Below are 144,179 nucleotides of genomic sequence, written 5' to 3'. Positions count from 1 at the left end.
ACACAAAAATTCCAGATGGTCGAGGATTTCTCCCAGACCAAAGCTGCCCCTTTCTCCAAACCTGGCTGCCATTTGAGTGCCAAATGTGCCCTCCAAAAAGACATCTGGCAAGTGGACGCTGGACTTTTCCTTCCTGTGCAAATTGCCACCTTACCGAGACAACTTGCCTGTGGCCTGACCGGGGATTTTACACACAAAAATTCCAGATGGTCGAGGATTTCTCCCAGACCAAAGCTGCCCCTTTCTCCAAACCTGGCTGCCATTTGAGTGCCAAACGTGCCCTCTAAAATGACATCTGCCAAGTGGGCGCTGGACTTTTCCTTCCGGTGAAAATTGCCACCTTACAGAACCAACTTGCCTGTGACCTGACCGGGGATTTTACACACAAAAATTCCAGATGGTCGAGGATTTCTCCCAGACCAAAGACGCCTCTTTCTCCAAACCTGGCTGCCATTCGAGTGCCAAACGTGCCCTCCAAAATGACATCTGCCAAGTGGGCGCTGGAATTTTCCTTCCGGTGAAAATTGCCACCTTACAGAGCCAACTTGCCTGAGGCCTGACCGGGGATTTTACACACAAAAATTCCAGATGGTCGAGGATTTCTCCCAGACCAAAGCTGCCCCTTTCTCCAAACCTGGCTGCCATTGGAGTGCCAAACGTGCCCTCCAAAATGACATCTGCCAAGTGGGCGCTGGAATTTTCCTTCCTGTGAAAATTGCCACCTTACAGAGCCAACTTGCCTGTGGCCTGACCAGGGATTTTACACACAAAAATTCCAGATGGTCGAGGATTTCTCCCAGACCAAAGCTGCCCCTTTCTCCAAACCTGGCTGCCATTTGAGTGCCAAACGTGCCCTCCAAAATGACATCTGCCAAATGGGCGCTGGACTTTTCCTTCCTGTGAAAATTGCCACCTTACAGAGCCAACTTGCCTGTGACCTGACCAGGGATTTTACACACAAAAATTCCAGATGGTCGAGGATTTCTCCCAGACCAAAGCTGCCCCTTTCTCCAAACCTGGCTGCCATTGGAGTGCCAAACGTGCCCTCCAAAATGACATCTGGCAAGTTGGGTCTTGACTTTCTCTTCCTGTGCAAAAGTGCCACCTTACAGAGCCAATTTGCCTGTGGCCTGACCAGGGATTTTACACACAAAAATTCCAGATGGTCAAGGATTTCTCCCAGACCAAAGCTGCCCCTTTCTCCAAACCTGGCTGCCATTCGAGTGCCAAACGTGCCCTCCAAAATGACATCTGCCAAGTGGGCGCTGGAATTTTCCTTCCGGTGAAAATTGCCACCTTACAGAGCCAACTTGCCTGTTGCCTGACCGGGGATTTCACACACAAAAATTCCAGATGGTCGAGGATTTCTCCCAGACCAAAGCTGCCCCTTTCTCCAAACCTGGCTGCCATTGGAGTGCCAAAAGTGCCCTCCAAAATGACATCTGCCAAGTGGGCGCTGGACTTTTCCTTCCTGTGAAAATTGCCACCTTATAGAGCCAACTTGCCTGTGACCTGACCGGGGATTTTACACACAAAAATTCCAGATGGTCGAGGATTTCTCCCAGACCAAAGCTACCCCTTTCTCCAAACCTGGCTGCCATTGGAGTGCCAAACGTGCCCTCCAAAATGACATCTGCCAAGTTGGGTCCTGACTTTGTGTTCCTGTGCAAAAGTGCCACCATACACAGCCAATTTGCCTGTGGCCTGACCAGGGATTTTACACACAAAAATTCCAGATGGTCGAGGATTTCTCCCAGACCAAAGCTGCCCCTTTCTCCAAACCTGGCTGCCATTGGAGTGCCAAACGTGCCCTCCAAAATGACATCTGGCAAGTGGGCGATGGACTTTTTCTCCCTGTGCAAATTCCCACCTTACAGAGCCAACTTGCCTGTGACCTGACCGGGGATTTTACACACAAAAATTACAGATGGTCGAGGATTTCTCCCAGACCAAAGACGCCTCTTTCTCCAAACCTGGCTGCCATTTGAGTGCCAAACGTGCCCTCCAAAATGACATCTGCCAAGTGGGCACAGGACTTTTCCTTCCTGTGAAAATTGCCACCTTATAGAGCCAACTTGCCTGTGACCTGACCGGGGATTTTACACACAAAAATTCCAGATGGTCGAGGATTTCTCCCAGACCAAAGCTGCCCCTTTCTCCAAACCTGGCTGCCATTGGAGTGCCAAACGTGCCCTCCAAAATGACATCTGGCAAGTTGGGTCTTGACTTTTTCTTCCTGTGCAAAAGTGCCACCTTACAGAGCCAACTTGCCTGTGGCCTGACCGGGGATTTTACACACAAAAATTCCAGATGGTCGAGGATTTCTCCCAGACCAAAGCTGCCTCTTTCTCCAAACCTGGCTGCCATTTGAGTGCCAAACGTGCCCTCCAAAATAACATCTGCCAAGTGGACTCAGGACTTTTTATTCCTGGGCAAAAGTGCCACCTTACAGAGCCAACTTGTCTGTGGCGTGACCAGGGATTTTACACCAAAAATTTAAGATGGTCGAGGATTTCTCCCAGACCAAAGCTGCCCCTTTCTCCAAACCTGGCTGGCATTTGAGTGCCAAACGTGCCCTCCAAAATGACATCTGGCAAGTGGGCGCTGGACTTTTCCTTCCTGTGCAAATTCCCACCTTACAGAGCCAACTTGCCTGTGGCCTGACCGGGGATTTTACACACAAAAATTCCAGATGGTCGAGGATTTCTCCCAGACCAAAGATGCCTATTTCTCCACACCTGGCTGCCATTGGAGTGCCAAACGTGCCCTCCAAAATGACATCTGCCAAGTGGGCGCTGGAGTTTTCCTTGCTGTGAAAATTGCCACCTTACAGAGCCAACTTGCCTGTGACCTGACCGGGGATTTTACACACAAAAATTCCAGATGGTCGAGGATTTCTCCCAGACCAAAGCTGCCCCTTTCTCCAAACCTGGCTGCCATTTGAGTGCCAAACGTGCCCTCCAAAATAACATCTGCCAAGTGGACTCAGGACTTTTTATTCCTGGGCAAAAGTGCCACCTTACAGAGCCAACTTGTCTGTGGCGTGACCAGGGATTTTACACCAAAAATTTAAGATGGTCGAGGATTTCTCCCAGACCAAAGCTGCCCCTTTCTCCAAACCTGGCTGCCATTTGAGTGCCAAACCTGCCCTCCAAAATGACATCTGCCAAGTGGGCGCTGGACTTTTCCTTGCTGTGAAAATTGCCACCTTACAGAGCCAACTTGCCTGTGGCCTGACCAGGGATTTCACACACAAAAATTCCAGATGGTCGAGGATTTCTCCCAGACCAAAGATGCCTATTTCTCCACACCTGGCTGTCATTTGAGTGCAAAACGTGCCCTCCAAAATGACATCTGGCAAGTTGGGTCTTGACTTTGTCTTCCTGTGCAAAAGTGCCACCTTACAGAGCCAACTTGCCTGTGGCCTGACCGGGGATTTTATACACAAAAATTTCAGATGGTCGAGGATTTCTCCCAGACCAAAGCTGCCCCTTTCTCCAAACCTGGCTGCCATTTGAGTGCCAAACGTGCCCTCCAAAATGACATCTGGCAAGTTGGGTCTTGACTTTTTCTTCCTGAGCAAAAGTGCCGCCTTACAGAGCCAACTTGCCTGTGGCCTGACCGGGGATTTTACACACAAAAATTCCAGATGGTCGAGGATTTCTCCCAGACCAAAGCTGCCCCTTTCTCCAAACCTGGCTGCCATTTGAGTGCCAAACGTGCCCTCCAAAATGACATCTGGCAAGTGGGCGCTGGACTTTTCCTTCCTGTGAAAACTGCCACCTTACAGAGCCAACTTGCCTGTGACCTGACCGGGGATTTTACACACAAAAATTCCAGATGGTCGAGGATTTCTCCCAGACCAAAGCTGCCCCTTTCTCCAAACCTGGCTGCCATTTGAGTGCCAAACGTGCCCTCCAAAATGACATCTGCCAAGTGGGCGCTGGACTTTTCCTTCCTGTGAAAATTGTCACCTTATAGAGCCAACTTGCCTGTGACCTGACCGGGGATTTTACACACAAAAATTCCAGATGGTCGAGGATTTCTCCCAGACCAAAGCTGCCCCTTTCTCCAAACCTGGCTGCCATTGGAGTGCCAAACGTGCCCTCCAAAATGACATCTGCCAAGTTGGGTCTTGACTTTGTGTTCCTGTGCAAAAGTGCCACCTTACAGAGCCAACTTGCCTGTGGCCTGACCAGGGATTTTACACACAAAAATTCCAGATGGTCGAGGATTTCTCCCAGACCAAAGATGCCTATTTCTCCACACCTGGCTGTCATTTGAGTGCAAAACGTGCCCTCCAAAATGACATATGGCAAGTTGGGTCTTAACTTTGTCTTCCTGTGCAAAAGTGCCACCTTACAGAGCCAACTTGCCTGTTGCCTGACCGGGGATTTCACACACAAAAATTCCAGATGGTCGAGGATTTCTCCCAGACCAAAGCTGCCCCTTTCTCCAAACCTGGCTGCCATTGGAGTGCCAAACGTGCCCTCCAAAATGACATCTGCCAAATGGGCGCTGGAATTTTCCTTCCTGTGAAAATTGCCACCTTACAGAGCCAACTTGCCTGTTGCCTGACCGGGGATTTCACACACAAAAATTCCAGATGGTCGAGGATTTCTCCCAGACCAAAGCTGCCCCTTTCTCCAAACCTGGCTGCCATTGGAGTGCCAAACGTGCCCTCCAAAATGACATCTGGCAAGTTGGGTCTTGACTTTGTCTTCCTGTGCAAAAGTGCCACCTTACAGAGCCAACTTGCCTGTGGCCTTACCAGGGATTTTACACACAAAAATTCCAGATGGTCGAGGATTTCTCCCAGACCAAAGCTGCCCCTTTCTCCAAACCTGGCTGCCATTGGAGTGCCAAACGTGCCCTCCAAAATGACATCTGGCAAGTTGGGTCTTGACTTTGTCTTCCTGTGCAAAAGTGCCACCTTACAGAGCCAACTTGCCTGTGGCCTGACCGGGGATTTTACAAACAAAAATTCCAGATGGTCGAGGATTTCTCCCAGACCAAAGCTGCCCCTTTCTCCAAACCTGGCTGCCATTGGAGTGCCAAACGTGCCCTCCAAAATGACATCTGCCAAGTTGCGTCTTGACTTTGTCTTCCTGTGCAAAAATGCCACCTTACAGAGCCAACTTGCCTGAGGCCTGACTGGGGATTTTACACACAAAAATTCCAGATGGTCGAGGATTTCTCCCAGACCAAAGCTGCCCCTTTCTCCAAACCTGGCTGCCATTTGAGTGCCAAACGTGCCCTCCAAAATGACATCTGCCAAGTGGGCGCTGGACTTTTCCTTCCTGTGAAAACTGCCACCTTACAGAGCCAACTTGCCTGTGACCTGACCGGGGATTTTACACACAAAAATTCCAGATGGTCGAGGATTTCTCCCAGACCAAAGCTGCCCCTTTCTCCAAACCTGGCTGCCATTTGAGTGCCAAACGTGCCCTCCAAAATGACATCTGCCAAGTGGGCGCTGGACTTTTCCTTCCTGTGAAAATTGCCACCTTATAGAGCCAACTTGCCTGTGACCTGACCGGGGATTTTACACACAAAAATTCCAGATGGTCGAGGATTTCTCCCAGACCAAAGCTGCCCCTTTCTCCAAACCTGGCTGCCATTGGAGTGCCAAACGTGCCCTCCAAAATGACATCTGCCAAGTTGGGTCTTGACTTTGTGTTCCTGTGCAAAAGTGCCACCTTACAGAGCCAACTTGCCTGTGGCCTGACCAGGGATTTTACACACAAAAATTCCAGATGGTCGAGGATTTCTCCCAGACCAAAGATGCCTATTTCTCCACACCTGGCTGTCATTTGAGTGCAAAACGTGCCCTCCAAAATGACATATGGCAAGTTGGGTCTTAACTTTGTCTTCCTGTGCAAAAGTGCCACCTTACAGAGCCAACTTGCCTGTTGCCTGACCGGGGATTTCACACACAAAAATTCCAGATGGTCGAGGATTTCTCCCAGACCAAAGCTGCCCCTTTCTCCAAACCTGGCTGCCATTGGAGTGCCAAACGTGCCCTCCAAAATGACATCTGCCAAGTGGGCGCTGGAATTTTCCTTCCTGTGAAAATTGCCACCTTACAGAGCCAACTTGCCTGTTGCCTGACCGGGGATTTCACACACAAAAATTCCAGATGGTCGAGGATTTCTCCCAGACCAAAGCTGCCCCTTTCTCCAAACCTGGCTGCCATTGGAGTGCCAAACGTGCCCTCCAAAATGACATATGGCAAGTTGGGTCTTGACTTTGTCTTCCTGTGCAAAAGTGCCACCTTACAGAGCCAACTTGCCTGTGGCCTGACCAGGGATTTTACACACAAAAATTCCAGATGGTCGAGGATTTCTCCCAGACCAAAGCTGCCCCTTTCTCCAAACCTGGCTGCCATTGGAGTGCCAAACGTGCCCTCCAAAATGACATCTGCCAAGTGGGCGCTGGAATTTTCCTTCCTGTGCACAAATTGCCACCTTACAGAGCCAACTTGCCTGTGGCCTGACCGGGGATTTCACACACAAAAATTCCAGATGGTCGAGGATTTCTCCCAGACCAAAGATGCCCCTTTCTCCAAACCTGGCTGCCATTGGAGTGCCAAACGTGCCCTCCAAAATGACATCTGCCAAGTGGGCGCTGGACTTTTCCTTCCTGTGAAAATTGCCACCTTACAGAGCCAACTTGCCTGTGACCTGACCGGGGATTTTACACACAAAAATTCCAGATGGTCGAGGATTTCTCCCAGACCAAAGCTGCCCCTTTCTCCAAACCTGGCTGCCATTGGAGTGCCAAACGTGCCCTCCAAAATGACATCTGCCAAGTTGGGTCTTGACTTTGTGTTCCTGTGCAAAAGTGCCACCTTACAGAGCCAACTTGCCTGTGGCCTGACCGGGGATTTTACACACAAAAATTCCAGATGGTCAAGGATTTCTCCCAGACCAAAGCTGCCCCTTTCTCCAAACCTGGCTGCCATTTGAGTGCCAAATGTGCCCTCCAAAATGACATCTGGCAAGTGGGCGCTGGACTTTTCCTTGCTGTGAAAATTGCCACCTTACAGAGCCAACTTGCCTGTGGCCTGACCAGGGATTTCACACACAAAAATTCCAGATGGTCGAGGATTTCTCCCAGACCAAAGATGCCTATTTCTCCACACCTGGCTGTCATTTGAGTGCAAAACGTGCCCTCCAAAATGACATCTGGCAAGTTGGGTCTTGACTTTGTCTTCCTGTGCAAAAGTGCCACCTTACAGAGCCAACTTGCCTGTTGCCTGACCGGGGATTTCACACACAAAAATTCCAGATGGTCGAGGATTTCTCCCAGACCAAAGCTGCCCCTTTCTCCAAACCTGGCTGCCATTGGAGTGCCAAACGTGCCCTCCAAAATGACATCTGCCAAGTGGGCGCTGGAATTTTCCTTCCTGTGAAAATTGCCACCTTACAGAGCCAACTTGCCTGTTGCCTGACCGGGGATTTCACACACAAAAATTCCAGATGGTCGAGGATTTCTCCCAGACCAAAGCTGCCCCTTTCTCCAAACCTGGCTGCCATTGGAGTGCCAAACGTGCCCTCCAAAATGACATCTGCCAAGTTGCGTCTTGACTTTGTCTTCCTGTGCAAAAGTGCCACCTTACAGAGCCAACTTGCCTGTTGCCTGACCGGGGATTTTACACACAAAAATTCCAGATGGTCGAGGATTTCTCCCAGACCAAAGCTGCCCCTTTCTCCAAACCTGGCTGCCATTTGAGTGCCAAACGTGCCCTCCAAAATGACATCTGGCAAGTGGGCGCTGGACTTTTCCTTCCTGTGCAAATTCCCACCTTACAGAGCCAACTTGCCTGTGACCTGACCGGGGATTTTACACACAAAAATTCCAGATGGTCGAGGATTTCTCCCAGACCAAAGACGCCTCTTTCTCCAAACCTGGCTGCCATTCGAGTGCCAAACGTGCCCTCCAAAATGACATCTGCCAAGTGGGCGCTGGAATTTTCCTTCCTGTGAAAATTGCCACCTTACAGAGCCAACTTGCCTGTGGCCTCACCAGGGATTTTACACACAAAAATTCCAGATGGTCGAGGATTTCTCCCAGACCAAAGCTGCCCCTTTCTCAAAACCTGGCTGCCATTTGAGTGCCAAACGTGCCCTCCAAAATGACATCTGCCAAGTGGGCGCTGGACTTTTCCTTGCTGTGAAAATTGCCACCTTACAGAGCCAACTTGCCTGTGGCCTGACCAGGGATATTACACACAAAAATTCCAGATGGTCGAGGATTTCTCCCAGACCAAAGCTGCCCCTTTCTCCAAACCTGGCTGCCATTTGAGTGCCAAACGTGCCCTCCAAAATGACATCTGCCAAATGGGCGCTGGACTTTTCCTTCCTGTGAAAATTGCCACCTTACAGAGCCAACTTGCCTGTGACCTGACCGGGGATTTTACACACAAAAATTCCAGATGGTCGAGGATTTCTCCCAGACCAAAGCTGCCCCTTTCTCCAAACCTGGCTGCCATTTGAGTGCCAAACGTGCCCTCCAAAATGACATCTGGCAAGTTGGGTCTTGACTTTCTCTTCCTGTGCAAAAGTGCCACCTTACAGAGCCAATTTGCCTGTGGCCTGACCAGGGATTTTACACACAAAAATTCCAGATGGTCAAGGATTTCTCCCAGACCAAAGCTGCCCCTTTCTCCAAACCTGGCTGCCATTGGAGTGCCAAACGTGCCCTCCAAAATGACATCTGCCAAGTTGGGTCTTGACTTTGTGTTCCTGTGCAAAAGTGCCACCTTACAGAGCCAACTTGCCTGTGGCCTGACCGGGGATTTTACACACAAAAATTCCAGATGGTCAAGGATTTCTCCCAGACCAAAGCTGCCCCTTTCTCCAAACCTGGCTGCCATTTGAGTGCCAAATGTGCCCTCCAAAAAGACATCTGGCAAGTGGACGCTGGACTTTTCCTTCCTGTGCAAATTGCCACCTTACCGAGACAACTTGCCTGTGGCCTGACCGGGGATTTTACACACAAAAATTCCAGATGGTCGAGGATTTCTCCCAGACCAAAGCTGCCCCTTTCTCCAAACCTGGCTGCCATTGGAGTGCCAAACGTGCCCTCCAAAATGACATCTGGCAAGTTGGGTCTTGACTTTGTCTTCCTGTGCAAAAGTGCCACCTTACAGAGCCAACTTGCCTGTGGCCTGACCAGGGATTTTACACACAAAAATTCCAGATGGTCGAGGATTTCTCCCAGACCAAAGCTGCCCCTTTCTCCAAATCTGGCAGGCATTTGAGTGCCAAACGTGCCCTCCAAAATGACATCTGGCAAGTTGGGTCTTGACTTTTTCTTCCTGTGCAAAAGTGCCACCTTACAGAGCCAACTTGCCTGTGGCCTGACCGGGGATTTTACACACAAAAATTCCAGATGGTCAAGGATTTCTCCCAGACCAAAGCTGCCCCTTTCTCCAAACCTGGCTGCCATTGGAGTGCCAAATGTTCCCTCCAAAATGACATCTGGCAAGTGGGCGATGGACTTTTTCTCCCTGTGCAAATTGCCACCTTACAGAGACAACTTGCCTGTGGCCTGACCGGGGATTTTACACACAAAAATTCCAGATGGTCGAGGATTTCTCCCAGACCAAAGCTGCCCCTTTCTCCAAACCTGGCTGCCATTTGAGTGCCAAACGTGCCCTCTAAAATGACATCTGCCAAGTGGGCGCTGGACTTTTCCTTCCTGTGAAAATTGACACCTTATAGAGCCAACTTGCCTGTGACCTGACCGGGGATTTTACACACAAAAATTCCAGATAGTCGAGGATTTCTCCCAGACCAAAGCTGCCCCTTTCTCCAAATCTGGCAGGCATTTGAGTGCCAAACGTGCCCTCCAAAATGACATCTGGCAAGTTGGGTCTTGACTTTTTCTTCCTGTGCAAAAGTGCCACCTTACAGAGCCAACTTGCCTGTGGCCTGACCGGGGATTTTACACACAAAAATTCCAGATGGTCAAGGATTTCTCCCAGACCAAAGCTGCCCCTTTCTCCAAACCTGGCTGCCATTGGAGTGCCAAACGTGCCCTCCAAAATGACATCTGCCAAGTTGGGTCCTGACTTTGTGTTCCTGTGCAAAAGTGCCACCATGCACAGCCAATTTGCCTGTGGCCTGACCGGGGATTTTACACACAAAAATTCCAGATGGTCGAGGATTTCTCCCAGACCAAAGCTGCCCCTTTCTCCAAACCTGGCTGCCATTTGAGTGCCAAACCTGCCCTCCAAAATGACATCTGCCAAGTGGGCGCTGGACTTTTCCTTGCTGTGAAAATTGCCACCTTACAGAGCCAACTTGCCTGTTGCCTGACCGGGGATTTCACACACAAAAATTCCAGATGGTCGAGGATTTCTCCCAGACCAAAGATGCCTATTTCTCCACACCTGGCTGTCCTTTGAGTGCAAAACGTGCCCTCCAAAATGACATCTGGCAAGTTGGGTCTTGACTTTGTCTTCCTGTGCAAAAGTGCCACCTTACAGAGCCAACTTGCCTGTGGCCTGACCAGGGATATTACACACAAAAATTCCAGATGGTCGAGGATTTCTCCCAGACCAAAGCTGCCCCTTTCTCCAAACCTGGCTGCCATTTGAGTGCCAAACGTGCCCTCCAAAATGACATCTGCCAAATGGGCGCTGGACTTTTCCTTCCTGTGAAAATTGCCACCTTACAGAGCCAACTTGCCTGTGACCTGACCGGGGATTTTACACACAAAAATTCCAGATGGTCGAGGATTTCTCCCAGACCAAAGCTGCCCCTTTCTCCAAACCTGGCTGCCATTGGAGTGCCAAACGTGCCCTCCAAAATGACATCTGCCAAGTGGGCGCTGGAATTTTCCTTCCTGTGCACAAATTGCCACCTTACAGAGCCAACTTGCCTGTGGCCTGACCGGGGATTTCACACACAAAAATTCCAGATGGTCGAGGATTTCTCCCAGACCAAAGCTGCCCCTTTCTCCAAACCTGGCTGCCATTTGAGTGCCAAACGTGCCCTCCAAAATGACATCTGCCAAGTGGGCGCTGGACTTTTCCTTCCTGTGAAAATTGCCACCTTATAGAGCCAACTTGCCTGTGACCTGACCGGGGATTTTACACACAAAAATTCCAGATGGTCGAGGATTTCTCCCAGACCAAAGCTGCCCCTTTCTCCAAACCTGGCTGCCATTGGAGTGCCAAACGTGCCCTCCAAAATGACATCTGGCAAGTTGGGTCTTGACTTTTTCTTCCTGTGCAAAAGTGCCACCTTACAGAGCCAACTTGCCTGTGGCCTGACCGGGGATTTTACACACAAAAATTCCAGATGGTCAAGGATTTCTCCCAGACCAAAGCTGCCCGTTCCTCCAAACCTAGCTGCTATTGGAGTGCCAAACGTGCCCTCCAAAATGACATCTGCCAAGTGGACTCAGGACTTTGTCTTCCTGTGCAAAAGTGCCGCCTTACAGAGCCAACTTGCCTGTGGCCTGACCAGGGATTTTACACACAAAAATTCCAGATGGTCGAGGATTTCTCCCAGACCAAAGCTGCCCCTTTCTCCAAACCTGGCTGCCATTTGAGTGCCAAACCTGCCCTCCAAAATGACATCTGCCAAGTGGGCGCTGGACTTTTCCTTGCTGTGAAAATTGCCACCTTACAGAGCCAACTTGCCTGTGGCCTGACCAGGGATTTCACACACAAAAATTCCAGATGGTCGAGGATTTCTCCCAGACCAAAGATGCCTATTTCTCCACACCTGGCTGTCATTTGAGTGCAAAACGTGCCCTCCAAAATGACATCTGGCAAGTTGGGTCTTGACTTTGTCTTCCTGTGCAAAAGTGCCACCTTACAGAGCCAACTTGCCTGTGGCCTGACTGGGGATTTTATACACAAAAATTCCAGATGGTCGAGGATTTCTCCCAGACCAAAGCTGCCCCTTTCTCCAAACCTGGCTGCCATTTGAGTGCCAAACGTGCCCTCCAAAATGACATCTGGCAAGTTGGGTCTTGACTTTGTCTTCCTGTGCAAAAGTGCCACCTTACAGAGCCAACTTGCCTGAGGCCTGACTGGGGATTTTACACACAAAAATTCCAGATGGTCGAGGATTTCTCCCAGACCAAAGCTGCCCCTTTCTCCAAACCTGGCTGCCATTTGAGTGCCAAACGTGCCCTCCAAAATGACATCTGGCAAGTGGGCGCTGGACTTTTCCTTCCTGTGCAAATTCCCACCTTACAGAGCCAACTTGCCTGTGACCTGACCGGGGATTTTACACACAAAAATTCCAGATGGTCGAGGATTTCTCCCAGACCAAAGCTGCCCCTTTGTCCAAACCTGGCTGCCATTTGAGTGCCAAACGTGCCCTCTAAAATGACATCTGCCAAGTGGGCGCTGGACTTTTCCTTCCGGTGAAAATTGCCACCTTACAGAACCAACTTGCCTGTGACCTGACCGGGGATTTTACACACAAAAATTCCAGATGGTCGAGGATTTCTCCCAGACCAAAGACGCCTCTTTCTCCAAACCTGGCTGCCATTCGAGTGCCAAACGTGCCCTCCAAAATGACATCTGGCAAGTGGACGCTGGAATTTTTCTTCCTGTGCAAATGTGCCACCTTACAGAGCCAACTTGCCTGAGGCCTGACCGGGATATTATACACAAAAATTCCAGATGGTCGAGGATTTCTCCCAGACCAAAGCTGCCCCTTTCTCCAAACCTGGCTGCCATTTGAGTGCAAAACGTGCCCTCCAAAATGACATCTGCCAAGTTGGGTCTTGACTTTCTCTTCCTGTGCAAAAGTGCCACCTTACAGAGCCAACTTGCCTGTGGCCTGACCAGGGATTTTACACACAAAAATTCCAGATGGTCGAGGATTTCTCCCAGACCAAAGCTGCCCCTTTCTCCAAACCTGGCTGCCATTGGAGTGCCAAACGTGCCCTCCAAAATGACATCTGCCAAGTGGGCGCTGGAATTTTCCTTCCGGTGAAAATTGCCACCTTACAGAGCCAACTTGCCTGTTGCCTGACCGGGGATTTTACACAAAAAAATTCCAGATGGTCGAGGATTTCTCCCAGACCAAAGCTGCCCCTTTCTCCAAACCTGGCTGCCATTGGAGTGCCAAATGTGCCCTCCAAAATGACATCTGCCAAGTGGGCGCTGGAATTTTCCTTCCTGTGAAAATTGCCACCTTACAGAGCCAACTTGCCTGTGGCCTGACCAGGGATTTTACACACAAAAATTCCAGATGGTCGAGGATTTCTCCCAGACCAAAGCTGCCCCTTTCTCCAAACCTGGCTGCCATTTGAGTGCCAAACGTGCCCTCCAAAATGACATCTGCCAAATGGGCGCTGGACTTTTCCTTCCTGTGAAAATTGCCACCTTACAGAGCCAACTTGCCTGTGACCTGACCAGGGATTTTACACACAAAAATTCCAGATGGTCGAGGATTTCTCCCAGACCAAAGCTGCCCCTTTCTCCAAACCTGGCTGCCATTGGAGTGCCAAACGTGCCCTCCAAAATGACATCTGGCAAGTTGGGTCTTGACTTTCTCTTCCTGTGCAAAAGTGCCACCTTACAGACCCAATTTGCCTGTGGCCTGACCAGGGATTTTACACACAAAAATTCCAGATGGTCAAGGATTTCTCCCAGACCAAAGCTGCCCCTTTCTCCAAACCTGGCTGCCATTCGAGTGCCAAACGTGCCCTCCAAAATGACATCTGCCAAGTGGGCGCTGGAATTTTCCTTCCGGTGAAAATTGCCACCTTACAGAGCCAACTTGCCTGTTGCCTGACCGGGGATTTCACACACAAAAATTCCAGATGGTCGAGGATTTCTCCCAGACCAAAGCTGCCCCTTTCTCCAAACCTGGCTGCCATTGGAGTGCCAAAAGTGCCCTCCAAAATGACATCTGCCAAGTGGGCGCTGGACTTTTCCTTCCTGTGAAAATTGCCACCTTATAGAGCCAACTTGCCTGTGACCTGACCGGGGATTTTACACACAAAAATTCCAGATGGTCGAGGATTTCTCCCAGACCAAAGCTACCCCTTTCTCCAAACCTGGCTGCCATTGGAGTGCCAAACGTGCCCTCCAAAATGACATCTGCCAAGTTGGGTCCTGACTTTGTGTTCCTGTGCAAAAGTGCCACCATACACAGCCAATTTGCCTGTGGCCTGACCAGGGATTTTACACACAAAAATTCCAGATGGTCGAGGATTTCTCCCAGACCAAAGCTGCCCCTTTCTCCAAACCTGGCTGCCATTGGAGTGCCAAACGTGCCCTCCAAAATGACATCTGGCAAGTGGGCGATGGACTTTTTCTCCCTGTGCAAATTCCCACCTTACAGAGCCAACTTGCCTGTGACCTGACCGGGGATTTTACACACAAAAATTCCAGATGGTCGAGGATTTCTCCCAGACCAAAGACGCCTCTTTCTCCAAACCTGGCTGCCATTTGAGTGCCAAACGTGCCCTCCAAAATGACATCTGCCAAGTGGGCACAGGACTTTTCCTTCCTGTGAAAATTGCCACCTTATAGAGCCAACTTGCCTGTGACCTGACCGGGGATTTTACACACAAAAATTCCAGATGGTCGAGGATTTCTCCCAGACCAAAGCTGCCCCTTTCTCCAAACCTGGCTGCCATTGGAGTGCCAAACGTGCCCTCCAAAATGACATCTGGCAAGTGGGCGCTGGACTTCTGCTTCCTGTGAAAATTGCCACCTTACAGAGCCAACTTGCCTGTGGCCTGACCGGGGATTTTACACACAAAAATTCCAGATGGTCGAGGATTTCTCCCAGACCAAAGATGCCTCTTTCTCCACACCTGGCTGCCATTGGAGTGCCAAACGTGCCCTCCAAAATGACATCTGGCAAGTTGGGTCTTGACTTTTTCTTCCTGTGCAAAAGTGCCGCCTTACAGAGCCAACTTGCCTGTGGCCTGACCAGGGATTTTACACACAAAAATTCCAGATGGTCGAGGATTTCTCCCAGACCAAAGCTGCCCCTTTCTCCAAACCTGGCTGCCATTTGAGTGCCAAACCTGCCCTCCAAAATGACATCTGCCAAGTGGGCGCTGGACTTTTCCTTCCTGTGAAAATTGCCACCTTACAGAGCCAACTTGCCTGTGGCCTGACCAGGGATTTCACACACAAAAATTCCAGATGGTCGAGGATTTCTCCCAGAACAAAGATGCCTATTTCTCCACACCTGGCTGTCATTTGAGTGCAAAACGTGCCCTCCAAAATGACATCTGGCAAGTTGGGTCTTGACTTTGTCTTCCTGTGCAAAAGTGCCACCTTACAGAGCCAACTTGCCTGTGGCCTGACCGGGGATTTTATACACAAAAATTTCAGATGGTCGAGGATTTCTCCCAGACCAAAGCTGCCCCTTTCTCCAAACCTGGCTGCCATTTGAGTGCCAAACGTGCCCTCCAAAATGACATCTGGCAAGTGGGCGCTGGACTTTTCCTTCCTGTGCAAATTCCCACCTTACAGAGCCAACTTGCCTGTGGCCTGACCGGGGATTGTACACACAAAAATTCCAGATGGTCGAGGATTTCTCCCAGACCAAAGCTGCCCCTTTCTCCAAACCTGGCTGCCATTGGAGTGCCAAACGTGCCCTCCAAAATGACATCTGCCAAGTGGGCGCTGGACTTTTCCTTCCTGTGAAAATTGCCACCTTACAGAGCCAACTTGCCTGTGACCTGACCGGGGATTTTACACACAAAAATTCCAGATGGTCGAGGATTTCTCCCAGACCAAAGCTACCCCTTTCTCCAAACCTGGCTGCCATTTGAGTGCCAAACGTGCCCTCCAAAATGACATCTGGCAAGTTGGGTCTTGACTTTTTCTTCCTGAGCAAAAGTGCCGCCTTACAGAGCCAACTTGCCTGTGGCCTGACCGGGGATTTTACACACAAAAATTCCAGATGGTCGAGGATTTCTCCCAGACCAAAGCTGCCCCTTTCTCCAAACCTGGCTGCCATTTGAGTGCCAAAAGTGCCCTCCAAAATGACATCTGCCAAGTGGGCGCTGGACTTTTCCTTCCTGTGAAAACTGCCACCTTACAGAGCCAACTTGCCTGTGACCTGACCGGGGATTTTACACACAAAAATTCCAGATGGTCGAGGATTTCTCCCAGACCAAAGCTGCCCCTTTCTCCAAACCTGGCTGCCATTTGAGTGCCAAACGTGCCCTCCAAAATGACATCTGCCAAGTGGGCGCTGGACTTTTCCTTCCTGTGAAAATTGCCACCTTATAGAGCCAACTTGCCTGTGACCTGACCGGGGATTTTACACACAAAAATTCCAGATGGTCGAGGATTTCTCCCAGACCAAAGCTGCCCCTTTCTCCAAACCTGGCTGCCATTGGAGTGCCAAACGTGCCCTCCAAAATGACATCTGCCAAGTTGGGTCTTGACTTTGTGTTCCTGTGCAAAAGTGCCACCTTACAGAGCCAACTTGCCTGTGGCCTGACCAGGGATTTTACACACAAAAATTCCAGATGGTCGAGGATTTCTCCCAGACCAAAGATGCCTATTTCTCCACACCTGGCTGTCATTTGAGTGCAAAACGTGCCCTCCAAAATGACATATGGCAAGTTGGGTCTTAACTTTGTCTTCCTGTGCAAAAGTGCCACCTTACAGAGCCAACTTGCCTGTTGCCTGACCGGGGATTTCACACACAAAAATTCCAGATGGTCGAGGATTTCTCCCAGACCAAAGCTGCCCCTTTCTCCAAACCTGGCTGCCATTGGAGTGCCAAACGTGCCCTCCAAAATGACATCTGCCAAGTGGGCGCTGGAATTTTCCTTCCTGTGAAAATTGCCACCTTACAGAGCCAACTTGCCTGTTGCCTGACCGGGGATTTCACACACAAAAATTCCAGATGGTCGAGGATTTCTCCCAGACCAAAGCTGCCCCTTTCTCCAAACCTGGCTGCCATTGGAGTGCCAAACGTGCCCTCCAAAATGACATCTGGCAAGTTGGGTCTTGACTTTGTCTTCCTGTGCAAAAGTGCCACCTTACAGAGCCAACTTGCCTGTGGCCTGACCAGGGATTTTACACACAAAAATTCCAGATGGTCGAGGATTTCTCCCAGACCAAAGCTGCCCCTTTCTCCAAACCTGGCTGCCATTGGAGTGCCAAACGTGCCCTCCAAAATGACATCTGGCAAGTTGGGTCTTGACTTTGTCTTCCTGTGCAAAAGTGCCACCTTACAGAGCCAACTTGCCTGTGGCCTGACCGGGGATTTTACACACAAAAATTCCAGATGGTCGAGGATTTCTCCCAGACCAAAGCTGCCCCTTTCTCCAAACCTGGCTGCCATTTGAGTGCCAAACGTGCCCTCCAAAATGACATATGCCAAGTGGGCGCTGGACTTTTCCTTCCTGTGAAAACTGCCACCTTACAGAGCCAACTTGCCTGTGACCTGACCGGGGATTTTACACACAAAAATTCCAGATGGTCGAGGATTTCTCCCAGACCAAAGTTGCCCCTTTCTCCAAACCTGGCTGCCATTTGAGTGCCAAACGTGCCCTCCAAAATGACATCTGCCAAGTGGGCGCTGGACTTTTCCTTCCTGTGAAAATTGCCACCTTATAGAGCCAACTTGCCTGTGGCCTGACCGGGGATTTTACACACAAAAATTCCAGATGGTCGAGGATTTCTCCCAGACCAAAGCTGCCCCTTTCTCCAAACCTGGCTGCCATTGGAGTGCCAAACGTGCCCTCCAAAATGACATCTGCCAAGTTGGGTCTTGACTTTGTGTTCCTGTGCAAAAGTGCCACCTTACAGAGCCAACTTGCCTGTGGCCTGACCAGGGATTTTACACACAAAAATTCCAGATGGTCGAGGATTTCTCCCAGACCAAAGATGCCTATTTCTCCACACCTGGCTGCCATTTGAGTGCAAAACGTGCCCTCCAAAATGACATCTGGCAAGTTGGGTCTTGACTTTGTCTTCCTGTGCAAAAGTGCCACCTTACAGAGCCAACTTGCCTGTGGCCTGACCAGGGATATTACACACAAAAATTCCAGATGGTCGAGGATTTCTCCCAGACCAAAGCTGCCTCTTTCTCCAAACCTGGCTGCCATTCGAGTGCCAAACGTGCCCTCCAAAATGACATCTGCCAAATGGGCGCTGGACTTTTCCTTCCTGTGAAAATTGCCACCTTACAGAGCCAACTTGCCTGTGACCTGACCGGGGATTTTACACACAAAAATTCCAGATGGTCGAGGATTTCTCCCAGACCAAAGCTGCCCCTTTCTCCAAACCTGGCTGCCATTGGAGTGCCAAACGTGCCCTCCAAAATGACATCTGCCAAGTGGGCGCTGGAATTTTCCTTCCTGTGCACAAATTGCCACCTTACAGAGCCAACTTGCCTGTGGCCTGACCGGGGATTTCACACACAAAAATTCCAGATGGTCGAGGATTTCTCCCAGACCAAAGCTGCCCCTTTCTCCAAACCTGGCTGCCATTGGAGTGCCAAACGTGCCCTCCAAAATGACATCTGCCAAGTTGGGTCTTGACTTTGTGTTCCTGTGCAAAAGTGCCACCTTACAGAGCCAACTTGCCTGTGGCCTGACCGGGGATTTTACACACAAAAATTCCAGATGGTCGAGGATTTCTCCCAGACCAAAGCTGCCCCTTTCTCCAAACCTGGCTGCCATTTGAGTGCCAAATGTGCCCTCCAAAATGACATCTGGCAAGTGGGCGCTGGACTTTTCCTTGCTGTGAAAATTGCCACCTTACAGAGCCAACTTGCCTGTGGCCTGACCAGGGATTTCACACACAAAAATTCCAGATGGTCGAGGATTTCTCCCAGACCAAAGATGCCTATTTCTCCACACCTGGCTGTCATTTGAGTGCAAAACGTGCCCTCCAAAATGACATCTGGCAAGTTGGGTCTTGACTTTGTCTTCCTGTGCAAAAGTGCCACCTTACAGAGCCAACTTGCCTGTTGCCTGACCGGGGATTTCACACACAAAAATTCCAGATGGTCGAGGATTTCTCCCAGACCAAAGCTGCCCCTTTCTCCAAACCTGGCTGCCATTGGAGTGCCAAACGTGCCCTCCAAAATGACATCTGCCAAGTGGGCGCTGGAATTTTCCTTCCTGTGAAAATTGCCACCTTACAGAGCCAACTTGCCTGTTGCCTGACCGGGGATTTCACACACAAAAATTCCAGATGGTCGAGGATTTCTCCCAGACCAAAGCTGCCCCTTTCTCCAAACCTGGCTGCCATTGGAGTGCCAAACGTGCCCTCCAAAATGACATCTGCCAAGTTGCGTCTTGACTTTGTCTTCCTGTGCAAAAGTGCCACCTTACAGAGCCAACTTGCCTGTGGCCTGACCGGGGATTTTACACACAAAAATTCCAGATGGTCGAGGATTTCTCCCAGACCAAAGCTGCCCCTTTCTCCAAACCTGGCTGCCATTTGAGTGCCAAACGTGCCCTCCAAAATGACATCTGGCAAGTGGGCGCTGGACTTTTCCTTCCTGTGCAAATTCCCACCTTACAGAGCCAACTTGCCTGTGACCTGACCGGGGATTTTACACACAAAAATTCCAGATGGTCGAGGATTTCTCCCAGACCAAAGACGCCTCTTTCTCCAAACCTGGCTGCCATTCGAGTGCCAAACGTGCCCTCCAAAATGACATCTGCCAAGTGGGCGCTGGAATTTTCCTTCCTGTGAAAATTGCCACCTTACAGAGCCAACTTGCCTGTGGCCTCACCAGGGATTTTACACACAAAAATTCCAGATGGTCGAGGATTTCTCCCAGACCAAAGCTGCCCCTTTCTCCAAACCTGGCTGCCATTTGAGTGCCAAACCTGCCCTCCAAAATGACATCTGCCAAGTGGGCGCTGGACTTTTCCTTGCTGTGAAAATTGCCACCTTACAGAGCCAACTTGCCTGTGGCCTGACCAGGGATTTCACACACAAAAATTCCAGATGGTCGAGGATTTCTCCCAGACCAAAGATGCCTATTTCTCCACACCTGGCTGTCATTTGAGTGCAAAACGTGCCCTCCAAAATGACATCTGGCAAGTTGGGTCTTGACTTTGTCTTCCTGTGCAAAAGTGCCACCTTACAGAGCCAACTTGCCTGTTGCCTGACCGGGGATTTCACACACAAAAATTCCAGATGGTCGAGGATTTCTCCCAGACCAAAGCTGCCCCTTTCTCCAAACCTGGCTGCCATTGGAGTGCCAAACGTGCCCTCCAAAATGACATCTGCCAAGTGGGCGCTGGAATTTTCCTTCCTGTGAAAATTGCCACCTTACAGAGCCAACTTGCCTGTTGCCTGACCGGGGATTTCACACACAAAAATTCCAGATGGTCGAGGATTTCTCCCAGACCAAAGCTGCCCCTTTCTCCAAACCTGGCTGCCATTGGAGTGCCAAACGTGCCCTCCAAAATGACATCTGCCAAGTTGCGTCTTGACTTTGTCTTCCTGTGCAAAAGTGCCACCTTACAGAGCCAACTTGCCTGTGGCCTGACCGGGGATTTTACACACAAAAATTCCAGATGGTCGAGGATTTCTCCCAGACCAAAGCTGCCCCTTTCTCCAAACCTGGCTGCCATTTGAGTGCCAAACGTGCCCTCCAAAATGACATCTGGCAAGTGGGCGCTGGACTTTTCCTTCCTGTGCAAATTCCCACCTTACAGAGCCAACTTGCCTGTGACCTGACCGGGGATTTTACACACAAAAATTCCAGATGGTCGAGGATTTCTCCCAGACCAAAGACGCCTCTTTCTCCAAACCTGGCTGCCATTCGAGTGCCAAACGTGCCCTCCAAAATGACATCTGCCAAGTGGGCGCTGGAATTTTCCTTCCTGTGAAAATTGCCACCTTACAGAGCCAACTTGCCTGTGGCCTCACCAGGGATTTTACACACAAAAATTCCAGATGGTCGAGGATTTCTCCCAGACCAAAGCTGCCCCTTTCTCCAAACCTGGCTGCCATTTGAGTGCCAAACGTGCCCTCCAAAATGACATCTGCCAAGTGGGCGCTGGACTTTTCCTTGCTGTGAAAATTGCCACCTTACAGAGCCAACTTGCCTGTGGCCTGACCAGGGATATTACACACAAAAATTCCAGATGGTCGAGGATTTCTCCCAGACCAAAGCTGCCCCTTTCTCCAAACCTGGCTGCCATTTGAGTGCCAAACGTGCCCTCCAAAATGACATCTGCCAAATGGGCGCTGGACTTTTCCTTCCTGTGAAAATTGCCACCTTACAGAGCCAACTTGCCTGTGACCTGACCGGGGATTTTACACACAAAAATTCCAGATGGTCGAGGATTTCTCCCAGACCAAAGCTGCCCCTTTCTCCAAACCTGGCTGCCATTGGAGTGCCAAACGTGCCCTCCAAAATGACATCTGGCAAGTTGGGTCTTGACTTTCTCTTCCTGTGCAAAAGTGCCACCTTACAGAGCCAATTTGCCTGTGGCCTGACCAGGGATTTTACACACAAAAATTCCAGATGGTCAAGGATTTCTCCCAGACCAAAGCTGCCCCTTTCTCCAAACCTGGCTGCCATTGGAGTGCCAAACGTGCCCTCCAAAATGACATCTGCCAAGTGGGCGCTGGACTTTTCCTTGCTGTGAAAATTGCCACCTTACAGAGCCAACTTGCCTGTGGCCTGACCGGGGATTTCACACACAAAAATTCCAGATGGTCGAGGATTTCTCCCAGACCAAAGATGCCCCTTTCTCCAAACCTGGCTGCCATTGGAGTGCCAAACGTGCCCTCCAAAATGACATCTGCCAAGTGGGCGCTGGAATTTTCCTTCCTGTGAAAATTGCCACCTTACAGATCCAACTTGCCTGTTGCCTGACCGGGGATTTCACACACAAAAATTCCAGATGGTCGAGGATTTCTCCCAGACCAAAGCTGCCCCTTTCTCCAAACCTGGCTGCCATTGGAGTGCCAAACGTGCCCTCCAAAATGACATCTGCCAAGTGGGCGCTGGACTTTTCCTTCCTGTGAAAATTGCCACCTTATAGAGCCAACTTGCCTGTGACCTGACCGGGGATTTTACACACAAAAATTCCAGATGGTCGAGGATTTCTCCCAGACCAAAGCTGCCCCTTTCTCCAAACCTGGCTGCCATTTGAGTGCCAAACCTGCCCTCCAAAATGACATCTGCCAAGTGGGCGCTGGACTTTTCCTTGCTGTGAAAATTGCCACCTTACAGAGCCAACTTGCCTGTGGCCTCACCAGGGATTTCACACACAAAAATTCCAGATGGTCGAGGATTTCTCCCAGACCAAAGATGCCTATTTCTCCACACCTGGCTGTCATTTGAGTGCAAAACGTGCCCTCCAAAATGACATCTGGCAAGTTGGGTCTTGACTTTGTCTTCCTGTGCAAAAGTGCCACCTTACAGAGCCAACTTGCCTGTTGCCTGACCGGGGATTTCACACACAAAAATTCCAGATGGTCGAGGATTTCTCCCAGACCAAAGCTGCCCCTTTCTCCAAACCTGGCTGCCATTGGAGTGCCAAACGTGCCCTCCAAAATGACATCTGCCAAGTGGGCGCTGGAATTTTCCTTCCTGTGAAAATTGCCACCTTACAGAGCCAACTTGCCTGTTGCCTGACCGGGGATTTCACACACAAAAATTCCAGATGGTCGAGGATTTCTCCCAGACCAAAGCTGCCCCTTTCTCCAAACCTGGCTGCCATTGGAGTGCCAAACGTGCCCTCCAAAATGACATCTGCCAAGTGGGCGCTGGAATTTTCCTTCCTGTGAAAATTGCCACCTTACAGAGCCAACTTGCCTGTGGCCTGACCGGGGATTTCACACACAAAAATTCCAGATGGTCGAGGATTTCTCCCAGACCAAAGCTGCCCCTTTCTCCAAACCTGGCTGCCATTTGAGTGCCAAACGTGCCCTCCAAAATGACATCTGCCAAGTGGGCGCTGGACTTTTCCTTCCTGTGAAAATTGCCACCTTATAGAGCCAACTTGCCTGTGACCTGACCGGGGATTTTACACACAAAAATTCCAGATGGTCGAGGATTTCTCCCAGACCAAAGCTGCCCCTTTCTCCAAACCTTGCTGCCATTGGAGTGCCAAACGTGCCCTCCAAAATGACATCTGCCAAGTTGGGTCTTGACTTTGTGTTCCTGTGCAAAAGTGCCACCTTACAGAGCCAACTTGCCTGTGGCCTGACCAGGGATTTTACACACAAAAATTCCAGATGGTCGAGGATTTCTCCCAGACCAAAGATGCCTATTTCTCCACACCTGGCTGTCATTTGAGTGCAAAACGTGCCCTCCAAAATGACATATGGCAAGTTGGGTCTTAACTTTGTCTTCCTGTGCAAAAGTGCCACCTTACAGAGCCAACTTGCCTGTTGCCTGACCGGGGATTTCACACACAAAAATTCCAGATGGTCAAGGATTTCTCCCAGACCAAAGCTGCCCCTTTCTCCAAACCTGGCTGCCATTGGAGTGCCAAACGTGCCCTCCAAAATGACATCTGCCAAGTGGGCGCTGGAATTTTCCTTCCTGTGCAAATTGCCACCTTACAGAGCCAACTTGCCTGTTGCCTGACCGGGGATTTCACACACAAAAATTCCAGATGGTCGAGGATTTCTCCCAGACCAAAGCTGCCCCTTTCTCCAAACCTGGCTGCCATTGGAGTGCCAAACGTGCCCTCCAAAATGACATCTGGCAAGTTGGGTCTTGACTTTGTCTTCCTGTGCAAAAGTGCCACCTTACAGAGCCAACTTGCCTGTGGCCTGACCAGGGATTTTACACACAAAAATTCCAGATGGTCGAGGATTTCTCCCAGACCAAAGCTGCCCCTTTCTCCAAACCTGGCTGCCATTGGAGTGCCAAACGTGCCCTCCAAAATGACATCTGGCAAGTTGGGTCTTGACTTTGTCTTCCTGTGCAAAAGTGCCACCTTACAGAGCCAACTTGCCTGTGGCCTGACCGGGGATTTTACACACAAAAATTCCAGATGGTCGAGGATTTCTCCCAGACCAAAGCTGCCCCTTTCTCCAAACCTGGCTGCCATTGGAGTGCCAAATGTTCCCTCCAAAATGACATCTGGCAAGTTGGGTTTTGACTTTGTCTTCCTGTGCAAAAATGCCACCTTACAGAGCCAACTTGCCTGAGGCCTGACTGGGGATTTTACACACAAAAATTCCAGATGGTCGAGGATTTCTCCCAGACCAAAGCTGCCCCTTTCTCCAAACCTGGCTGCCATTTGAGTGCCAAACGTGCCCTCCAAAATGACATCTGCCAAGTGGGCGCTGGACTTTTCCTTCCTGTGAAAACTGCCACCTTACAGAGCCAACTTGCCTGTGACCTGACCGGGGATTTTACACACAAAAATTCCAGATGGTCGAGGATTTCTCCCAGACCAAAGCTGCCCCTTTCTCCAAACCTGGCTGCCATTTGAGTGCCAAACGTGCCCTCCAAAATGACATCTGCCAAGTGGGCGCTGGACTTTTCCTTCCTGTGAAAATTGCCACCTTATAGAGCCAACTTGCCTGTGGCCTGACCGGGGATTTTACACACAAAAATTCCAGATGGTCGAGGATTTCTCCCAGACCAAAGCTGCCCCTTTCTCCAAACCTGGCTGCCATTGGAGTGCCAAACGTGCCCTCCAAAATGACATCTGCCAAGTTGGGTCTTGACTTTGTGTTCCTGTGCAAAAGTGCCACCTTACAGAGCCAACTTGCCTGTGGCCTGACCAGGGATTTTACACACAAAAATTCCAGATGGTCGAGGATTTCTCCCAGACCAAAGATGCCTATTTCTCCACACCTGGCTGCCATTTGAGTGCAAAACGTGCCCTCCAAAATGACATCTGGCAAGTTGGGTCTTGACTTTGTCTTCCTGTGCAAAAGTGCCACCTTACAGAGCCAACTTGCCTGTGGCCTGACCAGGGATATTACACACAAAAATTCCAGATGGTCGAGGATTTCTCCCAGACCAAAGCTGCCTCTTTCTCCAAACCTGGCTGCCATTCGAGTGCCAAACGTGCCCTCCAAAATGACATCTGCCAAATGGGCGCTGGACTTTTCCTTCCTGTGAAAATTGCCACCTTACAGAGCCAACTTGCCTGTGACCTGACCGGGGATTTTACACACAAAAATTCCAGATGGTCGAGGATTTCTCCCAGACCAAAGCTGCCCCTTTCTCCAAACCTGGCTGCCATTGGAGTGCCAAACGTGCCCTCCAAAATGACATCTGCCAAGTGGGCGCTGGAATTTTCCTTCCTGTGCACAAATTGCCACCTTACAGAGCCAACTTGCCTGTGGCCTGACCGGGGATTTCACACACAAAAATTCCAGATGGTCGAGGATTTCTCCCAGACCAAAGATGCCCCTTTCTCCAAACCTGGCTGCCATTGGAGTGCCAAACGTGCCCTCCAAAATGACATCTGCCAAGTGGGCGCTGGACTTTTCCTTCCTGTGAAAATTGCCACCTTACAGAGCCAACTTGCCTGTGACCTGACCGGGGATTTTACACACAAAAATTCCAGATGGTCGAGGATTTCTCCCAGACCAAAGCTGCCCCTTTCTCCAAACCTGGCTGCCATTGGAGTGCCAAACGTGCCCTCCAAAATGACATCTGCCAAGTTGGGTCTTGACTTTGTGTTCCTGTGCAAAAGTGCCACCTTACAGAGCCAACTTGCCTGTGGCCTGACCGGGGATTTTACACACAAAAATTCCAGATGGTCAAGGATTTCTCCCAGACCAAAGCTGCCCCTTTCTCCAAACCTGGCTGCCATTTGAGTGCCAAATGTGCCCTCCAAAATGACATCTGGCAAGTGGGCGCTGGACTTTTCCTTGCTGTGAAAATTGCCACCTTACAGAGCCAACTTGCCTGTGGCCTGACCAGGGATTTCACACACAAAAATTCCAGATGGTCGAGGATTTCTCCCAGACCAAAGATGCCTATTTCTCCACACCTGGCTGTCATTTGAGTGCAAAACGTGCCCTCCAAAATGACATCTGGCAAGTTGGGTCTTGACTTTGTCTTCCTGTGCAAAAGTGCCACCTTACAGAGCCAACTTGCCTGTTGCCTGACCGGGGATTTCACACACAAAAATTCCAGATGGTCGAGGATTTCTCCCAGACCAAAGCTGCCCCTTTCTCCAAACCTGGCTGCCATTGGAGTGCCAAACGTGCCCTCCAAAATGACATCTGCCAAGTGGGCGCTGGAATTTTCCTTCCTGTGAAAATTGCCACCTTACAGAGCCAACTTGCCTGTTGCCTGACCGGGGATTTCACACACAAAAATTCCAGATGGTCGAGGATTTCTCCCAGACCAAAGCTGCCCCTTTCTCCAAACCTGGCTGCCATTGGAGTGCCAAACGTGCCCTCCAAAATGACATCTGCCAAGTTGCGTCTTGACTTTGTCTTCCTGTGCAAAAGTGCCACCTTACAGAGCCAACTTGCCTGTGGCCTGACCGGGGATTTTACACACAAAAATTCCAGATGGTCGAGGATTTCTCCCAGACCAAAGCTGCCCCTTTCTCCAAACCTGGCTGCCATTTGAGTGCCAAACGTGCCCTCCAAAATGACATCTGGCAAGTGGGCGCTGGACTTTTCCTTCCTGTGCAAATTCCCACCTTACAGAGCCAACTTGCCTGTGACCTGACCGGGGATTTTACACACAAAAATTCCAGATGGTCGAGGATTTCTCCCAGACCAAAGACGCCTCTTTCTCCAAACCTGGCTGCCATTCGAGTGCCAAACGTGCCCTCCAAAATGACATCTGCCAAGTGGGCGCTGGAATTTTCCTTCCTGTGAAAATTGCCACCTTACAGAGCCAACTTGCCTGTGGCCTCACCAGGGATTTTACACACAAAAATTCCAGATGGTCGAGGATTTCTCCCAGACCAAAGCTGCCCCTTTCTCCAAACCTGGCTGCCATTTGAGTGCCAAACGTGCCCTCCAAAATGACATCTGCCAAGTGGGCGCTGGACTTTTCCTTGCTGTGCAAATTCCCACCTTACAGAGCCAACTTGCCTGTGGCCTGACCAGGGATATTACACACAAAAATTCCAGATGGTCGAGGATTTCTCCCAGACCAAAGCTGCCCCTTTCTCCAAACCTGGCTGCCATTTGAGTGCCAAACGTGCCCTCCAAAATGACATCTGCCAAATGGGCGCTGGACTTTTCCTTCCTGTGAAAATTGCCACCTTACAGAGCCAACTTGCCTGTGACCTGACCGGGGATTTTACACACAAAAATTCCAGATGGTCGAGGATTTCTCCCAGACCAAAGCTGCCCCTTTCTCCAAACCTGGCTGCCATTGGAGTGCCAAACGTGCCCTCCAAAATGACATCTGGCAAGTTGGGTCTTGACTTTCTCTTCCTGTGCAAAAGTGCCACCTTACAGAGCCAATTTGCCTGTGGCCTGACCAGGGATTTTACACACAAAAATTCCAGATGGTCAAGGATTTCTCCCAGACCAAAGCTGCCCCTTTCTCCAAACCTGGCTGCCATTGGAGTGCCAAACGTGCCCTCCAAAATGACATCTGCCAAGTGGGCGCTGGACTTTTCCTTGCTGTGAAAATTGCCACCTTACAGAGCCAACTTGCCTGTGGCCTGACCGGGGATTTCACACACAAAAATTCCAGATGGTCGAGGATTTCTCCCAGACCAAAGATGCCCCTTTCTCCAAACCTGGCTGCCATTGGAGTGCCAAACGTGCCCTCCAAAATGACATCTGCCAAGTGGGCGCTGGAATTTTCCTTCCTGTGAAAATTGCCACCTTACAGATCCAACTTGCCTGTTGCCTGACCGGGGATTTCACACACAAAAATTCCAGATGGTCGAGGATTTCTCCCAGACCAAAGCTGCCCCTTTCTCCAAACCTGGCTGCCATTGGAGTGCCAAACGTGCCCTCCAAAATGACATCTGCCAAGTGGGCGCTGGACTTTTCCTTCCTGTGAAAATTGCCACCTTATAGAGCCAACTTGCCTGTGACCTGACCGGGGATTTTACACACAAAAATTCCAGATGGTCGAGGATTTCTCCCAGACCAAAGCTACCCCTTTCTCCAAACCTGGCTGCCATTGGAGTGCCAAACGTGCCCTCCAAAATGACATCTGCCAAGTTGGGTCCTGACTTTGTGTTCCTGTGCAAAAGTGCCACCATGCACAGCCAATTTGCCTGTGGCCTGACCGGGGATTTTACACACAAAAATTCCAGATGGTCGAGGATTTCTCCCAGACCAAAGCTGCCCCTTTCTCCAAACCTGGCTGCCATTTGAGTGCCAAACCTGCCCTCCAAAATGACATCTGCCAAGTGGGCGCTGGACTTTTCCTTGCTGTGAAAATTGCCACCTTACAGAGCCAACTTGCCTGTGGCCTCACCAGGGATTTCACACACAAAAATTCCAGATGGTCGAGGATTTCTCCCAGACCAAAGATGCCTATTTCTCCACACCTGGCTGTCATTTGAGTGCAAAACGTGCCCTCCAAAATGACATCTGGCAAGTTGGGTCTTGACTTTGTCTTCCTGTGCAAAAGTGCCACCTTACAGAGCCAACTTGCCTGTTGCCTGACCGGGGATTTCACACACAAAAATTCCAGATGGTCGAGGATTTCTCCCAGACCAAAGCTGCCCCTTTCTCCAAACCTGGCTGCCATTGGAGTGCCAAACGTGCCCTCCAAAATGACATCTGCCAAGTGGGCGCTGGAATTTTCCTTCCTGTGAAAATTGCCACCTTACAGAGCCAACTTGCCTGTTGCCTGACCGGGGATTTCACACACAAAAATTCCAGATGGTCGAGGATTTCTCCCAGACCAAAGCTGCCCCTTTCTCCAAACCTGGCTGCCATTGGAGTGCCAAACGTGCCCTCCAAAATGACATCTGCCAAGTGGGCGCTGGAATTTTCCTTCCTGTGAAAATTGCCACCTTACAGAGCCAACTTGCCTGTGGCCTGACCGGGGATTTCACACACAAAAATTCCAGATGGTCGAGGATTTCTCCCAGACCAAAGCTGCCCCTTTCTCCAAACCTGGCTGCCATTGGAGTGCCAAACGTGCCCTCCAAAATGACATCTGCCAAGTGGGCACAGGACTTTTCCTTCCTGTGAAAATTGCCACCTTATAGAGCCAACTTGCCTGTGACCTGACCGGGGATTTTACACACAAAAATTCCAGATGGTCGAGGATTTCTCCCAGACCAAAGCTGCCCCTTTCTCCAAACCTGGCTGCCATTGGAGTGCCAAATGTTCCCTCCAAAATGACATCTGGCAAGTTGGGTTTTGACTTTGTCTTCCTGTGCAAAAATGCCACCTTACAGAGCCAACTTGCCTGAGGCCTGACTGGGGATTTTACACACAAAAATTCCAGATGGTCGAGGATTTCTCCCAGACCAAAGATGCCCCTTTCTCCAAACCTGGCTGCCATTAGAGTGCCAAACGTGCCCTCCAAAATGACATCTGGCAAGTGGGCGCTGGACTTTTCCTTCCTGTGCAAATTCCCACCTTACAGAGCCAACTTGCCTGTGACCTGACCGGGGATTTTACACACAAAAATTCCAGATGGTCGAGGATTTCTCCCAGACCAAAGCTGCCCCTTTCTCCAAACCTGGCTGCCATTTGAGTGCCAAACGTGCCCTCCAAAATGACATCTGGCAAGTGGGCGCTGGACTTTTCCTTCCGGTGAAAATTGCCACCTTACAGAGCCAACTTGCCTGTGACCTGACCGGGGATTTTACACACAAAAATTCCAGATGGTCGAGGATTTCTCCCAGACCAAAGACGCCTCTTTCTCCAAACCTGGCTGCCATTCGAGTGCCAAACGTGCCCTCCAAAATGACATCTGGCAAGTGTGCGCTGGAATTTTTCTTCCTGTGCAAAAGTGCCACCTTACAGAGCCAACTTGCCTGTGGCCTGACCGGGGATTTCACACACAAAAATTCCAGATGGTCGAGGATTTCTCCCAGACCAAAGCTGCCCCTTTCTCCAAACCTGGCTGCCATTGGAGTGCCAAACCTGCCCTCCAAAATGACATCTGGCAAGTGGGCGCTGGAATTTTCCTTCCTGTGCAAAAGTGCCGCCTTACAGAGCCAACTTGCCTGTTGCCTGACCAGGGATTTTACACACAAAAATTCCAGATGGTCGAGGATTTCTCCCAGACCAAAGCTGCCCCTTTCTCCAAACCTGGCTGCCATTTGAGTGCCAAACGTGCCCTCCAAAATGACATCTGCCAAGTGGGCGCTGGACTTTTCCTTGCTGTGAAAATTGCCACCTTACAGAGCCAACTTGCCTGTGGCCTGACCAGGGATTTCACACACAAAAATTCCAGATGGTCGAGGATTTCTCCCAGAACAAAGATGCCTATTTCTCCACACCTGGCTGTCATTTGAGTGCAAAACGTGCCCTCCAAAATGACATCTGGCAAGTTGGGTCTTGACTTTGTCTTCCTGTGCAAAATTGCCCCCTTACAGAGCCAACTTGCCTGTTGCCTGACCGGGGATTTCACACACAAAAATTCCAGATGGTCGAGGATTTCTCCCAGACCAAAGCTGCCCCTTTCTCCAAACCTGGCTGCCATTGGAGTGCCAAACGTGCCCTCCAAAATGACATCTGCCAAGTGGGCGCTGGAATTTTCCTTCCTGTGAAAATTGCCACCTTACAGAGCCAACTTGCCTGTTGCCTGACCGGGGATTTCACACACAAAAATTCCAGATGGTCGAGGATTTCTCCCAGACCAAAGCTGCCCCTTTCTCCAAACCTGGCTGCCATTGGAGTGCCAAATGTTCCCTCCAAAATGACATCTGCCAAGTGGGCGCTGGACTTTTCCTTCCTGTGAAAATTGCCACCTTATAGAGCCAACTTGCCTGTGACCTGACCGGGGATTTTACACACAAAAATTCCAGATGGTCGAGGATTTCTCCCAGACCAAAGCTGCCCCTTTCTCCAAACCTGGCTGCCATTGGAGTGCCAAATGTTCCCTCCAAAATGACATCTGGCAAGTTGGGTTTTGACTTTGTCTTCCTGTGCAAAAAAGCCACCTTACAGAGCCAACTTGCCTGAGGCCTGACTGGGGATTTTACACACAAAAATTCCAGATGGTCGAGGATTTCTCCCAGACCAAAGATGCCCCTTTCTCCAAACCTGGCTGCCATTAGAGTGCCAAACGTGCCCTCCAAAATGACATCTGGCAAGTGGGCGCTGGACTTTTCCTTCCTGTGCAAATTCCCACCTTACAGAGCCAACTTGCCTGTGACCTGACCGGGGATTTTACACACAAAAATTCCAGATGGTCGAGGATTTCTCCCAGACCAAAGCTGCCCCTTTCTCCAAACCTGGCTGCCATTTGAGTGCCAAACGTGCCCTCTAAAATGACATCTGCCAAGTGGGCGCTGGACTTTTCCTTCCGGTGAAAATTGCCACCTTACAGAGCCAACTTGCCTGTGACCTGACCGGGGATTTTACACACAAAAATTCCAGATGGTCGAGGATTTCTCCCAGACCAAAGACGCCTCTTTCTCCAAACCTGGCTGCCATTCGAGTGCCAAACGTGCCCTCCAAAATGACATCTGGCAAGTGTGCGCTGGACTTTTCCTTGCTGTGAAAATTGCCACCTTACAGAGCCAACTTGCCTGTGGCCTGACCGGGATATTATACACAAAAATTCCAGATGGTCGAGGATTTCTCCCAGACCAAAGATGCCTATTTCTCCAAACCTGGCTGCCATTTGAGTGCCAAACGTGCCCTCCAAAATGACATCTGCCAAGTGGGCGCTGGACTTTTCCTTGCTGTGAAAATTGCCACCTTACAGAGCCAACTTGCCTGTGGCCTGACTGGGGATTTCACACACAAAAATTCCAGATGGTATAGGATTTCTCCCAGAACAAAGATGCCTATTTCTCCACACCTGGCTGTCATTTGAGTGCAAAACGTGCCCTCCAAAATGACATCTGCCAAGTTGGGTCTTGACTTTCTCTTCCTGTGCAAAAGTGCCACCTTACAGAGCCAACTTGCCTGTGGCCTGACTGGGGATTTTACACACAAAAATTCCAGATGGTCAAGGATTTCTCCCAGACCAAAGCTGCCCCTTTCTCCAAACCTGGCTGCCATTGGAGTGCCAAACGTGCCCTCCAAAATGACATCTGCCAAGTGGGCGCTGGAATTTTCCTTCCGGTGAAAATTGCCACCTTACAGAGCCAACTTGCCTGTTGCCTGACCGGGGATTTCACACACAAAAATTCCAGATGGTCGAGGATTTCTCCCAGATCAAAGCTGCCCCTTTCTCCAAACCTGGCTGCCATTGGAGTGCCAAACGTGCCCTCCAAAATGACATCTGGCAAGTTGGGTCTTGACTTTGTCTTCCTGTGCAAAAGTGCCACCTTACAGAGCCAAGTTACCTGTGGCCTGACCAGGGATTTTACACACAAAAATTCCAGATGGTCGAGGATTTCTCCCAGACCAAAGCTGCCCCTTTCTCCAAACCTGGCTGCCATTGGAGTGCCAAACGTGCCCTCCAAAATGACATCTGCCAAGTGGGCGCTGGACTTTTCCTTGCTGTGAAAATTGCCACCTTACAGAGCCAACTTGCCTGTGGCCTGACCAGGGATTTCACACACAAAAATTCCAGATGGTCGAGGATTTCTCCCAGACCAAAGATGCCTATTTCTCCACACCTGGCTGTCATTTGAGTGCAAAACGTGCCCTCCAAAATGACATCTGGCAAGTTGGGTCTTGACTTTGTCTTCCTGTGCAAAAGTGCCACCTTACAGAGCCAACTTGCCTGTGGCCTGACCGGGGATATTACACACAAAAATTCCAGATGGTCGAGGATTTCTCCCAGACCAAAGCTGCCCCTTTCTCCAAACCTGGCTGCCATTTGAGTGCCAAACGTGCCCTCCAAAATGACATCTGCCAAATGGGCGCTGGACTTTTCCTTCCTGTGAAAATTGCCACCTTACAGAGCCAACTTGCCTGTGACCTGACCGGGGATTTTACACACAAAAATTCCAGATGGTCGAGGATTTCTCCCAGACCAAAGCTGCCCCTTTCTCCAAACCTGGCTGCCATTTGAGTGCCAAACGTGCCCTCCAAAATGACATCTGCCAAGTGGGCGCTGGAATTTTCCTTCCGGTGAAAATTGCCACCTTACAGAGCCAACTTGCCTGTTGCCTGACCGGGGATTTCACACACAAAAATTCCAGATGGTCGAGGATTTCTCCCAGACCAAAGCTGCCCCTTTCTCCAAACCTGGCTGCCATTGGAGTGCCAAACGTGCCCTCCAAAATGACATCTGCCAAGTGGGCGCTGGAATTTTCCTTCCTGTGAAAATTGCCACCTTACAGATCCAACTTGCCTGTTGCCTGACCGGGGATTTCACACACAAAAATTCCAGATGGTCGAGGATTTCTCCCAGACCAAAGCTGCCCCTTTCTCCAAACCTGGCTGCCATTGGAGTGCCAAACGTGCCCTCCAAAATGACATCTGCCAAGTGGGCGCTGGACTTTTCCTTCCTGTGAAAATTGCCACCTTATAGAGCCAACTTGCCTGTGACCTGACCGGGGATTTTACACACAAAAATTCCAGATGGTCGAGGATTTCTCCCAGAACAAAGCTACCCCTTTCTCCAAACCTGGCTGCCATTGGAGTGCCAAACGTGCCCTCCAAAATGACATCTGCCAAGTTGGGTCCTGACTTTGTGTTCCTGTGCAAAAGTGCCACCATGCACAGCCAATTTGCCTGTGGCCTGACCAGGGATTTTACACACAAAAATTCCAGATGGTCGAGGATTTCTCCCAGACCAAAGCTGCCCCTTTCTCCAAACCTGGCTGCCATTGGAGTGCCAAACGTGCCCTCCAAAATGACATCTGGCAAGTTGGGTCTTGACTTTGTCTTCCTGTGCAAAAGTGCCACCTTACAGAGCCAACTTGCCTGTGGCCTGACCAGGGATTTTACACACAAAAATTCCAGATGGTCAAGGATTTCTCCCAGACCAAAGCTGCCCCTTTCTCCAAACCTGGCTGCCATTTGAGTGCCAAATGTGCCCTCCAAAATGACATCTGGCAAGTGGGCGCTGGACTTTTCCTTCCTGTGCAAATTGCCACCTTACAGAGACAACTTGCCTGTGGCCTGACCGGGGATTTTACACACAAAAATTCCAGATGGTCGAGGATTTCTCCCAGACCAAAGCTGCCCCTTTCTCCGAACCTGGCTGCCATTGGAGTGCCAAACGTGCCCTAAAATGACATCTGCCAAGTGGGCCCTGGACTTTCTCTTCCTGTGCAAAATTGCCACCTTACAGAGCCAACTTGCCTGTGACCTGACCGGGGATTTTACACACAAAAATTCCAGATGGTCGAGGATTTCTCCCAGACCAAAGACGCCTCTTTCTCCAAACCTGGCTGCCATTTGAGTGCCAAACGTGCCCTCCAAAATGACATCTGCCAAGTGGGCACAGGACTTTTCCTTCCTGTGAAAATTGCCACCTTATAGAGCCAACTTGCCTGTGACCTGACCGGGGATTTTACACACAAAAATTCCAGATGGTCGAGGATTTCTCCCAGACCAAAGCTGCCCCTTTCTCCAAACCTGGCTGCCATTGGAGTGCCAAACGTGCCCTCCAAAATGACATCTGCCAAGTTGGGTCCTGACTTTGTGTTCCTGTGCAAAAGTGCCACCATGCACAGCCAATTTGCCTGTGGCCTGACCAGGGATTTTACACACAAAAATTCCAGATGGTCGAGGATTTCTCCCAGACCAAAGCTGCCCCTTTCTCCAAACCTGGCTGCCATTTGAGTGCTAAACGTGCCCTCCAAAATGACATCTGCCAAGTGGGCGCTGGACTTTTCCTTCCTGTGAAAATTCCCACCTTACAGAGCCAACTTGCCTGTGGCCTGACCGGGGATTTTACACACAAAAATTCCAGATGGTCGAGGATTTCTCCCAGACCAAAGCTGCCCCTTTCTCCAAACCTGGCTGCCATTGGAGTGCCAAACGTGCCCTCCAAAATGACATCTGCCAAGTGGGCGCTGGACTTTTCCTTCCTGTGAAAATTGCCACCTTACAGAGCCAACTTGCCTGTGGCCTGACCAGGGATTTTACACACAAAAATTCCAGATGGTCGAGGATTTCTCCCAGAACAAAGATGCCTCTTTCTTCACACCTGGCTGCCATTTGAGTGCCAAACGTGCCCTCCAAAATGACATCTGCCAAGTGGGCGCTGGACGTTTCCTTCCTGTGCACAAATTGCCACCTTACAGAGCCAACTTGCCTGTGGCCTGACCGGGGATTTTACACACAAAAATTCCAGATGGTCGAGGATTTCTCCCAGACCAAAGCTGCCCCTTTCTCCAAACCTGGCTGCCATTTGAGTGCCAAATGTGCCCTCCAAAATGACATCTGGCAAGTGGGCGCTGGACTTTTCCTTCCTGTGCAAATTGCCACCTTACAGAGACAACTTGCCTGTGGCCTGACCGGGGATTTTACACACAAAAATTCCAGATGGTCGAGGATTTCTCCCAGACCAAAGCTGCCTCTTTCTCCAAACGTGGCTGCCATTTGAGTGCCAAACGTGCCCTCCAAAATGACATCTGCCAAGTGGGCACTGGACTTCTGCTTGCTGTGAAAATTGCCACCTTACAGAGCCAACTTGCCTGTGACCTGACCGGGGATTTTACACACAAAAATTCCAGATGGTCGAGGATTTCTCCCAGACGAAAGACGCCTCTTTCTCTAAACCTGGCTGCCATTTGAGTGCCAAACGTGCCCTCCAAAATGACATCTGGCAAGTGGGCGCTGGAATTTTTCTTCCTGTGCAAAAGTGCCACCTTACAGAGCCAACTTGCCTGTGGCCTGACCGGGATATTATACACAAAAATTCCAGATGGTCGAGGATTTCTCCCAGACCAAAGCTGCCCCTGTCTCCAAACCTGGCTGCCATTTGAGTGCCAAACGTGCCCTCCAAAATGACATCTGCCAAGTGGGCGCTGGAATTTTCCTTCCTGTGAAAATTGCCACCTTACAGAGCCAACTTGCCTGTGGCCTGACCGGCGATTTTACACACAAAAATTCCAGATGGTCGAGGATTTCTCCCAGAACAAAGATGCCTCTTTCTTCACACCTGGCTGCCATTTGAGTGCCAAACGTGCCCTCCAAAATGACATCTGCCAAGTGGGCGCTGGACTTTTCCTTCCTGTGAAAATTGCCACCTTATAGAGCCAACTTGCCTGTGACCTGACCGGGGATTTTACACACAAAAATTCCAGATGGTCGAGGATTTCTCCCAGACCAAAGCTGCCCCTTTCTCCAAACCTGGCTGCCATTGGAGTGCCAAATGTTCCCTCCAAAATGACATCTGGCAAGTTGGGTTTTGACTTTGTCTTCCTGTGCAAAAATGCCACCTTACAGAGCCAACTTGCCTGAGGCCTGACTGGGGATTTTACACACAAAAATTCCAGATGGTCGAGGATTTCTCCCAGACCAAAGATGCCCCTTTCTCCAAACCTGGCTGCCATTAGAGTGCCAAACGTGCCCTCCAAAATGACATCTGGCAAGTGGGCGCTGGACTTTTCCTTCCTGTGCAAATTCCCACCTTACAGAGCCAACTTGCCTGTGACCTGACCGGGGATTTTACACACAAAAATTCCAGATGGTCGAGGATTTCTCCCAGACCAAAGCTGCCCCTTTCTCCAAACCTGGCTGCCATTTGAGTGCCAAACGTGCCCTCTAAAATGACATCTGCCAAGTGGGCGCTGGACTTTTCCTTCCGGTGAAAATTGCCACCTTACAGAGCCAACTTGCCGGTGACCTGACCGGGGATTTTACACACAAAAATTCCAGATGGTCGAGGATTTCTCCCAGACCAAAGACGCCTCTTTCTCCAAACCTGGCTGCCATTCGAGTGCCAAACGTGCCCTCCAAAATGACATCTGGCAAGTGTGCGCTGGAATTTTTCTTCCTGTGCAAAAGTGCCACCTTACAGAGCCAACTTGCCTGTGGCCTGACCGGGGATTTTACACACAAAAATTCCAGATGGTCGAGGATTTCTCCCAGAACAAAGATGCCTCTTTCTTCACACCTGGCTGCCATTTGAGTGCCAAACGTGCCCTCCAAAATCACATCTGCCAAGTGGGCGCTGGACTTTTCCTTCCTGTGCACAAATTGCCACCTTACAGAGCCAACTTGCCTGTGGCCTGACCGGGGATTTTACACACAAAAATTCCAGATGGTCGAGGATTTCTCCCAGACCAAAGCTGCCCCTTTCTCCAAACCTGGCTGCCATTTGAGTGCCAAACGTGCCCTAAAATGACATCTGCCAAGTGGGCCCTGGACTTTTCCTTCCGGTGAAAATTGCCACCTTACAGAGCCAACTTGCCTGTGACCTGACCGGGGATTTTACACACAAAAATTCCAGATGGTCGAGGATTTCTCCCAGACCAAAGACGCCTCTTTCTCCAAACCTGGCTGCCATTTGAGTGCCAAACGTGCCCTCCAAAATGACATCTGCCAAGTGGGCACAGGACTTTTCCTTCCTGTGAAAATTGCCACCTTATAGAGCCAACTTGCCTGTGACCTGACCGGGGATTTTACACACAAAAATTCCAGATGGTCGAGGATTTCTCCCAGACCAAAGCTGCCCCTTTCTCCAAACCTGGCTGCCATTGGAGTGCCAAACGTGCCCTCCAAAATGACATCTGCCAAGTTGGGTCCTGACTTTGTGTTCCTGTGCAAAGGTGCCACCATGCACAGCCAATTTGCCTGTGGCCTGACCAGGGATTTTACACACAAAAATTCCAGATGGTCGAGGATTTCTCCCAGACCAAAGCTGCCCCTTTCTCCAAACCTGGCTGCCATTGGAGTGCTAAACGTGCCCTCCAAAATGACATCTGGCAAGTGGGCGCTGGACTTTTCCTTCCTGTGCAAATTCCCACCTTACAGAGCCAACTTGCCTGTGGCCTGACCGGGGATTTTACACACAAAAATTCCAGATGGTCGAGGATTTCTCCCAGACCAAAGACGCCTCTTTCTCCAAACCTGGCTGCCATTTGATTGCCAAACGTGCCCTCCAAAATGACATCTGCCAAGTGGGCGCTGGACTTTTCCTTCCTGTGAAAATTGCCACCTTACAGAGCCAACTTGCCTGTGGCCTGACCGGCGATTTTACACACAAAAATTCCAGATGGTCGAGGATTTCTCCCAGAACAAAGATGCCTCTTTCTTCACACCTGGCTGCCATTTGAGTGCCAAACGTGCCCTCCAAAATGACATCTGCCAAGTGGGCGCTGGACTTTTCCTTCCTGTGCACAAATTGCCACCTTACAGAGCCAACTTGCCTGTTGCCTGACCGGGGATTTTACACACAAAAATTCCAGATGGTCGAGGATTTCTCCCAGACCAAAGCTGCCCCTTTCTCCAAACCTGGCTGCCATTTGAGTGCCAAACGTGCCCTAAAATGACATCTGGCAAGTGGGCGCTGGACTTTTCCTTCCTGTGCAAATTGCCACCTTACAGAGCCAACTTGCCTGTGGCCTGACCGGGGAATTTACACACAAAAATTCCAGATGGTCAAGGATTTCTCCCAGACCAAAGCTGCCCCTTTCTCCAAACCTGGCTGCCATTGGAGTGCCAAACGTGCCCTCCAAAATGACATCTGCCAAGTTGGGTCTTTACTTTTTCTTCCTGTGCAAAAGTGCCACCTTACAGAGCCAACTTGCCTGTGGCCTGACCGGGATATTATACACAAAAATTCCAGATGCTCGAGGATTTCTCCCAGACCAAAGCTGCCCCTTTCTCCAAACCTGGCTGCCATTTGAGTGCCAAACGTGCCCTCCAAAATGACATCTGGCAAGTGGGCGCTGGAATTTTTCTTCCTGTGCAAAAGTGCCACCTTACAGAGCCAACTTGCCTGTGACCTGACCGGGGATTTTACACACAAAAATTCCAGATGGTCGAGGATTTCTCCCAGACCAAAGATGCCCCTATCTCCAAACCTGGCTGCCATTTGAGTGCTAAACGTGCTCTCTAAAATGACATCAGCCAAGTGGGCGCTGGACTTTTCCTTCCGGTGAAAATTGCCACCTTATAGAGCCAACTTGCCTGTGACCTAACCTGGGATTTTACACACAAAAATTACAGATGGTTGAGGATTTCTCCCAGACCAAAGCTGCCCCTTCTCCAAACCTGGCTGCCATTTGAGTGCCAAACGTGCCCTCCAAAATGACATCTGCCAAGTGGGCGCTGGACTTTTCCTTCCTGTGCAAATTGCCACCTTACAGAGCCAACTTGCCTGTGGCCTGACCGGGGATTTTACACACAAAAATTCCAGATGGTCGAGGATTTCTCCCAGACCAAAGCTGCCCCTTTCTCCAAACCTGGCTGCCATTGGAGTGCCAAACGTGCCCTCCAAAATGACATCTGCCAAGTGGGCGCTGGAATTTTCCTTCCTGTGAAAATTGCCACCTTACAGAGCCAACTTGCCTGTGGCCTGACCGGGGATTTTACACACAAAAATTCCAGATGGTCGAGGATTTCTCCCAGAACAAAGATGCCTCTTTCTTCACACCTGGCTGCCATTTGAGTGCCAAACGTGCCCTCCAAAATGACATCTGCCAAGTGGGCGCTGGACTTTTCCTTCCTGTGAAAATTGCCACCTTATAGAGCCAACTTGCCTGTGACCTGACCGGGGATTTTACACACAAAAATTCCAGATGGTCGAGGATTTCTCCCAGACCAAAGCTGCCCCTTTCTCCAAACCTGGCTGCCATTGGAGTGCCAAATGTTCCCTCCAAAATGACATCTGGCAAGTTGGGTTTTGACTTTGTCTTCCTGTGCAAAAATGCCACCTTACAGAGCCAACTTGCCTGAGGCCTGACAGGGGATTTTACACACAAAAATTCCAGATGGTCGAGGATTTCTCCCAGACCAAAGATGCCCCTTTCTCCAAACCTGGCTGCCATTAGAGTGCCAAACGTGCCCTCCAAAATGACATCTGGCAAGTGGGCGCTGGACTTTTCCTTCCTGTGCAAATTGCCACCTTACAGAGCCAACTTGCCTGTGACCTGACCGGGGATTTTACACACAAAAATTCCAGATGGTCGAGGATTTCTCCCAGACCAAAGCTGCCCCTTTCTCCAAACCTGGCTGCCATTTGAGTGCCAAACGTGCCCTCTAAAATGACATCTGCCAAGTGGGCGCTGGACTTTTCCTTCCGGTGAAAATTGCCACCTTACAGAGCCAACTTGCCTGTGACCTGACCGGGGATTTTACACACAAAAATTCCAGATGGTCGAGGATTTCTCCCAGACCAAAGACGCCTCTTTCTCCAAACCTGGCTGCCATTCGAGTGCCAAACGTGCCCTCCAAAATGACATCTGGCAAGTGTGCGCTGGAATTTTTCTTCCTGTGCAAAAGTGCCACCTTACAGAGCCAACTTGCCTGTGGCCTGACCGGGATATTATACACAAAAATTCCAGATGGTCGAGGATTTCTCCCAGACCAAAGCTGCCCCTTTCTCCAAACCTGGCTGCCATTTGAGTGCCAAACCTGCCCTCCAAAATGACATCTGGCAAGTGGGCGCCGGAATTTTCCTTCCTGTGCAAAAGTGCCGCCTTACAGAGCCAACTTGCCTGTGGCCTGACCAGGGATTTTACACACAAAAATTCCAGATGGTCGAGGATTTCTCCCAGACCAAAGATGCCTATTTCTCCAAACCTGGCTGCCATTTGAGTGCCAAACGTGCCCTCCAAAATGACATCTGCCAAGTGGGCGCTGGACTTTTCCTTGCTGTGAAAATTGCCACCTTACAGAGCCAACTTGCCTGTGGCCTGACCAGGGATTTCACACACAAAAATTCCAGATGGTCGAGGATTTCTCCCAGACCAAAGACGCCTCTTTCTCCAAACCTGGCTGCCATTTGAGTGCCAAACGTGCCCTCCAAAATGACATCTGCCAAGTGGGCACAGGACTTTTCCTTCCTGTGAAAATTGCCACCTTATAGAGCCAACTTGCCTGTGACCTGACCGGGGATTTTACACACAAAAATTCCAGATGGTCGAGGATTTCTCCCAGACCAAAGCTGCCCTTTCTCCAAACCTGGCTGCCATTGGAGTGCCAAACGTGCCCTCCAAAATGACATCTGGCAAGTTGGGTCCTGACTTTGTGTTCCTGTGCAAAAGTGCCACCATGCACAGCCAATTTGCCTGTGGCCTGACCAGGGATTTTACACACAAAAATTCCAGATGGTCGAGGATTTCTCCCAGACCAAAGCTGCCCCTTTCTCCAAACCTGGCTGCCATTTGAGTGCTAAACGTGCCCTCCAAAATGACATCTGCCAAGTGGGCGCTGGACTTTTCCTTCCTGTGAAAATTGCCACCTTACAGAGCCAACTTGCCTGTGGCCTGACCGGGGATTTTACACACAAAAATTCCAGATGGTCGAGGATTTCTCCCAGACCAAAGCTGCCCCTTTCTCCAAACCTGGCTGCCATTGGAGTGCCAAACGTGCCCTCCAAAATGACATCTGCCAAGTGGGCGCTGGACTTTTCCTTCCTGTGAAAATTGCCACCTTACAGAGCCAACTTGCCTGTGGCCTGACCGGCGATTTTACACACAAAAATTCCAGATGGTCGAGGATTTCTCCCAGAACAAAGATGCCTCTTTCTTCACACCTGGCTGCCATTTGAGTGCCAAACGTGCCCTCCAAAATGACATCTGCCAAGTGGGCGCTGGACGTTTCCTTCCTGTGCACAAATTGCCACCTTACAGAGCCAACTTGCCTGTGGCCTGACCAGGGATTTTACACACAAAAATTCCAGATGGTCGAGGATTTCTCCCAGACCAAAGCTGCCCCTTTCTCCAAACCTGGCTGCCATTTGAGTGCCAAATGTGCCCTCCAAAATGACATCTGGCAAGTGGGCGCTGGACTTTTCCTTCCTGTGCAAATTGCCACCTTACAGAGACAACTTGCCTGTGGCCTGACCGGGGAATTTACACACAAAAATTCCAGATGGTCAAGGATTTCTCCCAGACCAAAGCTGCCCCTTTCTCCAAACCTGGCTGCCATTGGAGTGCCAAACGTGCCCTCCAAAATGACATCTGGCAAGTTGGGTCTGGACTTTGTCTTCCTGTGCAAAAGTGCCACCTTACAGAGCCAACTTGCCTGTGGCCTGACCGGGGATTTTACACACAAAAATTCCAGATGGTCGAGGATTTCTCCCAGACCAAAGCTGCCTCTTTCTCCAAACGTGGCTGCCATTTGAGTGCCAAACGTGCCCTCCAAAATGACATCTGCCAAGTGGGCACTGGACTTCTGCTTCCTGTGAAAATTGCCACCTTACAGAGCCAACTTGCCTGTGACCTGACCGGGGATTTTACACACAAAAATTCCAGATGGTCGAGGATTTCTCCCAGACCAAAGCTGCCCCTTTCTCCAAACCTGGCTGCCATTTGAGTGCCAAACGTGCCCTCCAAAATGACATCTGCCAAGTGGGCGCTGGAATTTTCCTTCCTGTGAAAATTGCCACCTTACAGAGCCAACTTGCCTGTGGCCTGACCGGCGATTTTACACACAAAAATTCCAGATGGTCGAGGATTTCTCCCAGAACAAAGATGCCTCTTTCTTCACACCTGGCTGCCATTTGAGTGCCAAACGTGCCCTCCAAAATGACATCTGCCAAGTGGGCGCTGGACTTTTCCTTCCGGTGCACAAATTGCCACCTTACAGAGCCAACTTGCCTGTGGCCTGACCGGGGATTTTACACACAAAAATTCCAGATGGTCGAGGATTTCTCCCAGACCAAAGCTGCCCCTTTCTCCAAACCTGGCTGCCATTTGAGTGCCAAACGTGCCCTAAAATGACATCTGCCAAGTGGGCGCTGCACTTTTCCTTCCGGTGAAAATTGCCACCTTACAGAGCCAACTTGCCTGTGACCTGACCGGGGATTTTACACACAAAAATTCCAGATGGTCGAGGATTTCTCCCAGACCAAAGACGCCTCTTTCTCCAAACCTGGCTGCCATTTGAGTGCCAAACGTGCCCTCCAAAATGACATCTGCCAAGTGGGCACAGGACTTTTCCTTCCTGTGAAAATTGCCACCTTATAGAGCCAACTTGCCTGTGACCTGACCGGGGATTTTACACACAAAAATTCCAGATGGTCGAGGATTTCTCCCAGACCAAAGCTGCCCCTTTCTCCAAGCCTGGCTGCCATTGGAGTGCCAAACGTGCCCTCCAAAATGACATCTGCCAAGTTGGGTCCTGACTTTGTGTTCCTGTGCAAAGGTGCCACCATGCACAGCCAATTTGCCTGTGGCCTGACCAGGGATTTTACACACAAAAATTCCAGATGGTCGAGGATTTCTCCCAGACCAAAGCTGCCCCTTTCTCCAAACCTGGCTGCCATTGGAGTGCTAAACGTGCCCTCCAAAATGACATCTGGCAAGTGGGCGCTGGACTTTTCCTTCCTGTGCAAATTCCCACCTTACAGAGCCAACTTGCCTGTGGCCTGACCGGGGATTTTACACACAAAAATTCCAGATGGTCGAGGATTTCTCCCAGACCAAAGACGCCTCTTTCTCCAAACCTGGCTGCCATTTGATTGCCAAACGTGCCCTCCAAAATGACATCTGCCAAGTGGGCGCTGGACTTTTCCTTCCTGTGAAAATTGCCACCTTACAGAGCCAACTTGCCTGTGGCCTGACCGGCGATTTTACACACAAAAATTCCAGATGGTCGAGGATTTCTCCCAGAACAAAGATGCCTCTTTCTTCACACCTGGCTGCCATTTGAGTGCCAAACGTGCCCTCCAAAATGACATCTGCCAAGTGGGCGCTGGACTTTTCCTTCCTGTGCACAAATTGCCACCTTACAGAGCCAACTTGCCTTTGACCTGACCGGGGATTTTACACACAAAAATTCCAGATGGTCGAGGATTTCTCCCAGACCAAAGCTGCCCCTTTCTCCAAACCTGGCTGCCATTTGAGTGCCAAACGTGCCCTAAAATGACATCTGGCAAGTGGGCGCTGGACTTTTCCTTCCTGTGCAAATTGCCACCTTACAGAGACAACTTGCCTGTGGCCTGACCGGGGAATTTACACACAAAAATTCCAGATGGTCAAGGATTTCTCCCAGACCAAAGCTGCCCCTTTCTCCAAACCTGGCTGCCATTGGAGTGCCAAACGTGCCCTCCAAAATGACATCTGCCAAGTTGGGTCTTGACTTTTTCTTCCTGTGCAAAAGTGCCACCTTACAGAGCCAACTTGCCTGTGGCCTGACCGGGATATTATACACAAAAATTCCAGATGGTCGAGGATTTCTCCCAGACCAAAGCTGCCCCTTTCTCCAAACCTGGCTGCCATTGGAGTGCCAAACGTGCCCTCCAAAATGACATCTGGCAAGTGGGCGCTGGAATTTTTCTTCCTGTGCAAAAGTGCCACCTTACAGAGCCAACTTGCCTGTGACCTGACCGGGGATTTTACACACAAAAATTCCAGATGGTCGAGGATTTCTCCCAGACCAAAGATGCCCCTATCTCCAAACCTGGCTGCCATTTGAGTGCTAAACGTGCTCTCTAAAATGACATCAGCCAAGTGGGCGCTGGACTTTTCCTTCCGGTGAAAATTGCCACCTTATAGAGCCAACTTGCCTGTGACCTGACCTGGGATTTTACACACAAAAATTACAGATGGTTGAGGATTTCTCCCAGACCAAAGCTGCCCCTTCTCCAAACCTGGCTGCCATTTGAGTGCCAAACGTGCCCTCCAAAATGACATCTGCCAAGTGGGCGCTGGACTTTTCCTTCCTGTGCAAATTGCCACCTTACAGAGCCAACTTGCCTGTGACCTGACCGGGGATTTTACACACAAAAATTCCAGATGGTCGAGGATTTCTCCCAGACCAAAGCTGACGGTTCCTCCATAACTAGCTGCCATTGGAGTGCCAAACGTGCCCTCCAAAATGATATCTGGCAAGTGGGTGCTGGACTTTGTCTTCCTGTGAAAATTGCCACCTTACAGAGCCAACTTGCCTGTGGCCTGACCGGGGATTTTACACACAAAAATTCCAGATGGTCGAGGATTTCTCCCAGACCAAAGCTGCCTCTTTCTCCAAGCCTGGCTGCCATTTGAGTGCCAAACGTGCCCTCCAAAATGACATCTGCCAAGTTGGGTCTTGACTTTGTCTTCCTGTGCAAAAGTGCCACCTTACAGAGCCAACTTGCCTGTGGCCTGACCGGGGATTTTACACACAAAAATTCCAGATGGTCGAGGATTTCTCCCAGACCAATGACGCCCCTTTCTCCAAACCTGGCTGCCATTGGAGTGCCAAACGTGCCCTCCAAAATGACATCTGCCAAGTGGGCGCTGGACTTCTGCTTCCTGTGAAAATTGCCACCTTACAGAGCCAACTTGCCTGTGGCCTGACCGGGGGTTACACACACAAAAATTCCAGATGGTCGAGGATTTCTCCCAGACCAAAGCTGCCCCTTTCTCCAAACCTGGCTGCCATTTGAGTGCCAAACGTGCCCTCCAAAATGACATCTGCCAAGTTGGGTCTTGACTTTTTCTTCCTGTGCAAAAGTGCCACCTTACAGAGCCAACTTGCCTGTGGCCTGACCGGGATATTATACACAAAAATTCCAGATGGTCGAGGATTTCTCCCAGACCAAAGCTGCCCCTTTCTCCAAACCTGGCTGCCATTTGAGTGCCAAACGTGCCCTCCAAAATGACATCTGGCAAGTGGGCGCTGGAATTTTTCTTCCTGTGCAAAAGTGCCACCTTACAGAGCCAACTTGCCTGTGACCTGACCGGGGATTTTACACACAAAAATTCCAGATGGTCGAGGATTTCTCCCAGACCAAAGATGCCCCTATCTCCAAACCTGGCTGCCATTTGAGTGCTAAACGTGCTCTCTAAAATGACATCTGCCAAGTGGGCGCTGGACTTTTCCTTCCGGTGAAAATTGCCACCTTATAGAGCCAACTTGCCTGTGACCTGACCTGGGATTTTACACACAAAAATTACAGATGGTTGAGGATTTCTCCCAGACCAAAGCTGCCCCTTCTCCAAACCTGGCTGCCATTTGAGTGCCAAACGTGCCCTCCAAAATGACATCTGCCAAGTGGGCGCTGGACTTTTCCTTCCTGTGCAAATTGCCACCTTACAGAGCCAACTTGCCTGTGGCCTGACCGGGGATTTTACACACAAAAATTCCAGATGGTCGAGGATTTCTCCCACACCAAAGCTGCCCCTTTCTCCAAACCTGGCTGCCATTGGAGTGCCAAACGTGCCCTCCAAAATGACATCTGGCAAGTTGGGTCTTGACTTTGTCTTCCTGTGAAAAAATTGCCACCTTAACAGAGCCAACTTGCCTGTGGCCTGACCAGGGATTTTACACACAAAAATTCCAGATGGTCAAGGATTTCTCCCAGACCAAAGCTGCCCCTTTCTCCAAACCTGGCTGCCATTTGAGTGCTAAACGTGCCCTCCAAAATGACATCTGCCAAGTGGGCGCTGGACTTTTCCTTCCTGTGCAAATTCCCACCTTACAGAGCCAACTTGCCTGTGGCCTGACCGGGGATTTTACACACAAAAATTCCAGATGGTCGAGGATTTCTCCCAGACCAAAGACGCCTCTTTCTCCAAACCTGGCTGCCATTTGATTGCCAAACGTGCCCTCCAAAATGACATCTGCCAAGTGGGCGCTGGACTTTTCCTTCCTGTGAAAATTGCCACCTTACAGAGCCAACTTGCCTGTGGCCTGACCGGCGATTTTACACACAAAAATTCCAGATGGTCGAGGATTTCTCCCAGAACAAAGATGCCTCTTTCTTCACACCTGGCTGCCATTTGAGTGCCAAACGTGCCCTCCAAAATGACATCTGCCAAGTGGGCGCTGGACTTCTGCTTCCTGTGCACAAATTGCCAACTTACAGAGCCAACTTGCCTGTGGCCTGACCGGGGATTTTACACACAAAAATTCCAGATGGTCGAGGATTTCTCCCAGACCAAACCTGCCCCTTTCTCCAAACCTGGCTGCCATTTGAGTGCCAAATGTGCCCTCCAAAATGACATCTGCCAAGTGGGCGCTGGACTTTTCCTTCCTGTGCAAATGGCCACCTTACAGAGCCAACTTGCCTGTGGCCTGACCGGGGATTTTACACACAAAAATTCCAGATGGTCGAGGATTTCTCCCAGACCAAAGCTGACGGTTCCTCCATAACTAGCTGCCATTGGAGTGCCAAACGTGCCCTCCAAAATGATATCTGGCAAGTGGGTGCTGGACTTTGTCTTCCTGTGAAAATTGCCACCTTATAGAGCCAACTTGCCTGTGGCCTAATCGGGGATTTTACACACAAAAATTCCAGATGGTCGAGGATTTCTCCCAGACCAAAGATGCCTCTTTCTCCGCACCTGGCTGCCATTTGAGTGCCAAACGTGCTCTCCAAAATGACATCTGGCAAGTTGGGTCTTGATTTTTTCTTCCTGCGCAAAAGTCCCACCTTACAGAGCCAACTTGCCTGTGGCCTGACCGGGGATTTTACACACAAAAATTCCAGATGGTCGAGGATTTCTCCCACACCAAAGCTGCCCCTTTCTCCAAACCTGGCTGCCATTTGAGTGCCAAACGTGCTCTCCAAAATGACATCTGCCAAGTGGGCTCTGGAGTTTTCCTGTCTGTGAAAATTGCCACCTTACAGAGCCAACTTGCCTGTGGCCTGACCGGGGATTTTACACACAAAAATTCCAGATGGTCGAGGTTTTCTCCCAGACCAAAGCTGCCTCTTTCTCCAAACCTGGCTGCCATTTGAGTGCCAAACGTGCCCTCCAAAATGACATCTGGCAAGTTGGGTCTTGATTTTTTCTTCCTGCGCAAAAGTGCCACCTTACAGAGACAACTTGCCGGTGGCCTGACCGGGGGTTACACACACAAAAATTCCAGATGGTCGAGGATTTCTCCCAGACCAAAGCTGCCCCTTTCTCCAAACCTGGCTGCTATGGGAGGGCCAAACGTGCCCTCCAAAATGACATCTGCCAAGTGGGCGCTGGACTCTTCCTTCCTGTGAAAATTGCCACCTTACAGAGCCAACTTGCCTGTGGCCTGACCAGGGATTTTACACACAAAAATTCCAGATGGTCGAGGATTTCTCCCAGACCAAAGATGCCTCTTTCTCCACACCTGGCTGCCATTTCAGTGCCAAACGTGCTCTCCAAAATGACATCTGGCAAGTTGGGTCTTGATTTTTTCTTCCTGCGCAAAAATGCCACCTTACAGAGACAACTTGCCTGTGGCCTGACCAGGGATTTTACACACAAAAATTCCAGATGGTCGAGGATTTCTCCCACACCAAAGCTGCCCCTTTCTCCAAACCTGGCTGCCATTGGAGTACCAAACGTGCCCTCCAAAATGACATCAGCCAAGTAGGCGCTGGAATTTTCTTTCCTGTGCAAAAGTGCCCCCTTACAGAGCCAACTTGCCTGTGGCCTGACCGGGGATTTTACACACAAAAATTCCAGATGGTCGAGGATTTCTCCCAGACCAAAGATGCCCCTTTCTCCAAACCTGGCTGCCATTGGAGCGCCAAACGTGCCCTCCAAAATGACATCTGCCAAGTTGGGTCTTGACTTTGTCTTCCTGTGCAATAGTGCCACATTACAGAGCCAACTTGCCTGTGGCCTGACCGGGGATTTTACACACAAAAATTCCAGATGGTCGAGGATTTCTCCCAGACCAAAGCTGCCCCTTTCTCCAAACCTGGCTGCCATTGGAGTGCCAAACGTGCCCTCCAAAATGACATCTGGCAAGTGGGTGCTGGACTTTTTCTTCCTGTGCAAAAGTGCCACCTTACAGAGCCAACTTGCCTGTGGCCTGACCAGGGATTTTACACACAAAAATTCCAGATGGTCGAGGATTTCTCCCAGACCAAAGCTGCCCCTTTCTCCAAACCTGGCTGCCATTTGAGTGCCAAACGTGCCCTCCAAAATGACATCTGCCAAGTGGGCGCTGCACTTTTCCTGCCTGTGAAAATTGCCACCTTATAGAGCCAACTTGCCTGTGGCCTGACCAGGGATTTTACACACAAAAATTCCAGATGGTCGAGGATTTCTCCCAGACCAAAGCTGCCCCTTTCTCCAAACCTGGCTGCCATTGGAGTGCCAAACATGCTCTCCAAAATGACATCTGGCAAGTTGGGTCTTGATTTTTTCTTCCTGCGCAAAAGTGCCACCTTACAGAGCCAACTTGCCTGTGGCCTGACCAGGGATTTTACACACAAAAATTCCAGATGGTCGAGGATTTCTCCCAGACCAAAGATGCCTCTTTCTCCAATCCTGGCTGCCATTTGAGTGACAAACGTGCCCTCCAAAATGACATCTGCCAAGTTGGGTCTTCACTTCGTCTTCCTGTGCAAAAGTGCCACCTTACAGAGCCAACTTGCCTGTGGCCTGACCGGGGATTTTACACACAAAAATTCCAGATGGTCGAGGATTTCTCCCAGACCAAAGATGCCTCTTTCTCCAAACCTGGCTGCCATTGGAGTGCCAAACGTGCCCTCCAAAATGACATCTGCCAAGTGGGCGCTGGACTCTTCCTTCCTGTGAAAATTGCCACCTTACTGATACAACTTGCCTGTGGCCTGACCAGGGATTTCACACACAAAAATTCCAGATGGTCGAGGATTTCTCCCAGACCAAAGCTGCCCGTTCCTCCATACCTAGCTGCCATTTGAGTGCCAAACGTGCTCTCCAAAATGACATCTGGCAAGTTGGGTCTTGATTTTTTCTTCCTGCGCAAAAGTCCCACCTTACAGAGCCAACTTGCCTGTGGCCTGACCGGGGATTTTACACACAAAAATTCCAGATGGTCGAGGATTTCTCCCACACCAAAGCTGCCCCTTTCTCCAAACCTGGCTGCCATTTGAGTGCCAAACGTGCTCTCCAAAATGACATCTGCCAAGTGGGCTCTGGAGTTTTCCTGTCTGTGAAAATTGCCACCTTACAGAGCCAACTTGCCTGTGGCCTGACCGGGGATTTTACACACAAAAATTCCAGATGGTCGAGGATTTCTCCCAGACCAAAGCTGCCCCTTTCTCCAAACCTGGCTGCCATTTGAGTGCCAAACGTGCCCTCCAAAATGACATCTGGCAAGTGGGCGCTGGACTTTTCCTTCCTGTGCAAATGGCCACCTTACAGAGCCAACTTGCCTGTGGCCTGACCGGGGATTTCACACAAAAAATTCCAGATGGTCGAGGATTTCTCCCAGACCAAAGCTGCCCCTTTCTCCAAGCCTGGCTGCCATTTGAGTGCCAAACGTGCCCTCCAAAATGACATCTGGCAAGTTGGGTCTTGATTTTTTCTTCCTGCGCAAAAGTGCCACCTTACAGAGACAACTTGCCTGTGGCCTGACCGGGGGTTACACACACAAAAATTCCAGATGGTCGAGGATTTCTCCCAGACCAAAGCTGCCCCTTTCTCCAAACCTGGCTGCTATGGGAGGGCCAAACGTGCCCTCCAAAATGACATCTGCCAAGTGGGCGCTGGACTCTTCCTTCCTGTGAAAATTGCCACCTTACAGAGCCAACTTGCCTGTGGCCTGACCAGGGATTTTACACACAAAAATTCCAGATGGTCGAGGATTTCTCCCAGACCAAAGATGCCTCTTTCTCCACACCTGGATGCCATTTCAGTGCCAAACGTGCCCTCCAAAATGACATCTGCCAAGTGGGCGCTGGACTTTTTCTTCCTGTGCAAAAGTGCCACCTTACAGAGACAACTTGCCTGTGGCCTGACCGGGGATTTCACACACAAAAATTCCAGATGGTCGAGGATTTCTCCCAGACCAAAGCTGCCCGATCCTCCATACCTAGCTGCCATTTGAGTGCCAAACGTGCTCTCCAAAATGACATCTGGCAAGTTGGGTCTTGATTTTTTCTTCCTGCGCAAAAATGCCACCTTACAGAGACAACTTGCCTGTGGCCTGACCAGGGATTTTACACACAAAAATTCCAGATGGTCGAGGATTTCTCCCACACCAAAGCTGCCCCTTTCTCCAAACCTGGCTGCCATTTGAGTACCAAACGTGCCCTCCAAAATGACATCAGCCAAGTAGGCGCTGGACTTTTCTTTCCTCTGCAAATGGCCACCTTACAGAGCCAACTTGCCTGTGGCCTGACCGGGGATTTTACACACAAAAATTCCAGATGGTCGAGGATTTCTCCCAGACCAAAGCTGCCCCTTTCTCCAAACCTGGCTGCCATTTGAGTGGCAAACGTGCCCTCCAAAATGACATCTGGCAAGTGGGCTCTGGACTTTGTCTTCCTGTGCAAAAGTGCCACCTTACAGAGCCTACTTGGCTGTGGCCTGACCGGGGATTTCACACACAAAAATTCCAGATGGTCGAGGATTTCTCCCAGACCAAAGCTGCCCCTTTCTCCAAACCTGGCTGCCATTGGAGTGCCAAACGTGCCCTCCAAAATGACATCTGGCAAGTGGGTGCTGGACTTTTTCTTCCTGTGCAAAAGTGCCACCTTACAGAGCCAACTTGCCTGTGGCCTGACCAGGGATTTTACACACAAAAATTCCAGATGGTCGAGGATTTCTCCCAGACCAAAGCTGCCCCTTTCTCCAAACCTGGCTGCCATTTGAGTGCCAAACGTGCCCTCCAAAATGACATCTGCCAAGTGGGCGCTGCACTTTTCCTGCCTGTGAAAATTGCCACCTTACAGAGCCAACTTGCCTGTGGCCTGACCAGGGATTTTACACACAAAAATTCCAGATGGTCGAGGATTTCGCCCAGACCAAAGCTGCCCCTTTCTCCAAACCTGGCTGCCATTGGAGTGCCAAACATGCTCTCCAAAATGACATCTGGCAAGTTGGGTCTTGATTTTTTCTTCCTGCGCAAAAGTGCCACCTTACAGAGCCAACTTGCCTGTGGCCTGACCAGGGATTTTACACACAAAAATTCCAGATGGTCGAGGATTTCTCCCAGACCAAAGATGCCCGTTCCTCCATACCTGGCTGCCATTGGAGTGCCAAACGTGCCCTCCAAAATGACATCTGGCAAGTGGGTGCTGGACTTTTTCTTCCTGTGCAAAAGTGCCACCTTACAGAGCCAACATGCCTGTGGCCTGACCAGGGATTTTACACACAAAAATTCCAGATGGTCGAGGAGTTCTCCCAGACCAAAGCTGCCCCTTTCTCCAAACCTGGCTGCCATTTGAGTGCCAAACGTGCCCTCCAAAATGACATCTGCCAAGTGGGCGCTGGACTTTTCCTTCCTGTGCAAATGGCCACCTTACAGAGCCAACTTGCCTGTGGCCTGACGAGGGATTTTACACACAAAAATTCCAGATGGTCGAGGATTTCTCCCAGACCAAAGATGCCCCTTTCTCCAAACCTGGCTGCCATTGGAGCGCCAAACGTGCCCTCCAAAATGACATCTGCCAAGTTGGGTCTTGACTTTGTCTTCCTGTGCAAAAGTGCTACCATACACAGCCAATTTGCCTGTGGCCTCTCCGGGATATTATACACAAAAATTCCAGATGTTCGAGGATTTCTCCCAGACCAAAGCTGCCTCTTTCTCCACACCTGGCTGCCATTGGAGTGCCAAACGTGCCCTCCAAAATGACATCTGCCAAGTGGGCTCAGGACTTTTTATTCCTGTCCAAAAGTGACACCTTACAGAGCCAACTTGCCTGTGGCCTGACCAGGGATTTTACACACAAAAATTCCAGATGGTCGAGGATTTCTCCCAGACCAAAGCTGCCCCTTTCTCCAAACCTGGCTGCCATTTGAGTACCAAACGTGCCCTCCAAAATGACATCTGCCAAGTGGGCGCTGGAATTTTCCTTCCTGTGAAAATTGCCACCTTACAGAGCCAACTTGCCTGTGGCCTGACCGGGGATTTTACACACAAAAATTCCAGATGGTCGAGGATTTCTCCCAGACCAAAGCTGCCTCTTTCTCCAAACCTGGCTGCCATTTGAGTGCCAAACGTGCCCTCCAAAATGACATCTGCCAAGTGGGCGCTGGACTTTTCCTTCCAGTCAAAATTGCCACCTTACAGAGCCAACTTGCCTGTGGCCTGACCAGAGATTTTACACACAAAAATTCCAGATGGTCGAGGATTTCTCCCAGACCAAAGCTGCCTCTTTCTCCAAACCTGGCTGCCATTGGAGTGCCAAACATGCCCTCCAAAATGACATCTGGCAAGATGTGTCTTGACTTTGTCTTCCTGTGCAAAAGTGCCACCTTACAGAGCCAACATGCCTGTGGCCTCACCGGGATATTATACACAAAAATTCCAGATGGTCGAGGATTTCTCCCAGACCAAAGCTGCCCCTTTCTCCAAACCTGGCTGCCATTTGAGTGCCAAACGTGCCCTCCAAAATGACATCTGCCAAGTGGGCTCTGGACTTTTCTTTCCTGTGCAAATGGCCACCTTACAGAGCCTACTTGGCTGTGGCCTGACCAGGGACTTCACACACAAAAATTCCAGATGGTCGAGGATTTCTCCCAGACCAAAGCTGCCCCTTTCTCCAAACCTGGCTGCCATTGGAGTGCCAAACGTGCTCTCCAAAATGACATCTGGCAAGTTGGTTCTTGATTTTTTCTTCCTGCGCAAAGGTGCCGCCTTACAGAGCCAACTTGCCTGTGGCCTGACCGGGGATTTTACACACAAAAATTCCAGATGGTCGAGGATTTCTCCCAGACCAAATCTGCCCGTTCCTCCAAACCTAGCTGCCATTGGAGTGCCAAACGTGCCCTCCAAAATGACATCTGCCAAGTGGGCGCTGGACTTTTCCTTCCTGTGCAAATGGCCACCTTACAGAGACAATTTGCCTGTGGCCTGACCGGGGATTTTACACACAAAAATTCCAGATGGTTGAGGATTTCTCCCAGACCAAAGCTGCCCCTTTCTCCAAACCTGGCTGCCATTTGAGTGCCAAACGTGCCCTCCAAAATGACATCTGCCAAGTGGGCGCTGGACTTCTGCTTCCTGTGAAAATTGCCACCTTACAGAGCCAACTTGCCTGTGACCTGACCGGGATATTATACACAAAAATTCCAGATGGTCGAGGATTTCTCCCAGACCAAAGATGCCCGTTCCTCCAAACCTGGCTGCCATTTGAGTGCCAAACGTGCCCTCCAAAATGATATCAGGCAATTGGGCGTTGGACTTTTCCTTCCAGTGCAAATGGCCACCTTACAGAGCCAACTGGCCAGTGGCCTGACCGGGGATTTTACACACAAAAATTCCAGATGGTCGAGGATTTCTCCCAGACCAAAGCTGCCCCTTTCTCCAAACCTGGCTGCCATTGGAGTGCCAAACATGCCCTCCAAAATGACATCTGGCAAGATGTGTCTTGACTTTGTCTTCCTGTGCAAAAGTGCCACCTTACAGAGCCAACATGCCTGTGGCCTGACCGGGATATTATACACAAAAATTCCAGATGGTCGAGGATTTCTCCCAGACCAAAGCTGCCCCTTTCTCCAAACCTGGCTGCCATTGGAGTGCCAAACGTGCCCTCCAAAATGACATCTGCCAAGTGGGCTCTGGACTTTTCCTTCCTGTGCAAAAGTGCCACCTTAGAGAGCCAACTTGCCTGTGGCCTGACCAGGGACTTCACACACAAAAATTCCAGATGGTCGAGGATTTCTCCCAGACCAAAGCTGCCCCTTTCTCCAAACCTGGCTGCCATTGGAGTGCCAAACGTGCCCTCCAAAATGACATCTGGCAAGTTGGGCCTCGATTTTTCCTTTCTGTGCAAAAGTGCCACCTTACAGAGCCAACTTGCCTGTGGCCTGACCGGGATATTTTACACACAAAAGTTCCAGATGGTCGAGGATTTCTCCCAGACCAAAGCTGCTCCTTTCTCCAAACCTGGCTGCCATTTGAGTGCCAAACGTGCCCTCCAAAATGACATCTGGCAAGTGGGCTCTGGACTTTGTCTTCCTGTGCAAAAGTGCCACCTTACAGAGCCAACTTGCCTGTGGCCTGACCGGGCATTTTACACACAAAAATTCCAGATGGTCGAGGATTTCTCCCAGACCAAAGATGCCTCTTTCTCCGCACCTGGCTGCCATTGGAGTGCCAAACGTGCCCTCCAAAAGGACATCTGCCAAGTTGGGTCTTGACTTTTTCTTCCTGTGCAAAAGTGCCACCATACAGAGCCAACTTGCCTGTGGCCTGACCGGGATATTACACACAAAAATTCCAGATGGTCGAGGATTTCTCCCAGACCAAAGCTGACGGTTCCTCCATAACTAGCTGCCATTTGAGTGCCAAACGTGCCCTCCAAAATGACATCTGGCAAGTGGGCTCTGGACTTTGTCTTCCTGTGAAAATTGCCACCTTACAGAGCCAACTTGCCTGTGGCCTGACCAGGGATTTTACACACAAAAATTCCAGATGGTCGAGGATTTCTCCCAGACCAAAGATGCCCCTTTCTCCAAACCTGGCTACTATTGGAGCGGCAAACATGCCCTCCAAAATGACATCTGCCAAGTTGGGACTTGACTTTGTGTTCCTGTGCAAAAGTGCTACCATACACAGCCAATTTGCCTGTGGCCTGACCAGGGATTTTACACACAAAAATTCCAGATGGTCGAGGATTTCTCCCAGACCAAAGCTGCCTCTTTCTCCAAGCCTGGCTGCCATTTGAGTGCCAAACGTGCCCTCCAAAATGACATCTGCCAAGTTGGGTCTTGACTTTGTCTTCCTGTGCAAAAGTGCCACCTTACAGAGCCAACTTGCCTGTGGCCTGACCGGGGATTTTACACACAAAAATTCCAGATGGTCGAGGATTTCTCCCAGACCAATGACGCCCCTTTCTCCAAACCTGGCTGCCATTGGAGTGCCAAACGTGCCCTCCAAAATGACATCTGCCAAGTGGGCGCTGGACTTCTGCTTCCTGTGAAAATTGCCACCTTACAGAGCCAACTTGCCTGTGGCCTGAGCGGGGGTTACACACACAAAAATTCCAGATGGTCGAGGATTTCTCCCAGACCAAAGATGCCTATTTCTCCAAACCTGGCTGCCATTTGAGTGCCAAACGTGCCCTCCAAAATGACATCTGGCAAGTGGGCTCTGGACTTTGTCTTCCTGTGCAAAAGTGCCACCTTACAGAGCCTACTTGGCTGTGGCCTGACCAGGGATTTCACACACAAAAATTCCAGATGGTCGAGGATTTCTCCCAGACCAAAGCTGCCCCTTTCTCCAAACCTGGCTGCCATTTGAGTGCCAAACGTGCCCTCCAAAATGACATCTGGCAACTTGGGTCTTGATTTTTTCTTCCTGCGCAAAAGTGCCACCTTACAGAGCCAACTTGCCTGTGGCCTGACCGGGGGTTACACACACAAAAATTCCAGATGGTCGAGGATTTCTCCCAGACCAAAGCTGCCCCTTTCTCCAAACCTGGCTGCCATTGGAGTGCCAAACGTGCTCTCCAAAATGACATCTGCCAAGTGGGCTCTGGAGTTTTCCTGTCTGTGAAAATTGCCACCTTACAGAGCCAACTTGCCTGTGCCCTGACCGGGGATTTCAGAAAAAAAATTCCAGATGGTCGAGGATTTCTCCCAGACCAAAGCTGCCCCTTTCTCCAAGCCTGGCTGCCATTTGAGTGCCAAACGTGCCCTCCAAAATTACATCTGGCAAGTTGGGTCTTCATTTTGTCTTCCTGCGCAAAAGTGCCACCTTACAGAGCCAACTTGCCTGTGGCCTGACCGGGGATTTTACACACAAAAATTCCAGATGGTCGAGGATTTCTCCCAGACCAAAGATGCCTCTTTCTCCGCACCTGGCTGCCATTGGAGTGCCAAACGTGCTCTCCAAAATGACATCTGGCAAGTTGGGTCTTGATTTTTTCTTCCTGTGCAAAAGTGCCACCTTACAGAGCCAACTTGCCTGTGGCCTGACCGGGGATTTCACACAAAAAATTCCAGATGGTCGAGGATTTCTCCCAGACCAAAGCTGCCCCTTTCTCCAAGCCTGGCTGCCATTTGAGTGCCAAACGTGCCCTCCAAAATGACATCTGGCAAGTTGGGTCTTGATTTTTTCTTCCTGCGCAAAAGTGCCACCTTACAGAGACAACTTGCCTGTGGCCTGACCGTGGGTTACACACACAAAAATTCCAGATGGTCGAGGATTTCTCCCAGACCAAAGCTGCCCCTTTCTCCAAACCTGGCTGCCATTTGAGTGCCAAACGTGCTCTCCAAAATGACATCTGCCAAGTGGGCTCTGGAGTTTTCCTGTCTGTGAAAATTGCCACCTTACAGAGCCAACTTGCCTGTGCCCTGACCGGGGATTTCAGAAAAAAAATTCCAGATGGTCGAGGATTTCTCCCAGACCAAAGCTGCCCCTTTCTCCAAGCCTGGCTGCCATTTGAGTGCCAAACGTGCCCTCCAAAATTACATCTGGCAAGTTGGGTCTTGATTTTTTCTTCCTGCGCACAAGTCCCACCTTACAGAGCCAACTTGCCTGTGGCCTGACCGGGGATTTTACACACAAAAATTCCAGATGGTCGAGGATTTCTCCCAGACCAAAGATGCCTCTTTCTCCGCACCTGGCTGCCATTGGAGTGCCAAACGTGCTCTCCAAAATGACATCTGGCAAGTTGGGTCTTCATTTTGTCTTCCTGCGCAAAATTGCCACCTTACAGAGCCAACTTGCCTGTGGCCTGACGGGGGATTTTACACACAAAAATTCGAGATGGTCAAGGATTTCTCCCAGACCAAAGCTGCCCCTTTCTCCAAACCTGGCTGCCATTTGAGTGCCAAACATGCCCTCCAAAATGAGATCTGGCAAGTTGGGTCTTGACTTTGTCTTCCTGTGCAAAAGTGCCACCTTACAGAGCCAACTTGCCTGTGGCCTGACCGGGATATTATACACAAAAATTCCAGATGGTCGAGGATTTCTCCCAGACCAAAGCTGCCCGTTCCTCCATACCTAGCTGCCATTTGAGTGCCAAACGTGCCCTCCAAAATGATATCTGGCAAGTGGGCGCTGGACTTTTCCTTCCTGTGCAAAAGTGCCACCTTACAGAGCCAACTTGCCTGTGGCCTGACCGGGGATTTTACACACAAAAATTCCAGATGGTCGAGGATTTCTCCCAGACCAAAGCTGCCTCTTTCTCCAAACCTGGCTGCCATTGGAGTGCCAAACGTGCCCTCCAAAATGACATCTGCCAAGTGGGCGCTGGACTTTTCCTTCCTGTGAAAATGGCCACCTTACAGAGCCAACTTGCCTGTGGCCTGACCGGGGATTTCACACAAAAAATTCCAGATGGTCGAGGATTTCTCCCAGACCAATGACGCCCCTTTCTCCAAGCCTGGCTGCCATTTGAGTGCCAAACGTGCCCTCCAAAATGACATCTGGCAAGTTGGGTCTTGATTTTTTCTTCCTGCGCAAAAGTGCCACCTTACAGAGACAACTTGCCTGTGGCTTGACCGGGGGTTACACACACAAAAATTCCAGATGGTCGAGGATTTCTCCCAGACCAAAGCTGCCCCTTTCTCCAAACCTGGCTGCTATGGGAGTGCCAAACGTGCCCTCCAAAATGACATCTGCCAAGTGGGCGCTGGACTTTTCCTTCCTGTGCAAATGGCCACCTTACAGAGCCAACTTGCCTGCGGCCTGACCGGGGATTTTACACACAAAAATTCCAGATGGTCGAGGATTTCTCCCAGACCAATGATGCCTCTTTCTCCAATCCTGGCTGCCATTTGAGTGCCAAACGTGCCGTCCAAAATGACATCTGCCAAGTGGGCGCTGGACTCTTCCTTCCGGTGAAAATTGCCACCTTACAGAGCCAACTTGCCTGTGGCCTGACCAGGGATTTTACACACAAAAATTCCAGATGGTCGAGGATTTCGCCCAGACCAAAGCTGCCCCTTTCTCCAAACCTGGCTGCCATTGGAGTGCCAAACATGCTCTCCAAAATGACATCTGGCAAGTTGGGTCTTGATTTTTTCTTCCTGCGCAAAAGTGCCACCTTACAGAGCCAACTTGCCTGTGGCCTGACCAGGGATTTTACACACAAAAATTCCAGATGGTCGAGGATTTCTCCCAGACCAAAGATGCCTCTTTCTCCACACCTGGCTGCCATTTCAGTGCCAAACGTGCCCTCCAAAATGACATCTGCCAAGTGGGCGCTGGAGTTTTCCTGCCTTTGAAAATTGCCACCTTACAGAGCCAACTTGCCTGTGGCCTGACCGGGGGTTACACACAGAAAAATTCCAGATGGTCGAGGATTTCTCCCAGACCAAAGCTGCCCCTTTCTCCAAACCTGGCTGCCATTGGAGTGCCAAACGTGCCCTCCAAAATGACATCTGCCAAGTGGGCGCTGGACTTTTTCTTCCTGTGCAAAAGTGCCACCTTACAGATACAACTTGCCTGTGGCCTGACCAGGGATTTCACACACAAAAATTCCAGATGGTCGAGGATTTCTCCCAGACCAAAGCTGCCCCTTTCCTCCATACCTAGCTGCCATTTGAGTGCCAAACGTGCTCTCCAAAATGACATCTGGCAAGTTGGGTCTTGATTTTTTCTTCCTGCACAAAAATGCCACCTTACAGAGCCAACTTGCCTGTGGCCGGACCTGGGATTTTACACACAAAAATTCAAGATGGTCGAGGATTTTTCCCAGACCAAACATGCCTCTTTCTCCACACCTGGCTGCCATTGGAGTGCCAAACGTGCCCTCCAAAATGACATCTGCCAAGTGGGCTCAGGACTTTTTATTCCTGTCCAAAAGTGACACATTACAGAGCCAACTTGCCTGTGGCCTGACCAGGGATTTTACACACAAAAATTCCAGATGGTCGAGGAGTTCTCCCAGACCAAAGCTGCCCCTTTCTCCAAACCTGGCTGCCATTTGAGTGCCAAACGTGCCCTCCAAAATGACATCTGGCAAGTGGGTGCTGGACTTTTTCTTCCGGTGCAAAAGTGCCACCTTACAGAGCCAACTTGCCTGTGGCCTGACCAGGGATTTTACACACAAAAATTCCAGATGGTCGAGGAGTTCTCCCAGACCAAAGCTGCCCCTTTCTCCAAACCTGGCTGCCATTTGAGTGCCAAACGTGCCCTCCAAAATGACATCTGCCAAGTGGGCGCTGCACTTTTCCTGCCTGTGAAAATTGCCACCTTACAGAGACAACTTGCCTGTGGCCTGACCAGGGATTTTACACACAAAAATTCCAGATGGTCGAGGATTTCTCCCAGACCAAAGCTGCCCCTTTCTCCAAACCTGGCTGCCATTCGAGTGCCAAACGTGCCCTCCAAAATGACATCTGCCAAGTGGGCGCTGGACTTTTCCTTCCTGTGAAAATTGCCACCTTACAGAGCCAACTTGCCTGTTGCCTGACCGGGGATTTCACACACAAAAATTCCAGATGGTCGAGGATTTCTCCCAGACCAAAGCTGCCCCTTTCTCCAAACCTGGCTGCCATTGGAGTGCCAAACGTGCCCTCCAAAATGACATCTGCCAAGTGGGAGCTGGACTTTTCCTTCCTGTGAAAATTGCCACCTTACAGAGCCATCTTGCCGGTGGCCTGACCGGGGAATTTACACACAAAAATTCCAGATGGTCGAGGATTTCTCCCAGACCAAAGATGCCTCTTTCTCCACACCTGGCTGCCATTTGAGTGCCAAACGTGCCCTCCAAAATGACATCTGCCATGTGGGCTCTGGACTTTTTCTTCCTGTGCAAAATTGCCACCTTACAGAGCCAACTTGCCTGTTGCCTGACCAGGGATTTTACACACAAAAATTCCAGATGGTCGAGGATTTCTCCCAGACCAAAGCTGCCGCTTTCTCCAAACCTGGCTGCCATTTGAGTGCCAAATGTGCCCTGCAAAATGACATCTGGCAAGTGGGCGCTGGACTTTTCCTTCCTGTGCAAATTCCCACCTTACAGAGCCAACTTGCCTGTGACCTGACCGGGGATTTTACACACAAAAATTCCAGATGGTCGAGGATTTCTCCCAGACCAAAGCTGCCCCTTTCTCCAAACCTGGCTGCCATTTCAGTGCCAAACGTGCCCTCCAAAATGACATCAGGCAAGATGGGTCTTGACTTTTTCTTCCTGTGCAAAAGTGCCACCTTACAGAGCCCACTTGCCTGTGGCCTGACTAGGGATTTTATACACAAAAATTCCAGATGGTCGAGGATTTCACCCAGACCAAAGCTGCCCCTTTCTCCAAACCTGGCTGCCATTTGAGTGCCAAACGTGCCCTCCAAAATGACATCTACCAAGTCGGATCTGGACTTTTTCTTCCTGTGCAAAAGTGCCACCTTACAGAGCCAACTTGCCTGAGGCGTGACCAGGGATTTCACACACAAAAATTCCAGATGGTCGAGGATTTCTCCCAGACCAAAGCTGCCCCTTTCTCCAAACCTGGCTGCCATTTGAGTGCCAAACGTGCCCTCCAAAATGACATCTGGCAAGTGGGCGCTGGAATTTTGCTTCCTGTGCAAAAGTGCCACCTTATAGAGCCAACTTGCCTGTGGCCTGACCGGGGATTTCACATACAAAAATTCCAGATGGTCGAGGATTTCTCCCAGACCAAAGCTGCCTCTTTCTCCAAACCTAGCTGCCATTTGAGTGCCAAACGTGCCCTCCAAAATGACATCTGCCAAGTGGGAGCTGGACTTTTCCTTCCTGTGAAAATTGCCACCTTACAGAGCCAACTTGCCAGTGGCCTGACCGGGGAATTTACACACAAAAATTCCAGATGGTCGAGGATTTCTCCCAGACCAAAGATGCCTCTTTCTCCACACCTGGCTGCCATTGGAGTGCCAAACGTGCCCTCCAAAATGACATCTGGCAAGTTGGGTCTTGACTTTTTCTTCCTGTGCAAAATTGCCACCTTACAGAGCCAACTTGCCTGTGGCCTGACCAGGGATTTTACACACAAAAATTCCAGATGGTCGAGGATTTCTCCCAGACCAAATCTGCCCCTTTCTCCAAACCTGGCTGCCATTGGAGTGCCAAACGTGCCCTCCAAAATGACATCGGCCAAGTTGGGTCTGGACTTTTCCTTCCTGTGAAAATTGCCACCTTACAGAGCCAACTTGCCTGTGCCCTGACCGGGGATTTTACACACAAAAATTCCAGATGGTCGAGGATTTCTCCCAGACCAAAGCTGCCCCTTTCTCCAAACCTGGCTGCCATTTGAGTGCCAAACGTGCCCTCCAAAATGACATCTGCCAAGTGGTCGCTGGACTTTTCCTTGCTGTGCAAATTCCCACCTTATAGAGCCAACTTGCCTGTGGCCTGACCGGGATATTATACACAAAAATTCCAGATGGTCGAGGATTTCTCCCAGACCAAAGCTGCCTCTTTCTCCAAACCTGGCTGCCATTTGAGTGCCAAACGTGCCCTCCAAAATGACATCTGGCAAGTTGGGTCTTGACTTTTTCTTCCTGTGCAAAAGTGCCACCTTACAGAGCCAACTTGCCTGTGGCCTGACCAGGGATTTTACACACAAAAATTCCAGATGGTCGAGGATTTCTCCCAGACCAAAGCTGCCCCTTTCTCCAAACCTGGCTGCCATTTGAGTGCCAAACGTGCCCTCCAAAATGACATCTGCCAAGTGGGCGCTGGACTTTTCCTTCCTGTGAAAATTGCCACCTTACAGAGCCAACTTGCCGGTGGCCTGACCGGGGATTACACACACAAAAATTCCAGATGGTCGAGGATTTCTCCCAGACCAAAGCTGCCCCTTTCTCCAAACCTGGCTGCCATTTGAGTGCCAAATGTGCCCTCCAAAATGACATCTGGCAAGTGGGCGCTGGACTTTTCCTTCCTGTGCAAATTCCCACCGTACAGAGCCAACTTGCCTGTGACCTGACCAGGGATTTTACACACAAAAATTCCAGATGGTCGAGGATTTCTCCCAGACCAAAGCTGCCCCTTTCTCCAAACCTGGCTGCCATTTCAGTGCCAAACGTGCCCTCCAAAATGACATCTGGCAAGTTGGGTCTTGACTTTTTCTTCCTGTGCAAAAGTGCCACCTTACAGAGACAACTTGCCTGAGGCCTGACTAGGGATTTTATACACAAAAATTCCAGATGGTCGAGGATTTCTCCCAGACCAAAGCTGCCCCTTTCTCCAAACCTGGCTGCCATTTGAGTGCCAAACGTGCCCTCCAAAATGACATCTACCAAGTCGGATCTGGACTTTTTCTTTCTGTGCAAAATTGCCACCTTACAGAGCCAACTTGCCTGAGGCGTGACCAGGGATTTCACACAGAAAAATTCCAGATGGTCGAGGATTTCTCCCAGACCAAAGCTGCCCCTTTCTCCAAACCTGGCTGCCATTTGAGTGCCAAACGTGCCCTCCAAAATGACATCTGCCAAGTGGGCTCTGGAATTTTTCTTCCTGTGCAAAATTGCCACCTTATAGAGCCAACTTGCCTGTGGCCTGACCGGGATATTATACACAAAAATTCCAGATGGTCGAGGATTTCTCCCAGACCAAAGCTGCCCGTTCCTCCAAACCTGGCTGCCATTGGAGTGCCAAACGTGCCCTCCAAAATGACATCTGCCAAGTGGGCGCTGGACTTTTCCTTCCTGTGAAAATTGCCACCTTACAGAGCCAACTTGCCTGTTGCCTGACCGGGGATTTCACACACAAAAATTCCAGATGGTCGAGGATTTCTCCCAGACCAAAGCTGCCCCTTTCTCCACACCTGGCTGCCATTGGAGTGCCAAACGTGCCCTCCAAAATGACATCTGGCAAGTTGGGTCTTGACTTTTTCTTCCTGTGCAAAAGTGCCACCTTACAGAGCCAACTTGCCTGTGGCCTGACCGGCGATTTCACATACAAACATTCCAGATGGTCGAGGATTTCTCCCAGACCAAAGATGCCCCTTTCTCCAAACCTAGCTGCCATTTGAGTGCCAAACGTGCCCTCCAAAATGACATCTGCCAAGTGGGAGCTGGACTTTTCCTTCCTGTGAAAATTGCCACCTTACAGAGCCATCTTGCCAGTGGCCGGACCGGGGAATTTACACACAAAAATTCCAGATGGTCGAGGATTTCTCCCAGACCAAAGATGCCTCTTTCTCCACACCTGGCTGCCATTTGAGTGCCAAACGTGCCCTCCAAAATGACATCTGCCAAGTTGGGTCTTGACTTTTTCTTCCTGTGCAAAATTGCCACCTTACAGAGCCAACTTGCCTGTGGCCTGACCAGGGATTTTACACACAAAAATTCCAGATGGTCGAGGATTTCTCCCAGACCAAAGCTGCCCCTTTCTCCAAACCTGGCTGCCATTTGAGTGCCAAACGTGCCCTCCAAAATGACATCTGCCAAGTGGGCGCTGGACTTCTGCTTACTGTGAAAATTACCACGTTAACAGAGCCAACTTGCCTGTAGCCTGACCGGGGATTTTACACACAAAAATTCCAGATGGTCGAGGATTTCTCCCAGACCAAAGCTGCCCCTTTCTCCAAACCTGGCTGCCATTTGAGTGCCAAACGTGCCCTCCAAAATTACAACTGCCAAGTGGGCGCTGGAAATTTTCTTCCTGTCCAAAAGTGCCACCTTATAGAGCCAACTTGCCTGTGGCCTGACCGGGATATTATACACAAAAATTCCAGATGGTCGAGGATTTCTCCCAGACCAAAGCTGCCCCTTTCTCCAAACCTGGCTGCAATTGGAGTGCCAAACGTGCCCTCCAAAATGACATCTACCAAGTCGGATCTGGACTTTTTCCTCCTGTGCAAAAGTGCCACCTTACAGAGCCAACTTGCCTGTGGCCTGACCAGGGATTTCACACACAAAAATTCCAGATGGTCGAGGATTTCTCCCAGACCAAAGCTGCCCCTTTCTCCAAACCTGGCTGCCATTTGAGTGCCAAACGTGCCCTCCAAAATGACATCTGCCAAGTGGGCGCTGGAATTTTGCTTCCTGTGCAAAAGTGCCACCTTATAGAGCCAACTTGCCTGTGGCCTGACCGGGATATTATACACAAAAATTCCAGATGGTCGAGGATTTCTCCCAGACCAAAGCTGCCCGTTCCTCTAAACCTGGCAGCCATTGGAGTGCCAAACGTGCCCTCCAAAATGACATCTGCCAAGTGGGCGCTGGACTTCTGCTTCCTGTGAAAATTGCCACGTTAACAGAGCCAACTTGCCTGTAGCCTGACCGGGGAATTTACACACAAAAATTCCAGATGGTCGAGGATTTCTCCCAGACCAAAGCTGCCCCTTTCTCCAAACCTGGCTGCCATTTGAGTGCCAAACGTGCCCTCCAAAATGACATCTGCCAAGTGGGAGCTGGACTTTTCCTTCCTGTGAAAATTGCCACCTTACAGAGCCAACTTGCCTGTGGCCTGACCAGGGATTTTACACACAAAAATTCCAGATGGTCGAGGATTTCTCCCAGACCAAAGCTGCCCCTTTCTCCAAACCTGGCTGCCATTGGAGTGCCAAACGTGCCCTCCAAAATGACATCGGCCAAGTTGGGTCTGGACTTTTCCTTCCTGTGAAAATTGCCACCTTACAGAGCCAACTTGCCTGTGGCCTGACCGGGGATTTTACACACAAAAATTCCAGATGGTCGAGGATTTCTCCCAGACCAAAGCTGCCTCTTTCTCCAAACCTGGCTGCCATTTGAGTGCCAAACGTGCCCTCCAAAATGACATCTGGCAAGTTGGGTCTTGACTTTTTCTTCCTGTGCAAAAGTGCCACCTTACAGAGCCAACTTGCCTGTGGCCTGACCGGGGATTTCACATACAAACATTCCAGATGGTCGAGGATTTCTCCCAGACCAAAGCTGCCCCTTTCTCCAAACCTAGCTGCCATTTGAGTGCCAAACGTGCCCTCCAAAATGACATCTGCCAAGTGGGAGCTGGACTTCTGCTTCCTGTGAAAATTGCCACGTTAACAGAGCCAACTTGCCTGTAGCCTGACCGGGGATTTTACACACAAAAATTCCAGATGGTCGAGGATTTCTCCCAGACCAAAGCTGCCCCTTTCTCCAAACCTGGCTGCCATTGGTGTGCCAAACGTGCCCTCCAAAATTACATCTGCCAAGTGGGCGCTGGAAATTTTCTTCCTGTCCAAAAGTGCCACCTTATAGAGCCAACTTGCCTGTGACCTGACCGGGATATTATACACAAAAATTCCAGATGGTCGAGGATTTCTCCCAGACCAAAGCTGCCCCTTTCTCCAAACCTGGCTGCCATTTGAGTGCCAAACGTGCCCTCCAAAATGACATCTGGCAAGTTGGGTCTTGACTTTTTCTTCCTGTGCAAAAGTGCCACCTTACAGAGCCAACTTGCCTGTGGCCTGACCAGGGATTTTACACACAAAAATTCCAGATGGTCGAGGATTTCTCCCAGACCAAAGCTGCCCCTTTCTCCAAACCTGGCTGCCATTTGAGTGCCAAACGTGCCCTCCAAAATGACATCTGCCAAGTGGGCGCTGGACTTTTCCTTCCTGTGAAAATTGCCACCTTACAGAGCCAACTTGCCGGTGGCCTGACCGGGGATTACACACACAAAAATTCCAGATGGTCGAGGATTTCTCCCAGACCAAAGCTGCCCCTTTCTCCAAACCTGGCTGCCATTTGAGTGCCAAACGTGCCCTCCAAAATGACATCTGCCAAGTGGGCGCTGGACTTTTCCTTCCTGTGAAAATTGCCACCTTATAGAGCCAACTTGCCTGTGGCCTGACCGGGGATTTCACATACAAAAATTCCAGATGGTCGAGGATTTCTCCCAGACCAAAGCTGCCCCTTTCTCCAAACCTGGCTGCCATTTGAGTGCCAAACGTGCCCTCCAAAATGACATCGGACAAGTGGGCGCTGGAATTTTTCTTCCTGTGCAAAAGTGCCACCTTACAGAGCCATCTTGCCGGTGGCCTGACCGGAATATTATACACAAAAATTCCAGATGGTCGAGGATTTCTCCCAGACCAAAGCTGCCCCTTTCTCCAAACCTGGCTGCCATTGGAGTGCCAAACGTGCCCTCCAAAATGACATCTGGCAAGTTGGGTCTTGACTTTGTCTTCCTGTGCAAAAGTGCCACCATACAGAGCCCACTTGCCTGTGGCCTGACTAGGGATTTTATACACAAAAATTCCAGATGGTCGAGGATTTCTCCCAGACCAAAGCTGCCCCTTTCTCCAAACCTGGCTGCAATTGGAGTGCCAAACGTGCCCTCCAAAATGACATCTACCAAGTCGGATCTGGACTTTTTCTTCCTGTGCAAAAGTGCCACCTTACAGAGCCAACTTGCCTGAGGCGTGACCAGGGATTTCACACACAAAAATTCCAGATGGTCGAGGATTTCTCCCAGACCAAAGCTGCCCCTTTCTCCAAACCTGGCTGCCATTTGAGTGCCAAACGTGCCCTCCAAAATGACATCTGCCAAGTGGGCGCTGGAATTTTGCTTCCTGTGCAAAAGTGCCACCTTACAGAGCCAACTTGCCTGTGGCCTGACCGGGATATTATACACAAAAATTCCAGATGGTCGAGGATTTCTCCCAGACCAAAGCTGCCCGTTCCTCCAAACCTGGCTGCCATTGGAGTGCCAAACGTGCCCTCCAAAATGACATCTGCCAAGTGGGCGCTGGACTTTTCCTTCCTGTGAAAATTGCCACCTTACAGAGCCAACTTGCCTGTTGCCTGACCGGGGATTTCACACACAAAAATTCCAGATGGTCGAGGATTTCTCCCAGACCAAAGCTGCCCCTTTCTCCACACCTGGCTGCCATTGGAGTGCCAAACGTGCCCTCCAAAATGACATCTGGCAAGTTGGGTCTTGACTTTTTCTTCCTGTGCAAAATTGCCACCTTACAGAGCCAACTTGCCTGTGGCCTGACCAGGGATTTTACACACAAAAATTCCAGATGGTCGAGGATTTCTCCCAGACCAAAGCTGCCCCTTTCTCCAAACCTGGCTGCCATTTGAGTGCCAAACGTGCCCTCCAAAATGACATCTGGCAAGTGGGCGCTGGACTTCTGCTTCCTGTGAAAATTGCCACGTTAACAGAGCCAACTTGCCTGTAGCCTGACCGGGGATTTTACACACAAAAATTCCAGATGGTCGAGGATTTCTCCCAGACCAAAGCTGCCCCTTTCTCCAAACCTGGCTGCCATTTGAGTGCCAAACGTGCCCTCCAAAATGACATCTGCCAAGTGGGCGCTGGACTTTTCCTTCCTGTGAAAATTGCCACCTTACAGAGCCAACTTGCCTGTGGCCTGACCTGGGATTTCACACACAAAAATTCCAGATGGTCGAGGATTTCTCCCAGACCAAAGCTGCCCCTTTCTCCACACCTGGCTGCCATTGGAGTGCCAAACGTGCCCTCCAAAATGACATCTGGCAAGTTGGGTCTTGACTTTTTCTTCCTGTGCAAAATTGCCACCTTACAGAGCCAACTTGCCTGTGGCCTGACCAGGGATATTACACACAAAAATTCCAGATGGTCGAGGATTTCTCCCAGACCAAAGCTGCCCCTTTCTCCAAACCTGGCTGCCATTTGAGTGCCAAACGTGCCCTCCAAAATTACATCTGCCAAGTGGGCGCTGGAAATTTTCTTCCTGTCCAAAAGTGCCACCTTATAGAGCCAACTTGCCTGTGGCCTGACCGGGATATTATACACAAAAATTCCAGATGGTCGAGGATTTCTCCCAGACCAAAGCTGCCCCTTTCTCCAAACCTGGCTGCCATTTGAGTGCCAAACGTGCCCTCCAAAATGACATCTGCCAAGTGGGAGCTGGACTTTTCCTTCCGGTGAAAATTGCCACCTTACAGAGCCAACTTGCCTGTGGCCTGACCGGGGATTTTACACACAAAAATTCCAGATGGTCGAGGATTTCTCCCAGACCAAAGCTGCCCCTTTCTCCAAACCTGGCTGCCATTGGAGTGCCAAACGTGCCCTCCAAAATGACATCGGCCAAGTTGGGTCTGGACTTTTCCTTCCTGTGAAAATTGCCACCTTACAGAGCCAACTTGCCTGTGCCCTGACCGGGGATTTTACACACAAAAATTCCAGATGGTCGAGGATTTCTCCCAGACCAAAGCTGCCCCTTTCTCCAAACCTGGCTGCCATTTGAGTGCCAAACGTGCCCTCCAAAATGACATCTGGGAAGTTGGGTCTTGACTTTTTCTTCCTGTGCAAAAGTGCCACCTTACAGAGCCAACTTGCCTGTGGCCTGACCGGGGATTTCACATACAAACATTCCAGATGGTCGAGGATTTCTCCCAGACCAAAGCTGCCCCTTTCTCCAAACCTAGCTGCCATTTGAGTGCCAAACGTGCCCTCCAAAATGACATCTGCCAAGTGGGAGCTGGACTTTTCCTTCCTGTGAAAATTGCCACCTTACAGAGCCAACTTGCCTGTTGCCTGACCGGGGATTTCACACACAAAAATTCCAGATGGTCGAGGATTTCTCCCAGACCAAAGATGCCTCTTTCTCCACACCTGGCTGCCATTTGAGTGCCAAACGTGCCCTCCAAAATGACATCTGGCAAGTTGGGTCTTGACTTTTTCTTCCTGTGCAAAATTGCCACCTTACAGAGCCAACTTGCCTGTGGCCTGACCAGGGATTTTACACACAAAAATTCCAGATGGTCGAGGATTTCTCCCAGACCAAAGCTGCCCCTTTCTCCAAACCTGGCTGCCATTTGAGTGCCAAACGTGCCCTCCAAAATGACATCTGCCAAGTGGGCGCTGGACTTCTGCTTCCTGTGAAAATTGCCACGTTAACAGAGCCAACTTCCCTGTAGCCTGACCGGGGATTTTACACACAAAAATTCCAGATGGTCGAGGATTTCTCCCAGACCAAAGCTGCCCCTTTCTCCAAACCTGGCTGCCATTGGAGTGCCAAACGTGCCCTCCAAAATTACATCTGCCAAGTGGGCGCTGGAAATTTTCTTCCTGTCCAAAAGTGCCACCTTATAGAGCCAACTTGCCTGTGACCTGACCGGGATATTATACACAAAAATTCCAGATGGTCGAGGATTTCTCCCAGACCAAAGCTGCCCCTTTCTCCAAACCTGGCTGCCATTTGAGTGCCAAACGTGCCCTCCAAAATGACATCTGCCAAGTGGGAGCTGGACTTTTCCTTCCTGTGGAAATTGCCACCTTACAGAGCCAACTTGCCTGTGGCCTGACCGGGGATTTTACACACAAAAATTCCAGATGGTCGAGGATTTCTCCCAGACCAAAGCTGCCCCTTTCTCCAAACCTGGCTGCCATTGGAGTGCCAAACGTGCCCTCCAAAATGACATTGGCCAAGTTGGGTCTGGACTTTTCCTTCCTGTGAAAATTGCCACCTTACAGAGCCAACTTGCCTGTGCCCTGACCGGGGATTTTACACACAAAAATTCCAGATGGTCGAGGATTTCTCCCAGACCAAAGCTGCCCCTTTCTCCAAACCTGGCTGCCATTTGAGTGCCAAACGTGCCCTCCAAAATGACATCTGCCAAGTGGTCGCTGGACTTTTCCTTGCTGTGCAAATTCCCACCTTATAGAGCCAACTTGCCTGTGGCCTGACCGGGATATTATACACAAAAATTCCAGATGGTCGAGGATTTCTCCCAGACCAAAGCTGCCTCTTTCTCCAAACCTGGCTGCCATTGGTGTGCCAAACGTGCCCTCCAAAATGACATCTGGCAAGTTGGGTCTTGACTTTGTCTTCCTGTGCAAAAGTGCCACCTTACAGAGCCAACTTGCCTGTGGCCTGACCAGGGATTTTACACACAAAAATTCCAGATGGTCGAGGATTTCTCCCAGACCAAAGCTGCCCCTTTCTCCAAACCTGGCTGCCATTTGAGTGCCAAACGTGCCCTCCAAAATGACATCTGCCAAGTGGTCGCTGGACTTTTCCTTGCTGTGCAAATTCCCACCTTATAGAGCCAACTTGCCTGTGGCCTGACCGGGATATTATACGCAAAAATTCCAGATGGTCGAGGATTTCTCCCAGACCAAAGCTGCCTCTTTCTCCAAACCTGGCTGCCATTGGTGTGCCAAACGTGCCCTCCAAAATGACATCAGGCAAGTTGGGTCTTGACTTTGTCTTCCTGTGCAAAAGTGCCACCTTACAGAGCCAACTTGCCTGTGGCCTGACCAGGGATTTCACACACAAAAATTCCAGATGGTCGAGGATTTCTCCCAGACCAAAGCTGCCCCTTTCTCCAAACCTGGCTGCCATTTGAGTGCCAAACGTGCCCTCCAAAATGACATCTGCCAAGTGGGCGCTGGAATTTTTCTTCCAGTGCAAAAGTGCCACCTTATAGAGCCAATTTGCCTGTGGCCTGACCGGGATATTATACACAAAAATTCCAGATGGTCGAGGATTTCTCCCAGACCAAAGCTGCCCGTTCCTCCAAACCTGGCTGCCATTGGAGTGCCAAACGTGCCCTCCAAAATGACATCTGCCAAATGGGCGCTGGACTTTTCCTTCCTGTGAAAATTGCCACCTTACAGAGCCAACTTGCCTGTGGCCTGACCAGGGATTTCACACACAAAAATTCCAGATGGTCGAGGATTTCTCCCAGACCAAAGCTGCCCCTTTCTCCAAACCTGGCTGCCATTGGAGTGCCAAACGTGCCCTCCAAAATGACATCTGCCAAGTTGGGTCTTGACTTTTTCTTCATGTGCAAAAGTGCCACCTTACAGAGCCAACTTGCCTGTGGCCTGACCAGGGATTTTACACACAAAAATTCCAGATGGTCGAGGATTTCTCCCAGACCAAAGCTGCCCCTTTCTCCAAACCTGGCTGCCATTTGAGTGCCAAACGTGCCCTCCAAAATGACATCTGCCAAGTGGGTGCTGGACTTTTCCTTCCTGTGAAAATTGCCACCTTATAGAGCCAACTTGCCTTTGACCTGACCGGGGATCTTACACACAAAAATTCCAGATGGTCGAGGATTTCTCCCAGACCAAAGCTGCCCGTTCCTCCAAACCTGGCTGCCATTGGAGTGCCAAACGTGCCCTCCAAAATGACATCGGCCAAGTCGGATCTGGACTTTTCCTTCCTGTGCAAAAGTGCCACCTTACAGAGCCAACTTGCCTGTGGCCTGACCGGGGATTTCACATACAAACATTCCAGATGGTCGAGGATTTCTCCCAGACCAAAGCTGCCCCTTTCTCCAAACCTAGCTGCCATTTGAGTGCCAAACGTGCCCTCCAAAATGACATCTGCCAAGTGGGAGCTGGACTTTTCCTTCCTGTGAAAATTGCCACCTTACAGAGCCATCTTGCCGGTGGCCGGACCGGGGAATTTGCACACAAAAATTCCAGATGGTCGAGGATTTCTCCCAGACCAAAGATGCCCCTTTCTCCACACCTGGCTGCCATTTGAGTGCCAAACGTGCCCTCCAAAATGACATCTGGCAAGTTGGGTCTTGACTTTTTCTTCCTGTGCAAAATTGCCACCTTACAGAGCCAACTTGCCTGTGGCCTGACCAGGGATTTTACACACAAAAATTCCAGATGGTCGAGGATTTCTCCCAGACCAAAGCTGCCCCTTTCTCCAAACCTGGCTGCCATTTGAGTGCCAAACGTGCCCTCCAAAATGACATCTGCCAAGTGGGCGCTGGACTTCTGCTTCCTGTGAAAATTGCCACGTTAACAGAGCCAACTTGCCTGTGGCCTGACCGGGGATTTTACACACAAAAATTCCAGATGGTCGAGGATTTCTCCCAGACCAAAGCTGCCCCTTTCTCCAAACCTGGCTGCCATTTGAGTGCCAAACGTGCCCTCCAAAATGACATCTGCCAAGTGGGCGCTGGAAATTTTCTTCCTGTCCAAAAGTGCCACCTTATAGAGCCAACTTGCCTGTGACCTGACCGGGATATTATACACAAAAATTCCAGATGGTCGAGGATTTCTCCCAGACCAAAGCTGCCCCTTTCTCCAAACCTGGCTGCCATTGGAGTGCCAAACGTGCCCTCCAAAATGACATCGGCCAAGTTGGTTCTGGACTTTTCCTTCCTGTGAAAATTGCCACCTTACAGAGCCAACTTGCCTGTGCCCTGACCGGGGATTTTAAACACAAAAATTCCAGATGGTCGAGGATTTCTCCCAGACCAAAGCTGCCCCTTTCTCCAAACCTGGCTGCCATTGGAGTGCCAAACGTGCCCTCCAAAATGACATCTGCCAAGTGGTCGCTGGACTTTTCCTTGCTGTGCAAATTCCCACCTTATAGAGCCAACTTGCCTGTGGCCTGACCGGGATATTTTACACAAAAATTCCAGATGGTCGAGGATTTCTCCCAGACCAAAGCTGCCTCTTTCTCCAAACCTGGCTGCCATTGGTGTGCCAAACGTGCCCTCCAAAATGACATCTGCCAAGTGGGCGCTGGACTTTTCCTTCCTGTGAAAATTGCCACCTTACAGAGCCAACTTGCCGGTGGCCTGACCGGGGATTACACACACAAAAATTCCAGATGGTCGAGGATTTCTCCCAGACCAAAGCTGCCCCTTTCTCCAAACCTGGCTGCCATTTGAGTGCCAAACGTGCCCTCCAAAATGACATCTGCCAAGTTGGGTCTTGACTTTTTCTTCCTGTGCAAAAGTGCCACCTTACAGAGCCAACTTGCCTGTGGCCTGACCAGGGATTTCACACACAAAAATTCCAGATGGTCGAGGATTTCTCCCAGACCAAAGCTGCCCCTTTCTCCAAACCTGGCTGCCATTTGAGTGCCAAACGTGCCCTCCAAAATGACATCTGCCAAGTGGGCGCTGGAATTTTTCTTCCTGTGCAAAAGTGCCACCTTATAGAGCCAATTTGCCTGTGGCCTGACCGGGATATTATACACAAAAATTCCAGATGGTCGAGGATTTCTCCCAGACCAAAGCTGCCCGTTCCTCCAAACCTGGCTGCCATTGGAGTGCCAAACGTGCCCTCCAAAATGACATCTGCCAAGTGGGCGCTGGACTTTTCCTTCCTGTGAAAATTGCCACCTTACAGAGCCAACTTGCCTGTGGCCTGACCAGGGATTTCACACAATAAAATTCCAGATGGTCGAGGATTTCTCCCAGACCAAAGCTGCCCCTTTCTCCAAACCTGGCTGCCATTGGAGTGCCAAACGTGCCCTCCAAAATGACATCTGCCAAGTTGGGTCTTGACTTTTTCTTCATGTGCAAAAGTGCCACCTTACAGAGCCAACTTGCCTGTGGCCTGACCAGGGATTTTACACACAAAAATTCCAGATGGTCGAGGATTTCTCCCAGACCAAAGCTGCCCCTTTCTCCAAACCTGGCTGCCATTTGAGTGCCAAACGTTCCCTCCAAAATGACATCTGCCAAGTGGGTGCTGGACTTTTCCTTCCTGTGAAAATTGCCACCTTATAGAGCCAACTTGCCTTTGACCTGACCGGGGATCTTACACACAAAAATTCCAGATGGTCGAGGATTTCTCCCAGACCAAAGCTGCCCGTTCCTCCAAACCTGGCTGCCATTGGAGTGCCAAACGTGCCCTCCAAAATGACATCGGCCAAGTCGGATCTGGACTTTTCCTTCCTGTGCAAAAGTGCCACCTTACAGAGCCAACTTGCCTGTGCCCTGACCGGGGATTTTACACACAAAAATTCCAGATGGTCGAGGATTTCTCCCAGACCAAAGCTGCCCCTTTCTCCAAACCTGGCTGCCATTGGAGTGCCAAACGTGCCCTCCAAAATGACATCTGCCAAGTGGGCGCTGGACTTTTCCTTCCTGTGAAAATTGCCACCTTACAGAGCCAACTTGCCGGTGGCCTGACCGGGGATTTTACACACAAAAATTCCAGATGGTCGAGGATTTCTCCCAGACCAAAGCTGCCCCTTTCTCCAAACCAGGCTGCCATTGGAGTGCCAAACGTGCCCTCCAAAATGACATCTGCCAAGCTGGGTCTTGACTTTGTCTTCCTGTGCAAAAGTGCCACCGTACAGAGCCAACTTGCCTGTGGCCTGACCGGGGATTTTACACACAAAAATTCCAAATGGTCGAGGATTTCTCCCAGACCAAAGCTGCCCCTTTCTCCAAACCTGGCTGCCATTTGAGTGCCAAACGTGCCCTCCAAAATGACATCTGCCAAGTGGTCGCTGGACTTTTCCTTGCTGTGCAAATTCCCACCTTATAGAGCCATCTTGCCTGTTGCCTGACCGGGGATTTCACACACAAAAATTCCAGATGGTCGAGGATTTCTCCCAGACCAAAGATGCCTCTTTCTCCACACCTGGCTGCCATTTGAGTGCCAAACGTGCCCTCCAAAATGACATCTGGCAAGTTGGGTCTTGACTTTTTCTTCCTGTGCAAAATTGCCACCTTACAGAGCCAACTTGCCTGTGGCCTGACCAGGGATTTTACACACAAAAATTCCAGATGGTCGAGGATTTCTCCCAGACCAAAGCTGCCCCTTTCTCCAAACCTGGCTGCCATTTGAGTGCCAAACGTGCCCTCCAAAATGACATCTGCCAAGTGGGCGCTGGACTTCTGCTTCCTGTGAAAATTGCCACGTTAACAGAGCCAACTTGCCTGTGGCCTGACCGGGGATTTTACACACAAAAATTCCAGATGGTCGAGGATTTCTCCCAGACCAAAGCTGCCCCTTTCTCCAAACCTGGCTGCCATTTGAGTGCCAAATGTGCCCTCCAAAATTACATCTGCCAAGTTGGGTCTTGACTTTTTCTTCCTGTGCAAAAGTGCCACCTTACAGAGCCAACTTGCCTGTGGCCTGACCAGGGATTTTACACACAAAAATTCCAGATGGTCGAGGATTTCTCCCAGACCAAAGCTGCCCCTTTCTCCAAACCTGGCTGCCATTGGAGTGCCAAACGTTCCCTCCAAAATGACATCTGCCAAGTGGGTGCTGGACTTTTCCTTCCTGTGAAAATTGCCACCTTATAGAGCCAACTTGCCTTTGACCTGACCGGGGATCTTACACACAAAAATTCCAGATGGTCGAGGATTTCTCCCAGACCAAAGCTGCCCGTTCCTCCAAACCTGGCTGCCATTGGAGTGCCAAACGTGCCCTCCAAAATGACATCGGCCAAGTCGGATCTGGACTTTTCCTTCCTGTGCAAAAGTGCCACCTTACAGAGCCAACTTGCCTGTGCCCTGACCGGGGATTTTACACACAAAAATTCCAGATGGTCGAGGATTTCTCCCAGACCAAAGCTGCCCCTTTCTCCAAACCTGGCTGCCATTGGAGTGCCAAACGTGCCCTCCAAAATGACATCTGCCAAGTGGGCGCTGGACTTTTCCTTCCTGTGAAAATTGCCACCTTACAGAGCCAACTTGCCGGTGGCCTGACCGGGGATTTTACACACAAAAATTCCAGATGGTCGAGGATTTCTCCCAGACCAAAGCTGCCCCTTTCTCCAAACCAGGCTGCCATTGGAGTGCCAAACGTGCCCTCCAAAATGACATCTGCCAAGCTGGGTCTTGACTTTGTCTTCCTGTGCAAAAGTGCCACCGTACAGAGCCAACTTGCCTGTGGCCTGACCGGGGATTTTACACACAAAAATTCCAAATGGTCGAGGATTTCTCCCAGACCAAAGCTGCCCCTTTCTCCAAACCTGGCTGCCATTTGAGTGCCAAACGTGCCCTCCAAAATGACATCTGCCAAGTGGTCGCTGGACTTTTCCTTGCTGTGCAAATTCCCACCTTATAGAGCCATCTTGCCTGTTGCCTGACCGGGGATTTCACACACAAAAATTCCAGATGGTCGAGGATTTCTCCCAGACCAAAGATGCCTCTTTCTCCACACCTGGCTGCCATTTGAGTGCCAAACGTGCCCTCCAAAATGACATCTGGCAAGTTGGGTCTTGACTTTTTCTTCCTGTGCAAAATTGCCACCTTACAGAGCCAACTTGCCTGTGGCCTGACCAGGGATTTTACACACAAAAATTCCAGATGGTCGAGGATTTCTCCCAGACCAAAGCTGCCCCTTTCTCCAAACCTGGCTGCCATTTGAGTGCCAAACGTGCCCTCCAAAATGACATCTGCCAAGTGGGCGCTGGACTTCTGCTTCCTGTGAAAATTGCCACGTTAACAGAGCCAACTTGCCTGTGGCCTGACCGGGGATTTTACACACAAAAATTCCAGATGGTCGAGGATTTCTCCCAGACCAAAGCTGCCCCTTTCTCCAAACCTGGCTGCCATTTGAGTGCCAAATGTGCCCTCCAAAATTACATCTGCCAAGTTGGGTCTTGACTTTTTCTTCCTGTGCAAAAGTGCCACCTTACAGAGCCAACTTGCCTGTGGCCTGACCAGGGATTTTACACACAAAAATTCCAGATGGTCGAGGATTTCTCCCAGACCAAAGCTGCCCCTTTCTCCAAACCTGGCTGCCATTGGAGTGCCAAACGTTCCCTCCAAAATGACATCTGCCAAGTGGGTGCTGGACTTTTCCTTCCTGTGAAAATTGCCACCTTATAGAGCCAACTTGCCTTTGACCTGACCGGGGATCTTACACACAAAAATTCCAGATGGTCGAGGATTTCTCCCAGACCAAAGCTGCCCCTTTCTCCAAACCTGGCTGCCATTGGAGTGCCAAACGTGCCCTCCAAAATGACATCGGCCAAGTCGGATCTGGACTTTTCCTTCCTGTGCAAAAGTGCCACCTTACAGAGCCAACTTGCCTGTGCCCTGACCGGGGATTTTACACACAAAAATTCCAGATGGTCGAGGATTTCTCCCAGACCAAAGCTGCCCCTTTCTCCAAACCTGGCTGCCATTGGAGTGCCAAACGTGCCCTCCAAAATGACATCTGCCAAGTGGGCGCTGGACTTTTCCTTCCTGTGAAAATTGCCACCTTACAGAGCCAACTTGCCGGTGGCCTGACCGGGGATTTTACACACAAAAATTCCAGATGGTCGAGGATTTCTCCCAGACCAAAGCTGCCCCTTTCTCCAAACCAGGCTGCCATTGGAGTGCCAAACGTGCCCTCCAAAATGACATCTGCCAAGCTGGGTCTTGACTTTGTCTTCCTGTGCAAAAGTGCCACCGTACAGAGCCAACTTGCCTGTGGCCTGACCGGGGATTTTACACACAAAAATTCCAGATGGTCGAGGATTTCTCCCAGACCAAAGCTGCCCCTTTCTCCAAACCTGGCTGCCATTTGAGTGCCAAACGTGCCCTCCAAAATGACATCTGCCAAGTTGGGTCTTGACTTTGTCTTCCTGTGCAAAAGTGCCACCTTACAGAGCCAACTTGCCTGTGGCCTGACCGGGGATTTCACACACAAAAATTCCAGATGGTCGAGGATATCTCCCAGACCAAAGCTGCCCCTTTCTCCAAACCTGGCTGCCATTTGAGTGCCAAACGTGCCCTCCAAAATGACATCTGCCAAGTGGTCGCTGGACTTTTCCTTGCTGTGCAAATTCCCACCTTATAGAGCCATCTTGCCTGTTGCCTGACCGGGGATTTCACACACAAAAATTCCAGATGGTCGAGGATTTCTCCCAGACCAAAGATGCCTCTTTCTCCACACCTGGCTGCCATTTGAGTGCCAAACGTGCCCTCCAAAATGACATCTGGCAAGTTGGGTCTTGACTTTTTCTTCCTGTGCAAAATTGCCACCTTACAGAGCCAACTTGCCTGTGGCCTGACCAGGGATTTTACACACAAAAATTCCAGATGGTCGAGGATTTCTCCCAGACCAAAGCTGCCCCTTTCTCCAAACCTGGCTGCCATTTGAGTGCCAAACGTTCCCTCCAAAATGACATCTGCCAAGTGGGTGCTGGACTTTTCCTTCCTGTGAAAATTGCCACCTTATAGAGCCAACTTGCCTTTGACCTGACCGGGGATCTTACACACAAAAATTCCAGATGGTCGAGGATTTCTCCCAGACCAAAGCTGCCCCTTTCTCCAAACCTGGCTGCCATTGGAGTGCCAAACGTGCCCTCCAAAATGACATCGGCCAAGTCGGATCTGGACTTTTCCTTCCTGTGCAAAAGTGCCACCTTACAGAGCCAACTTGCCTGTGCCCTGACCGGGGATTTTACACACAAAAATTCCAGATGGTCGAGGATTTCTCCCAGACCAAAGCTGCCCCTTTCTCCAAACCTGGCTGCCATTGGAGTGCCAAACGTGCCCTCCAAAATGACATCTGCCAAGTGGGCGCTGGACTTTTCCTTCCTGTGAAAATTGCCACCTTACAGAGCCAACTTGCCGGTGGCCTGACCGGGGATTTTACACACAAAAATTCCAGATGGTCGAGGATTTCTCCCAGACCAAAGCTGCCCCTTTCTCCAAACCAGGCTGCCATTGGAGTGCCAAACGTGCCCTCCAAAATGACATCTGCCAAGCTGGGTCTTGACTTTGTCTTCCTGTGCAAAAGTGCCACCGTACAGAGCCAACTTGCCTGTGGCCTGACCGGGGATTTTACACACAAAAATTCCAGATGGTCGAGGATTTCTCCCAGACCAAAGCTGCCCCTTTCTCCAAACCTGGCTGCCATTTGAGTGCCAAACGTGCCCTCCAAAATGACATCTGCCAAGTTGGGTCTTGACTTTGTCTTCCTGTTCAAAAGTGCCACCTTACAGAGCCAACTTGCCTGTGGCCTGACCGGGGATTTCACACACAAAAATTCCAGATGGTCGAGGATTTCTCCCAGACCAAAGCTGCCCCTTTCTCCAAACCTGGCTGCCATTTGAGTGCCAAATGTGCCCTCCAAAATGACATCTGCCAAGTGGTCGCTGGACTTTTCCTTGCTGTGCATATTCCCACCTTATAGAGCCAACTTGCCTGTGGCCTGACCGGGATATTATACACAAAAATTCCAGATGGTCGAGGATTTCTCCCAGACCAAAGCTGCCCCTTTCTCCAAACCTGGCTGCCATTTGAGTGCCAAACGTGCCCTCCAAAATGACATCTGCCAAGTGGTCGCTGGACTTTTCCTTCCTGTGCAAATTCCCACCTTATAGAGCCATCTTGCCTGTTGCCTGACCGGGGATTTCACACACAAAAATTCCAGATGGTCGAGGATTTCTCCCAGACCAAAGATGCCTCTTTCTCCACACCTGGCTGCCATTTGAGTGCCAAACGTGCCCTCCAAAATGACATCTGGCAAGTTGGGTCTTGACTTTTTCTTCCTGTGCAAAATTGCCACCTTACAGAGCCAACTTGCCTGTGGCCTGACCAGGGATTTTACACACAAAAATTCCAGATGGTCGAGGATTTCTCCCAGACCAAAGCTGCCCCTTTCTCCAAACCTGGCTGCCATTTGAGTGCCAAACGTGCCCTCCAAAATTACATCTGCCAAGTGGGCGCTGGAAATTTTCTTCCTGTCCAAAAGTGCCACCTTATAGAGCCAACTTGCCTGTGGCCTGACCGGGATATTATACACAAAAATTCCAGATGGTCGAGGATTTCTCCCAGACCTAAGCTGCCCCTTTCTCCAAACCTGGCTGCCATTTGAGTGCCAAACGTGCCCTCCAAAATGACATCTGCCAAGTGGGAGCTGGACTTTTCCTTCCTGTGAAAATTGCCACCTTACAGAGCCAACTTGCCTGTGGCCTGACCGGGGATTTTACACACAAAAATTCCAGATGGTCAAGGATTTCTCCCAGACCAAAGCTGCCCCTTTCTCCAAACCTGGCTGCCATTGGAGTGCCAAACGTGCCCTCCAAAATGACATCGGCCAAGTTGGGTCTGGACTTTTCCTTCCTGTGAAAATTGCCACCTTACAGAGCCAACTTGCCTGTGCCCTGACCGGGGATTTTACACACAAAAATTCCAGATGGTCGAGGATTTCTCCCAGACCAAAGCTGCCCCTTTCTCCAAACCTGGCTGCCATTTGAGTGCCAAACGTGCCCTCCAAAATTACATCTGCCAAGTGGGCGCTGGAAATTTTCTTCCTGTCCAAAAGTGCCACCTTATAGAGCCAACTTGCCTGTGGCCTGACCGGGATATTATACACAAAAATTCCAGATGGTCGAGGATTTCTCCCAGACCAAAGCTGCCCCTTTCTCCAAACCTGGCTGCCATTTGAGTGCCAAACGTGCCCTCCAAAATGACATCTGCCAAGTGGGCGCTGGACTTCTGCTTCCTGTGAAAATTGCCACGTTAACAGAGCCAACTTGCCTGTGGCCTGACCGGGGATTTTACACACAAAAATTCCAGATGGTCGAGGATTTCTCCCAGACCAAAGCTGCCCCTTTCTCCAAACCTGGCTGCCATTTGAGTGCCAAATGTGCCCTCCAAAATTACATCTGCCAAGTTGGGTCTTGACTTTTTCTTCCTGTGCAAAAGTGCCACCTTACAGAGCCAACTTGCCTGTGGCCTGACCAGGGATTTTACACACAAAAATTCCAGATGGTCGAGGATTTCTCCCAGACCAAAGCTGCCCCTTTCTCCAAACCTGGCTGCCATTTGAGTGCCAAACGTTCCCTCCAAAATGACATCTGCCAAGTGGGTGCTGGACTTTTCCTTCCTGTGAAAATTGCCACCTTATAGAGCCAACTTGCCTTTGACCTGACCGGGGATCTTACACACAAAAATTCCAGATGGTCGAGGATTTCTCCCAGACCAAAGCTGCCCCTTTCTCCAAACCTGGCTGCCATTGGAGTGCCAAACGTGCCCTCCAAAATGACATCGGCCAAGTCGGATCTGGACTTTTCCTTCCTGTGCAAAAGTGCCACCTTACAGAGCCAACTTGCCTGTGCCCTGACCGGGGATTTTACACACAAAAATTCCAGATGGTCGAGGATTTCTCCCAGACCAAAGCTGCCCCTTTCTCCAAACCTGGCTGCCATTGGAGTGCCAAACGTGCCCTCCAAAATGACATCTGCCAAGTGGGCGCTGGACTTTTCCTTCCTGTGAAAATTGCCACCTTACAGAGCCAACTTGCCGGTGGCCTGACCGGGGATTTTACACACAAAAATTCCAGATGGTCGAGGATTTCTCCCAGACCAAAGCTGCCCCTTTCTCCAAACCAGGCTGCCATTGGAGTGCCAAACGTGCCCTCCAAAATGACATCTGCCAAGCTGGGTCTTGACTTTGTCTTCCTGTGCAAAAGTGCCACCGTACAGAGCCAACTTGCCTGTGGCCTGACCGGGGATTTTACACACAAAAATTCCAGATGGTCGAGGATTTCTCCCAGACCAAAGCTGCCCCTTTCTCCAAACCTGGCTGCCATTTGAGTGCCAAACGTGCCCTCCAAAATGACATCTGCCAAGTTGGGTCTTGACTTTGTCTTCCTGTGCAAAAGTGCCACCTTACAGAGCCAACTTGCCTGTGGCCTGACCGGGGATTTCACACACAAAAATTCCAGATGGTCGAGGATTTCTCCCAGACCAAAGCTGCCCCTTTCTCCAAACCTGGCTGCCATTTGAGTGCCAAATGTGCCCTCCAAAATGACATCTGCCAAGTGGTCGCTGGACTTTTCCTTGCTGTGCATATTCCCACCTTATAGAGCCAACTTGCCTGTGGCCTGACCGGGATATTATACACAAAAATTCCAGATGGTCGAGGATTTCTCCCAGACCAAAGCTGCCCCTTTCTCCAAACCTGGCTGCCATTTGAGTGCCAAACGTGCCCTCCAAAATGACATCTGCCAAGTGGTCGCTGGACTTTTCCTTGCTGTGCAAATTCCCACCTTATAGAGCCATCTTGCCTGTTGCCTGACCGGGGATTTCACACACAAAAATTCCAGATGGTCGAGGATTTCTCCCAGACCAAAGATGCCTCTTTCTCCACACCTGGCTGCCATTTGAGTGCCAAACGTGCCCTCCAAAATGACATCTGGCAAGTTGGGTCTTGACTTTTTCTTCCTGTGCAAAATTGCCACCTTACAGAGCCAACTTGCCTGTGGCCTGACCAGGGATTTTACACACAAAAATTCCAGATGGTCGAGGATTTCTCCCAGACCAAAGCTGCCCCTTTCTCCAAACCTGGCTGCCATTTGAGTGCCAAACGTGCCCTCCAAAATTACATCTGCCAAGTGGGCGCTGGAAATTTTCTTCCTGTCCAAAAGTGCCACCTTATAGAGCCAACTTGCCTGTGGCCTGACCGGGATATTATACACAAAAATTCCAGATGGTCGAGGATTTCTCCCAGACCTAAGCTGCCCCTTTCTCCAAACCTGGCTGCCATTTGAGTGCCAAACGTGCCCTCCAAAATGACATCTGCCAAGTGGGAGCTGGACTTTTCCTTCCTGTGAAAATTGCCACCTTACAGAGCCAACTTGCCTGTGGCCTGACCGGGGATTTTACACACAAAAATTCCAGATGGTCAAGGATTTCTCCCAGACCAAAGCTGCCCCTTTCTCCAAACCTGGCTGCCATTGGAGTGCCAAACGTGCCCTCCAAAATGACATCGGCCAAGTTGGGTCTGGACTTTTCCTTCCTGTGAAAATTGCCACCTTACAGAGCCAACTTGCCTGTGCCCTGACCAGGGATTTTACACACAAAAATTCCAGATGGTCGAGGATTTCTCCCAGACCAAAGCTGCCCCTTTCTCCAAACCTGGCTGCCATTTGAGTGCCAAACGTGCCCTCCAAAATTACATCTGCCAAGTGGGCGCTGGAAATTTTCTTCCTGTCCAAAAGTGCCACCTTATAGAGCCAACTTGCCTGTGGCCTGACCGGGATATTATACACAAAAATTCCAGATGGTCGAGGATTTCTCCCAGACCTAAGCTGCCCCTTTCTCCAAACCTGGCTGCCATTTGAGTGCCAAACGTGCCCTCCAAAATGACATCTGCCAAGTGGGAGCTGGACTTTTCCTTCCTGTGAAAATTGCCACCTTACAGAGCCAACTTGCCTGTGCCCTGACCGGGGATTTTACACACAAAAATTCCAGATGGTCGAGGATTTCTCCCAGACCAAAGCTGCCCCTTTCTCCAAACCTGGCTGCCATTGGAGTGCCAAACGTGCCCTCCAAAATGACATCGGCCAAGTTGGGTCTGGACTTTTCCTTCCTGTGAAAATTGCCACCTTACAGAGCCAACTTGCCTGTGGCCTGACCGGGGATTTTACACACAAAAATTCCAGATGGTCGAGGATTTCTTCCAGACCAAAGCTGCCCCTTTCTCCAAACCTGGCTGCCATTTGAGTGCCAAACGTGCCCTCCAAAATGACATCTGCCAAGTGGTCGCTGGACTTTTCCTTGCTGTGCAAATTCCCACCTTATAGAGCCAACTTGCCTGTGGCATGACCGGGATATTTTACACAAAAATTCCAGATGGTCGAGGATTTCTCCCAGACCAAAGCTGCCTCTTTCTCCAAACCTGGCTGCCATTGGTGTGCCAAACGTGCCCTCCAAAATGACATCTGGCAAGTTGGGTCTTGACTTTTTCTTCCTGTGCAAAAGTGCCACCTTACAGAGCCAACTTGCCTGTGGCCTGACCGGGGATTTCACACACAAAAATTCCAGATGGTCGAGGATTTCTCCCAGACCAAAGCTGCCCCTTTCTCCAAACCTGGCTGCCATTTGAGTGCCAAACGTGCCCTCCAAAATGACATCTGGCAAGTGGGCGCTGGACTTTTCCTTCCTGTGAAAATTGCCACCTTACAGAGCCAACTTGCCGGTGGCCTGACCGGGGATTACACACACAAAAATTCCAGATGGTCGAGGATTTCTCCCAGACCAAAGCTGCCCCTTTCTCCAAACCTGGCTGCCATTTGAGTGCCAAACGTGCCCTCCAAAATGACATCTGCCAAGTTGGGTCTTGACTTTTTCTTCCTGTGCAAAAGTGCCACCTTACAGAGCCAACTTGCCTGTGGCCTGACCAGGGATTTCACACACAAAAATTCCAGATGGTCGAGGATTTCTCCCAGACCAAAGCTGCCCCTTTCTCCAAACCTGGCTGCCATTTGAGTGCCAAACGTGCCCTCCAAAATGACATCTGCCAAGTGGGCGCTGGAATTTTTCTTCCTGTGCAAAAGTGCCACCTTATAGAGCCAACTTGCCTGTGGCCTGACCGGAATATTATACACAAAAATTCCAGATGGTCGAGGATTTCTCCCAGACCAAAGCTGCCCGTTCCTCCAAACCTGGCTGCCATTGGAGTGCCAAACGTGCCCTCCAAAATGACATCTGCCAAATGGGCGCTGGACTTTTCCTTCCTGTGAAAATTGCCACCTTACAGAGCCAACTTGCCTGTTGCCTGACCGGGGATTTCACACACAAAAATTCCAGATGGTCGAGGATTTCTCCCAGACCAAAGCTGCCCCTTTCTCCAAACCTGGCTGCCATTGGAGTGCCAAACGTGCCCTCCAAAATGACATCTGCCAAGTTGGGTCTTGACTTTTTCTTCCTGTGCAAAAGTGCCACCTTACAGAGCCAACTTGCCTGTGGCCTGACCAGGGATTTTACACACAAAAATTCCAGATGGTCGAGGATTTCTCCCAGACCAAAGCTGCCCCTTTCTCCAAACCTGGCTGCCATTTGAGTGCCAAACGTTCCCTCCAAAATGACATCTGCCAAGTGGGTGCTGGACTTTTCCTTCCTGTGAAAATTGCCACCTTATAGAGCCAACTTGCCTTTGACCTGACCGGGGATCTTACACACAAAAATTCCAGATGGTCGAGGATTTCTCCCAGACCAAAGCTGCCCCTTTCTCCAAACCTGGCTGCCATTGGAGTGCCAAACGTGCCCTCCAAAATGACATCTGCCAAGTGGTCGCTGGACTTTTCCTTGCTGTGCAAATTCCCACCTTATAGAGCCATCTTGCCTGTTGCCTGACCGGGGATTTCACACACAAAAATTCCAGATGGTCGAGGATTTCTCCCAGACCAAAGATGCCTCTTTCTCCACACCTGGCTGCCATTTGAGTGCCAAACGAGCCCTCCAAAATGACATCTGCCAAGCTGGGTCTTGATTTTGTCTTCCTGTGCAAAAGTGCCACCGTACAGAGCCAACTTGCCTGTGGCCTGACCGGGGATTTTACACACAAAAATTCCAGATGGTCGAGGATTTCTCCCAGACCAAAGCTGCCCCTTTCTCCAAACCTGGCTGCCATTTGAGTGCCAAACGTGCCCTCCAAAATGACATCTGCCAAGTTGGGTCTTGACTTTGTCTTCCTGTGCAAAAGTGCCACCTTACAGAGCCAACTTGCCTGTGGCCTGACCAGGGATTTCACACACAAAAATTCCAGATGGTCGAGGATTTCTCCCAGACCAAAGCTGCCCCTTTCTCCAAACCTGGCTGCCATTTGAGTGCCAAATGTGCCCTCCAAAATGACATCTGCCAAGTGGTCTCTGGACTTGTCCTTGTTGTGCAAATTCCCACCCTATAGAGCCAACTTGCCTGTGGCCTGACCGGGATATTATACACAAAAATTCCAGATGGTCGAGGATTTCTCCCAGACCAAAGCTGCCCCTTTCTCCAAACCTGGCTGCCATTTGAGTGCCAAACGTGCCCTCCAAAATGACATCTGCCAAGTGGTCGCTGGACTTTTCCTTGCTGTGCAAATTCCCACCTTATAGAGCCAACTTGCCTGTGGCCTGACCGGGATATTATACACAAAAATTCCAGATGGTCGAGGATTTCTCCCAGACCAAAGCTGCCCCTTTCTCCAAACCTGGCTGCCATTTGAGTGCCAAATGTGCCCTCCAAAATGACATCTGCCAAGTGGGCGCTGGAATTTTGCTTCCTGCGCAAAAGTGCCACCTTATAGAGCCAACTTGCCTGTGGCCTGACCGGGATATTATACACAAAAATTCCAGATGGTCGAGGATTTCTCCCAGACCAAAGCTGCCCGTTCCTCCAAACCTGGCTGCCATTGGAGTGCCAAACGTGCCCTCCAAAATGACATCTGCCAAGTGGTCGCTGGACTTTTCCTTGCTGTGCAAATTCCCACCTTATAGAGCCAACTTGCCTGTGGCCTGACCGGGATATTATACACAAAAATTCCAGATGGTCGAGGATTTCTCCCAGACCAAAGCTGCCCCTTTCTCCAAACCTGGCTGCCATTGGAGTGCCAAATGTGCCCTCCAAAATGACATCTGCCAAGTGGGCGCTGGACTTTTCCTTCCTGTGAAAATTGCCACCTTACAGAGCCAACTTGCCTGTTGCCTGACCGGGGATTTCACACACAAAAATTCCAGATGGTCGAGGATTTCTCCCAGACCAAAGCTGCCCCTTTCTCCAAACCTGGCTGCCATTGGAGTGCCAAACGTGCCCTCCAAAATGACATCTGGCAAGTTGGGTCTGGAGTTTTTCTTCCTGTGCAAAATTGCCACCTTACAGAGCCAACTTGCCTGTGGCCTGACCAGGGATTTTACACACAAAAATTCCAGATGGTCGAGGATTTCTCCCAGACCAAAGCTGCCCCTTTCTCCAAACCTGGCTGCCATTGGAGTGCCAAACGTGCCCTCCAAAATGACATCGGCCAAGTCGGATCTGGACTTTTCCTTCCTGTGAAAATTGCCACGTTAACAGAGCCAACTTGCCTGTAGCCTGACCGGGGATTTTACACACAAAATTTCCAGATGGTCGAGGATTTCTCCCAGACCAAAGCTGCCCCTTTCTCCAAACCTGGCTGCCATTGGTGTGCCAAACGTGCCCTCCAAAATGACATGTGGCAAGTTGGGTCTTGACTTTTTCTTCCTGTGCAAAAGTGCCACCTTACAGAGCCAACTTGCCTGTGGCCTGACCAGGGATTTTACACACAAAAATTCCAGATGGTCGAGGATTTCTCCCAGACCAAAGCTGCCCCTTTCTCCAAACCTGGCTGCCATTGGAGTGCCAAACGTGCCCTCCAAAATGACATCTGCCAAGTGGGCGCTGGACTTTTCCTTCCTGTGAAAATTGCCACCTTACAGAGCCAACTTGCCAGTGGCCTGACCGGGGATTTTACACACAAAAATTCCAGATGGTCGAGGATTTCTCCCAGACCAAAGCTGCCCCTTTCTCCAAACCAGGCTGCCATTGGAGTGCCAAACGTGCCCTCCAAAATGACATCTGCCAAGCTGGGTCTTGACTTTGTCTTCCTGTGCAAAAGTGCCACCGTACAGAGCCAACTTGCCTGTGGCCTGACCGGGGATTTTACACACAAAAATTCCAGATGGTCGAGGATTTCTCCCAGACCAAAGCTGCCCCTTTCTCCAAACCTGGCTGCCATTGGAGTGCCAAACGTGCCCTCCAAAATGACATCTGCCAAGTGGGCGCTGGACTTCTGCTTCCTGTGAAAATTGCCACGTTAACAGAGCCAACTTGCCTGTGGCCTGACCGGGGATTTCACACACAAAAATTCCAGATGGTCGAGGATTTCTCCCAGACCAAAGCTGCCCCTTTCTCCAAACCTGGCTGCCATTTGAGTGCCAAACGTGCCCTCCAAAATGACATCTGCCAAGTGGTCGCTGGACTTTTCCTTGCTGTGCAAATTCCCACCTTATAGAGCCAACTTGCCTGTGGCCTGACCGGGATATTATACACAAAAATTTGAGATGGTCGAGGATTTCTCCCAGACCAAAGCTGCCCCTTTCTCCAAACCTGGCTGCCATTGGAGTGCCAAACGTGCCCTCCAAAATGACATCTGCCAAGTGGTCGCTGGACTTTTCCTTGCTGTGCAAATTCCCACCTTATAGAGCCAACTTGCCTGTGGCCTGACCGGGATATTATACACAAAAATTCCAGATGGTCGAGGATTTCTCCCAGACCAAAGCTGCCTCTTTCTCCAAACCTGGCTGCCATTGGTGTGCCAAACGTGAGCTCCAAAATGACATCTGGCAAGTTGGGTCTTGACTTTTTCTTCCTGTGCAAAAGTGCCACCTTACAGAGCCAACTTGCCTGTGACTTGACCGGGGATTTTACACACAAAAATTCCAGATGGTCGAGGATTTCTCCCAGACCAAAGCTGCCCCTTTCTCCAAACCTAGCTGCCATTTGAGTGCCAAACGTGCCCTCCAAAATGATATCTGCCAAGTGGGCGCTGGACTTTTCCTTCCTGTGAAAATTGCCACCTTACAGAGCCAACTTGCCGGTGGCCTGACCGGGGATTACACACACAAAAATTCCAGATGGTCGAGGATTTCTCCCAGACCAAAGCTGCCCCTTTCTCCAAACCTGGCTGCCATTTGAGTGCCAAACGTGCCCTCCAAAATGACATCTGCCAAGTGGGCGCTGGACTTCTGCTTCCTGTGAAAATTGCCACGTTAACAGAGCCAACTTGCCTGTGGCCTGACCGGGGATTTTATACACAAAAATTCCAGATGGTCGAGGATTTCTCCCAGACCAAAGCTGCCCCTTTCTCCAAACCTGGCTGCCATTTGAGTGCCAAACGTGCCCTCCAAAATTACATCTGCCAAGTGGGCGCTGGAAATTTTCTTCCTGTCCAAAAGTGCCACCTTATAGAGCCAACTTGCCTGTGGCCTGACCGGGATATTATACACAAAAATTCCAGATGGTCGAGGATTTCTCCCAGACCAAAGCTGCCCCTTTCTCCAAACCTGGCTGCCATTTGAGTGCCAAACGTGCCCTCCAAAATGACATCTGCCAAGTGGATGCTGGACTTTTCCTTCCTGTGAAAATTGCCACCTTACAGAGCCAACTTGGCTGTGGCCTGACCGGGGATTTTACACACAAAAATTCCAGATGGTCGAGGATTTCTCCCAGACCAAAGCTGCCCCTTTCTCCAAACCTGGCTGCCATTGGAGTGCCAAACGTGCCCTCCAAAATGACATCGGCCAAGTTGGGTCTGGACTTTTCCTTCCTGTGAAAATTGCCACCTTACAGAGCCAACTTGCCTGTGCCCTGACCGGGGATTTTACACACAAAAATTCCAGATGGTCGAGGATTTCTCCCAGACCAAAGCTGCCCCTTTCTCCAAACCTGGCTGCCATTGGAGTGCCAAACGTGCCCTCCAAAATGACATCGGCCAAGTCGGATCTGGACTTTTCCTTCCTGTGAAAATTGCCACCTTACAGAGCCAACTTGCCTGTGCCCTGACCGGGGATTTTACACACAAAATTTCCAGATGGTCGAGGATTTCTCCCAGACCAAAGCTGCCCCTTTCTCCAAACCTGGCTGCCATTTGAGTGCCAAACGTGCCCTCCAAAATGACATCTGCCAAGTTGGGTCTTGACTTTTTCTTCCTGTGCAAAAGTGCCACCTTACAGAGCCAACTTGCCTGTGGCCTGACCGGGGATTTCACATACAAAAATTCCAGATGGTCGAGGATTTCTCCCAGACCAAAGCTGCCCCTTTCTCCAAACCTAGCTGCCATTTGAGTGCCAAACGTGCCCTCCAAAATGACATCTGCCAAGTGGGAGCTGGACTTTTCCTTCCTGTGAAAATTGCCACCTTACAGAGCCAACTTGGCTGTGGCCTGACCGGGGATTTTACATACAAAAATTCCAGATGGTCGAGGATTTCTCCCAGACCAAAGATGCCCCTTTCTCCAAACCTGGCTGCCATTGGAGTGCCAAACGTGCCCTCCAAAATGACATCGGCCATGTTGGGTCTGGACTTTTCCTTCCTGTGAAAATTGCCACCTTACAGAGCCAACTTGCCTGTGCCCTGACCGGGGATTTTACACACAAAAATTCCAGATGGTCGAGGATTTCTCCCAGACCAAAGCTGCCCCTTTCTCCAAACCAGGCTGCCATTTGAGTGCCAAACGTGCCCTCCAAAATGACATCTGCCAAGTGGTCGCTGGACTTTTCCTTGCTGTGCAAATTCCCACCATATAGAGCCAACTTGCCTGTGGCCTGACCGGGATATTTTACACAAAAATTCCAGATGGTCGAGGATTTCTCCCAGACCAAAGCTGCCCCTTTCTCCAAACCTGGCTGCCATTGGAGTGCCAAACGTGCCCTCCAAAATGACATCTGCCAAGTGGGTGCTGGACTTTTCCTTCCTGTGAAAATTGCCAACTTATAGAGCCAACTTGCCTTTGACCTGACCGGGGATCTTACACACAAAAATTCCAGATGGTCGAGGATTTCTCCCAGACCAAAGCTGCCCCTTTCTCCAAACCTGGCTGCCATTGGAGTGCCAAACGTGCCCTCCAAAATGACATCTGCCAAGTGGATGCTGGACTTTTCCTTCCTGTGAAAATTGCCACCTTATAGAGCCAACTTGCCGGTGGCCTGACCAGGGATTTTACACACAAAAATTCCAGATGGTCGAGGATTTCTCCCAGACCAAAGCTGCCCCTTTCTCCAAACCTGGCTGCCATTGGAGTGCCAAACGTGCCCTCCAAAATGACATCGGCCAAGTCGGATCTGGACTTTTCCTTCCTGTGAAAATTGCCACCTTACAGAGCCAACTTGCCAGTGGCCTGACCGGGGATTTTACACACAAAAATTCCAGATGGTCGAGGATTTCTCCCAGACCAAAGCTGCCCCTTTCTCCAAACCAGGCTGCCATTGGAGTGCCAAACGTGCCCTCCAAAATGACATCTGCCAAGCTGGGTCTTGATTTTGTCTTCCTGTGCAAAAGTGCCACCGTACAGAGCCAACTTGCCTGTGGCCTGACCGGGGATTTTACACACAAAAATTCCAGATGGTCGAGGATTTCTCCCAGACCAAAGCTGCCCCTTTCTCCAAACCTGGCTGCCATTGGAGTGCCAAACGTGCCCTCCAAAATGACATCTGCCAAGTGGGCGCTGGACTTCTGCTTCCTGTGAAAATTGCCACGTTAACAGAGCCAACTTGCCTGTGGCCTGACCGGGGATTTCACACACAAAAATTCCAGATGGTCGAGGATTTCTCCCAGACCAAAGCTGCCCCTTTCTCCAAACCTGGCTGCCATTGGAGTGCCAAACGTGCCCTCCAAAATGACATCTGGCAAGTTGGGTCTTGACTTTGTCTTCCTGTGCAAAAGTGCCACCATACAGAGCCCACTTGCCTGTGGCCTGACTAGGGATTTTATACACAAAAATTCCAGATGGTCGAGGATTTCTCCCAGACCAAAGCTGCCCCTTTCTCCAAATCTGGCTGCCATTGGAGTGCCAAACGTGCCCTCCAAAATGACATCTACCAAGTCGGATCTGGACTTTTTCTTCCTGTGCAAAAGTGCCACCTTACAGAGCCAACTTGTCTGAGGCGTGACCAGGGATTTCACACACAAAAATTCCAGATGGTCGAGGATTTCTCCCAGACCAAAGCTGCCCCTTTCTCCACACCTGGCTGCCATTGGAGTGCCAAACGTGCCCTCCAAAATGACATCTGGCAAGTTGGGTCTTGACTTTTTCTTCCTGTGCAAAAGTGCCACCTTACAGAGCCAACTTGCCTGTGGCCTGACCGGGGATTTCACATACAAAAATTCCAGATGGTCGAGGATTTCTCCCAGACCAAAGCTGCCCCTTTCTCCAAACCTAGCTGCCATTTGAGTGCCAAACGTGCCCTCCAAAATGACATCTGGCAAGTGGGAGCTGGACTTTTCCTTCCTGTGAAAATTGCCACCTTACAGAGCCATCTTGCCGGAGGCCGGACCGGGGAATTTACACACAAAAATTCCAGATGGTCGAGGATTTCTCCCAGACCAAAGATGCCTCTTTCTCCACACCTGGCTGCCATTTGAGTGCCAAACGTGCCCTCCAAAATGACATCTGGCAAGTTGGGTCTTGACTTTTTCTTCCTGTGCAAAATTGCCACCTTACAGAGCCAACTTGCCTGTGGCCTGACCAGGGATTTTACACACAAAAATTCCAGATGGTCGAGGATTTCTCCCAGACCAAAGCTGCCCCTTTCTCCAAACCTGGCTGCCATTTGAGTGCCACACGTGCCCTCCAAAATGACATCTGCCAAGTGGGCGCCGGACTTCTGCTTCCTGTGAAAATTGCCACGTTAACAGAGCCAACTTGCCTGTGGCCTGACCGGGATATTTTACACAAAAATTCCAGATGGTCGAGGATTTCTCCCAGACCAAAGCTGCCCCTTTCTCCAAACCTGGCTGCCATTTGAGTGCCAAACGTGCCCTCCAAAATGACATCTACCAAGTGGGCGCTGGACTTTTCCTTCCTGTGAAAATTGCCACCTTACAGAGCCAACTTGCCGGTGGCCTGACCGGGGATTACACACACAAAAATTCCAGATGGTCGAGGATTTCTCCCAGACCAAAGCTGCCCCTTTCTCCAAACCTGGCTGCCATTTGAGTGCCAAACGTGCCCTCCAAAATGACATCTGGCAAGTTGGGTCTTGACTTTTTCTTCCTGTGCAAAAGTGCCACCTTACAGAGCCAACTTGCCTGTGGCCTGACCAGGGATTTCACACACAAAAATTCCAGATGGTCGAGGATTTCTCCCAGACCAAAGCTGCCCCTTTCTCCAAACCTGGCTGCCATTGGAGTGCCAAACGTGCCCTCCAAAATGACATCTGCCAAGTGGGCGCTGGACTTTTCCTTACTGTGAAAATTGCCACCTTATAGAGCCAACTTGCCTGTTGCCTGACCAGGGATTTCACACACAAAAATTCCAGATGGTCGAGGATTTCTCCCAGACCAAAGCTGCCCCTTTCTCCAAACCTGGCTGCCATTGGAGTGCCAAACGTGCCCTCCAAAATGACATCTGCCAAGCTGGGTCTTGACTTTGTCTTCCTGTGCAAAAGTGCCACCGTACAGAGCCAACTTGCCTGTGGCCTGACCGGGGATTTTACACACAAAAATTCCAGATGGTCGAGGATTTCTCCCAGACCAAAGCTGCCCCTTTCTCCAAACCTGGCTGCCATTGGAGTGCCAAACGTGCCCTCCAAAATGACATCTGCCAAGTGGGCGCTGGACTTCTGCTTCCTGTGAAAATTGCCACGTTAACAGAGCCAACTTGCCTGTGGCCTGACCGGGGATTTCACACACAAAAATTCCAGATGGTCGAGGATTTCTCCCAGACCAAAGCTGCCCCTTTCTCCAAACCTGGCTGCCATTTGAGTGCCAAACGTGCCCTCCAAAATGACATCTGCCAAGTGGTCGCTGGACTTTTCCTTGCTGTGCAAATTCCCACCTTATAGAGCCAACTTGCCTGTGGCCTGACCGGGATATTATACACAAAAATTTGAGATGGTCGAGGATTTCTCCCAGACCAAAGCTGCCCCTTTCTCCAAACCTGGCTGCCATTGGAGTGCCAAACGTGCCCTCCAAAATGACATCTGCCAAGTGGTCGCTGGACTTTTCCTTGCTGTGCAAATTCCCACCTTATAGAGCCAACTTGCCTGTGGCCTGACCGGGATATTATACACAAAAATTCCAGATGGTCGAGGATTTCTCCCAGACCAAAGCTGCCTCTTTCTCCAAACCTGGCTGCCATTGGTGTGCCAAACGTGAGCTCCAAAATGACATCTGGCAAGTTGGGTCTTGACTTTTTCTTCCTGTGCAAAAGTGCCACCTTACAGAGCCAACTTGCCTGTGGCCTGACCAGGGATTTCACACACAAAAATTCCAGATGGTCGAGGATTTCTCCCAGACCAAAGCTGCCCCTTTCTCCAAACCTAGCTGCCATTTGAGTGCCAAACGTGCCCTCCAAAATGATATCTGCCAAGTGGGCGCTGGACTTTTCCTTCCTGTGAAAATTGCCACCTTACAGAGCCAACTTGCCGGTGGCCTGACCGGGGATTACACACACAAAAATTCCAGATGGTCGAGGATTTCTCCCAGACCAAAGCTGCCCCTTTCTCCAAACCTGGCTGCCATTGGAGTGCCAAACATGCCCTCCAAAATGACATCTACCAAGTCGGATCTGGACTTTTTCTTCCTGTGCAAAATTGCCACCTTACAGAGCCAACTTGTCTGAGGCGTGACCAGGGATTTCACACACAAAAATTCCAGATGGTCGAGGATTTCTCCCAGACCAAAGCTGCCCCTTTCTCCAAACCTGGCTGCCATTTGAGTGCCAAACGTGCCCTCCAAAATGACATCTGCCAAGTGGGCGCTGGACTTCTGCTTCCTGTGAAAATTGCCACGTTAACAGAGCCAACTTGCCTGTGGCCTGACCGGGGATTTTACACACAAAAATTCCAGATGGTCGAGGATTTCTCCCAGACCAAAGCTGCCCCTTTCTCCAAACCTGGCTGCCATTTGAGTGCCAAACGTGCCCTCCAAAATTACATCTGCCAAGTGGGCGCTGGAAATTTTCTTCCTGTCCAAAAGTGCCACCTTATAGAGCCAACTTGCCTGTGGCCTGACCGGGATATTATACACAAAAATTCCAGATGGTCGAGGATTTCTCCCAGACCAAAGCTGCCCCTTTCTCCAAACCTGGCTGCCATTTGAGTGCCAAACGTGCCCTCCAAAATGACATCTGCCAAGTGGATGCTGGACTTTTCCTTCCTGTGAAAATTGCCACCTTACAGAGCCAACTTGGCTGTGGCCTGACCGGGGATTTTACACACAAAAATTCCAGATGGTCGAGGATTTCTCCCAGACCAAAGCTGCCCCTTTCTCCAAACCAGGCTGCCATTGGAGTGCCAAACGTGCCCTCCAAAATGACATCTGCCAAGCTGGGTCTTGATTTTGTCTTCCTGTGCAAAAGTGCCACCGTACAGAGCCAACTTGCCTGTGGCCTGACCGGGGATTTTACACACAAAAATTCCAGATGGTCGAGGATTTCTCCCAGACCAAAGCTGCCCCTTTCTCCAAACCTGGCTGCCATTGGAGTGCCAAACGTGCCCTCCAAAATGACATCTGCCAAGTGGGCGCTGGACTTCTGCTTCCTGTGAAAATTGCCACGTTAACAGAGCCAACTTGCCTGTGGCCTGACCGGGGATTTCACACACAAAAATTCCAGATGGTCGAGGATTTCTCCCAGACCAAAGCTGCCCCTTTCTCCAAACCTGGCTGCCATTGGAGTGCCAAACGTGCCCTCCAAAATGACATCTGGCAAGTTGGGTCTTGACTTTGTCTTCCTGTGCAAAAGTGCCACCATACAGAGCCCACTTGCCTGTGGCCTGACTAGGGATTTTATACACAAAAATTCCAGATGGTCGAGGATTTCTCCCAGACCAAAGCTGCCCCTTTCTCCAAATCTGGCTGCCATTGGAGTGCCAAACGTGCCCTCCAAAATGACATCTACCAAGTCGGATCTGGACTTTTTCTTCCTGTGCAAAAGTGCCACCTTACAGAGCCAACTTGTCTGAGGCGTGACCAGGGATTTCACACACAAAAATTCCAGATGGTCGAGGATTTCTCCCAGACCAAAGCTGCCCCTTTCTCCACACCTGGCTGCCATTGGAGTGCCAAACGTGCCCTCCAAAATGACATCTGGCAAGTTGGGTCTTGACTTTTTCTTCCTGTGCAAAAGTGCCACCTTACAGAGCCAACTTGCCTGTGGCCTGACCGGGGATTTCACATACAAAAATTCCAGATGGTCGAGGATTTCTCCCAGACCAAAGCTGCCCCTTTCTCCAAACCTAGCTGCCATTTGAGTGCCAAACGTGCCCTCCAAAATGACATCTGGCAAGTGGGAGCTGGACTTTTCCTTCCTGTGAAAATTGCCACCTTACAGAGCCATCTTGCCGGTGGCCGGACCGGGGAATTTACACACAAAAATTCCAGATGGTCGAGGATTTCTCCCAGACCAAAGATGCCTCTTTCTCCACACCTGGCTGCCATTTGAGTGCCAAACGTGCCCTCCAAAATGACATCTGGCAAGTTGGGTCTTGACTTTTTCTTCCTGTGCAAAATTGCCACCTTACAGAGCCAACTTGCCTGTGGCCTGACCAGGGATTTTACACACAAAAATTCCAGATGGTCGAGGATTTCTCCCAGACCAAAGCTGCCCCTTTCTCCAAACCTGGCTGCCATTTGAGTGCCACACGTGCCCTCCAAAATGACATCTGCCAAGTGGGCGCCGGACTTCTGCTTCCTGTGAAAATTGCCACGTTAACAGAGCCAACTTGCCTGTGGCCTGACCGGGATATTATACACAAAAATTCCAGATGGTCGAGGATTTCTCCCAGACCTAAGCTGCCCCTTTCTCCAAACCTGGCTGCCATTTGAGTGCCAAACGTGCCCTCCAAAATGACATCTGCCAAGTGGGCGCTGGACTTTTCCTTCCTGTGAAAATTGCCACCTTACAGAGCCAACTTGCCGGTGGCCTGACCGGGGATTACACACACAAAAATTCCAGATGGTCGAGGATTTCTCCCAGACCAAAGCTGCCCCTTTCTCCAAACCTGGCTGCCATTTGAGTGCCAAACGTGCCCTCCAAAATGACATCTGGCAAGTTGGGTCTTGACTTTTTCTTCCTGTGCAAAAGTGCCACCTTACAGAGCCAACTTGCCTGTGGCCTGACCAGGGATTTCACACACAAAAATTCCAGATGGTCGAGGATTTCTCCCAGACCAAAGCTGCCCCTTTCTCCAAACCTGGCTGCCATTGGAGTGCCAAACGTGCCCTCCAAAATGACATCTGCCAAGTGGGCGCTGGACTTTTCCTTACTGTGAAAATTGCCACCTTATAGAGCCAACTTGCCTGTTGCCTGACCGGGGATTTCACACACAAAAATTCCAGATGGTCGAGGATTTCTCCCAGACCAAAGCTGCCCCTTTCTCCAAACCTGGCTGCCATTGGAGTGCCAAACGTGCCCTCCAAAATGACATCTGCCAAGCTGGGTCTTGACTTTGTCTTCCTGTGCAAAAGTGCCACCATTCAGAGCCCACTTGCCTGTGGCCTGACTAGGGATTTTATACACAAAAATTCCAGATGGTCGAGGATTTCTCCCAGACCAAAGCTGCCCCTTTCTCCAAACCTGGCTGCCATTGGAGTGCCAAACGTGCCCTCCAAAATGACATCTACCAAGTCGGATCTGGACTTTTTCTTCCTGTGCAAAAGTGCCACCTTACAGAGCCAACTTGTCTGAGGCGTGACCAGGGATTTCACACACAAAAATTCCAGATGGTCGAGGATTTCTCCCAGACCAAAGCTGCCCCTTTCTCCACACCTGGCTGCCATTGGAGTGCCAAACGTGCCCTCCAAAATGACATCTGCCAAGTGGTCGCTGGACTTTTCATTGCTGTTCAAATTCCCACCTTATAGAGCCAACTTGCCTGTGGCCTGACCGGGATATTTTACACAAAAATTCCAGATGGTCGAGGATTTCTCCCAGACCAAAGCTGCCCCTTTCTCCAAACCTGGCTGCCATTTGAGTGCCAAACGTGCCCTCCAAAATGACATCTGCCAAGTGGGCGCTGGACTTTTCCTTCCTGTGAAAATTGCCACCTTACAGAGCCAACTTGCCGGTGGCCTGACCGGGGATTACACACACAAAAATTCCAGATGGTCGAGGATTTCTCCCAGACCAAAGCTGCCCCTTTCTCCAAACCTGGCTGCCATTTGAGTGCCAAACGTGCCCTCCAAAATGACATCTGGCAAGTTGGGTCTTGACTTTTTCTTCCTGTGCAAAAGTGCCACCTTACAGAGCCAACTTGCCTGTGGCCTGACCAGGGATTTCACACACAAAAATTCCAGATGGTCGAGGATTTCTCCCAGACCAAAGCTGCCCCTTTCTCCAAACCTGGCTGCCATTGGAGTGCCAAACGTGCCCTCCAAAATGACATCTGCCAAGTGGGCGCTGGACTTTTCCTTCCTGTGAAAATTGCCACCTTACAGAGCCAACTTGCCTGTTGCCTGACCGGGGATTTCACACACAAAAATTCCAGATGGTCGAGGATTTCTCCCAGACCAAAGCTGCCCCTTTCTCCAAACCTGGCTGCCATTGGAGTGCCAAACGTGCCCTCCAAAATGACATCTGCCAAGTGGGAGCTGGACTTCTGCTTCCTGTGAAAATTGCCACGTTAACAGAGCCAACTTGCCTGTTGCCTGACCGGGGATTTTACACACAAAAATTCCAGATGGTCGAGGATTTCTCCCAGACCAAAGCTGCCCCTTTCTCCAAACCTGGCTGCCATTGGAGTGCCAAACGTGCCCTCCAAAATGACATCTACCAAGTCGGATCTGGACATTTTCTTCCTGTGAAAAAGTGCCACCTTACAGAGCCAACTTGTCTGAGGCGTGACCAGGGATTTCACACACAAAAATTCCAGATGGTCGAGGATTTCTCCCAGACCAAAGCTGCCCCTTTCTCCACACCTGGCTGCCATTGGAGTGCCAAACGTGCCCTCCAAAATGACATCTGGCAAGTTGGGTCTTGACTTTTTCTTCCTGTGCAAAAGTGCCACCTTACAGAGCCAACTTGCCTGTGGCCTGACCGGGGATTTCACATACAAAAATTCCAGATGGTCGAGGATTTCTCCCAGACCAAAGCTGCCCCTTTCTCCAAACCTAGCTGCCATTTGAGTGCCAAACGTGCCCTCCAAAATGACATCTGCCAAGTGGGAGCTGGACTTTTCCTTCCTGTGAAAATTGCCACGTTAACAGAGCCATCTTGCCGGTGGCCGGACCGGGGAATTTACACACAAAAATTCCAGATGGTCGAGGATTTCTCCCAGACCAAAGCTGCCCCTTTCTCCAAACCTAGCTGCCATTGGAGTGCCAAACGTGCCCTCCAAAATGACATCTGCCAAGTGGGCGCTGGACTTTTCCTTCCTGTGAAAATTGCCACCTTACAGAGCCATCTTGCCGGTGGCCGGACCGGGGAATTTACACACAAAAATTCCAGATGGTCGAGGATTTCTCCCAGACCAAAGATGCCTCTTTCTCCACACCTGGCTGCCATTTGAGTGCCAAACGTGCCCTCCAAAATGACATCTGGCAAGTTGGGTCTTGACTTTTTCTTCCTGTGCAAAATTGCCACCTTACAGAGCCAACTTGCCTGTGGCCTGACCAGGGATTTCACACACAAAAATTCCAGATGGTCGAGGATTTCTCCCAGACCAAAGCTGCCCCTTTCTCCAAACCTGGCTGCCATTGGAGTGCCAAACGTGCCCTCCAAAATGACATCTGCCAAGTGGGCGCTGGACTTTTCCTTCCTGTGAAAATTGCCACCTTATAGAGCCAACTTGCCTGTTGCCTGACCGGGGATTTCACACACAAAAATTCCAGATGGTCGAGGATTTCTCCCAGACCAAAGCTGCCCCTTTCTCCAAACCTGGCTGCCATTGGAGTGCCAAACGTGCCCTCCAAAATGACATCTGGCAAGTTGGGTCTTGACTTTGTCTTCCTGTGCAAAAGTGCCACCATACAGAGCCCACTTGCCTGTGGCCTGACTAGGGATTTTATACACAAAAATTCCAGATGGTCGAGGATTTCTCCCAGACCAAAGCTGCCCCTTTCTCCAAACCTGGCTGCCATTGGAGTGCCAAACGTGCCCTCCAAAATGACATCTACCAAGTCGGATCTGGACTTTTTCTTCCTGTGCAAAAGTGCCACCTTACAGAGCCAACTTGTCTGAGGCGTGACCAGGGATTTCACACACAAAAATTCCAGATGGTCGAGGATTTCTCCCAGACCAAAGCTGCCCCTTTCTCCACACCTGGCTGCCATTGGAGTGCCAAACGTGCCCTCCAAAATGACATCTGGCAAGTTGGGTCTTGACTTTTTCTTCCTGTGCAAAAGTGCCACCTTACAGAGCCAACTTGCCTGTGGCCTGACCGGGGATTTCACATACAAAAATTCCAGATGGTCGAGGATTTCTCCCAGACCAAAGCTGCCCCTTTCTCCAAACCTAGCTGCCATTTGAGTGCCAAACGTGCCCTCCAAAATGACATCTGCCAAGTGGGAGCTGGACTTTTCCTTCCTGTGAAAATTGCCACCTTACAGAGCCATCTTGCCGGTGGCCGGACCGGGGAATTTACACACAAAAATTCCAGATGGTCGAGGATTTCTCCCAGACCAAAGATGCCTCTTTCTCCACACCTGGCTGCCATTTGAGTGCCAAACGTGCCCTCCAAAATGACATCTGGCAAGTTGGGTCTTGACTTTTTCTTCCTGTGCAAAATTGCCACCTTACAGAGCCAACTTGCCTGTGGCCTGACCAGGGATTTTACACACAAAAATTCCAGATGGTCGAGGATTTCTCCCAGACCAAAGCTGCCCCTTTCTCCAAACCTGGCTGCCATTGGAGTGCCAAACGTGCCCTCCAAAATGACATCTGCCAAGTGGGAGCTGGACTTCTGCTTCCTGTGAAAATTGCCACGTTAACAGAGCCAACTTGCCTGTTGCCTGACCGGGGATTTTACACACAAAAATTCCAGATGGTCGAGGATTTCTCCCAGACCAAAGCTGCCCCTTTCTCCAAACCTGGCTGCCATTGGAGTGCCAAACGTGCCCTCCAAAATGACATCTGCCAAGTTGGGTCTGGACTTTTCCTTCCTGTGAAAATTGCCACCTTACAGAGCCAACTTGCCGGTGGCCTGACCGGGGATTTTACACACAAAAATTCCAGATGGTCGAGGATTTCTCCCAGACCAAAGCTGCCCCTTTCTCCAAACCTGGCTGCCATTTGAGTGCCAAACGTGCCCTCCAAAATGACATCTGCCAAGTTGGGTCTTGACTTTTTCTTCCTGTGCAAAAGTGCCACCTTACAGAGCCAACTTGCCTGTGGCCTGACCGGGGATTTCACATACAAAAATTCCAGATGGTCGAGGATTTCTCCCAGACCAAAGCTGCCCCTTTCTCCAAACCTAGCTGCCATTTGAGTGCCAAACGTGCCCTCCAAAATGACATCTGCCAAGTGGGAGCTGGACTTTTCCTTCCTGTGAAAATTGCCACCTTACAGAGCCAACTTGGCTGTGGCCTGACCGGGGATTTTACATACAAAAATTCCAGATGGTCGAGGATTTCTCCCAGACCAAAGATGCCCCTTTCTCCAAACCTGGCTGCCATTGGAGTGCCAAACGTGCCCTCCAAAATGACATCGGCCATGTTGGGTCTGGACTTTTCCTTCCTGTGAAAATTGCCACCTTACAGAGCCAACTTGCCTGTGCCCTGACCGGGGATTTTACACACAAAAATTCCAGATGGTCGAGGATTTCTCCCAGACCAAAGCTGCCCCTTTCTCCAAACCAGGCTGCCATTTGAGTGCCAAACGTGCCCTCCAAAATGACATCTGCCAAGTGGTCGCTGGACTTTTCCTTGCTGTGCAAATTCCCACCATATAGAGCCAACTTGCCTGTGGCCTGACCGGGATATTTTACACAAAAATTCCAGATGGTCGAGGATTTCTCCCAGACCAAAGCTGCCCCTTTCTCCAAACCTGGCTGCCATTGGAGTGCCAAACGTGCCCTCCAAAATGACATCTGCCAAGTGGGTGCTGGACTTTTCCTTCCTGTGAAAATTGCCAACTTATAGAGCCAACTTGCCTTTGACCTGACCGGGGATCTTACACACAAAAATTCCAGATGGTCGAGGATTTCTCCCAGACCAAAGCTGCCCCTTTCTCCAAACCTGGCTGCCATTGGAGTGCCAAACGTGCCATCCAAAATGACATCTGCCAAGTGGATGCTGGACTTTTCCTTCCTGTGAAAATTGCCACCTTATAGAGCCAACTTGCCGGTGGCCTGACCAGGGATTTTACACACAAAAATTCCAGATGGTCGAGGATTTCTCCCAGACCAAAGCTGCCCCTTTCTCCAAACCTGGCTGCCATTGGAGTGCCAAACGTGCCCTCCAAAATGACATCGGCCAAGTCGGATCTGGACTTTTCCTTCCTGTGAAAATTGCCACCTTACAGAGCCAACTTGCCTGTGCCCTGACCGGGGATTTTACACACAAAAATTCCAGATGGTCGAGGATTTCTCCCAGACCAAAGCTGCCCCTTTCTCCAAACCAGGCTGCCATTGGAGTGCCAAACATGCCCTCCAAAATGACATCTGCCAAGCGGGGTCTTGACTTTGTCTTCCTGTGCAAAAGTACCACCTTACAGAGCCAACTTGCCTGTGGCCTGACCGGGGATTTTACACACAAAAATTCCAGATGGTCAAGGATTTCTCCCAGACCAAAGCTGCCCCTTTCTCCAAACCTGGCTGCCATTTGAGTGCCAAACGTGCCCTCCAAAATGACATCTGCCAAGTGGGCGCTGGACTTCTGCTTCCTGTGAAAATTGCCACGTTAACAGAGCCAACTTGCCTGTGGCCTGACCGGGGATTTTACACACAAAAATTCCAGATGGTCGAGGATTTCTCCCAGACCAAAGCTGCCCCTTTCTCCAAACCTGGCTGCCATTTGAGTGCCAAACGTGCCCTCCAAAATTACATCTGCCAAGTGGGCGCTGGAAATTTTCTTCCTGTCCAAAAGTGCCACCTTATAGAGCCAACTTGCCTGTGGCCTGACCGGGATATTATACACAAAAATTCCAGATGGTCGAGGATTTCTCCCAGACCAAAGCTGCCCCTTTCTCCAAACCTGGCTGCCATTTGAGTGCCAAACGTGCCCTCCAAAATGACATCTGCCAAGTGGATGCTGGACTTTTCCTTCCTGTGAAAATTGCCACCTTACAGAGCCAACTTGGCTGTGGCCTGACCGGGGATTTTACACACAAAAATTCCAGATGGTCGAGGATTTCTCCCAGACCAAAGCTGCCCCTTTCTCCAAACCTGGCTGCCATTGGAGTGCCAAACGTGCCCTCCAAAATGACATCGGCCAAGTTGGGTCTGGACTTTTCCTTCCTGTGAAAATTGCCACCTTACAGAGCCAACTTGCCTGTGCCCTGACCGGGGATTTTACACACAAAAATTCCAGATGGTCGAGGATTTCTCCCAGACCAAAGCTGCCCCTTTCTCCAAACCTGGCTGCCATTGGAGTGCCAAACGTGCCCTCCAAAATGACATCGGCCAAGTCGGATCTGGACTTTTCCTTCCTGTGAAAATTGCCACCTTACAGAGCCAACTTGCCTGTGCCCTGACCGGGGATTTTACACACAAAATTTCCAGATGGTCGAGGATTTCTCCCAGACCAAAGCTGCCCCTTTCTCCAAACCTGGCTGCCATTTGAGTGCCAAACGTGCCCTCCAAAATGACATCTGCCAAGTGGGTGCTGGACTTTTCCTTCCTGTGAAAATTGCCAACTTATAGAGCCAACTTGCCTTTGACCTGACCGGGGATCTTACACACAAAAATTCCAGATGGTCGAGGATTTCTCCCAGACCAAAGCTGCCCCTTTCTCCAAACCTGGCTGCCATTGGAGTGCCAAACGTGCCCTCCAAAATGACATCTGCCAAGTGGATGCTGGACTTTTCCTTCCTGTGAAAATTGCCACCTTATAGAGCCAACTTGCCGGTGGCCTGACCAGGGATTTTACACACAAAAATTCCAGATGGTCGAGGATTTCTCCCAGACCAAAGCTGCCCCTTTCTCCAAACCTGGCTGCCATTGGAGTGCCAAACGTGCCCTCCAAAATGACATCGGCCAAGTCGGATCTGGACTTTTCCTTCCTGTGAAAATTGCCACCTTACAGAGCCAACTTGCCTGTGCCCTGACCGGGGATTTTACACACAAAAATTCCAGATGGTCGAGGATTTCTCCCAGACCAAAGCTGCCCCTTTCTCCAAACCTGGCTGCCATTGGAGTGCCAAACGTGCCCTCCAAAATGACATCTGCCAAGTGGGCGCTGGACTTTTCCTTCCTGTGAAAATTGCCACCTTACAGAGCCAACTTGCTGGTGGCCTGACCGGGGATTTTACACACAAAAATTCCAGATGGTCGAGGATTTCTCCCAGACCAAAGCTGCCCCTTTCTCCAAACCAGGCTGCCATTGGAGTGCCAAACATGCCCTCCAAAATGACATCTGCCAAGCGGGGTCTTGACTTTGTCTTCCTGTGCAAAAGTACCACCTTACAGAGCCAACTTGCCTGTGGCCTGACCGGGGATTTTACACACAAAAATTCCAGATGGTCAAGGATTTCTCCCAGACCAAAGCTGCCCCTTTCTCCAAACCTGGCTGCCATTTGAGTGCCAAACGTGCCCTCCAAAATGACATCTGCCAAGTGGGCGCTGGACTTCTGCTTCCTGTGAAAATTGCCACGTTAACAGAGCCAACTTGCCTGTGGCCTGACCGGGGATTTTACACACAAAAATTCCAGATGGTCGAGGATTTCTCCCAGACCAAAGCTGCCCCTTTCTCCAAACCTGGCTGCCATTTGAGTGCCAAACGTGCCCTCCAAAATTACATCTGCCAAGTGGGCGCTGGAAATTTTCTTCCTGTCCAAAAGTGCCACCTTATAGAGCCAACTTGCCTGTGGCCTGACCGGGATATTATACACAAAAATTCCAGATGGTCGAGGATTTCTCCCAGACCAAAGCTGCCCCTTTCTCCAAACCTGGCTGCCATTTGAGTGCCAAACGTGCCCTCCAAAATGACATCTGCCAAGTGGATGCTGGACTTTTCCTTCCTGTGAAAATTGCCACCTTACAGAGCCAACTTGGCTGTGGCCTGACCGGGGATTTTACACACAAAAATTCCAGATGGTCGAGGATTTCTCCCAGACCAAAGCTGCCCCTTTCTCCAAACCTGGCTGCCATTGGAGTGCCAAACGTGCCCTCCAAAATGACATCGGCCAAGTTGGGTCTGGACTTTTCCTTCCTGTGAAAATTGCCACCTTACAGAGCCAACTTGCCTGTGCCCTGACCGGGGATTTTACACACAAAAATTCCAGATGGTCGAGGATTTCTCCCAGACCAAAGCTGCCCCTTTCTCCAAACCTGGCTGCCATTGGAGTGCCAAACGTGCCCTCCAAAATGACATCGGCCAAGTCGGATCTGGACTTTTCCTTCCTGTGAAAATTGCCACCTTACAGAGCCAACTTGCCTGTGCCCTGACCGGGGATTTTACACACAAAATTTCCAGATGGTCGAGGATTTCTCCCAGACCAAAGCTGCCCCTTTCTCCAAACCTGGCTGCCATTTGAGTGCCAAACGTGCCCTCCAAAATGACATCTGGCAAGTTCGGTCTTGACTTTTTCTTCCTGTGCAAAAGTGCCACCTTACAGAGCCAACTTGCCTGTGCCCTGACCGGGGATTTTACACACAAAAATTCCAGATGGTCGAGGATTTCTCCCAGACCAAAGCTGCCCCTTTCTCCAAACCTGGCTGCCATTGGAGTGCCAAACGTGCCCTCCAAAATGACATCGGCCAAGTCGGATCTGGACTTTTCCTTCCTGTGAAAATTGCCACCTTACAGAGCCAACTTGCCTGTGCCCTGACCGGGGATTTTACACACAAAATTTCCAGATGGTCGAGGATTTCTCCCAGACCAAAGCTGCCCCTTTCTCCAAACCTGGCTGCCATTGGTGTGCCAAACGTGCCCTCCAAAATGACATGTGGCAAGTTGGGTCTTGACTTTTTCTTCCTGTGCAAAAGTGCCACCTTACAGAGCCAACTTGCCTGTGGCCTGACCAGGGATTTTACACACAAAAATTCCAGATGGTCGAGGATTTCTCCCAGACCAAAGCTGCCCCTTTCTCCAAACCTGGCTGCCATTTGAGTGCCAAACGTGCCCTCCAAAATGACATCTGCCAAGTGGGCGCTGGACTTTTCCTTCCTGTGAAAATTGCCACCTTACAGAGCCAACTTGCCAGTGGCCTGACCGGGGATTTTACACACAAAAATTCCAGATGGTCGAGGATTTCTCCCAGACCAAAGCTGCCCCTTTCTCCAAACCAGGCTGCCATTGGAGTGCCAAACGTGCCCTCCAAAATGACATCTGCCAAGCTGGGTCTTGATTTTGTCTTCCTGTGCAAAAGTGCCACCGTACAGAGCCAACTTGCCTGTGGCCTGACCGGGGATTTTACACACAAAAATTCCAGATGGTCGAGGATTTCTCCCAGACCAAAGCTGCCCCTTTCTCCAAACCTGGCTGCCATTGGAGTGCCAAACGTGCCCTCCAAAATGACATCTGCCAAGTGGGCGCTGGACTTCTGCTTCCTGTGAAAATTGCCACGTTAACAGAGCCAACTTGCCTGTGGCCTGACCGGGGATTTCACACACAAAAATTCCAGATGGTCGAGGATTTCTCCCAGACCAAAGCTGCCCCTTTCTCCACACCTGGCTGCCATTGGAGTGCCAAACGTGCCCTCCAAAATGACATCTGGCAAGTTGGGTCTTGACTTTTTCTTCCTGTGCAAAAGTGCCACCTTACAGAGCCAACTTGCCTGTGGCCTGACCGGGGATTTCACATACAAAAATTCCAGATGGTCGAGGATTTCTCCCAGACCAAAGCTGCCCCTTTCTCCAAACCTAGCTGCCATTTGAGTGCCAAACGTGCCCTCCAAAATGACATCTGGCAAGTGGGAGCTGGACTTTTCCTTCCTGTGAAAATTGCCACCTTACAGAGCCATCTTGCCGGTGGCCGGACCGGGGAATTTACACACAAAAATTCCAGATGGTCGAGGATTTCTCCCAGACCAAAGATGCCTCTTTCTCCACACCTGGCTGCCATTTGAGTGCCAAACGTGCCCTCCAAAATGACATCTGGCAAGTTGGGTCTTGACTTTTTCTTCCTGTGCAAAATTGCCACCTTACAGAGCCAACTTGCCTGTGGCCTGACCAGGGATTTTACACACAAAAATTCCAGATGGTCGAGGATTTCTCCCAGACCAAAGCTGCCCCTTTCTCCAAACCTGGCTGCCATTTGAGTGCCACACGTGCCCTCCAAAATGACATCTGCCAAGTGGGCGCCGGACTTCTGCTTCCTGTGAAAATTGCCACGTTAACAGAGCCAACTTGCCTGTGGCCTGACCGGGATATTTTACACAAAAATTCCAGATGGTCGAGGATTTCTCCCAGACCAAAGCTGCCCCTTTCTCCAAACCTGGCTGCCATTTGAGTGCCAAACGTGCCCTCCAAAATGACATCTGCCAAGTGGGCGCTGGACTTTTCCTTCCTGTGAAAATTGCCACCTTACAGAGCCAACTTGCCGGTGGCCTGACCGGGGATTACACACACAAAAATTCCAGATGGTCGAGGATTTCTCCCAGACCAAAGCTGCCCCTTTCTCCAAACCTGGCTGCCATTTGAGTGCCAAACGTGCCCTCCAAAATGACATCTGGCAAGTCGGCTCTGGAATTTGTCTTCCTGTCGAAAAGTGCCACCTTACAGAGCCAACTTGCCTGTGGCCTGACCAGGGATTTCACACACAAAAATTCCAGATGGTCGAGGATTTCTCCCAGACCAAAGCTGCCCCTTTCTCCAAACCTGGCTGCCATTGGAGTGCCAAACGTGCCCTCCAAAATGACATCTGCCAAGTGGGCGCCGGACTTTTCCTTACTGTGAAAATTGCCACCTTATAGAGCCAACTTGCCTGTTGCCTGACCGGGGATTTCACACACAAAAATTCCAGATGGTCGAGGATTTCTCCCAGACCAAAGCTGCCCCTTTCTCCAAACCTGGCTGCCATTGGAGTGCCAAACGTGCCCTCCAAAATGACATCTGCCAAGCTGGGTCTTGACTTTGTCTTCCTGTGCAAAAGTGCCACCATTCAGAGCCCACTTGCCTGTGGCCTGACTAGGGATTTTATACACAAAAATTCCAGATGGTCGAGGATTTCTCCCAGACCAAAGCTGCCCCTTTCTCCAAACCTGGCTGCCATTGGAGTGCCAAACGTGCCCTCCAAAATGACATCTACCAAGTCGGATCTGGACTTTTTCTTCCTGTGCAAAAGTGCCACCTTACAGAGCCAACTTGTCTGAGGCGTGACCAGGGATTTCACACACAAAAATTCCAGATGGTCGAGGATTTCTCCCAGACCAAAGCTGCCCCTTTCTCCACACCTGGCTGCCATTGGAGTGCCAAACGTGCCCTCCAAAATGACATCTGCCAAGTGGTCGCTGGACTTTTCATTGCTGTTCAAATTCCCACCTTATAGAGCCAACTTGCCTGTGGCCTGACAGGGATATTTTACACAAAAATTCCAGATGGTCGAGGATTTCTCCCAGACCAAAGCTGCCCCTTTCTCCAAACCTGGCTGCCATTTGAGTGCCAAACGTGCCCTCCAAAATGACATCTGCCAAGTGGGCGCTGGACTTTTCCTTCCTGTGAAAATTGCCACCTTACAGAGCCAACTTGCCGGTGGCCTGACCGGGGATTACACACACAAAAATTCCAGATGGTCGAGGATTTCTCCCAGACCAAAGCTGCCCCTTTCTCCAAACCTGGCTGCCATTTGAGTGCCAAACGTGCCCTCCAAAATGACATCTGGCAAGTTCGGTCTTGACTTTTTCTTCCTGTGCAAAAGTGCCACCTTACAGAGCCAACTTGCCTGTGGCCTGACCAGGGATTTCACACACAAAAATTCCAGATGGTCGAGGATTTCTCCCAGACCAAAGCTGCCCCTTTCTCCAAACCTGGCTGCCATTGGAGTGCCAAACGTGCCCTCCAAAATGACATCTGCCAAGTGGGCGCTGGACTTTTCCTTCCTGTGAAAATTGCCACCTTACAGAGCCAACTTGCCTGTTGCCTGACCGGGGATTTCACACACAAAAATTCCAGATGGTCGAGGATTTCTCCCAGACCAAAGCTGCCCCTTTCTCCAAACCTGGCTGCCATTGGAGTGCCAAACGTGCCCTCCAAAATGACATCTGCCAAGTGGGAGCTGGACTTCTGCTTCCTGTGAAAATTGCCACGTTATAGAGCCAACTTGCCTGTTGCCTGACCGGGGATTTTACACACAAAAATTCCAGATGGTCGAGGATTTCTCCCAGACCAAAGCTGCCCCTTTCTCCAAACCTGGCTGCCATTGGAGTGCCAAACGTGCCCTCCAAAATGACATCTACCAAGTCGGATCTGGACTTTTTCTTCCTGTGCAAAAGTGCCGCCTTACAGAGCCAACTTGTCTGAGGCGTGACCAGGGATTTCACACACAAAAATTCCAGATGGTCGAGGATTTCTCCCAGACCAAAGCTGCCCCTTTCTCCACACCTGGCTGCCATTGGAGTGCCAAACGTGCCCTCCAAAATGACATCTGGCAAGTTGGGTCTTGACTTTTTCTTCCTGTGCAAAAGTGCCACCTTACAGAGCCAACTTGCCTGTGGCCTGACCGGGGATTTCACATACAAAAATTCCAGATGGTCGAGGATTTCTCCCAGACCAAAGCTGCCCCTTTCTCCAAACCTAGCTGCCATTTGAGTGCCAAACGTGCCCTCCAAAATGACATCTGCCAAGTGGGAGCTGGACTTTTCCTTCCTGTGAAAATTGCCACCTTACAGAGCCATCTTGCCGGTGGCCGGACCGGGGAATTTACACACAAAAATTCCAGATGGTCGAGGATTTCTCCCAGACCAAAGCTGCCCCTTTCTCCAAACCTAGCTGCCAGTGGAGTGCCAAACGTGCCCTCCAAAATGACATCTGCCAAGTGGGCGCTGGACTTTTCCTTCCTGTGAAAATTGCCACCTTACAGAGCCATCTTGCCGGTGGCCGGACCGGGGAATTTACACACAAAAATTCCAGATGGTCGAGGATTTCTCCCAGACCAAAGATGCCTCTTTCTCCACACCTGGCTGCCATTTGAGTGCCAAACGTGCCCTCCAAAATGACATCTGGCAAGTTGGGTCTTGACTTTTTCTTCCTGTGCAAAATTGCCACCTTACAGAGCCAACTTGCCTGTGGCCTGACCAGGGATTTCACACACAAAAATTCCAGATGGTCGAGGATTTCTCCCAGACCAAAGCTGCCCCTTTCTCCAAACCTGGCTGCCATTGGAGTGCCAAACGTGCCCTCCAAAATGACATCTGCCAAGTGGGCGCTGGACTTTTCCTTCCTGTGAAAATTGCCACCTTATAGAGCCAACTTGCCTGTTGCCTGACCGGGGATTTCACACACAAAAATTCCAGATGGTCGAGGATTTCTCCCAGACCAAAGCTGCCCCTTTCTCCAAACCTGGCTGCCATTGGAGTGCCAAACGTGCCCTCCAAAATGACATCTGGCAAGTTGGGTCTTGACTTTGTCTTCCTGTGCAAAAGTGCCACCATACAGAGCCCACTTGCCTGTGGCCTGACTAGGGATTTTATACACAAAAATTCCAGATGGTCGAGGATTTCTCCCAGACCAAAGCTGCCCCTTTCTCCAAACCTGGCTGCCATTGGAGTGCCAAACGTGCCCTCCAAAATGACATCTACCAAGTCGGATCTGGACTTTTTCTTCCTGTGCAAAAGTGCCACCTTACAGAGCCAACTTGTCTGAGGCGTGACCAGGGATTTCACACACAAAAATTCCAGATGGTCGAGGATTTCTCCCAGACCAAAGCTGCCCCTTTCTCCACACCTGGCTGCCATTGGAGTGCCAAACGTGCCCTCCAAAATGACATCTGGCAAGTTGGGTCTTGACTTTTTCTTCCTGTGCAAAAGTGCCACCTTACAGAGCCAACTTGCCTGTGGCCTGACCGGGGATTTCACATACAAAAATTCCAGATGGTCGAGGATTTCTCCCAGACCAAAGCTGCCCCTTTCTCCAAACCTAGCTGCCATTTGAGTGCCAAACGTGCCCTCCAAAATGACATCTGCCAAGTGGGAGCTGGACTTTTCCTTCCTGTGAAAATTGCCACCTTACAGAGCCATCTTGCCGGTGGCCGGACCGGGGAATTTACACACAAAAATTCCAGATGGTCGAGGATTTCTCCCAGACCAAAGATGCCTCTTTCTCCACACCTGGCTGCCATTTGAGTGCCAAACGTGCCCTCCAAAATGACATCTGGCAAGTTGGGTCTTGACTTTTTCTTCCTGTGCAAAATTGCCACCTTACAGAGCCAACTTGCCTGTGGCCTGACCAGGGATTTTACACACAAAAATTCCAGATGGTCGAGGATTTCTCCCAGACCAAAGCTGCCCCTTTCTCCAAACCTGGCTGCCATTGGAGTGCCAAACGTGCCCTCCAAAATGACATCTGCCAAGTGGGAGCTGGACTTCTGCTTCCTGTGAAAATTGCCACGTTAACAGAGCCAACTTGCCTGTTGCCTGACCGGGGATTTTACACACAAAAATTCCAGATGGTCGAGGATTTCTCCCAGACCAAAGCTGCCCCTTTCTCCAAACCTGGCTGCCATTGGAGTGCCAAACGTGCCCTCCAAAATGACATCTGCCAAGTTGGGTCTGGACTTTTCCTTCCTGTGAAAATTGCCACCTTACAGAGCCAACTTGCCGGTGGCCTGACCGGGGATTTTACACACAAAAATTCCAGATGGTCGAGGATTTCTCCCAGACCAAAGCTGCCCCTTTCTCCAAACCTGGCTGCCATTTGAGTGCCAAACGTGCCCTCCAAAATGACATCTGCCAAGTTGGGTCTTGACTTTTTCTTCCTGTGCAAAAGTGCCACCTTACAGAGCCAACTTGCCTGTGGCCTGACCGGGGATTTCACATACAAAAATTCCAGATGGTCGAGGATTTCTCCCAGACCAAAGCTGCCCCTTTCTCCAAACCTAGCTGCCATTTGAGTGCCAAACGTGCCCTCCAAAATGACATCTGCCAAGTGGGAGCTGGACTTTTCCTTCCTGTGAAAATTGCCACCTTACAGAGCCAACTTGGCTGTGGCCTGACCGGGGATTTTACATACAAAAATTCCAGATGGTCGAGGATTTCTCCCAGACCAAAGATGCCCCTTTCTCCAAACCTGGCTGCCATTGGAGTGCCAAACGTGCCCTCCAAAATGACATCGGCCATGTTGGGTCTGGACTTTTCCTTCCTGTGAAAATTGCCACCTTACAGAGCCAACTTGCCTGTGCCCTGACCGGGGATTTTACACACAAAAATTCCAGATGGTCGAGGATTTCTCCCAGACCAAAGCTGCCCCTTTCTCCAAACCAGGCTGCCATTTGAGTGCCAAACGTGCCCTCCAAAATGACATCTGCCAAGTGGTCGCTGGACTTTTCCTTGCTGTGCAAATTCCCACCATATAGAGCCAACTTGCCTGTGGCCTGACCGGGATATTTTACACAAAAATTCCAGATGGTCGAGGATTTCTCCCAGACCAAAGCTGCCCCTTTCTCCAAACCTGGCTGCCATTGGAGTGCCAAACGTGCCCTCCAAAATGACATCTGCCAAGTGGGTGCTGGACTTTTCCTTCCTGTGAAAATTGCCAACTTATAGAGCCAACTTGCCTTTGACCTGACCGGGGATCTTACACACAAAAATTCCAGATGGTCGAGGATTTCTCCCAGACCAAAGCTGCCCCTTTCTCCAAACCTGGCTGCCATTGGAGTGCCAAACGTGCCCTCCAAAATGACATCTGCCAAGTGGATGCTGGACTTTTCCTTCCTGTGAAAATTGCCACCTTATAGAGCCAACTTGCCGGTGGCCTGACCAGGGATTTTACACACAAAAATTCCAGATGGTCGAGGATTTCTCCCAGACCAAAGCTGCCCCTTTCTCCAAACCTGGCTGCCATTGGAGTGCCAAACGTGCCCTCCAAAATGACATCGGCCAAGTCGGATCTGGACTTTTCCTTCCTGTGAAAATTGCCACCTTACAGAGCCAACTTGCCTGTGCCCTGACCGGGGATTTTACACACAAAAATTCCAGATGGTCGAGGATTTCTCCCAGACCAAAGCTGCCCCTTTCTCCAAACCTGGCTGCCATTGGAGTGCCAAACGTGCCCTCCAAAATGACATCTGCCAAGTGGGCGCTGGACTTTTCCTTCCTGTGAAAATTGCCACCTTACAGAGCCAACTTGCTGGTGGCCTGACCGGGGATTTTACACACAAAAATTCCAGATGGTCGAGGATTTCTCCCAGACCAAAGCTGCCCCTTTCTCCAAACCAGGCTGCCATTGGAGTGCCAAACGTGCCCTCCAAAATGACATCTGCCAAGCTGGGTCTTGACTTTGTCTTCCGGTGCAAAAGTACCACCTTACAGAGCCAACTTGCCTGTTGCCTGACCAGGGATTTTACACACAAAAATTCCAGATGGTCGAGGATTTCTCCCAGACCAAAGCTGCCCCTTTCTCCAAACCTGGCTGCCATTTGAGTGCCAAACGTGCCCTCCAAAATGACATCTGGCAAGTGGGCGCTGGACTTCTGCTTCCTGTGAAAATTGCCACCTTACTGAGCCAACTTGCCTGTGGCCTGACCGGGGATTTTACACACAAAAATTCCAGATGGTCGAGGATTTCTCCCAGACCAAAGCTGCCCCTTTCTCCAAACCTGGCTGCCATTGGAGTGCCAAACGTGCCCTCCAAAATGACATCTGCCAAGTTGTGTCTTGACTTTGTCTTCCTGTGCAAAATTGCCCCCTTAACAGAGCCAACTTGCCTGAGGCCTTACCAGGGATGTTACACATAAAAATTCCAGATGGTCGAGGATTTCTCCCACACCAAAGCTGCCCCTTTCTCCAAACCTGGCTGCCATTTGAGTGCCAAACGTGCCCTCCAAAATGACATCTGCCAAGTTGGGTCTTGACTTTGTGTTCCTGTGCAAAAGTGCCACCATACACAGCCAATTTGCCTGAGGCCTGGCCAGGGATTTTAAACACAAAAATTCCAGATGGTCGAGGATTTCTCCCAGACCAAAGCTGCCCCTTTCTCCAAACCTGGCTGCCATTTGAGTGCCAAACGTGCCCTCCAAAATGACATCTGCCAAGTGGGCGCTGGACTTTTCCTTCCTGTGCAAATTGCCACCTTACAGAGCCCACTTGCCTGTGGCCTGACCGGGGATTTCACATACACAAATTCCAGATGGTCGAGGATTTCTCCCAGACCACAGCTGCCCCTTTCTCCAAACCTGGCTGTCAATGGAGTGCCAAACGTGCCCTCCAAAATGACATCTGCCAAGTGGGCGCTGGAATTTTGCTTCCTGTGCAAAAGTGCCACCTTATAGAGCCAACTTGCCTGTGGCCTGACCGGGATATTATACACAAAAATTCCAGATGGTCGAGGATTTCTCCCAGACCAAAGCTGCCTCTTTCTCCAAACCTGGCTGCCATTGGTGTGCCAAACGTGCCCTCCAAAATGACATCTGCCAAGTGGGCGCTGGACTTTTCCTTCCTGTGCAAATTGCCACCTTACAGAGCCATCTTGCCTGAGGCCTGACCGGGGATTTCACATACAAAAATTCCAGATGGTCGAGGATTTCTCCCAGACCAAAGCTGCCTCTTTCTCCTCACCTGGCTGCCATTTGAGTGCCAAACGTGCCCTCCAAAATGACATCTGCCAAGTGGGCGCTGGACTTTTCCTTCCTGTGCAAACTGCCACCTTACAGAGCCCACTTGCCGGTGGCCTGACCGGGGAATTCACACACAAAAATTCCAGATGGTCGAGGATTTCTCCCAGACCAAAGCTGCCCCTGTCTCCAAACCTGGCTGCCATTGGAGTGCCAAACGTGCCCTCCAAAATGACATCGGCCAAGTCGGATCTGGACTTTTTCTTCCTGTGCAAAAGTGCCACCTTACAGAGCCAACTTGCCTGTGCCCTGACCGGGGATTTTACACACAAAAATTCCAGATGGTCGAGGATTTCTCCCAGACCAAAGCTGCCCCTTTCTCCAAACCTGGCTGCCATTGGAGTGCCAAACGTGCCCTCCAAAATGACATCTGCCAAGTGGGCGCTGGACTTTTCCTTCCTGTGAAAATTGCCACCTTACAGAGCCAACTTGCCTGAGGCGTGAGCAGGAATTTCACACACAAAAATTCCAGATGGTCGAGGATTTCTCCCAGACCAAAGCTGCCTCTTTCTCCACACCTGGCTGCCATTTGAGTGCCAAACGTGCCCTCCAAAATGACATCTGCCAAGTGGGCGCTGGACTTTTCCTTCCTGTGCAAATTGCCACCTTACAGAGCCATCTTGCCGGTGGCCTGACCGTGATATTATACACAAAAATTCCAGATGGTCGAGGATTTCTCCCACACCAAAGCTGCCCCTTTCTCCAAACCTGGCTGCCATTTGAGTGCCAAACGTGCCCTCCAAAATGACATCTGCCAAGTTGGGTCTTGACTTTGTGTTCCTGTGCAAAAGTGCCACCATACACAGCCAATTTGCCTGAGGCCTGACCAGGGATTTTAAACACAAAAATTCCAGATGGTCGAGGATTTCTCCCAGACCAAAGCTGCCCCTTTCTCCAAACCTGGCTGCCATTTGAGTGCCAAACGTGCCCTCCAAAATGACATCTGCCAAGTGGGCGCTGGACTTTTCCTTCCTGTGCAAATTGCCACCTTACAGAGCCCACTTGCCGGTGGCCTGACCGGGGAATTCACACACAAAAATTCCAGATGGTCGAGGATTTCTCCCAGACCAAAGCTGCCCCTTTCTCCAAACCTGGCTGCCATTGGAGTGCCAAACGTGCCCTCCAAAATGACATCGGCCAAGTCGGATCTGGACTTTTCCTTCCTGTGCAAAAGTGCCACCTTACAGAGCCAGCTTGCCTGTGTCCTGACCGGGGATTTCACATACAAAAATTCCAGATGGTCGAGGATTTCTCCCAGACCAAAGCTGCCCCTTTCTCCAAACCTGGCTGCCATTTGAGTGCCAAACGTGCCCTCCAAAATGACATCTGCCAAGTGGGCGCTGGAATTTTTCTTCCTGTGCAAAAGTGCCACCGTACAGAGCCATCTTGCCGGTGGCCTGACCGTGATATTATACACAAAAATTCCAGATGGTCGAGGATTTCTCCCAGACCAAAGCTGCCCCTTTCTCCAAACCTGGCTGCCATTGGAGTGCCAAATGTGCCCTCCAAAATGACATCTGCGAAATGGGCGCTGGACTTTTCCTTCCTGTGAAAATTGCCACCTTACTGAGCCAACTTGCCTGTGCCCTGACCGGGGATTTTACACACAAAAATTCCAGATGGTCGAGGATTTCTCCCAGACCAAAGCTGCCCCTTTCTCCAAACCTGGCTGCCATTTGAGTGCCAAACGTGCCCTCCAAAATGACATCTGCCAAGTGTGCGCTGGACTTTTCCTTCCTGTGAAAATTGCCACCTTACAGAGCCAACTTGCTGGTGGCCTGACCGGGGATTTTACACACAAAAATTCCAGATGGTCGAGGATTTCTCCCAGACCAAAGCTGCCCCTTTCTCCAAACCAGGCTGCCATTGGAGTGCCAAACGTGCCCTCCAAAATGACATCTGCCAAGCTGGGTCTTGACTTTGTCTTCCGGTGCAAAAGTACCACCTTACAGAGCCAACTTGCCTGTTGCCTGACCAGGGATTTTACACACAAAAATTCCAGATGGTCGAGGATTTCTCCCAGACCAAAGCTGCCCCTTTCTCCAAACCTGGCTGCCATTTGAGTGCCAAACGTGCCCTCCAAAATGACATCTGCCAAGTGGGCGCTGGACTTTTCCTTCCTGTGCAAATTGCCACCTTACAGAGCCCACTTGCCTGTGGCCTGACCGGGGATTTCACATACACAAATTCCAGATGGTCGAGGATTTCTCCCAGACCACAGCTGCCCCTTTCTCCAAACCTGGCTGCCAATGGAGTGCCAAACGTGCCCTCCAAAATGACATCTGCCAAGTGGGCGCTGGAATTTTGCTTCCTGTGCAAAAGTGCCACCTTATAGAGCCAACTTGCCTGTGGCCTGACCGGGATATTATACACAAAAATTCCAGATGGTCGAGGATTTCTCCCAGACCAAAGCTGCCTCTTTCTCCAAACCTGGCTGCCATTGGTGTGCCAAACGTGCCCTCCAAAATGACATCTGGCAAGTTGGGTCTTGACTTTTTCTTCCTGTGCAAAAGTGCCACCTTACAGAGCCAACTTGCCTGTGGCCTGACCAGGGATTTTACACACAAAAATTCCAGATGGTCGAGGATTTCTCCCAGACCAAAGCTGCCCCTTTCTCCAAACCTGGCTGCCATTTGAGTGCCAAACGTGCCCTCCAAAATGACATCTGCCAAGTGGGCGCTGGACTTTTCCTTCCTGTGAAAATTGCCACCTTACAGAGCCAACTTGCCTGTGGCCTGACCGGAGAATTCACACACAAAAATTCCAGATGGTCGAGGATTTCTCCCAGACTAAAGCTGCCTCTTTCTCCAAACCAGGCTGCCATTGGAGTGCCAAACGTGCCCTCCATAATGACATCTGGCAAGTTGGGTCTTGACTTGGTCTTCCTGTGAAAAGGGCCACCTTACAGAGCCAACTTGCCTGTGGCCTGACCAGGGATTTCACACACAAAAATTCCAGATAGTCGAGGATTTCTCCCAGACCAAAGATGCCTCTTCTCCACACCTGGCTGCCATTTGAGTGCCAAACGTGCCCTCCAAAATGACATCTGCCAAGTGGGAGCAGGACTTCTCCTTTCTGTGCAAATTGCCACCTTACAGAGCCAACTTGCCTGTGGCCTGACCGGGGATTTCACATACAAAAATTCCAGATGGTCGAGGATTTCTCCCAGACCAAAGCTGCCCCTTTCTCCAAACCTGGCTGCCATTGGAGTGCCAAACGTGCCCTCCAAAATGACATCTGCCAAGTGGGCGCTGGAATTTTTCTTCCTGTGCAAAAGTGCCACCTTACAGAGCCAACTTGCCTGTGGCCTGACCAGGGATTTTACACACAAAAATTCCAGATGGTCGAGGATTTCTCCCAGACCAAAGCTGCCCCTTTCTCCAAACCTGGCTGCCATTTGAGTGCCAAACGTGCCCTCCAAAATGACATCTGCGAAATGGGCGCTGGACTTTTCCTTCCTGTGAAAATTGCCACCTTATAGAGCCAACTTGCCGGTGGCCTGACCAGGGATTTTACACACAAAAATTCCAGATGGTCGAGGATTTCTCCCAGACCAAAGCTGCCCCTTTCTCCAAACCTGGCTGCCATTGGGGTGCCAAACGTGCCCTCCAAAATGACATCGGCCAAGTCGGATCTGGACTTTTGCTTCCTGTGAAAATTGCCACCTTACAGAGCCAACTTGCCTGTGCCCTGACCGGGGATTTTACACACAAAAATTCCAGATGGTCGAGGATTTCTCCCAGACCAAAGCTGCCCCTTTCTCCAAACCTGGCTGCCATTGGAGTGCCAAACGTGCCCTCCAAAATGACATCTGCCAAGTGGGCGCTGGACTTTTCCTTCCTGTGAAAATTGCCACCTTACAGAGCCAACTTGCTGGTGGCCTGACCGGGGATTTTACACACAAAAATTCCAGATGGTCGAGGATTTCTCCCAGACCAAAGCTGCCCCTTTCTCCAAACCAGGCTGCCATTGGAGTGCCAAACGTGCCCTCCAAAATGACATCTGCCAAGCTGGGTCTTGACTTTGTCTTCCTGTGCAGAAGTACCACCTTACAGAGCCAACTTGCCTGTGGCCTGACCGGGGATTTTACACACAAAAATTCCAGATGGTCGAGGATTTCTCCCAGACCAAAGCTGCCCCTTTCTCCAAACCTGGCTGCCATTTGAGTGCCAAACGTGCCCTCCAAAATGACATCTGCCAAGTGGGCGCTGGACTTCTGCTTCCTGTGAAAATTGCCACCTTACTGAGCCAACTTGCCTGTGGCCTGACCAGGGATTTCACACACAAAAATTCCAGATGGTCGAGGATTTCTCCCAGACCAAAGCTGCCCCTTTCTCCAAACCTGGCTGCCATTGGAGTGCCAAACGTGCCCTCCAAAATGACATCTGCCAAGTCGGATCTGGACTTTTCCTTCCTGTGCAAAATTGCCCCCTTAACAGAGCCAACTTGCCTGAGGCCTGACCAGGGATTTTACACATAAAAATTCCAGATGGTCGAGGATTTCTCCCAGACCAAAGCTGCCCCTTTCTCCAAACCTGGCTGCCATTTGAGTGCCAAACGTGCCCTCCAAAATGACATCTGCCAAGTTGGGTCTTGACTTTCTCTTCCTGTGCAAAACTGCCACCTTACAGAGCCAACTTGCCTGAGGCCTGACCAGGGATTTTACACATAAAAATTCCAGATGGTCGAGGATTTCTCCCAGACCAAAGCTGCCCCTTTCTCCAAACCTGGCTGCCATTTGAGTGCCAAACGTGCCCTCCAAAATGACATCTGCCAAGTTGGCCCTGGAGTTTTCCTTCCCGTGAAAATTGCCACCTTACAGAGCCAAATTGCCTGTGGCCTGGGCACGGATTTTACACACAAAAATTCCAGATGGTCGAGGATTTCTCCCAGACCAAAGCTGCCCCTTTCTCCACACCTGGCTGCCATTGGAGTGCCAAACGTGCCCTCCAAAATGACACCTGCCAAGTTGGGTCTTGACTTTTTCTTCCTGCGCAAAAGTGCCACCTTACAGAGCCAACTTGCCTGTGGCCTGACTAGGGATTTTACACACAAAAATTCCAGATGGTCGAGGATTTCTCCCACACCAAAGCGGCCCCTTTCTCCAAACCTGGCTGCCTTTTGATTGCCAAATGTGCCCTCCAAAATGACATCTGCCAAGTGGGCTCTGGACTTTTCCTTTCTGTGCAAATTGCCACCTTACAGAGACAACTTGCCTGTGGCCTGACCAGGGATTTTACACACAAAAATTCCAGATGGTCGAGGATTTCTCCCAGACCAAAGATGCGCCTTTCTCCAAACGTGGCTGCCATTTGAGTGCCAAACGTGCCCTCCAAAATGACATCTGGCAAGTTGGGTCTTGACTTTTTCTTCCTGCGCAAAAGTGCCACCTTACAGAGACAACTTGCCTGTGGCCTGACCAGGGATTTTACACACAAAAATTCCAGATGGTCGAGGATTTCTCCCAGACCAAAGCTGTCCCTTTCTCCAAACCTGGCTGCCATTGGAGTGCCAAACGTGCCCTCCAAAATGACATCTGCCAAGTTGGGTCTTGACTTTGTCTTCCTGTGCAAAAGTGCCACCTTACAGAGCCAACTTGCCTGAGGCGTGACCAGGGATTTTACACACAAAAATTCCAGATGGTCGAGGATTTCTCCCAGACCAAAGCTGCCCCTTTCTCCAAACCTGGCTGCCATTTGAGTGCCAAACGTGCCCTCCAAAATGACATCTGCCAAGTGGGCGCTGGAATTTTGCTTCCTGTGCAAAATTGCCACCTTACAGAGCCAACTTGCCTGTTGCCTGACCGGGGATTTTACACACAAAAATTCCAGATGGTCGAGGATTTCTCCCAGACCAAAGCTGCCCCTTTCTCCAAACCTGGCTGCCATTGGAGTGCCAAACGTGCCCTCCAAAATGACATCTGGCAAGTGGTCTCTGGACTTTGTCTTCCTGTGCAAAAGTGCCACCTTACAGAGCCAACTTGCCTGTGACCTGACCAGGGATTTTACACACAAAAATTCCAGATGGTCGAGGATTTCTCCCAGACCAAAGCTGCCCCTTTCTCCAAACCTGGCTGCCATTTGAGTGCCAAACGTGCCCTCCAAAATGACATCTGCCAAGTTGGGTTTTGACTTTGTCTTCCAGTGCAAAAGTGCCACCTTACAGAGCCAACTTGCCTGTGGCCTGACTAGGGATTTTACACACAAAAATTCCAGATGGTCGAGGATTTCTCCCAGACCCAAGCTGCCCCTTTCTCCAAACCTGGCTGCCATTTGATTGCCAAATGTGCCCTCCAAAATGACATCTGCCAAGTGGGCTCTGGACTTTTCCTTTCTGTGCAAATTGCCACCTTACAGAGACAACTTGCCTGTGGCCTGACCAGGGATTTTACACACAAAAATTCCAGATGGTCAAGGATTTCTCCCAGACCAAAGCTGCCACTTTCGCCAAACCTGGCTGCCATTTGAGTGCCAAACGTGCCCTCCAAAATGACATCTGACAAGTCGGCTCTGGAATTTGTCTTCCTGTCGAAAAGTGCCACCTTACAGAGACAACTTGCCTGTGGCCTCACCGGGGATTTTACACACAAAAATTCCAGATGGTCGAGGATTTCTCCCAGACCAAAGCTGCCTCTTTCTCCAAACCTGGCTGCCATTGGTGTGCCAAACGTGCCCTCCAAAATGACATCTGGCAAGTTGGGTCTTGACTTTGTCTTCCTGTGCAAAAGTGCCACCTTACAGAGCCAACTTGCCTGTGGCCTGACTAGGGATTTTACACACAAAAATTCCAGATGGTCGAGGATTTCTCCCAGACCAAAGATGCGCCTTTCTCCAAACGTGGCTGCCATTTGAGTGCCAAACGTGCCCTCCAAAATGACATCTGGCAAGTTGGGTCTTGACTTTTTCTTCCTGCGCAAAAGTGCCACCTTACAGAGACAACTTGCCTGTGGCCTGACCAGGGATTTTACACACAAAAATTCCAGATGGTCGAGGATTTCTCCCAGACCAAAGCTGTCCCTTTCTCCAAACCTGGCTGCCATTGGAGTGCCAAACGTGCCCTCCAAAATGACATCTGCCAAGTTGGGTCTTGACTTTGTCTTCCTGTGCAAAAGTGCCACCTTACAGAGCCAACTTGCCTGTGGCCTGACCAGGGATTTTACACACAAAAATTCCAGATGGTCGAGGATTTCTCCCAGACCAAAGCTGCCCCTTTCTCCAAACCTGGCTGCCATTTGAGTGCCAAACGTGCCCTCCAAAATGACATCTGGCAAGTTGGGTCTGGACTTTTTCTTCCTGTGCAAAAGTGCCACCTTACAGAGCCAACTTGCCTGTGGCCTGACCAGGGATTTTACACACAAAAATTCCAGATGGTCGAGGATTTCTCCCAGACCAAAGCTGCCCCTTTCTCCAAACCTGGCTGCCATTTGAGTGCCAAACGTGCCCTCCAAAATGACATCTGCCAAGTGGGCGCTGGAATTTTGCTTCCTGTGCAAAATTGCCACCTTACAGAGCCAACTTGCCTGTTGCCTGACCGGGGATTTTACACACAAAAATTCCAGATGGTCGAGGATTTCTCCCAGACCAAAGCTGCCCCTTTCTCCAAACCTGGCTGCCATTGGAGTGCCAAACGTGCCCTCCAAAATGACATCTGGCAAGTGGTCTCTGGACTTTGTCTTCCTGTGCAAAAGTGCCACCTTACAGAGCCAACTTGCCTGTGACCTGACCAGGGATTTTACACACAAAAATTCCAGATGGTCGAGGATTTCTCCCAGACCAAAGCTGCCCCTTTCTCCAAACCTGGCTGCCATTTGAGTGCCAAACGTGCCCTCCAAAATGACATCTGCCAAGTGGGCGCTGGAATTTTGCTTCCTGTGCAAAATTGCCACCTTACAGAGCCAACTTGCCTGTTGCCTGACCGGGGATTTTACACACAAAAACTCCAGATGGTCGAGGATTTCTCCCAGACCAAAGCTGCCCCTTTCTCCAAACCTGGCTGCCATTGGAGTGCCAAACGTGCCCTCCAAAATGACATCTGGCAAGTGGGCTCTGGACTTTGTCTTCCTGTGCAAAAGTGCCACCTTACAGAGCCAACATGCCTGTGACCTGACCGGGGATTTTACACACAAAAATTCCAGATGGTCGAGGATTTCTCCCAGACCAAAGCTGCCCCATTCTCCAAACCTGGCTGCCATTTGAGTGCCAAACGTGCCCTCCAAAATGACATCTGCCAAGTTGGGTTTTGACTTTGTCTTCCTGTGCAAAAGTGCCACCTTACAGAGCCAACTTGCCTGTGGCCTGACTAGGGATTTTACACACAATAATTCCAGATGGTCGAGGATTTCTCCCACACCAAAGATGCGCCTTTCTCCAAACGTGGCTGCCATTTGAGTGCCAAACGTGCCCTCCAAAATGACATCTGGCACGTTGGGTCTTGACTTTTTCTTCCTGCGCAAAAGTGCCACCTTACAGAGACAACTTGCCTGTGGCCTGACCAGGGATTTTACACACAAAAATTCCAGATGGTTGAGGATTTCTCCCACACCAAAGATGCCCCTTTCTCCAAACCTGGCTGCCATTCGAGTGCCAAACGTGCCCTCCAAAATGACATCTGCCAAGTTGGGTCTTGACTTTGTCTAACTGTGCAAAAGTGCCACCTTACAGAGCCAACTTGCCTGTGGCCTCACCGGGGATTTTACACACAAAAATTCCAGATGGTCGAGGATTTCTCCCAGACCAAAGCTGCCCCTTTCTCCAAACCTGGCTGCCATTTGAGTGCCAAACGTGCCCTCCAAAATGACATCTGCCAAGTGGGCGCTGGAATTTTGCTTCCTGTGCAAAATTGCCACCTTACAGAGCCAACTTGCCTGTTGCCTGACCGGGGATTTTACACACAAAAATTCCAGATGGTCGAGGATTTCTCCCAGACCAAAGCTGCCCCTTTCTCCAAACCTGGCTGCCATTTGAGTGCCAAACGTGCCCTCCAAAATGACATCTGCCAAGTTGGGTTTTGACTTTGTCTTCCTGTGCAAAAGTGCCACCTTACAGAGCCAACTTGCCTGTGGCCTGACTAGGGATTTTACACACAAAAATTCCAGATGGTCGAGGATTTCTCCCAGACCCAAGCTGCCCCTTTCTCCAAACCTGGCTGCCATTTGATTGCCAAACATGCCCTCCAAAATGACATCTGCCAAGTGGGCTCTGGACTTTTCCTTTCTGTGCAAATTGCCACCTTACAGAGACAACTTGCCTGTGGCCTGACCAGGGATTTTACACACAAAAATTCCAGATGGTCAAGGATTTCTCCCAGACCAAAGCTGCCACTTTCGCCAAACCTGGCTGCCATTTGAGTGCCAAACGTGCCCTCCAAAATGACATCTGACAAGTCGGCTCTGGAATTTGTCTTCCTGTTGAAAAGTGCCACCTTACAGAGACAACTTGCCTGTGGCATGACCGGGGATTTTACACACAAAAATTCCAGATGGTCGAGGATTCCTCCCACACCAAAGATGCCCCTTTCTCCAAACCTGGCTGCCATTTGAGTGCCAAACGTGCCCTCCAAAATGACATCTGGCAAGTTGGGTCTTGACTTTGTCTTCCTGTGCAAAAGTGCCACCTTACAGAGCCAACTTGCCTGTGGCCTGACCAGGGATTTTACACACAAAAATTCCAGATGGTCGAGGAATTCTCCCACACCAATGCGGCCCCTTTCTCCAAACCTGGCTGCCATTTGAGTGCCAAACGTGCCCTCCAAAATGACATCTGCCAAGTGGGAGCTGGACTTTTCCTTCCCGTGCAAATTGCCACCTTACAGAGCCAACTTGCCTGTGGCCTGACTAGGGATTTTACACACAATAATTCCAGATGGTCGAGGATTTCTCCCACACCAAAGATGCGCCTTTCTCCAAACGTGGCTGCCATTTGAGTGCCAAACGTGCCCTCCAAAATGACATCTGGCACGTTGGGTCTTGACTTTTTCTTCCTGCGCAAAAGTGCCACCTTACAGAGACAACTTGCCTGTGGCCTGACCAGGGATTTTACACACAAAAATTCCAGATGGTTGAGGATTTCTCCCACACCAAAGATGCCCCTTTCTCCAAACCTGGCTGCCATTCGAGTGCCAAACGTGCCCTCCAAAATGACATCTGCCAAGTTGGGTCTTGACTTTGTCTAACTGTGCAAAAGTGCCACCTTACAGAGCCAACTTGCCTGTGGCCTCACCGGGGATTTTACACACAAAAATTCCAGATGGTCGAGGATTTCTCCCAGACCAAAGCTGCCCCTTTCTCCAAACCTGGCTGCCATTTGAGTGCCAAACGTGCCCTCCAAAATGACATCTGCCAAGTGGGCGCTGGAATTTTGCTTCCTGTGCAAAATTGCCACCTTACAGAGCCAACTTGCCTGTTGCCTGACCGGGGATTTTACACACAAAAATTCCAGATGGTCGAGGATTTCTCCCAGACCAAAGCTGCCCCTTTCTCCAAACCTGGCTGCCATTGGAGTGCCAAACGTGCCCTCCAAAATGACATCTGGCAAGTGGTCTCTGGACTTTGTCTTCCTGTGCAAAAGTGCCACCTTACAGAGCCAACTTGCCTGTGACCTGACCAGGGATTTTACACACAAAAATTCCAGATGGTCGAGGATTTCTCCCAGACCAAAGCTGCCCCTTTCTCCAAACCTGGCTGCCATTTGAGTGCCAAACGTGCCCTCCAAAATGACATCTGCCAAGTGGGCGCTGGAATTTTGCTTCCTGTGCAAAATTGCCACCTTACAGAGCCAACTTGCCTGTTGCCTGACCGGGGATTTTACACACAAAAATTCCAGATGGTCGAGGATTTCTCCCAGACCAAAGCTGCCACTTTCTCCAAACCTGGCTGCCATTGGAGTGCCAAACGTGCCCTCCAAAATGACATCTGGCAAGTGGTCTCTGGACTTTGTCTTCCTGTGCAAAAGTGCCACCTTACAGAGCCAACTTGCCTGTGACCTGACCAGGGATTTTACACACAAAAATTCCAGATGGTCGAGGATTTCTCCCAGACCAAAGCTGCCCCTTTCTCCAAACCTGGCTGCCATTTGAGTGCCAAACGTGCCCTCCAAAATGACATCTGCCAAGTGGGCGCTGGAATTTTGCTTCCTGTGCAAAATTGCCACCTTACAGAGCCAACTTGCCTGTTGCCTGACCGGGGATTTTACACACAAAAACTCCAGATGGTCGAGGATTTCTCCCAGACCAAAGCTGCCCCATTCTCCAAACCTGGCTGCCATTTGAGTGCCAAACGTGCCCTCCAAAATGACATCTGCCAAGTTGGGTTTTGACTTTGTCTTCCTGTGCAAAAGTGCCACCTTACAGAGCCAACTTGCCTGTGGCCTGACTAGGGATTTTACACACAATAATTCCAGATGGTCGAGGATTTCTCCCACACCAAAGATGCGCCTTTCTCCAAACGTGGCTGCCATTTGAGTGCCAAACGTGCCCTCCAAAATGACATCTGGCACGTTGGGTCTTGACTTTTTCTTCCTGCGCAAAAGTGCCACCTTACAGAGACAACTTGCCTGTGGCCTGACCAGGGATTTTACACACAAAAATTCCAGATGGTTGAGGATTTCTCCCACACCAAAGATGCCCCTTTCTCCAAACCTGGCTGCCATTCGAGTGCCAAACGTGCCCTCCAAAATGACATCTGCCAAGTGGGCGCTGGAATTTTGCTTCCTGTGCAAAATTGCCACCTTACAGAGCCAACTTGCCTGTTGCCTGACCGGGGATTTTACACACAAAAATTCCAGATGGTCGAGGATTTCTCCCAGACCAAAGCTGCCCCTTTCTCCAAACCTGGCTGCCATTTGAGTGCCAAACGTGCCCTCCAAAATGACATCTGCCAAGTTGGGTTTTGACTTTGTCTTCCTGTGCAAAAGTGCCACCTTACAGAGCCAACTTGCCTGTGGCCTGACTAGGGATTTTACACACAAAAATTCCAGATGGTCGAGGATTTCTCCCAGACCCAAGCTGCCCCTTTCTCCAAACCTGGCTGCCATTTGATTGCCAAACATGCCCTCCAAAATGACATCTGCCAAGTGGGCTCTGGACTTTTCCTTTCTGTGCAAATTGCCACCTTACAGAGACAACTTGCCTGTGGCCTGACCAGGGATTTTACACACAAAAATTCCAGATGGTCAAGGATTTCTCCCAGACCAAAGCTGCCACTTTCGCCAAACCTGGCTGCCATTTGAGTGCCAAACGTGCCCTCCAAAATGACATCTGACAAGTCGGCTCTGGAATTTGTCTTCCTGTCGAAAAGTGCCACCTTACAGAGACAACTTGCCTGTGGCATGACCGGGGATTTTACACACAAAAATTCCAGATGGTCGAGGATTCCTCCCACACCAAAGATGCCCCTTTCTCCAAACCTGGCTGCCATTTGAGTGCCAAACGTGCCCTCCAAAATGACATCTGGCAAGTTGGGTCTTGACTTTGTCTTCCTGTGCAAAAGTGCCACCTTACAGAGCCAACTTGCCTGTGGCCTGACCAGGGATTTTACACACAAAAATTCCAGATGGTCGAGGAATTCTCCCACACCAATGCGGCCCCTTTCTCCAAACCTGGCTGCCATTTGAGTGCCAAACGTGCCCTCCAAAATGACATCTGCCAAGTGGGAGCTGGACTTTTCCTTCCCGTGCAAATTGCCACCTTACAGAGCCAACTTGCCTGTGGCCTGACTAGGGATTTTACACACAAAAATTCCAGATGGTTGAGGATTTCTCCCACACCAAAGATGCGCCTTTCTCCAAACGTGGCTGCCATTTGAGTGCCAAACGTGCCCTCCAAAATGACATCTGGCACGTTGGGTCTTGACTTTTTCTTCCTGCGCAAAAGTGCCACCTTACAGAGCCAACTTGCCTGTGGCCTCACCGGGGATTTTACACACAAAAATTCCAGATGGTCGAGGATTTCTCCCAGACCAAAGCTGCCCCTTTCTCCAAACCTGGCTGCCATTTGAGTGCCAAACGTGCCCTCCAAAATGACATCTGCCAAGTGGGCGCTGGAATTTTGCTTCCTGTGCAAAATTGCCACCTTACAGAGCCAACTTGCCTGTTGCCTGACCGGGGATTTTACACACAAAAATTCCAGATGGTCGAGGATTTCTCCCAGACCAAAGCTGCCCCTTTCTCCAAACCTGGCTGCCATTGGAGTGCCAAACGTGCCCTCCAAAATGACATCTGGCAAGTGGTCTCTGGACTTTGTCTTCCTGTGCAAAAGTGCCACCTTACAGAGCCAACTTGCCTGTGACCTGACCAGGGATTTTACACACAAAAATTCCAGATGGTCGAGGATTTCTCCCAGACCAAAGCTGCCCCTTTCTCCAAACCTGGCTGCCATTTGAGTGCCAAACGTGCCCTCCAAAATGACATCGGCCAAGTGGGCGCTGGAATTTTGCTTCCTGTGCAAAATTGCCACCTTACAGAGCCAACTTGCCTGTTGCCTGACCGGGGATTTTACACACAAAAACTCCAGATGGTCGAGGATTTCTCCCAGACCAAAGCTGCCCCTTTCTCCAAACCTGGCTGCCATTGGAGTGCCAAACGTGCCCTCCAAAATGACATCTGGCAAGTGGGCTCTGGACTTTGTCTTCCTGTGCAAAAGTGCCACCTTACAGAGCCAACTTGCCTGTGACCTGACCGGGGATTTTACACACAAAAATTCCAGATGGTCGAGGATTTCTCCCAGACCAAAGCTGCCCCTTTCTCCAAACCTGGCTGCCATTGGAGTGCCAAACGTGCCCTCCAAAATGACATCTGCCAAGTTGGGTTTTGACTTTGTCTTCCTGTGCAAAAGTGCCACCTTACAGAGCCAACTTGCCTGTGGCCTGACTAGGGATTTTACACACAAAAATTCCAGATGGTCGAGGATTTCTCCCAGACCCAAGCTGCCCCTTTCTCCAAACCTGGCTGCCATTTGATTGCCAAACATGCCCTCCAAAATGACATCTGCCAAGTGGGCTCTGGACTTTTCCTTTCTGTGCAAATTGCCACCTTACAGAGACAACTTGCCTGTGGCCTGACCAGGGATTTTACACACAAAAATTCCAGATGGTCAAGGATTTCTCCCAGACCAAAGCTGCCACTTTCGCCAAACCTGGCTGCCATTTGAGTGCCAAACGTGCCCTCCAAAATGACATCTGACAAGTCGGCTCTGGAATTTGTCTTCCTGTCGAAAAGTGCCACCTTACAGAGACAACTTGCCTGTGGCATGACCGGGGATTTTACACACAAAAATTCCAGATGGTCGAGGATTCCTCCCACACCAAAGATGCCCCTTTCTCCAAACCTGGCTGCCATTTGAGTGCCAAACGTGCCCTCCAAAATGACATCTGGCAAGTTGGGTCTTGACTTTGTCTTCCTGTGCAAAAGTGCCACCTTACAGAGCCAACTTGCCTGTGGCCTGACCAGGGATTTTACACACAAAAATTCCAGATGGTCGAGGAATTCTCCCACACCAATGCGGCCCCTTTCTCCAAACCTGGCTGCCATTTGAGTGCCAAACGTGCCCTCCAAAATGACATCTGCCAAGTGGGAGCTGGACTTTTCCTTCCCGTGCAAATTGCCACCTTACAGAGCCAACTTGCCTGTGGCCTGACTAGGGATTTTACACACAAAAATTCCAGATGGTTGAGGATTTCTCCCACACCAAAGATGCGCCTTTCTCCAAACGTGGCTGCCATTTGAGTGCCAAACGTGCCCTCCAAAATGACATCTGGCACGTTGGGTCTTGACTTTTTCTTCCTGCGCAAAAGTGCCACCTTACAGAGCCAACTTGCCTGTGGCCTCACCGGGGATTTTACACACAAAAATTCCAGATGGTCGAGGATTTCTCCCAGACCAAAGCTGCCCCTTTCTCCAAACCTGGCTGCCATTTGAGTGCCAAACGTGCCCTCCAAAATGACATCTGCCAAGTGGGCGCTGGAATTTTGCTTCCTGTGCAAAATTGCCACCTTACAGAGCCAACTTGCCTGTTGCCTGACCGGGGATTTTACACACAAAAATTCCAGATGGTCGAGGATTTCTCCCAGACCAAAGCTGCCCCTTTCTCCAAACCTGGCTGCCATTGGAGTGCCAAACGTGCCCTCCAAAATGACATCTGGCAAGTGGTCTCTGGACTTTGTCTTCCTGTGCAAAAGTGCCACCTTACAGAGCCAACTTGCCTGTGACCTGACCAGGGATTTTACACACAAAAATTCCAGATGGTCGAGGATTTCTCCCAGACCAAAGCTGCCCCTTTCTCCAAACCTGGCTGCCATTTGAGTGCCAAACGTGCCCTCCAAAATGACATCGGCCAAGTGGGCGCTGGAATTTTGCTTCCTGTGCAAAATTGCCACCTTACAGAGCCAACTTGCCTGTTGCCTGACCGGGGATTTTACACACAAAAACTCCAGATGGTCGAGGATTTCTCCCAGACCAAAGCTGCCCCTTTCTCCAAACCTGGCTGCCATTGGAGTGCCAAACGTGCCCTCCAAAATGACATCTGGCAAGTGGGCTCTGGACTTTGTCTTCCTGTGCAAAAGTGCCACCTTACAGAGCCAACTTGCCTGTGACCTGACCGGGGATTTTACACACAAAAATTCCAGATGGTCGAGGATTTCTCCCAGACCAAAGCTGCCCCTTTCTCCAAACCTGGCTGCCATTGGAGTGCCAAACGTGCCCTCCAAAATGACATCTGCCAAGTTGGGTTTTGACTTTGTCTTCCTGTGCAAAAGTGCCACCTTACAGAGCCAACTTGCCTGTGGCCTGACTAGGGATTTTACACACAAAAATTCCAGATGGTCGAGGATTTCTCCCAGACCCAAGCTGCCCCTTTCTCCAAACCTGGCTGCCATTTGATTGCCAAACATGCCCTCCAAAATGACATCTGCCAAGTGGGCTCTGGACTTTTCCTTTCTGTGCAAATTGCCACCTTACAGAGACAACTTGCCTGTGGCCTGACCAGGGATTTTACACACAAAAATTCCAGATGGTCAAGGATTTCTCCCAGACCAAAGCTGCCACTTTCGCCAAACCTGGCTGCCATTTGAGTGCCAAACGTGCCCTCCAAAATGACATCTGACAAGTCGGCTCTGGAATTTGTCTTCCTGTCGAAAAGTGCCACCTTACAGAGACAACTTGCCTGTGGCATGACCGGGGATTTTACACACAAAAATTCCAGATGGTCGAGGATTCCTCCCACACCAAAGATGCCCCTTTCTCCAAACCTGGCTGCCATTTGAGTGCCAAACGTGCCCTCCAAAATGACATCTGGCAAGTTGGGTCTTGACTTTGTCTTCCTGTGCAAAAGTGCCACCTTACAGAGCCAACTTGCCTGTGGCCTGACCAGGGATTTTACACACAAAAATTCCAGATGGTCGAGGAATTCTCCCACACCAATGCGGCCCCTTTCTCCAAACCTGGCTGCCATTTGAGTGCCAAACGTGCCCTCCAAAATGACATCTGCCAAGTGGGAGCTGGACTTTTCCTTCCCGTGCAAATTGCCACCTTACAGAGCCAACTTGCCTGTGGCCTGACTAGGGATTTTACACACAATAATTCCAGATGGTCGAGGATTTCTCCCACACCAAAGATGCGCCTTTCTCCAAACGTGGCTGCCATTTGAGTGCCAAACGTGCCCTCCAAAATGACATCTGGCACGTTGGGTCTTGACTTTTTCTTCCTGCGCAAAAGTGCCACCTTACAGAGACAACTTGCCTGTGGCCTGACCAGGGATTTTACACACAAAAATTCCAGATGGTTGAGGATTTCTCCCACACCAAAGATGCCCCTTTCTCCAAACCTGGCTGCCATTCGAGTGCCAAACGTGCCCTCCAAAATGACATCTGCCAAGTTGGGTCTTGACTTTGTCTAACTGTGCAAAAGTGCCACCTTACAGAGCCAACTTGCCTGTGGCCTCACCGGGGATTTTACACACAAAAATTCCAGATGGTCGAGGATTTCTCCCAGACCAAAGCTGCCCCTTTCTCCAAACCTGGCTGCCATTTGAGTGCCAAACGTGCCCTCCAAAATGACATCTGCCAAGTGGGCGCTGGAATTTTGCTTCCTGTGCAAAATTGCCACCTTACAGAGCCAACTTGCCTGTTGCCTGACCGGGGATTTTACACACAAAAATTCCAGATGGTCGAGGATTTCTCCCAGACCAAAGCTGCCCCTTTCTCCAAACCTGGCTGCCATTGGAGTGCCAAACGTGCCCTCCAAAATGACATCTGGCAAGTGGTCTCTGGACTTTGTCTTCCTGTGCAAAAGTGCCACCTTACAGAGCCAACTTGCCTGTGACCTGACCAGGGATTTTACACACAAAAATTCCAGATGGTCGAGGATTTCTCCCAGACCAAAGCTGCCCCTTTCTCCAAACCTGGCTGCCATTTGAGTGCCAAACGTGCCCTCCAAAATGACATCGGCCAAGTGGGCGCTGGAATTTTGCTTCCTGTGCAAAATTGCCACCTTACAGAGCCAACTTGCCTGTTGCCTGACCGGGGATTTTACACACAAAAACTCCAGATGGTCGAGGATTTCTCCCAGACCAAAGCTGCCCCTTTCTCCAAACCTGGCTGCCATTGGAGTGCCAAACGTGCCCTCCAAAATGACATCTGGCAAGTGGGCTCTGGACTTTGTCTTCCTGTGCAAAAGTGCCACCTTACAGAGCCAACTTGCCTGTGACCTGACCGGGGATTTTACACACAAAAATTCCAGATGGTCGAGGATTTCTCCCAGACCAAAGCTGCCCCTTTCTCCAAACCTGGCTGCCATTCGAGTGCCAAACGTGCCCTCCAAAATGACATCTGCCAAGTTGGGTTTTGACTTTGTCTTCCTGTGCAAAAGTGCCACCTTACAGAGCCAACTTGCCTGTGGCCTGACTAGGGATTTTACACACAAAAATTCCAGATGGTCGAGGATTTCTCCCAGACCCAAGCTGCCCCTTTCTCCAAACCTGGCTGCCATTTGATTGCCAAACATGCCCTCCAAAATGACATCTGCCAAGTGGGCTCTGGACTTTTCCTTTCTGTGCAAATTGCCACCTTACAGAGACAACTTGCCTGTGGCCTGACCAGGGATTTTACACACAAAAATTCCAGATGGTCAAGGATTTCTCCCAGACCAAAGCTGCCACTTTCGCCAAACCTGGCTGCCATTTGAGTGCCAAACGTGCCCTCCAAACTGACATCTGACAAGTCGGCTCTGGAATTTGTCTTCCTGTCGAAAAGTGCCACCTTACAGAGACAACTTGCCTGTGGCATGACCGGGGATTTTACACACAAAAATTCCAGATGGTCGAGGATTCCTCCCACACCAAAGATGCCCCTTTCTCCAAACCTGGCTGCCATTTGAGTGCCAAACGTGCCCTCCAAAATGACATCTGGCAAGTTGGGTCTTGACTTTGTCTTCCTGTGCAAAAGTGCCACCTTACAGAGCCAACTTGCCTGTGGCCTGACCAGGGATTTTACACACAAAAATTCCAGATGGTCGAGGAATTCTCCCACACCAATGCGGCCCCTTTCTCCAAACCTGGCTGCCATTTGAGTGCCAAACGTGCCCTCCAAAATGACATCTGCCAAGTGGGAGCTGGACTTTTCCTTCCCGTGCAAATTGCCACCTTACAGAGCCAACTTGCCTGTGGCCTGACTAGGGATTTTACACACAATAATTCCAGATGGTCGAGGATTTCTCCCACACCAAAGATGCGCCTTTCTCCAAACGTGGCTGCCATTTGAGTGCCAAACGTGCCCTCCAAAATGACATCTGGCACGTTGGGTCTTGACTTTTTCTTCCTGCGCAAAAGTGCCACCTTACAGAGACAACTTGCCTGTGGCCTGACCAGGGATTTTACACACAAAAATTCCAGATGGTTGAGGATTTCTCCCACACCAAAGATGCCCCTTTCTCCAAACCTGGCTGCCATTCGAGTGCCAAACGTGCCCTCCAAAATGACATCTGCCAAGTTGGGTCTTGACTTTGTCTAACTGTGCAAAAGTGCCACCTTACAGAGCCAACTTGCCTGTGGCCTCACCGGGGATTTTACACACAAAAATTCCAGATGGTCGAGGATTTCTCCCAGACCAAAGCTGCCCCTTTCTCCAAACCTGGCTGCCATTTGAGTGCCAAACGTGCCCTCCAAAATGACATCTGCCAAGTGGGCGCTGGAATTTTGCTTCCTGTGCAAAATTGCCACCTTACAGAGCCAACTTGCCTGTTGCCTGACCGGGGATTTTACACACAAAAATTCCAGATGGTCGAGGATTTCTCCCAGACCAAAGCTGCCCCTTTCTCCAAACCTGGCTGCCATTGGAGTGCCAAACGTGCCCTCCAAAATGACATCTGGCAAGTGGTCTCTGGACTTTGTCTTCCTGTGCAAAAGTGCCACCTTACAGAGCCAACTTGCCTGTGACCTGACCAGGGATTTTACACACAAAAATTCCAGATGGTCGAGGATTTCTCCCAGACCAAAGCTGCCCCTTTCTCCAAACCTGGCTGCCATTGGAGTGCCAAACGTGCCCTCCAAAATGACATCTGCCAAGTTGGGTTTTGACTTTGTCTTCCTGTGCAAAAGTGCCACCTTACAGAGCCAACTTGCCTGTGGCCTGACTAGGGATTTTACACACAAAAATTCCAGATGGTCGAGGATTTCTCCCAGACCAAAGCTGCCCCTTTCTCCAAACCTGGCTGCCATTTGATTGCCAAACATGCCCTCCAAAATGACATCTGCCAAGTGGGCTCTGGACTTTTCCTTTCTGTGCAAATTGCCACCTTACAGAGACAACTTGCCTGTGGCCTGACCAGGGATTTTACACACAAAAATTCCAGATGGTCAAGGATTTCTCCCAGACCAAAGCTGCCACTTTCGCCAAACCTGGCTGCCATTTGAGTGCCAAACGTGCCCTCCAAAATGACATCTGACAAGTCGGCTCTGGAATTTGTCTTCCTGTCGAAAAGTGCCACCTTACAGAGACAACTTGCCTGTGGCCTGACCGGGGATTTTACACACAAAAATTCCAGATGGTCGAGGATTCCTCCCACACCAAAGATGCCCCTTTCTCCAAACCTGGCTGCCATTTGAGTGCCAAACGTGCCCTCCAAAATGACATCTGGCAAGTTGGGTCTTGACTTTGTCTTCCTGTGCAAAAGTGCCACCTTACAGAGCCAACTTGCCTGTGGCCTGACTAGGGATTTTACACACAAAAATTCCAGATTGTCAAGGAATTCTCCCACACCAATGCGGCCCCTTTCTCCAAACCTGGCTGCCATTTGAGTGCCAAACGTGCCCTCCAAAATGACATCTGCCAAGTGGGAGCTGGACTTTTCCTTCCCGTGCAAATTGCCACCTTACAGAGCCAACTTGCCTGTGGCCTGACTAGGGATTTTACACACAATAATTCAAGATGGTCGAGGATTTCTCCCACACCAAAGATGCGCCTTTCTCCAAACGTGGCTGCCATTTGAGTGCCAAACGTGCCCTCCAAAATGACATCTGGCACGTTGGGTCTTGACTTTTTCTTCCTGCGCAAAAGTGCCACCTTACAGAGACAACTTGCCTGTGGCCTGACCAGGGATTTTACACACAAAAATTCCAGATGGTTGAGGATTTCTCCCACACCAAAGATGCCCCTTTCTCCAAACCTGGCTGCCATTCGAGTGCCAAACGTGCCCTCCAAAATGACATCTGCCAAGTTGGGTCTTGACTTTGTCTAACTGTGCAAAAGTGCCACCTTACAGAGCCAACTTGCCTGTGGCCTCACCGGGGATTTTACACACAAAAATTCCAGATGATCGAGGATTTCTCCCAGACCAAAGCTGCCCCTTTCTCCAAACCTGGCTGCCATTTGAGTGCCAAACGTGCCCTCCAAAATTACATCTGCCAAGTGGGCGCTGGACTTTTTCTTCCTGTGCAAAATTGCCACCTTACAGAGCCAACTTGCCTGTGACCTGACCAGGGATTTTACACACAAAAATTCCAGATGGTCGAGGATTTCTCCCAGACCAAAGCTGCCCCTTTCTCCAAACCTGGCTGCCATTTGAGTGCCAAATGTGCCCTCCAAAATGACATCTGCCAAGTGGGCGCTGGACTTTTCCTTCCTGTGCAAAAGTGCCACCTTACAGAGCCAACTTGCCTGTGGCCTGACCAGGGATTTCACACACAAAAATTCCAGATGGTCGAGGATTTCTCCCAGACCAAAGCTGCCCCTTTCTCCAAACCTGGCTGCCATTTCAGTGCCAAACGTGCCCTCCAAAATGACATCGGCCAAGTCGGATCTGGACTTTTCCTTCCTGTGAAAATTGCCACCTTACAGAGCCAACTTGCCTGTGGCCTGACCGGGGATTTTACACACAAAAATTCCAGATGGTCGAGGATTTCTCCCAGACCAAAGCGGCCCCTTTCTCCAAACCTGGCTGCCATTGGAGTGCCAAACGTGCCCTCCAAAATGACATCTAGCAATTTGGGTCTTGACATTTTCTTCCTGTGCAAAAGTGCCACCTTACAGAGACAACTTGCCTGTGCCTTGATCGGGGACTTTACACACAAAAATTCCAGATGGTCGAGGATTTCTCCCAGACCAAAGCTGGCCCTTTCTCCAAACCTGGCTGCCATTGGAGTGCCAAACGTGCCCTCCAAAATGACATCTAGCAACTTGGGTCTTCACTTTTTCTTCCTGTGCAAAAGTGCCACCTTACAGAGACAACTTGCCTGTGCCCTGGTCGGGGACTTTACACACAAAAATTCCAGATGGTCGAGGATTTCTCCCAGACCAAAGCTGCCCGTTCCTCCAAACCTGGCTGCCATTGGAGTGCCAAACGTGCCCTCCAAAATGACATCTGCCAAGTGGGTGCTGGACTTTTCCTTCCTGTGAAAATTGCCAACTTATAGAGCCAACTTGCCTTTGACCTGACCGGGGATCTTACACACAAAAATTCCAGATGGTCGAGGATTTCTCCCAGACCAAAGCTGCCCCTTTCTCCAAACCTGGCTGCCATTGGAGTGCCAAACGTGCCCTCCAAAATGACATCTGCCAAGTGGATGCTGGACTTTTCCTTCCTGTGAAAATTGCCACCTTATAGAGCCAACTTGCCGGTGGCCTGACCAGGGATTTTAAACACAAAAATTCCAGATGGTCGAGGATTTCTCCCAGACCAAAGCTGCCCCTTTCTCCAAACCTGGCTGCCATTGGAGTGCCAAACGTGCCCTCCAAAATGACATCGGCCAAGTCGGATCTGGACTTTTCCTTCCTGTGAAAATTGCCACCTTACAGAGCCAACTTGCCTGTGCCCTGACCGGGGATTTTACACACAAAAATTCCAGATGGTCGAGGATTTCTCCCAGACCAAAGCTGCCCCTTTCTCCAAACCTGGCTGCCATTGGAGTGCCAAACGTGCCCTCCAAAATGACATCTGCCAAGTGGGCGCTGGACTTTTCCTTCCTGTGAAAATTGCCACCTTACAGAGCCAACTTGCTGGTGGCCTGACCGGGGATTTTACACACAAAAATTCCAGATGGTCGAGGATTTCTCCCAGACCAAAGCTGCCCCTTTCTCCAAACCAGGCTGCCATTGGAGTGCCAAACATGCCCTCCAAAATGACATCTGCCAAGCGGGGTCTTGACTTTGTCTTCCTGTGCAAAAGTACCACCTTACAGAGCCAACTTGCCTGTGGCCTGACCGGGGATTTTACACACAAAAATTCCAGATGGTCAAGGATTTCTCCCAGACCAAAGCTGCCCCTTTCTCCAAACCTGGCTGCCATTTGAGTGCCAAACGTGCCCTCCAAAATGACATCTGGCAAGTGGGCGCTGGACTTTTCCTTCCTGTGAAAATTGCCACCTTACTGAGCCAACTTGCCTGTTGCCTGACCAGGGATTTCACACACAAAAATTCCAGATGGTCGAGGATTTCTCCCAGACCAAAGCTGCCCCTTTCTCCAAACCTGGCTGCCATTGGAGTGCCAAACGTGCCCTCCAAAATGACATCTGCCAAGTGGGCGCTGGACTTTTCCTTCCTGTGCAAATTGCCACCTTACAGAGCCATCTTGCCTGAGGCCTGACCGGGGATTTCACATACAAAAATTCCAGATGGTCGAGGATTTCTCCCAGACCAAAGCTGCCTCTTTCTCCTCACCTGGCTGCCATTTGAGTGCCAAACGTGCCCTCCAAAATGACATCTGCCAAGTGGGCGCTGGACTTTTCCTTCCTGTGCAAACTGCCACCTTACAGAGCCCACTTGCCTGTGGCCTGACCGGGGAATTCACACACAAAAATTCCAGATGGTCGAGGATTTCTCCCAGACCAAAGCTGCCCCTGTCTCCAAACCTGGCTGCCATTGGAGTGCCAAACGTGCCCTCCAAAATGACATCGGCCAAGTCGGATCTGGACTTTTTCTTCCTGTGCAAAAGTGCCACCTTACAGAGCCAACTTGCCTGTGCCCTGACCGGGGATTTTACACACAAAAATTCCAGATGGTCGAGGATTTCTCCCAGACCAAAGCTGCCCCTTTCTCCAAACCTGGCTGCCATTGGAGTGCCAAACGTGCCCTCCAAAATGACATCTGCCAAGTGGGCGCTGGACTTTTCCTTCCTGTGAAAATTGCCACCTTACAGAGCCAACTTGCCTGAGGCGTGAGCAGGGATTTCACACACAAAAATTCCAGATGGTCGAGGATTCCTCCCAGACCAAAGCTGCCTCTTTCTCCACACCTGGCTGCCATTTGAGTGCCAAACGTGCCCTCCAAAATGACATCTGCCAAGTGGGCGCTGGACTTTTCCTTCCTGTGCAAATTGCCACCTTACAGAGCCATCTTGCCGGTGGCCTGACCGTGATATTATACACAAAAATTCCAGATGGTCGAGGATTTCTCCCACACCAAAGCTGCCCCTTTCTCCAAACCTGGCTGCCATTCGAGTGCCAAACGTGCCCTCCAAAATGACATCTGCCAAGTTGGGTCTTGACTTTGTGTTCCTGTGCAAAAGTGCCACCATACACAGCCAATTTGCCTGAGGCCTGACCAGGGATTTTAAACACAAAAATTCCAGATGGTCGAGGATTTCTCCCAGACCAAAGCTGCCCCTTTCTCCAAACCTGGCTGCCATTTGAGTGCCAAACGTGCCCTCCAAAATGACATCTGCCAAGTGGGCGCTGGACTTTTCCTTCCTGTGCAAATTGCCACCTTACAGAGCCCACTTGCCGGTGGCCTGACCGGGGAATTCACACACAAAAATTCCAGATGGTCGAGGATTTCTCCCAGACCAAAGCTGCCCCTTTCTCCAAACCTGGCTGCCATTGGAGTGCCAAACGTGCCCTCCAAAATGACATCGGCCAAGTCGGATCTGGACTTTTCCTTCCTGTGCAAAAGTGCCACCTTACAGAGCCAGCTTGCCTGTGTCCTGACCGGGGATTTCACATACAAAAATTCCAGATGGTCGAGGATTTCTCCCAGACCAAAGCTGCCCCTTTCTCCAAACCTGGCTGCCATTTGAGTGCCAAACGTGCCCTCCAAAATGACATCTGCCAAGTGGTCGCTGGAATTTTTCTTCCTGTGCAAAGGTGCCACCTTACAGAGCCATCTTGCCGGTGGCCTGACCGTGATATTATACACAAAAATTCCAGATGGTCGAGGATTTCTCCCAGACCAAAGCTGCCCCTTTCTCCAAACCTGGCTGCCATTGGAGTGCCAAACGTGCCCTCCAAAATGACATCTGCGAAATGGGCGCTGGACTTTTCCTTCCTGTGAAAATTGCCACCTTACTGAGCCAACTTGCCTGTGCCCTGACCGGGGATTTTACACACAAAAATTCCAGATGGTCGAGGATTTCTCCCAGACCAAAGCTGCCCCTTTCTCCAAACCTGGCTGCCATTGGAGTGCCAAACGTGCCCTCCAAAATGACATCTGCCAAGTGTGCGCTGGAATTTTCCTTCCTGTGAAAATTGCCACCTTACAGAGCCAACTTGCCTGTGGCCTGACCGGGGATTTTACACACAAAAATTCCAGATGGTCGAGGATTTCTCCCAGACCAAAGCTGCCCCTTTCTCCAAACCAGGCTGCCATTGGAGTGCCAAACGTGCCCTCCAAAATGACATCTGCCAAGCTGGGTCTTGACTTTGTCTTCCGGTGCAAAAGTACCACCTTACAGAGCCAACTTGCCTGTGGCCTGACCGGGGATTTTACACACAAAAATTCCAGATGGTCGAGGATTTCTCCCAGACCAAAGCTGCCCCTTTCTCCAAACCTGGCTGCCATTTGAGTGCCAAACGTGCCCTCCAAAATGACATCTGGCAAGTGGGCGCTGGACTTCTGCTTCCTGTGAAAATTGCCACCTTACTGAGCCAACTTGCCTGTGGCCTGACCGGGGATTTTACACACAAAAATTCCAGATGGTCGAGGATTTCTCCCAGACCAAAGCTGCCCCTTTCTCCAAACCTGGCTGCCATTGGAGTGCCAAACGTGCCCTCCAAAATGACATCTGCCAAGTTGGGTCTTGACTTTTTCTCCCTGTGCAAAAGTGCCACCTTACAGAACCAACTTGCCTGTGGCCTGACCAGGGATTTCACACACAAAAATTCCAGATGGTCGAGGATTTCTCCCAGACCAAAGCTGCCCCTTTCTCCAAACCTGGCTGCCATTTGAGTGCCAAACGTGCCCTCCAAAATGACATCTGCCAAGTGGGCGCTGGACTTTTCCTTCCTGTGAAAATTGCCACCTTACAGAGCCATCTTGCCGGTGGCCTGACCGGGGATATCACATACAAAAATTCCAGATGGTCGAGGATTTCTCCCAGACCAAAGATGCCTCTTTCTCCACACCTGGCTGCCATTTGAGTGCCAAACGTGCCCTCCAAAATGACATCTGGCAAGTGGGAGCTGGACTTTTCCTTCCTGTGAAAATTGCCACCTTACAGAGCCCACTTGCCGGTGGCCTGACCGGGGAATTCACACACAAAAATTCCAGATGGTCGAGGATTTCTCCCAGACCAAAGCTGCCCCTTTCTCCAAACCTGGCTGCCATTGGAGTGCCAAACGTGCCCTCCAAAATAACATCGGCCAAGTCGAATCTGGACTTTTCCTTCCTGTGCAAAAGTGCCGCCTTACAGAGCCAACTTGCCTGTGCCCTGACCGGGGATTTTACACACAAAAATTCCAGATGGTCGAGGATTTCTCCCAGACCAAAGCTGCCCCTTTCTCCAAACCTGGCTGCCATTGGAGTGCCAAACGTGCCCTCCAAAATGACATCTGCCAAGTGGGCGCTGGACTTTTCCTTCCTGTGAAAATTGCCACCTTACAGAGCCAACTTGCCTGAGGCGTGAGCAGGGATTTCACACACAAAAATTCCAGATGGTCGAGGATTTCTCCCAGACCAAAGCTGCCTCTTTCTCCACACCTGGCTGCCATTGGAGTGCCAAACGTGCCCTCCAAAATGACATCTGCCAAGTGGGCGCTGGACTTTTCCTTCCTGTGAAAATTGCCACCTTACAGAGCCAACTTGCCTGTGGCCTGACCGGGGATTTTACACACAAAAATTCCAGATGGTCGAGGATTTCTCCCAGACCAAAGCTGCCCCTTTCTCCAAACCTGGCTGCCATTGGAGTGCCAAACGTGCCCTCCAAAATGACATCTGCCAAGTGTGCGCTGGACTTTTCCTTCCTGTGAAAATTGCCACCTTACAGAGCCAACTTGCCTGTGGCCTGACCAGGGATTTTACACATAAAAATTCCAGATGGTCGAGGATTTCTCCCACACCAAAGCTGCCCCTTTCTCCAAACCTGGCTGCCATTTGAGTGCCAAACGTGCCCTCCAAAATGACATCTGCCAAGTTGGGTCTTGACTTTGTGTTCCTGTGCAAAAGTGCCACCATACACAGCCAATTTGCCTGAGGCCTGACCAGGGATTTTAAACACAAAAATTCCAGATGGTCGAGGATTTCTCCCAGACCAAAGCTGCCCCTTTCTCCAAACCTGGCTGCCATTTGAGTGCCAAACGTGCCCTCCAAAATGACATCTGCCAAGTGGGCGCTGGACTTTTCCTTCCTGTGCAAATTGCCACCTTACAGAGCCCACTTGCCTGTGGCCTGACCGGGGATTTCACATACACAAATTCCAGATGGTCGAGGATTTCTCCCAGACCACAGCTGCCCCTTTCTCCAAACCAGGCTGCCAATGGAGTGCCAAACGTGCCCTCCAAAATGACATCTGCCAAGTGGGCGCTGGAATTTTGCTTCCTGTGCAAAAGTGCCACCTTATAGAGCCAACTTGCCTGTGGCCTGACCGGGATATTATACACAAAAATTCCAGATGGTCGAGGATTTCTCCCAGACCAAAGCTGCCTCTTTCTCCAAACCTGGCTGCCATTGGTGTGCCAAACGTGCCCTCCAAAATGACATCTGGCAAGTTGGGTCTTGACTTTTTCTTCCTGTGCAAAAGTGCCACCTTACAGAGCCAACTTGCCTGTGGCCTGACCAGGGATTTTACACACAAAAATTCCAGATGGTCGAGGATTTCTCCCAGACCAAAGCTGCCCCTTTCTCCAAACCTGGCTGCCATTTGAGTGCCAAACGTGCCCTCCAAAATGACATCTGCCAAGTGGGCGCTGGACTTTTCCTTCCTGTGAAAATTGCCACCTTACAGAGCCAACTTGCCTGTGGCCTGACCGGAGAATTCACACACAAAAATTCCAGATGGTCGAGGATTTCTCCCAGACTAAAGCTGCCTCTTTCTCCAAACCAGGCTGCCATTGGAGTGCCAAACGTGCCCTCCATAATGACATCTGGCAAGTTGGGTCTTGACTTGGTCTTCCTGTGCAAAAGTGCCACCTTACAGAGCCAACTTGCCTGTGGCCTGACCAGGGATTTCACACACAAAAATTCCAGATGGTCGAGGATTTCTCCCAGACCAAAGCTGCCCCTTTCTCCAAACCTGGCTGCCATTTGAGTGCCAAACGTGCCCTCCAAAATGACATCTGCCAAGTGGGCGCTGGAATTTTTCTTCCTGTGCAAAAGTGCCACCTTACAGAGCCAACTTGCCTGTGGCCTGACCAGGGATTTTACACACAAAAATTCCAGATGGTCGAGGATTTCTCCCAGACCAAAGCTGCCCCTTTCTCCAAACCTGGCTGCCATTTGAGTGCCAAACGTGCCCTCCAAAATGACATCTGCGAAATGGGCGCTGGAATTTTCCTTCCTGTGAAAATTGCCACCTTATAGAGTCAACTTGCCGGTGGCCTGACCAGGGATTTTACACACAAAAATTCCAGATGGTCGAGGATTTCTCCCAGACCAAAGCTGCCCCTTTCTCCAAACCTGGCTGCCATTGGGGTGCCAAACGTGCCCTCCAAAATGACATCGGCCAAGTCGGATCTGGACTTTTGCTTCCTGTGAAAATTGCCACCTTACAGAGCCAACTTGCCTGTGCCCTGACCGGGGATTTTACACACAAAAATTCCAGATGGTCGAGGATTTCTCCCAGACCAAAGCTGCCCCTTTCTCCAAACCTGGCTGCCATTGGAGTGCCAAACGTGCCCTCCAAAATGACATCTGCCAAGTGGGCGCTGGACTTTTCCTTCCTGTGAAAATTGCCACCTTACAGAGCCAACTTGCTGGTGGCCTGACCGGGGATTTTACACACAAAAATTCCAGATGGTCGAGGATTTCTCCCAGACCAAAGCTGCCCCTTTCTCCAAACCAGGCTGCCATTGGAGTGCCAAACGTGCCCTCCAAAATGACATCTGCCAAGTTGGGTCTTGACTTTGTCTTCCTGTGCAAAAGTACCACCTTACAGAGCCAACTTGCCTGTGGCCTGACCGGGGATTTTACACACAAAAATTCCAGATGGTCGAGGATTTCTCCCAGACCAAAGCTGCCCCTTTCTCCAAACCTGGCTGCCATTTGAGTGCCAAACGTGCCCTCCAAAATGACATCCGGCAAGTGGGCGCTGGACTTCTGCTTCCTGTGAAAATTGCCACCTTACTGAGCCAACTTGCCTGTTGCCTGACCAGGGATTTCACACACAAAAATTCCAGATGGTCGAGGATTTCTCCCAGACCAAAGCTGCCCCTTTCTCCAAACCTGGCTGCCATTGGAGTGCCAAACGTGCCCTCCAAAATGACATCTGCCAAGTCGGATCTGGACTTTTCCTTCCTGTGCAAAATCGCCCCCTTAACAGAGCCAACTTGCCTGAGGCCTGACCAGGGATTTTACACATAAAAATTCCAGATGGTCGAGGATTTCTCCCAGACCAAAGCTGCCCCTTTCTCCAAACCTGGCTGCCATTTGAGTGCCAAACGTGCCCTCCAAAATGACATCTGCCAAGTTGGCCCTGGAGTTTTCCTTCCCGTGAAAATTGCCACCTTACAGAGCCAAATTGCCTGTGGCCTGGGCACGGATTTTACACACAAAAATTCCAGATGGTCGAGGA

This window comes from Cinclus cinclus, unplaced genomic scaffold, assembly GCF_963662255.1.
Source record: "Cinclus cinclus unplaced genomic scaffold, bCinCin1.1 SCAFFOLD_36, whole genome shotgun sequence".
In the NCBI taxonomy this organism is placed as follows: Eukaryota; Metazoa; Chordata; class Aves; order Passeriformes; family Cinclidae; genus Cinclus; species Cinclus cinclus.
Note: the sequence above shows the minus strand (reverse complement) of the source record.